The sequence below is a fragment of the Camellia sinensis genome, chromosome 14, assembly GCF_055761805.1.
Source record: "Camellia sinensis isolate YWXY chromosome 14, ASM5576180v1, whole genome shotgun sequence".
NCBI lineage: Eukaryota > Viridiplantae > Streptophyta > Magnoliopsida > Ericales > Theaceae > Camellia > Camellia sinensis.
In genome coordinates this window covers 102768766-102905664 of record NC_138974.1, presented here as the reverse complement: position 1 = coordinate 102905664, position 136899 = coordinate 102768766, and the positions used below count along the sequence as shown (strand labels likewise).

The following is a 136899-nucleotide window of genomic DNA, read 5'->3' as shown; positions in this document are numbered from 1 at the left end:
ATATATGAACCTAGGGAATCCAGTAGCAAAGGACCCTATAGTCCTACTGCCAGTGACATGAATTTTGAAGTTTAATGGATTTTAGTCCAGGCAGTGAAAATAGGTATATCCTAAATCAGGATTTCTACCAGGAAAAATATGCAAAATTCAGGAAATGGTATTTTGCAAATCACACTCCAGAACGATTGACAGAAATTGCCTGGAAGTTAGGGAGTTACAATTGATCCATTATTACATTTTTTATTGTCTCAAAATTATTTTTACTTTGAAAAGTCAAAACTTTAAATTTCAAAATTTTCAAAATTATTGTTTTGTAAGTGATTGCAAATATATTTTAAAATGAAAATAAAAAGGGTACTTTGGAATTAATTATTTAAAATTTGAATTCAAAGTGCAATGATTTTGTTCTCTTAAAAAGTTTGAATTTTCAAAAAGGGACTATCAATATTGAATGGAGGGAGTAAAATTTTGATTGCGTCTCTAATTTTGATAACTAAAAATAACATTAATCCATTAGTGCATTATAAGTGTCTCTTACATTTCAGGTAGTCTTAATCTATTAAGCACACTAATAAGCGTCTTTTACATTTCAGATAGCCTTTCTTACATAATTATCAAAATTAGGGACGAAATTAAAATTTTATCATTAGAAAAGTCGAAATTTGAATAAAAAAATTTCTACCATATATACAAGCACACATATACATATACAATAAGATAGGTAAATTATATATATACATATACACAAAAAATATAATAAATATTAGGGTTAATTACAACAACAACAAAAAAAAAAAAAACAAAAAGTTTCAGCTTTTCTTTAAATCCGAAAACAATTATACATTAGCTTACACAAATGGAGATGGACGGAGAGGGTACATTGAAATACGAATGAAACTCCAAGGTTTAATTTGTCAAAATTGAAACATTGGGTTTTAAAGTAAAAAATGTGTGAAATCTTGATTTTTTATTTTTTTAATTAATCCAAAAAAATCATATACAAATATTTTTATAAAAAAAAATCAAAAAGATATATATATATATATATATATATATATAATCAATGCTCTTTCATGAAATCACTTCTTTCAAATAAATCTTATTTTTAAGAGGATTAAATAAATCTCATAGGCTCGATTTTAAAAATTATGAGAAAGATTAAAGAGAATGGCATACAGGTTTTTAGTCTTTGAAACCTAGTCTGGCCCAAACTTTGTTGGGCTTTTACCCAAACAAGTCCCAAATTCTGCATGGGCCGGTCCAAGTGAGATTGGGTTGGATTTGGGCCTTGATTTTGAAACTCAGTCTAGCCCAAGCTCATTGGCCTTCTACCTAAACCAAGCCCAAATCTGGGACATGTCGACTGAAGTGAGACTGGGCCTTGACATTGAAACCCCACCCAACCCAAATCGTTGGGCTTTTACCTAAACAAAGCCCAAATCCTGAACTGGTCAGCCCAAGTGAGACTGGGCCTTGAATTTGAAGCCTGGCCCAAGTTGATTAGGATTTTACTCAAACAAAGGCCAAGTCCTAGACAAACCTACCCAAGTTAGACAGAGTCTAGAACTGGGTCTTGAACTTGAAACCCAACCTGGCTCAAGCTCATTGGGCTTTTACTCAAATAAAAGCCCAAATTAGGGACATACTAGCACAAGTGAGATTAGGTCTTGAATTTGAAACCCAATCCATAGATATTTTTTTTTAAGTGAAGAAAAATTATTTAAAAAAAGATTCAAATCTTGGGCTAAGCCCGGAGGCCATAATTCCGTTGATGATTCCAAGTTTGTTTCCCTTTTATTTATTTATTTATTTTTTGAGTTCAGGCTTTCTTAAGGAATGCAAAATATAATTTATTCAAAATTAGATAATAATAATGAAATATTATGTCACTCACATAACATTTTTTGTATAAAATTGAACGAAAGTTAACTATTGAATTGGAAAAAACAAAACCAAAAAAATAAAAAATAAATTAAGAGGGTAAAGTATAATTTGCCCACACAGAAATTGAGCAATGACATTAAAAATAATAACAATAATAATAAAAAAAATTAATTACACTTTTTACTCATGTAATGTGACTCTAATTTTATTTCAGTTCCTATAGTTTTAATTTGAACATTTTGTTTCCACACTTTAAGTTTAGTTTCAATTTAGTCACTCCATTTAAATTGGAAGTTAAAATTAATAATTTTGAGACACTTGTCAATTTTTTAAAATGTATACGTAGACAAAATTAACAAAAATTTAGATGAAATGACCAAATTGAAACTATATTTAAAAGTGTCAGGACCAAATTGTTCAAATTGAAAATTTATTGACTATATTGAAATTTGGATTAAAATATAGGAAACATTTGGAATCTTATGAGTTGGATATGACTTAATTTTTTAATTTTTTTACAAAAAAAAAGTTTAAAAAAATAAAGAGATAATGTGACATAAATGAGATAATAAGTAATTTATTTGGCTTATTGCCAAGCTAACTTTATGTCTGCAATGATTCATAACATTAATTTTGGTACTCTAATAGAGCACTAATGACATGATAAGGAGGGGAAAAATAAAAACCAAGATCAAAACATCACATCACAGTGGGTGGGACCCACTGCTAGCTCATTAAAGCTAATTTTAGAGCTCAAAAATTAAAATTCCAAAACATTTTTCAACTTTAAGTGTAGTCAATTGTAAAGTAGTTATCCTATTGGTCCACATCACCGTCTCTACCACGTAATTTCTGTTAAGTTTTTTAGAATCTGATCTTTTTATTATATCACCCAACGATACAGGTAAATGTTCCGAATTATTTGTGGTAATAAAAATTACAAATTATTTTGATAAAAAATTCATATATTTTAATATTTGTTATGAAACATTATAATTATTTGGGTGGTTAAAAAAAATAGAAAAAATTGACCAAATCGATTGAATCTGACCAAATTGGCTATATTTGGTATATATATATTTTTAATAAGAATCAGTCTATGTGATTTTTTAATTTGATTTTTTTTTTTATATTTTCGGTTCGGTATCGGTTCAAGTACATTGTACACCGAACTAAACCTGAAACCAACCGTTTCAACATATATTGTATTTAATATATATACATATATATATATATAATTTAATAATATAATAATGTTAATAAGTATAATAAATTATTATCCTTAATTAATCAATCTTATCATCTCTATAACCTAAGTTTGTAAACTTTTATTATATATAATCTTAACCCTAACTTATTATTCTTAACTATTTTTTAACTTTTTTTATGGTTGTATTTTTGTTAATAAAAGTCCGAAGTGTTAGTTGTAAGTAATTCTTTTATCTTTTAAATCTTCATTATGTATGAGCTCTGTTAATATTCTTGCAATATTAAATTGTTAGCCCAAGTGAGACTGGGCCTTGAATTTGAAGCCTGGCCCAAGTTGATTAGGATTTTACTCGAACAAAGGCCAAATCCTAGACAAACCTACCCAAGTTAAACAGAGTCTAGAATTGGGTCCTGAACTTGAAACCCAATGTCATGACCCCAAATCGCCCTTAGTAGTTTGGTGTCGTGAGGGCCAGTAATTCGAGATTACCAAGGCCAACTTCCAAAATCCTCACAGCATCAGGGTATAATTATATCGGGCTAACAAGTACGGAAGCGATTTATACAAACAGATTAGTCCATAAGAGCGGTGCATAAGTTAAATGAAATAGAAATCATCAGCATATGGGTTACAACTCAATTACAAACGAAGCAAAGTGCAAATTACATCCTTCATATTAACAAAAGGGCTTCACAAGCCGACATGAACAAAAATACATGAAATACTGCTAGAAACGAAATCTTCAGGATTGCCGACATCCTCACTGCCGACATAACATGTATACAAAACACACATCTTGATCAGAAGGCTTCTCAAGCCAACGTATGCAACATACAAGTATTACAAATCGAGAAGCATAATTTTCAAGACCGCCGACGTAATTACAGGTTAAGCCGACATAATCAAAAACCCAAAACAAGCTCCAGAATCACATCTAGGCGTCACCGCCTTCTTGTTCATCACCTACATATATATAGAGAGGGTGAGCTTGGATACTCAGTGAATGGTATAAATAATAAATGGGTTTGCATGAATAATAGCTGAAATCCTTTCAAAACAATACAAGACAAAACTCTATATATATAACAAGGAATGGACCTCGTCCATCTAACAAATCTTCAAAGTTTCAAGGGATACTTACTAGCATCACATATTACAAATAATAACATTCCGGCAAACATATCCACGCGGTAAGCCGTCCGTGGCAAAACAAGACAAAGCAAGAGAGGCATCTCAAATAAGGGTGCTACAAAAGTTTAGAGTCCTCCAGCACAAGGGACTTTCAAGACAAGATGTGCTGCGAAAGTTTAGAGTCCTCCAGCACAAGGGACTTCCAAGACAAGATGTGCTGCGAAAGTTTAGAGTCCTCCAGCACAAGGGACTTCCAAGACAAGATGTGCTGCGAAAGTTTAGAGTCCTCCAGCACAAGAGACTTCCAAAACGAGAGGTGCTGCGAAAGTTTAGAGTCCTCCAGCACAAGGGACTTTCCGAGAAGGTCATTCAAGCAAGTATAATACGAGATACAAAACTAAGGACAATCATTCATGCTTAACAAATATCTTTCAAAAACAAGCAAAGCAAAGCTCATCAAAACATTGATAACATAGCTTTATCAAAAATACCACTCACCTAGTTCTTCAAACGTCGGGGTCAAGGCAAGTCCAAGTCCTACAACACATGGCAAAGTCTATTGAATGCACTACTCAAAACAAGTCTAGCTTACATGCAAATGACCTCAGCATCCTTCGAAAACTAAGTCAATCAAATTGAAACACAGTTTCTTATCCTTGGAAAAACACGCTGGGCAACTACCAGGTCTACGCCGAGGTCCCACACGTCCTTGCCGAGGTGTAGAATCGATAGCCACATTCAAAAGCGAAGTTGGGAAAAATCTGGGTTTCCCTTTTGATAAACATGAAGAACATGAGCATAAAGAACTTGAAGAACATGAACATGAGGAAGATGAATGCAAAGATCAAAACTTGCTATTACAACAGCTGAGACTTCATGCTATGAATTCAAAAACATGGACCTGGGTACCCACACTCAAGGATCTTATCAAAATAAACACAAAAACATGAGCTTTAATGCAAACTTTCGGATCAAACGAGGCTTTTCTTCAAAAACACATGAAAACCGTTTTCTCTTTCTAAAACTAACTTTAAATCGATGAATGGCGTGCGGAACAGGTTTGATCGTGCAATGCAACTAGATGATCAATAAGAACAACAAGAATAGTTTATGATTCTAACCTCAAAACTTGAATTTAACGGTTCAAGCTCCAAAGATCAAGCTTGGAAGTTCACTCTCTCTAGCTTAAACTTCTCCTTCCTTTTCCTTGAGTTTCTCTCTCTAAAAGGCAAGACTTGATACAAATGATATGTTTCTCACGACAATCACTGACTTAATCCCTAAGTCGGGACACGTGGCATCGGCTGATTGGCACTATCCAAAAAGGTGACTGACATGACAAGACAAGACCAACACAAAGCGTACTCGACAAGCTAGGCGGCAAGAACACGCCGGCAAGTAACGACATCGGCTAACAACAAGACTCCGGTAAGTGATGATCTCGGCTAAGGCAAAGCTTCGGCAAGCAGGGTAACAATGACATCGGCTTGGAAGGACAACACTTGACTAAGCTGTGCCGCACCTTGGCCTAGATGTGCCACACCTCGGTCTAGGTCATACCATTCCAGGAACAAAATCACTCATGCAAGGATCAAGGATCTAGAACGCCTAGATACTAACATCTCGGCCCAGATGATGCACATCTCGGCCTAGACGACGCGCACCTCGGCCTAGATGGTGACATCCCAGCCAATAAGCTAGGGTGAAGATGGAGGTCAACCAACGGGGTTCCAAGATAGTTCTAAGTGACAAAGGTCTCGAAGGTGTCTAGGCTTCAGATGACCTCGGCAATGCACCAGACGAGAACAAGGCATGCAAGCAATCATTCAAGCAAAACAAGACAAGATTCGCAAATGTACATATTAAAACAAGATCATCCATAAATGTATGCAAGTATGACTAAGTCAAAATGAGGGTTGTTACATCCTACCCCCCTTAAAAAAGTTTGGTCCCCAAACTTGGTTTACCTTGTTCCAAAAACAATTCTGGATGTCGGACTTTCATTTCCTCTTCCATTTCCCATGTAGCATCCTCTTCGTAATGCTCCTTCCATTCAACTTTCACCATTGGTATTGACTTGCTTCTCAACTGCTTCACTTGCCTATCGACAATCCGTATCGGCTTCTCTTCGTAGCCTAAATCTTCATTGATTACAATTTCGAAATAGTCGATCACATGTAGCGGATCTTGAATATACTTCCTCAACATCGAAACATGAAATACATTATGGACTTGGCTCAATCCTGGCGGCAAAGCAAGTCTGTAGGCAGCGAGGTTAACCTTCTCAAGAATTTCAAAAGGCCCGATGTAACGGGGTGTTAACTTACCCTTCTTCCCAAATCTTGTAACTCCTTTCATCGGCGAAATCTTTAGGAACACGTGGTCCCCGACTTCAAATTGCAACTCTCTTCTTCTTTGGTCGGCATAACTCTTCTGTCGACTCTGTGCGGTTTTGATTCTTTGCTAAACGAGCTTAATCTTCTCGGTTGTTACTTGAATTAGCTCGGGACCAAGCAGAGCTTTGTCTCCTACCTCGGTCCAACATATCGGCGACCTGCACTTTCTTCCATACAGTGCCTCATACGGCGCCATGCCAATGCTAGCTTGATAGCTGTTGTTGTAGGTAAATTCCACCAAAGGCAAATGTACTCCCCAACTTCCTTGGAGGTCTAATACACATAGTCTAAGCATATCTTCAAGTGTCTGAATCGTCCTCTGTTTGCCCATCAGTTTGGAGATAAAAAGCTATGCTAAATCTCAACTCGGCTCCGAAAGCTCTTTGTAGGCTCTGCCAAAATCTGGAAACCAATTTTGGATCTCGGTCTGACACAATTGACATCGGCACTCCATGAAGTCTAACAATCTCATTCACATACAACAAAGCAAGTTTATCGGCGTTGAAGGTGGTCTTAACAGGCAAGAAGTGTGTTGACTTAGTTAGTCTATCCACAATAACCCAAATCGAATCCATACCCTTTTGTGTCTTCGGCAAACCAACCACAAAGTCCATGGAGATGTGCTCCCATTTCCACTCAGGAATTGGCAAAGGTTGAAGAAGTGCTGCTGGCCTTTGATGTTCTCCTTTCACTTGTTGACAATACAGGCACTACGCCACGAACTCGGCTATCTCTCCTTTCATGTTCGGCCACCAAAACGTCTGCTTCACATCCTGATACATCTTGGTGTTCCCGGGGTGAACAGCAAACTTGGAACCATGAGCTTCCTGCAAAATTTTTCTTTTCAAATCTGGGATGTCGGCCACACACAATCTTCCCTCAAACTTGAGCACTTGATTTTCTATGGTGTACCCTGATCTCGGCTTTGTGATGATCTCATCGGCTACTTTCTTCAAGAATTCATCCTCCATCTGTCTTGTCCTTACTTCCTCAACAATAGTCGGCTCCATTAAGATCGCGGTTAGACATGCCAAATTTCCAACCATCTTTCTGCTCAAAGCATCGGCCACGGTGTTAGCTTTGCCTGGATGATATTGGATCTGCATATCGTAATCTTTCAACAACTCAAGCCATCTTCTCTGCCTCATATTCAATTCCTTCTGAGTGAACAAGTACTTCAAGCTTTTATGATCTGTGAAAACCTGACAAGAAGCTCCATACAAATAGTGGCGCCAAATCTTCAAAGCAAATACCATGGCTGCCAATTCTAAATCATGGGTGGGATAGTTCTTTTCATGTGGCTTCAACTGACGAGAGGCATATGCTATAACCTTACCTTTTTGCATTAATACACAACCCAGACGCTTATGCGAAGCATCACTGTAGACATGAAACTCTTCATTACCTGATGGTAATACAAGAATTGGTGCTGCAACTAATCTCGTCTTCAACTCCTGGAAAGCTGCTTCTCTATCCTTAGTCCATTCATAAGCCACTCCCTTCTTAGTCAGTTGTGTCAGCGGAATTGCAATCCTTGAGAAATCCTTTACAAATTTTCTGTAATAACCAGCCAATCCCAGAAAACTACGAACCTCGAACACATTAGTCGGCCTCGGCCAATTCACAACGGCTTCAATTTTACTAGGATTGACCGAAATACCCTCTTCATCAATTACATGACCCAAAAATGAAACAGTGGAAAGCCAAAACTCACACTTGTTAAATTTAGCATACAATTTCCGATCTCTCAAAGTCTGTAAGGTAAGTCTCAAATGCTCCTCGTGTTCGGCCTTACTCTTAGAATAGATCAATATGTCTCGATGAAGACAACCACAAACTCATCTAGATATGGCTTAAAGACTCGGTTCATCAAATCCATAAAGGCCGCAGGGGCATTGGTCACTCCAAAAGGCATTACTAAAAACTCGTAGTGGCCATACCTCGTCCGAAAAGTGGTCTTCTCAACATCCCCGGCTTTGACTTTAAGTTGATGGTAGCCCAATCTGAGGTCAATTTTAGAAAAGACTCGTGCTCCTTGCAACTGGTCGAACAAATCGTCTGTCCTCGGCAACGGGTACTTATTTTTAATGGTTACCTTATTCAGTTCCCGGTAATCAATACAAAGACAAAGTGTGCCATCCTTCTTCTTGACAAACAAGACGGGTGCTCCCCAGGGTGAAGTGCTCGGCCTAATAAAACCCTTATCTAGCAACTCTTGTAGTTGAAGTTTCAATTCATTAAGCTCGGCGGGGACCATCCTATAGGGTGTTTTAGAGATGGGCTGAGTTCCTGGCATGATGTCAACCGTAAACTCTACCTCTCTATTAGCTAAGTGACCAGGCAAATCATTTGGAAAGACGTCGGGGAATTCACTCACCACTGGGACATCGGCTAACTCAACACTTCCATTCAAATTACTTAATATGCTACACAGATAACCTTGACACCCTTTTTGGATCAATTTATAGGCTTTCATGGATGAAATTAAGTAAGGTGGGGATACTACCCCTTTTCCCTGAAACGTGACCTCGGCTAGGTTTGGGGGTTTTAACGTAACACTCTTTGAAAAACAATTTATGGACGCGTGATTTGCCACTAACCAATTCATCCCCAAAATAACATCAAAATGAGTTATGTCCAACGGCATTAAGTCACCTAACAGTTCAACATTCCCAATCACAACAACACATGCTCGATAGATGGATGCAACATTCATAGATCTCCCGGATGGAGTAGATACAGATAATACATAATCAAGGGGTTCTAGTTTCCTATTAATCTTCTCGGCAAACTTAGCAAAAATGAATGAATGCGTAGAACCCGAATCAATCAATACATATGCACTTTGAGAGCAAATCGAAAGCATACCTGACACCACGGTCTCAGCATTTTGAGTGTCCCCTGGTACTAGTGCAAAAACTCTACCTTGTCTCATCGGTCCTTTCCCAGCGTTACCTTTCTACACAGAGCCCGAAGTATTCTCATCTTTCTTACTTTCCCCAGCCTTCATTTTTGGACAGTCCCTCACAAAATGACCTACTTCACCACATTCGTAACAAGCCCCAGACGCCCAACGACAGACCCTGAAATGTGGCTTCCCATAACTGGAACATATCGGCTTAATACCACTCTCTTGTCTTGGGTTGCTTGAACTGCAGACGTTCGCTTTCCTCTTGGTACCAAACTGTGCTCGGCGATTGTCATAACTCTGCCTCTTCCTCTGGCTCTCTCCCGAACCCTGGTATCTGTTCAAGTTGGCTTCGGCTAGAATAGCTTTGTCCAATACTCCGGCATAAGTCGGCATGTTGAGCATGTTAACCCGGTCTTGTATCGGTCCACGGAGTCCACTTTCGAACTTCCTAGCCTTCATATATTCATCATTGACCATGTGGGGTGCGTACCATGCCAACTCAGTAAAGGCACGGTCATATTCAGCTACTGTTCTACTGCCTTGCGTCAAAGTCTGAAACTCGGTAGCCTTGCGATTCCGAACACTTAAGGGAAAGTGTTTGGTGTAGAACAATTCTAAAAATTGGGTCCAGGTCAAGTCTGGATTGCTTTCTCGAACCATCATCCACCATCTGCAGTCGTCGTCATCTAGTGTAAAAGCTACTAACGTCACCTTCTGGGTGACAGTGCTGGGAAAGATCTCGAACAGCTTTTCCATCTCCAAAACCCAAGCTTCGGCCTTCATCGGTTCTATACCCCCTTGGAATCTTGGTGGCTTCATTTTCTTGAACTCCCTGATCAGAGCCATTGTGCCGTCCCCATATAAAGCTGGATGTGGGGGCACTTGTGGTACTGGAGGAGGAGGAGGTGGAACTGCATTTCGGCCGTTTGTCTACTCGGCCTAAGTCGACGTAGCACTAGCATACTGCTGTCTTGTCTGCCTTAACTCGCGGGCTAAACCTTCAACTAACCGCTCCAGTCTGTCCAATCTGTCCTCGGACTGATCTCGGCCAACTGGAGGTCTACCTCTCCTCATGATGCTATGAGCATGCAAAATGTGACTTTTAAACAAGACGAACAAATAATCACGTAGGCAGGTAACAATTAAGCATACCGAGATGATGCACACCTTGACCACATAGCAAGCAATATGATGCAATCCTAACATCTTTCTAAGGGGAAATCCTACGCTCTTTAGGACTCAAAGTGTGTGAATGACGTTTACCAAGGAACTTGTGCTCTGATACCATTCTGTCATGACCCCAAACCGCCCCTAGTAATTTGGTGTCGTGATGGCCAGTAATCCGAGATTACCAAGGCCAACTTCCAAAATCCATACGCCATCAGGGTATAATTATATGGGGCTAACAAGTACAGAAGCGATTTATACACACAGATTAGTCCATAAGAGTGGTGCATAAGTTAAATGAAATAGAAATCATCAGCATATGGGTTACAACTCAATTACAAACGAAGCAAAGTACAAATTACATCCTTCATATTAACAAAAGGGCTTCACAAGCCGACATGAACAAAAATACATGAAATACTGCTAGAAGCGAAATCTTCAGGATTGCCGACATCCTCACTGCCGACATAACATGTATACAAAACACACATCTTGATCAGAAGGCTTCTCAAGCCGACGTATGCAACATATAAGTATTATAAATCGAGAAGCATAATTTTCAAGACTGCCAACGTAATTACAGGTTAAGCCGACATAATCAAAAACCCAAAACAAGCTCCAGAATCACATCTAGGCGTCACTACCTTCTTGTTCATCACCTACATATATATAGAGAGGGTGAGCTTGGATACTCAGTGAATGGTATAAATAATGAAGGGGTTTGCATGAATAATAGACGAAATCCTTTCAAAACAATACAAGACAAAACTCTATATATATAACACGGAATGGACCTCGTCCATCTAACAAATCTTCAAAGTTTCAAGGGATACCTACTAGCATCACATATTACAAATAATAACATTCCGGCAAACATATCCACGCGGTAAGCCGTCCGTGGCAAAACAAGACAAAGCAAGAGAGGCATCTCGAACAAGGGTGCTACAAAAGTTTAGAGTCCTCCAGCACAAGGGACTTTCAAGACAAGATGTGCTGCGAAAGTTTAGAGTCCTCCAGCACAAGGGACTTCCAAGACAAGTTGTGCTGCGAAAGTTTAGAGTCCTTCAGCACAAGGGATTTCCAAGACAAGATGTGCTGCGAAAGTTTAGAGTCCTCTAGCACAAGGGACTTCCAAGACAAGATGTGCTGCGAAAGTTTAGAGTCCTCCAGCACAAGGGACTTCCAAGACAAGATGTGCTGCGAAAGTTTAGAGTCCTCCAGCACAAGGGACTTTCCGAGAAGGTCATTCAAGCAAGTATAATACGAGATACAAAACTAAGGACAATCATTCATGCTTAACAAATATCTTTCAAAAACAAGCAAAGCAAAGCTCATCAAAACATTGATAACATAGCTTTATCAAAAATACCACTCACCTAGTTCTTCAAACATCAGGGTCAAGGCAAGTCCAAGTCCTACAACACATGGTAAAGTCTATTGAATGCACTACTCAAAACAAGTCTAGCTTACATGCTAATGACCTCAGCTTCCTTCGAAAACTAAGTCAATCAAATTGAAACACAGTTTCTTATCCTTGGAAAAACACGCTGGGCAACTACCAGGTCTAGGCCGAGGTCCCACACGTCCTTGCTGAGGCGTAGCCTCGATGGCCACATTCAAAAGCGAAGTCGGGAAAAATCTGGGTTTCCCTCTTGATAAACATGAAGAACATGAGCATGAAGAACTTGAAGAACATGAACATGAGGAAGATGAATGCAAAGATCAAAACTTGCTATTACAACAGCTGAGACTTCATGCTATGAATTCAAAAACATGGACCTGGGTACCCACACTCAAGGATCTTATCAAAACAAACACAAAAACATGAGCTTTAAAGCAAACTTTCGGATCAAACGAGGCTTTTCTTCAAAAACACATGAAAACCGTTTTCTCTTTCTAAAACTAACTTTAAATCGATGAATGGCGTGCGGAACAGGTTTGATCGTCCAATGTAGCCAGATGATCAATAAGAACAACAAGAATAGGTTATGATTCTAACCTCAAAACTTGAATCTAACGGTTCAAGCTCCAAAGATCAAGCTTGGAAGTTCACTCTCTCTAGCTTAAACATCTCCTTCCTCTTCCTTGAGTTTCTCTCTCTAAAAGGCAAGACTTGATACAAATGATATGTTTCTCACGACAATCACTGACTTAATCCCTAAGTCGGGACACGTGGCATCAGCTGATTGGCACTATCCAAAAAGGTGACTGACATGACAAGACAAGACCAAGACAAAGCGTACTCGACAAGCTAGGCAGCAAGAACACGCCGGCAAGTAATGACATCGGCTAACAACAAGACTCTGGTAAGTGATGATCTCGGCTAAGGCAAAGCTTCGGCAAGCAGGGTAGCAATGACATCGGCTTGGAAGGACAACACTTGACTAAACTGTGCCGCACCTTGGCCTAGATGTGCCACACCTCGGTCTAGGTCATACCATTCTAGGAACAAAATCACTCATGCAAGGATCAAGGATCTAGAACGCCTAGATACTAACATCTCGGCCCAGATGATGCACATCTCGGCCTAGACGACGCGCACCTCGGCCTAGATGGTGACATCCCGGCCAATAAGCTAGGGTGAAGATGGAGGTCAACCAACGGGGTTCCAAGATAGTTCTAAGTGACAAAGGTCTCGAAGGTGTCTAGGCTTAAGATGACCTCGGCAACATACCAGACGAGAACAAGGCAGGCAAGCAATCATTCAAGCAAAACAAGACAAGATTCGCAAATGTACGTATTAAAACAAGATCATCCATAAATGTATGCAAGTATGACTAAGTCAAAATGAGGGTTGTTACACCCAACCTGGCCCAAGCTCATTGGGGTTTTACTCAAATAAAAGCCCAAATTAGGGACATACCAGCACACGTGAGATTAGGTCATGAATTTGAAACCCAATCCATAATTTTTTTTTTTTAAGTGAAGAAAAATTATTTAAAAAAAGATTCAAATCTTGGGCTAAGCCCGGAGGCCATAATTCCGTTGATGATTCCAAGTTTGTTTCCCTTTTATTTATTTATTTATTTTTTGAGTTCAGGCTTTCTCAAGGAATGCAAAATATAATTTATTCAAAATTAGATAATAATAATGAAATATTATGTCACTCACATAACATTTTTTGTATAAAATTGAACGAAAGTTAACTATTGAATTGAATTGGAAAAAACAAAACCAAAAAAAAAAAAAAAAATTAAGAGGGTAAAGTATAATTTGCCCACACAAAAATTGAGCAATGATATTAAAAATAATAACAATAATAAAAAAAAAATTAATTACACTTTTTACTCATGTAATGTGACTCTAATTTTATTTCAGTTCCTATAGTTTTAATTTGAACATTTTGTTTCCACACTTTAAGTTTATTTTTAATTTAGTCACTCCATTTAAATTGGAGGTTAAAATTAATAATTTTGAGACACTTGTCAATTTTTTAAAATGTATACGTAGACAAAATTAACAAAAATTTAGATGAAATGAGGAAATTGAAACTATATTTAAAAGTGTCATGACCAAATTGTTCAAATTGAAAATTTATTGACTATATTGAAATTTGGATTAAAATATAGGAAACATTTGGAATCTTATGAGTTGGATGTGACTTAATTTTTTAATTTTTTTACAAAAAAAAAGTTTAAAAAAATAAAGAGATAACGTGACATAAATGAGATAATAAGTAATTTATTTGGCATATTGCCAAGCTAACTTTATGTCTGCAATGATTCATAGCACTAATTTTGGTACTCTAATAGAGCACTAATGACATGATAAGGAGGGGAAAAAAAAAACCAAGATCAAAACATCACATCACAGTGGGTGGGACCCACGGCTAGCTCATTAAAGCTAATTTTAGAGCTCAAAAATTAAAATTCCAAAACATTTTTCAACTTTAAGTGTAGTCAATTGTAAAGTAGTTATCCTATTGGTCCACATCACCGTCTCTACCACCTAATTTCTATTAAGTTTTTTAGAATCTAATCTTTTTATTATATCACCCAACGATAGAGGTAAATGTTTCGAATTATTTGTGGTAATAAAAATTACAAATTATTTTGATAAAAAATTCATATATTTTAATATTTGTTATGAAACATTATAATTATTAGGGTGGTTAAAAAAAATAGAAAAAATTGACCAAATCGATTGAATCGAACCAAATTGGCTATATTTGGTATTTTTTTTTAATAAGAATCAATCTATGTGATTTTTTAATTTGATATTTTTTTTATATTTTCGGTTCGGTATCGGTTCAAGCACATTGTACACCGAACTAAACCTGAAACCAACCGTTTCAACATATATTGTATTTAATATATATACATATATATATATATATAATTTAATAATATAATAATATTAATAAGTATAATAAATTATTATCCTTAATTAATCAATCTTATCATCTTTATAACCTAAGTTTGTAAACTTTTATTATATATAATCTTAACTCTAACTTATTATTCTTGAATATTTTTTAACTTTCTTTCTGTTTGTATTTTTGTTAATAAAAGTCCGAAGTGTTGGTTGTAAGTATTTCTTTTATCTTTTAAATCTTCATTATGTATGAGCTCTGTTAATATTCTTGCAATTTTAAATGAAATATTAGATTATTATATTTCTAGGAGAAATAATTATATCCAGTTTCCTACTATATTTCCAAATGATAATTGGGCTAATCAACAAGTAGAATATTGTAATCAACAAATTGAAAAAACCCAAAATGAATTACAGGAACAAATCTGCCTCTTGGCTACGGCCTTTAGGCCTCCCCCTCCAGCACAGTAAATCATGAGATCATAGATGTCATAATTAGGATAAAATAAAATAAAACTATGATCAATACTATTCCTGGTTAAGTGCTTAATAATGGGTAGAACAGTGTTAGGGTTAGTGGGACGTCACCTAAGTCGCGTAGAGGTTAGACCAGTAGCAGTGATTGCGGTTAGGTCATTCTCATAAGTCGTTGACAGACGTGTTAGCTTTACCCTGTGTCAAGCACCATTATTGGTATCAGAGCCATGTTTAGCATTAGTTATAGTTAGTTTTATTTGATCTTAATTATGCATTTATGGTCATCATACAATCACATGAATACTGAACCTACAGAAGATACTAATACCGTAGCCAACACAGTGGCCAATACAGTAGCTTCTACATCAGAAGCCAGAGAATTAGTTGCTTATTAAGATGTCAAGGAGGCAATTGATAAATGGACAATACCTAAGGTAAAACCTAATACCATCTATAAGATAGGTAAGCATGACTTTTCCAGCCGCAGAATCATTAAGACTTTTGAGCATGCCGCTTCAGTCCAGAATAATGATGAATTAATGTATTTAATCCATCTCCAGGATCTTTATCCTTTCTTATAGCAAAATAAATATGTCCATATAGGACTTGTCCAGATTGCTTTCAAGCCCCTAACTCTTTTAGGTCAAAATACCAGTATCCAGTGTACGCTACGAGATGGTAGGTGTGCCAATTGGAGAGCTTCGCTTATGGGAGCCATAGAAACAAGCCTAGCTCATGGTCCAGTATATTTTGACATTTATCCCAACCTAAGTGTAGCCTTATCAGATCAAAACCTATCTAAGGTTTTAGAACTAAGGATATTATCTCATGGTTATGAGTATCTTCCAGGATCACCACCTTTTACAGTCATATACAAAATTTATTTAAAGGTTTTATCAACTTTAAATCCTTATATTAAAAAGCAAAGTGATCAAGGTCACACAGTGCTTATTGACACCAATCTTTACAGTAGCCAAGTTGCTGTTCCTCAAATGATTAAATGGGACAAAATTAGTTTTCTAGAAACATGGCAAGTAACTAATGCTGTTCCCCCTAGACCAATTGTTAGACACAATTTGGATGGGGTTATACAGACAGATGGAGGAAATGTTTACCTTCGTTTCCAACGGCCTCAGAGGCAATTATCCAGAAGTATGTCTACTACCAGTATCAGATCTACTCCCTCTTTTCAAGAAGCACATAGGGTAGATTTTCCGGAGTCATCTAGATACTCTAGTGCAGAATCTGTAGAATCTGTTATACAAGGTATGCCATCCAGACCCCCAAATAATCCAGAACATGTTGACCCTATGGATCCGGTAGTCCAAGGATTACGGTTTTCAACCAATAGAATCCCACATGGTATATATGAACCTAGGGAATCCAGTAGCAAAGGACCCTATAGTCCTACTGCCAGTGACATGAATTTTGAAGTTTAATGGATTTTAGTCCTGGCAGTGAAAATAAGGAAATCCTAAATCAGGATTTCTACTAGGAAAAATATGCAAAATTCTGGAAATGGTATTTTGCAAATCACACTCCAGAACGATTGACAAAAATTGCCTGGAAGTTGGGGAGTTACAATTGATCCATTATTACATTTTTTACTGTCCCAAAATTATGTTTACTTTGAAAAGTCAAAACTTTAAATTTCAAAATTTTCAAAATTATAGTTTTATAAATGATTGCAAATATATGTAAAAATGAAAATAAAAAGCGTACTTTGGAATTAATTATTTAAAATTTGAATTCAAAGTGCAATGATTTTGTTCTATTAAAAAGTTTGAATTTTCAAAAAGGGACTGTCAATATTGAATGGAGGGAGTAAAATTTTGATTGCGTCTCCAGTTTTGATAACTAAAAATAACATTAATCCATTAATGCATTATAAGTGTCTCTTACATTTCATGTAGTCTTAATCTATTAAGCACACTGATAAGCGTCTTTTACATTTCAGATAGCCTTTCTTACATAATTATCAAAATTAGGGACGAAATTAAAATTTTATCAGTAGAAAAGTCAAATTTTGAATAAAAAATTTCTACCATATATACAAGCACACATATACATATACAATAAGATAGGTAAATTATATATATATACACAAAAAAATATAATAAATATTAGGGTTAATTACAACAACAAAAAAAAAAAACAAAAAGTTTCAGCTTTTCTTTAAATCCGAAAACAATTATCCATTAGCTTACACAAATGGAGATGGACGGAGAGGGTACATTGAAATACAAATGAAACTCCAAGGTTTAATTTGTCGAAATTGAAACATTGGGTTTTAAAGTAAAAAATGTATGAAATCTTGATTTTTTATTTTTTTAATTAATCCAAAAAAAATCATATACAAATATTTTTAGAAAAAAAAATCAAAAAAAAATATATATATATATATAATCAATGCTCTTTCATGAAATCACTTCTTTCAAATAAATCTTATTTTTAAGAGGATTAAATAAATCTCAAAGGCTCGATTTTAAAAATTATGAGAAAGATTAAAGAGAATGGCATACAGTTTTTTTGTCTTTGAAACCTAGTCTGGCCCAAACTTGTTGGGCTTTTACCCAAACAAGTCCCAAATTCTGCATGGGCCGGTCCAAGTGAGATTGGGGTAGATTTGGGCCTTGATTTTGAAACTCAGTCGGGCCCAAGCTCATTGGCCTTTTACCTAAACCAAGCCCAAATCTTGGACATGTCGACTGAAGTGAGATTGGGCCTTGACATTGAAACCCAACCCAGCCCAAATCGTTGGGCTTTTACCTAAACAAAGCCCAAATCCTGAACTAGTCAGCCCAAGTTGATTGGGATTTTACTCAAACAAAGGCCAAATCCTAGACAAACCTACCCAAGTTAGACAGAGTCTAGAATTGGGTCTTGAACTTGAAAACCAACCTGGCCCAAGCTCATTGGGCTTTTACTCAAATAAAAGCCCAAATTAGGGACATACCAGCACAAGTGAGATTAGGTCTTGAATTTGAAACCCAATCCATAATTTTTTTTTTAAGTGAAGAAAAATTATTTAAAAAAAGATTCAAATCTTGGGCTAAGCCCGGAGGCCATAATTCCGTTGATGATTCCAGGTTTGTTTCCCTTTTATTTATTTATTTATTTTTTGAGTTCAGGCTTTCTTAAGGAATGCAAAATATAATTTATTCAAAATTAGATAATAATAATGAAATATTATGTCACTCACATAACATTTTTTGTATAAAATTGAACGAAAGTTAACTATTGAATTGAATTGGAAAAAACAAAACCAAAAAATAAATAAGTTAAGAGGGTAAAGTATAATTTGCCCACACAAAAATTGAGCAATGACATTAAAAATAATAACAATAATAATAAAAAAAATTAATTACGCTTTTTACTCTTGTAATGTGACTCTAATTTTATTTCAGTTCCTATAGTTTTAATTTGAACATTTTGTTTCCACACTTTAAGTTTAGTTTCAATTTAGTCACTCCATTTAAATTGGAGGTTAAAATTAATAATTTTGAGACACTTGTCAATTTTTTAAAATGCATACGTAGACATAATTAACAAAAATTTAGATGAAATGACTAAATTGAAACTATATTTAAAAGTGTTAGGACCAAATTGTTCAAATTGAAAATTTATAGACTATATTGAAATTTGGATTAAAATATAGGAAACATTTGGAATCTTATGAGTTGGATATGATTTAATTTTTTAATTTTTTTTCAAAAAAAAAAAGTTTAAAAAAAATAACGAGATAATGTGACATAAATGAGATAATAAGTAATTTATTTGGCTTATTGCCAAGCTAACTTTATGTCCGCAATGATTCATAGCACTAATTTTGGTACTCTAATAGAGCACTAATGACATGATAAGAAGGGGGAAAAGAAAACCAAGATCAAAACATCACATCACAGTGGATGGGACCCACTGCTAGCTCATTAAAGCTAATTTTAGAGCTCAAAAATTAAAATTCCAAAACATTTTTCAACTTTAAGTGTAGTCAATTGTAAAGTAGTTATCCTATTGGTCCACATCACCGTCTCTACCATCTAATTTCTGTTAAGTTTTTTAGAATCTGACCTTTTTATTATATCACCCAACGAAGAGGTAAATGTTTCGAATTATTTGTGGTAATAAAAATTACAAATTATTTTGATAAAAAATTCATATATTTTAATATTTGTTATGAAACATTATAATTATTAGGGTGGTTAAAAAAAAGAAAAAATTGACCAAATTGGCTATATCTGGTATATATTTTTTTTAATAAGAATCTGTCTATGTGATTTTTTAATTTGATTTTTTTTTATATTTTCGGTTCGGTATCGGTTCAAGCACATTGTACACCGAACTAAACCTGAAACCAACCGTTTCAACATATATCGTATTTAATATATATATATATATATATAATTTAATAATATAATAATATTAATAAGTATAATAAATTATTATCCTTAATTAATTAATCTTATCATCTCTATAACCTAAGTTTGTAAACTCTTATAATATATAATCTTAACTCTAACTTATTATTCTTGAATATTTTTTAACTTTTTTTATGTTTGTATTTTTGTTAATAAAAGTCCGAAGTGTTGGTTGTAAGTATTTCTTATATCTTTTAAATCTTCATTATGTATGAGCTCTGTTAATATTCTTGCAATATTAAATGAAATATTAGATTATTATATTTCTAGGCGAAATAATTATATCCAGTTTCTTACTATATTTCCAAATGATAATTGGGCTAATCAACAAGTAGAATATTGTAATCAACAAATTGAAAAAATCCAAAATCAATTACAGGAACAAATCTGCATCTTGGCTACGGCCTTTAGGCCTCCCCCTCCAGCACAGTAAATCATGAGAACATAGATGTCATAATTAGGATAAAATAAAATAAAACTATGATCAATACTATTCCTGGTTAAGTGCTTAATAATGGGTAGAACAGTGTTAGGGTTTGTGGGACGTCACCAAAGTCGCGTAGAGGTTAGACCAGTAGCAGTGATTGCGGTTAGGTCATTCTCATAAGTCGTTGACAGACGTGCTAGCTTTACCCTGTGTCAAGCACCATTATTGGTATCAAAGCCATGTTTAGCATTAATTATAGTTAGTTTTATTTGATCTTAATTATACATTTATGGTCATCATACAGTCACATGAATGCTGAACCTACTGAAGATACTAATAGAGTAGCCAACACAGTGGCCAATACAGTAGCTTCTACATCAGAAGCCAGAGAATTTGTTGCTTATCAAGATGTCAAGGAGGCACTTGATAAATGGACAATACCTAAGGTAAAACCTAATACCATCTATAAGATAGGTAAGCTTGACTTTTCCAGCTGCAGAATCATTAAGACTTTTGAGCATGCCGCTTCAGTCCAGAATAATGATGAATTAATGTATTTAATCCATCTCCAGGATCTTTATCCTTTCTTACAGCAATATAAATATGTCCATATAGGACTTGTCCAGATTGTTTTCAAGCCCCTAACTCTTTTAGGCCAAAATACCAGTATCCAGTGCACGCTACGAGATGGTAGATGTACCAATTGGAGAGCTTCGCTTATGGGAGCCATAGAAACAAGCCTAGCTCATGGTCCAGTATATTTTGACATTTATCCCAACCTAAGTGTAGCCTTATCAGATCAAAACCTATCTAAGGTTTTAGAACTAAGGATATTATCTCATGGTTATGAGTATTTTCCAGGATCACCACCTTTTACAGTCATATCCAGAATTTATTTAAAGGTTTTATCAACGTTAAATACTTATATTCAAAAGCAGAGTGATCAAGGTCACACAGTGCTTATTGACACCAATCTTTACAGTAGCCAAGTTGCTATTCCTCAAATGATTAAATGGGACAAAATTAGTTTTACAGAAACATGGCAAGTAACTAATGTTGTTCCCCCTAGACCAATTGTTAGACACAATTTGGATGAGGTTATACAGACAGATGAAGGTAATGTTTACCTTCGTTTCCAACGGCCTCAGAGGCAATTATCCAGAAGTATGTCAATTGCCAGTATCAGATCTACTCCCTCTTTCCGAGAGGCATATAGAGTAGATTTTCCTGAGTCATGTAGACACTCTAGTGCAGAATCTGTAGAATCTGTTATACAAGGTATGCCATCCAGACCCCCAAATAATCCAGAACATGTTGACCCTATGGATCCGGTAGTCCAAGGATTACGGTTTTCAACCAATAGAATCCCACATGGTATATATGAACCTAGGGAATCCAGTAGCAAAGGACCCTATAGTCCTACTGCCAGTGACATGAATTTTGAAGTTTAATGGATTTTAGTCCAGGCAGAGAAAATAGGGAAATCCTAAATCATGATTTCTACCAGGAAAAATATGCAAAATTCAGGAAATGGTATTTTGCAAATCACACTCCAGAACGATTGACAGAAATTGCCTGGAAGTTAGGGAGTTACAATTGATCCATTATTACGTTTTTTACTGTCTCAAAATTATGTTTACTTTGAAAAGTCAAAACTTTAAATTTCAAAATTATTGTTTTATAAGTGATTGCAAATATATTTAAAAATGAAAATAAAATGGGTACTTTGGAATTAATTATTTAAAATTTGAATTCAAAGTGCAATGATTTTGTTCTCTTAAAAAGTTTGAATTTTCAAAAAGGGACTATCAATATTGAATGGAGGGAGTAAAATTTTGATTGCGTCTCTAATTTTGATAACTAAAAATAACATTAATCCATTAATGCATTATAAGTGTCTCTTACATTTCAGGTAGTCTTAATCTATTAAGCACACTAATAAGCGTCTTTTACATTTCAGATAGCCTTTCTTACATAATTATCAAAATTAGGGACGAAATTAAAATTTTATCATTAGAAAAGTCGAAATTTGAATAAAAACATTTCTACCATATATACAAGCACACATATACATATACAATAAGATAGGTAAATTATATATATATACACAAAAAAATATAATAAATATTAGGGTTAATTACAACAACAAAAAAAAAAAACAAAAAGTTTCAGCTTTTCTTTAAATCCGAAAACAATTATACATTAGCTTACACAAATGGAGATGGACGGAGAGGGTACATTGAAATACGAATGAAACTCCAAGGTTTAATTTGTCGAAATTGAAACATTGGGTTTTAAAGTAAAAAATGTGTGAAATCTTGATTTTTTTATTTTTTTAATTAATCCAAAAAAAATCATATACAAATATTTTCATAAAAAAAAATCAAAAAGATATATATATATATATAATCAATGCTCTTTCATGAAATCACTTCTTTCAAATAAATCTTATTTTTAAGAGGATTAAATAAATCTCAAAGGCTCGATTTTAAAAATTATGAGAAAGATTAATGAGAATGGCATACAGTTTTTTTGTCTTTGAAACCTGGTCTGGCCCAAACTTTGTTGGGCTTTTACCCAAACAAGTCCCAAATTCTGTATGGGCCGGTCCAAGTGAGATTGGGTTGGATTTGGGGCTTGATTTTGAAACACAGTCTGGCCCAAGCTCATTGGCCTTTTACCTAAACCAAGCCCTAATTGAAGTGAGACTGGGCCTTGACATTGAAACCCAGCCCAACCCAAATCGTTGGGCTTTTACCTAAACAAAGCCCAAATCCTGAACTGGTCAGCCCAAGTGAGACTGGGCCTTGAATTTGAAGCCTGGCCCAAGTTGATAGGGATTTTACTTACAAACAAAGGCCAAATCCTAGACAAACCTACCCAAGTTAGACAGAGTCTAGAATTGGGTCTTGAACTTGAAACCCAACCTGGCCCAAGCTCATTGGGCTTTTACTCAAATAAAAGCCCAAATTAGGGACATACCAGCACAAGTGAGATTAGGTCTAGAATTTGAAACCCAATCCATAATTTTTTTTTTTTTAAGTGAAGAAAAATTATTTAAAAAAAGATTCATAATTCCGTTGATGATTCCAAGTTTGTTTCCCTTTTATTTATTTATTTATTTTTTGAGTTCAGGCTTTCTTAAGGAATGCAAAATATAATTTATTCAAAATTAGATAATAATAATGAAATATTATGTCACTCACATAACATTTTTTGTATAAAATTGAACGAAAGTTAACTATTGAATTGAATTGGAAAAAACAAAACCAAAAATAAAAATAAAAATTAAGAGGGTAAAGTATAATTTGCCCACACAAAAATTGAGCAATGACATTAAAAATAATAACAATAATAATAAAAAAAATTAATTACACTTTTTACTCATGTAATGTGACTCTACTTTTATTTCAGTTCCTATAGTTTTAATTTGAACATTTTGTTTCCACACTTTAAGTTTAGTTTCAATTTACTCACTCCATTTAAATTGGAGGTTAAAATTAATAATTTTGAGACACTTGTCAATTTTTTAAAATGTATACGTAGAAAAAATTAACAAAAATTTAGATGAAATGAGGAAATTGAAACTATATTTAAAAGTGTCAGGACCAAATTGTTCAAATTGAAAATTTATTGACTATATTGAAATTTGGATTAAAATATAGGAAACATTTGGAATCTTATGGGTTGGATATGACTTAATTTTTTTAATTTTTTTACAAAAAAAAAAGTTTAAAAAAATAAAGAGATAATGTGGCATAAATGAGATAATAAGTAATTTATTTGGCTTATTGCCAAGCTAACTTTATGTCTGCAATGATTCATAGCACTAATTTTGGTACTCTAATAGAGCACTAATGACATGATAAGGAGGGAAAAAAAAAACCAAGATCAAAATATCACATCACAGTGGGTGGGACCCATTGCTAGCTCATTAAAGCTAATTTTAGAGCTCAAAAACTTAAATTCCAAAACATTTTTCAACTTTAAGTGTAGTCAATTGTAAAGTAGTTATCCTATTGGTCCACATCACCGTCTCTACCACCTAATTTCTGTTAAGTTTTGTAGAATCTGATCTTTTTATTATATCACCCAACGATAGAGGTAAATGTTTCGAATTATTTGTGGTAATAAAAATTACAAATTATTTTGATAAAAAATTCATATATTTTAATATTTGTTATGAAACATTATAATTATTAGGGTGGTTAAAAAAAATAGAAAAAATTGACCAAATCGATTGAATCTGACCAAATTGGCTATATTTGGTATATATTTTTTTTAATAAGAATCAGTCTATGTGATTTTTTAATTTGATTTTTTTTTTTATATTTTCGGTTCGGTATCGGTTCAAGCACATTGTACACTGAACTAAACCTGAAACCAACCGTTTCAACATATATTGTATTTAATATATATATATATATATATAATTTAATAATATAATAATATTAATAAGTATAATAAATTATTATCCTTAATTAATTAATCTTATCATCTCTATAACCTAAGTTTGTAAACTTTTATTATATATAATCTTAACTCTAACTTATTATTCTTGAATATTGTTTAACTTTTTTTATGTTTGTATTTTTGTTAATAAAAGTTCGAAGTGTTGGTTGTAAGTATGTCTTTTATCTTTTAAATCTTCATTATGTATGAGCTCTGTTAATATTCTTGCAATATTAAATGAAATATAAGATTATTATATTTCTAGGCGAAATAATTATATCCAATTTCTTACTATATTTCCAAATGATAATTGGGCTAATCAACAAGTAGAATATTGTAATCAACAAATTGAAAAAACCCAAAATCAATTACAGGAACAAATCTGCATCTTGGCTACGGCCTTTAGGCCTCCCCCTCCAGCACAGTAAATCATGAGATCATAGATGTCATAATTAGGATATGATAAAATAAAACTATGATCAATACTATTCCTGGTTAAGTGCTTAATAATGGGTAGAACAGTGTTAGGGTTAGTGGGACGTCACCCAAGTCGCGTTGAGGTTAGACCAGTAGCAGTGATTGCGGTTAGGTCATTCTCATAAGTCGTTGACAGACGTGCTAGCTTTATCCTGTGTCAAGCACCATTATTGGTATCAGAGCCATGTTTAGCATTAATTATAGTTAGTTTTATTTGATCTTAATTATACATTTACGGTCATCATACAATCACATGAATTCTGAACCTACAGAAGATACTAACACAGTAGCCAACACAGTGGCCAATACAGTAGCTTCTACATCAGAAGCCAGAGAATTAGTTGTTTATCAAGATGTCAAGGGGGCACTTGATAAATGGACAATACCTAAGGTAAAACCTAATACCATCTATAAGATAGGTAAGCTTGACTTTTCCAGCCGCAGAATCATTAAGACTTTTGAGCATGCCGCTTCAGTCCAGAATAATGATGAATTAATGTATTTAATCCATCTCCAGGATCTTTATCCTTTCTTACAGCAATATAAATATGTCCATATAGGACTTGTCCAGATTGCTTTCAAGCCCCTAACTCTTTTAGGTCAAAATACCAGTATCCAGTGTACGCTACGAGATGGTAGGTGTACCAATTGGAGAGCTTCGCTTATGGGAGCCATAGAAACAAGCCTAGCTCATGGTCTAGTATATTTTGACATTTATCCCAACCTAAGTGTAGCCTTATCAGATCAAAACCTATCTAAGGTTTTAGAACTAAGGATATTATCTCATGGTTATGAGTATCTTCCAGGATCACCACCTTTTACAGTCATATACAGAATTTATTTAAAGGTTTTATCAACTTTAAATCCTTATATTAAAAAGCAGAGTGATCAAGGTCACGCAGTGCTTATTGACACCAATCTTTATAGTAGCCAAGTTGCTGTTCCTCAAATGATTAAATGGGACAAAATTAGTTTTCCAGAAACATGGCAAGTAACTAATGATGTTCCCCCTAGACCAATTGTTAGACACAATTTGGATGAGGTTATACAGACAGATGGAGGAAATGTTTACCTTCGTTTCCAACGGCCTCAGAGGCAATTATCCGGAAGTATGTCAATTGCCAGTATTAGATCTACTCCCTCTTTTCGAGAGGCATATAGAGTAGATTTTCCTGAGTCATCTAGACACTCTAGTGCAGAATCTGTAGAATTTGTTATACAAGGTATGCCATCCAAACCCCCAAATAATCGAGAGCATGTTGACCCTATGGATCCGGTAGTCCAAGGATTACAGTTTTCAACCAATAGGATCCCACATGGTATATATGAACCTAGGGAATCCAGTAGCAAAGGACCCTATAGTCCTACTGCCAGTGACATGAGTTTTGAAGTTTAATGGATTTTAGTCCAGGCAGTGAAAATAGGATTTATGATTTCTACCAGGAAAAATATGCAAAATTCAGGAAATAGTATTTTGCAAATCACACTCCAGAACGATTGACAGAAATTAAAAACCAGTATTATGATTATTTGAAAAATAACCAGAGACTTCAACCTTTTCCGTCATGGTTTATGGAAAGTGGTAATATATCAAATTCACAAATAAATGTTTTAGAAAATATCCAGAAAAATTGGGTAACTACTGATGGTAATATTGTTACCTCAGTACACCCTCCTGCAAAATCTTTAGAGTTACTTCCTAGTGATTCTACTACCAGTCAACCCTTAGTTGTTACTGCTTTTGTAGAACCTCCTCCCAAAAGCACTAATATGGTGACAGTTAAGGAAATTATTCCTATAATCAAACAGAATAAATATACTAATCTTTTCTGTCAAACTATGGGAAAACCGTTAACAAGAATTGAAGAAACAGTTGTTTATATTAAGGACACCTGTCATCTTCAACCTAAAACTCCAGATATACAACCAGTAGCTTTTAAGCCTACTCCTACAGTCACAAATTTTAATTTAAAACCGAAAAAAGATAATACAGAATTCATGGATACTCTATTAAACAAGATTAAAAATCTTCATATAGGAGAATCCTCACAAGTTAATATGCTATCTAGAAATCATTTCCAGGAGATAGAAGAAAATTATCAGAATTTGGAACCCCACCAAATATCTGAAATCCAAGCTAACTTCCAAAATGAACCCTCCTCAATTAATAGAGTTCATTATGGAACCACTATCGATAGAACTGCTAATACTGCACCCAGTAGATATTATTATTCCAGACCTAGTCCTATGGATCTTCTTTATGAAGAAGACTTTCTCCAGCATCAGAGATCTTACCACAGTAAAACCATTTATGAATGGAATATTGATGGTCTAAGCGAAAATCAAATTTTTGAAGTCCTCCAGCATATGCTCATGTTTGCTACAGTTTGCAAACAAAATGAGAATACTGACCATCAAGTAGCTCAATTTATAGTTAGCGGTTTTACCAGGTTACTTAAAGGATGGTGGGATAATATTCTCACTACAGTACAGAATAATGAAATCTTAAATTCTACTCGTATAAAGACTGATCCAGACACCAGAGCTGAAGCCACTGAACAAGATGCTGTTTACACTCTTGTAAACACTATAGTTCTCCATTTCATTGGTGCCGTAACTGGTATTGAAGACAGGAGTAGAGAACTATTACAAAAATTACGATGTCCATCTTTATCTCATTTTAGATGGTATAAGGATGTCTTCCTGATGAAAGTACATCGTAGGGCTGATACTAATACAGATCATTGGAAAGCCAAATTTATTGATGGTCTTCCTACTCTTTTTGCTGAAAGGGTCAGAAAGAAGTTAAGAGATCGTCATAATCAATTGGCTATTCCATACAGTAGGTATACCTATGGCCAACTCGTAGGTATTATCATTGATGAAGGTCTTGCTTTATGTAATGATCTTAAATTACAGCAACAGATGAAACAACAACATCTTACAGGAAGAAAAGAATTAGGTAAATTTTGTGAACAATTTGCCTATGATACAAAATTACAGTATCCTCACAAACAGAAACGGCATAAAATTGGAAAATCCTCATAGTATTATTCCAAAAAATCCAAGAAACATAAATATGCTAAAAATCCCATCCAGCCACAAATACCTTCAAAAGGTAAACAAAAATATTCCAGGAAGAAATCTAAATCCACAATTAAATGCTATAAATGTGGTCAGATAGGTCATTATGCTAATCGTTGTAAATCAAAACTACAACAGAAGCTTAATGAATTATCAATAGATAATGATATTCAGCAAAAAATTCTTAGAATACTTTCTGATGAATTAGACACTTCTTCTGATGAAGAAGATGAAATTGCAGCTTTATACTCCTCAGGAAGTGGGAATGAGTCTGGTGACTCTCCAGAAATTTGTGAATGTAAAACTCACATCAATCAGATATCTGATGAAGTCAACTATTGGAAAGCCATAGTTGAGATGAATGAACTTGATATTGGAGGACCCAATATCAATGTTCTTACAGAAGAAGAACAGAATATGGTTACTTTTGCTGATCAAATTTCTAATCCAGAAATGAAATTAAAATTCTTAGAATTATGTTTACAGCAGCAGAAGAAGGAAGAAATACTTCCTCCTCGACATTACAGTGTGAAAAGAAGTTTTCCAAAGACTCCAACCTATTACAGAAGAAAAACCTTTAACAATCCAGGATTTAAAGATGGAAGTAAATGCTTTAAAAATCGAAATTAAACATTTACAAAATTCTAATATAACTATTAACTCTGAAATTAAAAAGATTAATAGTAAAATCCAGAATAGAGAAAAAGGAATTCAAATCAATGAATCCACTTCTGTTTCAGAATCAAAAGAGCCTAATTATCTCATACTCATGAATTCGGTTACTTTTCAGAAATGGTATATCAGAATCACTTTTATGATCAAACCAGATTTTATCATAAAAGATGCCATTGCCCTTGTTGATAGTGGTGCTGATATGAATTGTATTTAGGAAGGATTAATTCCTACAAAATACTTCTATAAAACAACTCAATCACTTACAAGTGCAAGTGGTAATTCTTTATACATTCAGTATAAACTTCCAGAAGTATTAATTTGTAATCAAGGATTATGTCTTCCAACTTCTTTTGTTCTTATTAAGAACATGTCTCAAGCCATAATTCTTGGAACACCTTTTCTGTGTTTACTTATGCCAATCTCTAAAATTGATTCTATTGGCATACACACGACTCTAAATAATCAACCGATTATTTTTGAGTTCATTACAGAACCTTATACAAAAGAATTAGATCAGATTAAAGATCTAGTTAATTTCAAAGAAAAACAAATTAATTTCCTAGAAAAGGAAATTAGCTTTTTAACTACAGAACAACGACTTCAACAGTCTTCTTTCCAGCAAAAAATTAAATCACTTGAACAAGAATTTCAACAGGAAATCTGCAGTGATATTCCAAATGCCTTTTGGAATCGAAAGAAACACATAGTTTCTCTTCCTTATGAACCAGGTTATGATGAGCGGAAAATTCCTACTCGCACTCGCCCTAGTCAAATGAAAAAAGAGTATTTAGAACTCTGTAAAACAGAAATTAATACTCTCCTCCAGAAAAAACTCATTAGATCCAGTCGATCTCCTTGGAGTTGTACTGCCTTTTATGTTAATAAAAATGTAGAAATTGAAAGAGGTGTGCCAAGATTGGTAATTAACTATAAACCTCTTAATGAAGCCTTACAATGGATAGGGTATCCAGTTCCTAACAAAAAGGATCTTTTAGATCGTCTCCAGGATGCAGTTGTATTTTCTAAATTTGACATGAAATCAGGATATTGGCAAGTCCAAATCGCTGAACAAGATAGATATAAAACTGCTTTTACAGTACCTTTTGGGCATTTTGAATGGAATGTAATGCCTTTTGGTTTGAAAAATACACCATCTGAATTCCAGCATATTATGAATGATATTTTTAATCCTTATACAGAATTCTCCATTTGTTATATTGATGATGTTTTAATTTTCTCCTCATCAATTGATCAACATATGAAACATCTTAATATTTTTAAGCATGTTATCGTCAGAAATGGGTTAGTAGTTTCTGCAACAAAAATGCAACTTTTTCAGACAACAATTAGATTTTTGGGCCATAATATTCATAATGGTACCATTATTCCTATTAATAGAAGCATGGAATTTGCATCTAAATTTCCAGATGAAATTAAAGATAAAACTCAATTACAGAGATTTTTGGGTAGTTTAAATTATATTCATGATTACTATCCTAACCTCGCTACCGATGCAACAATTTTATATTCCAAACTTAGAAAAAACCTTCCACCATGGGGTCCAGAACATACAGAAGCTGTTCAGCAAATTAAGGCTAGAGTTAAAACTCTACCTTGCCTTTCTTTACCTAATCCAGAATGGAAGAAAATTGTTGAAACCGGTGCCTCCAACCTTGGCTATGGCGGCATACTTAAACAATTTAATCCTAACAGTAAAAAAGAAGAACTTTTACGATTTACTTCTGGTATTTGGCACCAAGCTGCAAAAAATTATCCGACATTAAACAAGAATGTTTAGCCATTATTAAACGTGTCTTAAAATTCCAGGATGATCTTCTAAATCAACATTTTTTAATTAGAGTTGAGTGTTCTGCAGCCAAAAATTTTTTCAAAAAAGATGTTCAGAATTTGGCTCAAAAACAAATTTTTGCCGCATGGCAAGGCCAACTTTTAGTATTTGATTTTGATATTGAATATATCAAAGGCGACACTAATTCTCTTCCAGACTTCCTAACCCGCGAATAGTTGCAGGGTCCAAATAATGCAGAATAGAGGCCGAGGCCCGGGCCGACGGGGCCGTGGCAGGGGTTCAAACCCTTACAATACAGAATTTCCAAGGCTTAATGCCTATTCCAGTAAAAAAGGGGAATCTAGCCAAACGGCTAAAGATGTCCTACTTGCTCCTCCAGTACCATATGTCCAGAATTTCATTACTGCGGAAACAGTCCTCTATATTGAAAATACAGATATCCAGTGGATGAAAGATCCATGGGAAATTAAAAGGAGGTATTTAACAACTCAACATTCTTTACCTCACTTTGATCAGTACAGATATATTTATGAGCAGATCCTTGTTGATACTGCTTCTGTGGATTTCAAGCATACTCTTGCTGAACCAAATCGCACAGCAAGTCCCATTAATTACAGCAAGGCTACAATGCAACATATCTTGCCTATGCTAGCTTGGGGTATGCATCCCCATGTTACCCGCACTCTTCAGATCCGTTCCAAGGAATCTCGCTACAGCTATTGGGATTATATTGATGCCTTTTCTCAAGCTTTCTTCTATATGAATCCCCCACAGAACCATTCTTGGTTCATTCGTGTCCTTCCCGAACTTTTACAAAACGATCTCCCCAACTGGTTTCTCGTTTGGTGGGATAAATTTGGCATTCAAATTGATGTTTTTCTAGAAGATGTTCGTAATGCATTTAACGAATGGCAAATTGCATACAGTCACCTTCCCGGATATAAGGACATATCTATATCCAAATATGCAGTCCATTTTGTAATCCGCTTCGGAATCCCTTGGATTTGGAAGTGGGATTTTCAATGTGATTTTCAGAATAAAATTCCCCGTTTAAAAAGAGTTTTCTTTTATAAATGGTGGAATGAGATGGATGATCCAAAACCTCATCAAGAATTGCTCCAGAAAATTAAAGGTCATACTCAGGCCTGCTAGGATGATACTCCAAAGTTAATCCCAGCTGCTCCCACAGTCTAGAATCCATTTGGCCAAATTCAAAATGAATTACGACAAAAATATCCAGCACTTTCTGAACAAGAATTAGTCATCAAAAGTATGGACTACATGAAAGAGCAATTTCTCCAGTCATTTAATTGTGATGATACTAGCATGAAGTCTGGTACCAGCCATGGAGATCCAGATGAAGGTCATATTGATCCCTATGAGGACGAAAATGAGTTTAAATTGTTTATTGTTAGGATTAAATCGTAAATTGTTTACCATGAATATTTAATCCTAACAGTAAAAGAAAAAAAAAGGGAAAATAGGAGCAAAAGGGGTGCAACACAAGGACTTCCCAGGGGGTCACCCATATTAGTACTACTCTCGCCCAAGCACGCTTAACTGCGGTGTTCTGATGGGATTCGGTGCATTAGTGCTGGTATGATCGCACCCGAAGATTAACCGCGACTTTATTGTTTTAAGCAGTAGACGGAAAAAAAAATTGAAATTGAATGGAATAGGATAACCTGGAAATGGTTTAAAAGGGAGAAATTTGTCGAAAAGGAGGCGAAGGCGATTGAATGGGCTAAAAACCGGACAGGTTGTCCGGGGAACGGGGGAAAAAAAAAGGAAAAAAAAAGGGGCAAAAGGGGTGCAACTCGAGGACTTCCCGGGGGGTCACCCATCCTAATACTACTTCGCCCAAGAACGCTTAACCGCGGAGTTCTAATGGGATCCGGTGCATTAGTGCTGGTATGATCGCACCCGAATATTAACCGCGGTTTTATTGTTTTAAGCAGTAGACGAGAAAAAAAATTGAAATTGAATGGAATCGGATAATCTGGAAATGGTTTAAAAGGGAGAAATTTGTCGAAAAGGAGGCGAAGGCGATCTAATGGGCTAAAAACCGGACAGGTTGTCCGGGGAAGGGTCAAAAAAAAAAAGGAAAAAAAAGGGGCAAAAGGGGTGCAACACGAGGACTTCCCAGGGGGTCACCCATATTAGTAATACTCTCGCCCAAGCACGATTAACTGCGGTGTTCTGATGGGATCCGGTGCATTAGTGCTGGTATGTTCGCACCCGAAGATTAACTGTGACTTTATTGTTTAAAGCAGTAGACGGAAAAAAAAATGAAATTGAATGGAATAGGATAATCTGGAAATGGTTTAAAAGGGAGAAATGTGTCGAAAAGCTGGCGAAGGCGATTGAATGGGCTAAAAACCGGACAAGTTGTCCGGGAAAGGGCGAAAAAAAAAAAGGAAAAAAAAAGGGGCAAAAGGGGTGCAACACGAGGACTTCCCAGGGGGTCACCCATCCTAATACTACTTCGCCCAAGAACGCTTAACCGCGGAGTTCTGATGGGATCCGGTGCATTAGTGCTGGTATGAACGCACCGGAATATTAACCGCGATTTTATTGTTTTAAGCAGTAGACGGGAAAAAAAATTGAAATTGAACGGAATCGGATAATCTGGAAATGGTTTAAAAGGGAGAAATTTGTCGAAAAGGAGGCGAAGGCGATCGAATGGGCTAAAAACCGGACAGGTTGTCCGGGGAAGGGTCAAAAAAGAAAAAGGAAAAAAAAGGGGCAAAAGGGGTGCAACACGAGGACTTCCCAGGGGGTCACCCATATTAGTACTACTCTCGCCCAAGCACGCTTAACTGCGGAGTTCTGATGGGATCCGGTGCATTAGTGCTAGTATGATCGCACCCGAAGATTAACCGCGACTTTATTGTTTTAAGCAGTAGACGGAAAAAAAAAATTAAATTGAATGGAATAGGATAATCTGGAAATGGTTTAAAAGGGAGAAATTTGTCGAAAAGGTGGCGAAGGCGATTGAATGGGCTAAAAACCAGACAGGTTGTCCGGGGAAGGGTGAAAAAAAAAAAAGGAAAAAAAGGGGGCAAAAGGCATGCAGCACGAAGACTTCCCAGGGACTCACCCAACGTAGTACTACTCTCGCCCAAGCACGCTTAACTGCGGAGTTTTGATGGGATCCAGTGCATTACTGCTAGTATGATCGCCCTCGAAGATTAACCACGACTTTATCATTTTAAGGAGTGGGCGGAAAAAAAAAATGAAATTGAATGGAATAGGATAATCTGGAAATGGTTTAAAAGGAAGAAATTTGTCGAAAAGGAGGCGAAGGCGATTGAATGGGCTAAAAACCGGACAGGTTGTTCGGGGAAGGGTGAAAAAAAAAAAAGGAATAAAAGGGCCAAAAGGGGTGCAGCACGAGGACTTCCCAGGGGGTCACCCATCCTAATGCTACTTCGGCCAAGCATGCTTAACCGCGGAGTTCTGATGGGATCCGGTGCATTAGTGCTGGTATGATCGCACCCGAAGATTAACCGCGACTTCCTTGTTTTAAGCAGTAGATGGAAAAAAAATGAAATTGAATAGAATAGGATAATCTGGAAATGGTTTAAATGGGAGAAATTTGTCGAAAATGAGGCGAAGGTGATTGAATGGGCTAAAAACCGGATAGGTCGTTCGGGGAAGTGTAAAAAAAAAAAGGAAAAAAAAGGGGGCGAAAGGGGTGCGAGACGAGGACTTCCCAGGGGGTCACCCATCCTAGTACTACTCTCGCCCGAGCACCCTTAACTACGGAGTTCTGATGGGATCCGGTGCATTAGTTGTAGTATGATCGAACCCGAAGATTAACCGCGACTTTATTGTTTTAAGCAGTAGATGGGAAAAAAAATGAATTTGAATGGAATCGGACATTCTGGAAATGGTTTAAAAGGAAGAAATTTGTTGAAAAGGAGGCGAAGGCGATGAAATGGGCTAAAAACCGGACAGGTTGTCCGGGGAAGGGTGAAAAAAGAAAAAGGAAAAAAAAAGGGCAATAGGGGTGCAACACGAGGACTTCCTAGGGGGTCACCCATATTAGTACTACTCTCACCCAAGCATGCTTAACTGCGGTGTTCTGATGGGATCCGGTGCATTAGTGTTGGTATGATCGCACCCGAAGATTAACCGCGACTTTATTGTTTTAAGCAGTAGACGGAAAAAAAAATTGAATGGAATAGGATAATCTGGAAATTGTTTAAAAGGGAGAAATTTGTCGAAAAGGAGCCGAAGGCGATTGAATGGGCTAAAAACCGGACAGGTTGTCCGGGGAAGGGTGAAAAAAAAAAAGGAAAAAAAAGGGGCAAAAGGGGTGCAACACGAGGACTTCCTAGGGGGTCACCCATCCTAATACTACTTCGCCCATGCACGTTTAACCGCGGAGTTCTGATGGGATCCGGTGCATTAGTGCTGGTATGATTGCACCCGAATATTAACCGCGACTTTATTGTTTTAAGCAGTAGACGGGAAAAAAAAATTGAAATTGAAAGGAATCGGATAATCTAGAAATGGTTTAAAATGGAGAAATTTGTCGAAAAGGAGGGAACGGTGATTGAACGGGCTAAAAACCGGACAGGTTATCCGGGGAAGGGTCAAAAACAAAAAAGGAAAGAAAAGGGGCAAAAGGGGTGCAACACGAGGACTTCCCAGGGGGTCACCCATATTAGTACTACTCTCGCCCAAGCACGCTTAACTGCGGTGTTCTGATCGGATCCAGTGCATTAGTGCTAGTATGATCGCACCCGAAGATTATCCGCGACTTTATTGTTTTAAGCAGTAGACGGAAAAAAAAATTTAAATTGAATGTAATAGGATAATCTGGAAATGGTTTAAAAGGGAGAAATTTGTCGAAAAGGCGGCGAAGGCGATTGAATGGGCTAAAAACCAGACAGGTTGTCCGGGGAAGGGAGAAAAAAAAAAGGAAAAAAAAGGGGCAAAAGGCATGCAACACGAAGAATTCCCAGGGACTCACCCAACCTAGTACTACTCTCACCCAAGCACGCTTAACTGCGGAGTTCTGATGGGATCCGGTGCATTACTACTGGTATGATCGCACCCGAAGATTAACCACGACTTTTTCGTTTTAAGCAGTGGACGGAAAAAAAAATGAATTTGAATGGAATAGGATAATCTGGAAATGGTTTAAAAGGGAGAAATTTGTCGAAAAGGAGGCGAATGCGATTGAATGGGCTAAAAACCGGACAGGTTGTCCGGGGAAGGGTGAAAAAAAAATGGAAAAAAAATGAGCAAAAGGGGTGCAGCACGAGGACTTCCCAGGGGGTCACCCATCCTAATACTACTTCGCCCAAGCACGCTTAACCGCGGAGTTCTGATGGGATCCGGAGCATTAGTGCTGGTATGATCGCACCCGAATATTAACCGCGAGTTTATTGTTTTAAGCAATAGACGGGAAAAAAATTAAAATTGAATGGAATCGGATAATTTGGAAATGATTTAGAAGGGAGAAATTTGTCGAAAAGGAGGCGAAGGCGATTGAATGGGCTAAAAATCGGACAGGTTGTCCGGGGAAGGGTCAAAGGAAAAAAAAGGGGCAAAAGGGGTGCAACACGAGGACTTCCCAGGGGGTCACCCATATTAGTATTACCCTCGCCCAAGCACGCTTAACTGCGGTGTTCTGATGGGATCCGGTGCATTAGTGCTAGTATGATCGCACCCGAAGATTAACCGCGACTTTATTGCTTTAAGCAGTAGGCGGGAAAAAAATATTAAATTAAATGGAATAGGATAATCTGGAAATGGTTTAAAAGGGAGAAATTTGTCGAAAAGGAGGCGAAGGCGATTGAATGGGCCAAAAACCAGACAGGTTGTCCGGGGAAGTGTGAAAAAAAAAAGGAAAAAAAAGGGGCAAAAGGCGTGCAGCACGACGACTTCCCTGGGACTCACCCAATCTAGTACTACTCTCGCCCAAGCACGCTTAACTGCGGAGTTCTGATGGGATCCGGTGCATTACTGCTGGTATGATCTCACCTGAAGATTAACCACGACTTTATCGTTTTAAGCAGTGGACAGAAAAAAAAAATGAAATTGAATGGAATAGGATAATCTGGAAATGGTTTAAAAGGGAGAAATTTGTCGAAAAAGAGGTGAAGGCGATTCAATGGGCTAAAAACCGGATAGGTTGTCCGGGGAAGGGTGAAAAAAATAAAAAGAAAAAAAAAGGGCAAAGGGGGTGCAAGACAAGGACTTCCCAGGGGGTCACCCATCCTAGTACTACTCTCGCTCAAGCACGCTTAACGGCGTAGTGCTGACGGGATCCGGTGCATTAGTGCTGGTATGATCGCACCCGAAGATTAACCGCGACTTTATTCTTTTAACCAGTAGACGGAAAAAAAATGAAATTGAATGGAGTAGGATAATCTGGAAATGATTTAAAAGGGAGAAATTTGTCGAAAACGAGGCGAAGGCGATTGAATGGGCTAAAAACCGGACAGGTTGTCCGGGGAAGGGTGACAAAAAAAAAAGGAAAAAAAAGGGGAAAAAGGGGTGCATCACCAGGACTTCCTAGGGGGTCACCCATTCTAATACTACTTCGCCCAAGCACGCTTAACCGCGTAGTTCTGAGAGGATCCGGTGCATTACTGCTAGTATGATCGCACCCGAAGAATAACCACGACTTTATCGTTTTAAGCAGTGGACGGAAAAAAAAAATGAAATTGAATGGAATAGGATAATCTGGAAATGGTTTAAAATAGAGAAATTTGTCGAAAAAGAGGCAAAGGCGATTGAATGGGCTAAAAACCGGACAGGTTGTCCGGGGAAGGGTGAAAAAAATAAAAGGAAAAAAAAGGGGCAAAAGGGGTGCAAGACGAAGACTTCCCAGGGGGTCACCCATCCTAGTACTACTCTCGCTCAAGCACGCTTAACTGCGGAGTTCTGACTGGATCCGGTGCATTAGTGCTGGTATGATCGCACCCGAAGATTAACCGTGACTTTATTTTTTTAACCAGTAGACGGGAAAAAAAAACGAAATTGAATGGAAGAGGATAATCTGGAATTTGTTTAAAAGGGATAAAGTTATCGAAAATGAGGTGAAGGCGATTGAATGGGCAGAAAAACGGACAGGTTGTTCGGGGAAGGGTGAAAAAAAAAAAAAAGGAAAAAAAATGGGCAAAAGATGTGCAACACGAGGACTTCCCAGGGGGTCACCCATCCTAGTACTACTCTCGCCCAAGCACGCTTAACCGCAGAGATCCGATGAGATCCGGTGCATTAGTCCTGGTATGATCGCACCCGAAGATTAACCACGACTTTATTCTTTTAAGCAGCAGATGGAAAAAAAAAAAGGGAAATTGAATGGAATAGGATAATCCGGAAATGGTTTAAAATGGAGAAATTAGCCGAAAATGAGACAAAGGCGATTGAATGGGCTAAAAACTAGACAGGTTATCCGGGGAAGTGTGAAAAAAAAAAAGGAAAAAAAAAACGGTGAAAGGGGTGCAACACGAGGACTTCCCACGGGGTCACCCATCCTAGTACTACTCTCGCCCAAGCACGCTTAACTGCGGAGTTCTGATGGGCTCCAGTGCATTAATGCTGGTATGATCGCACCCGAAGATTAACAGCGACTTTATTGTTATAAGCAGTAGACGGAAAAAAAATGAAATTGAATGGAATAAGATAATCTGCAAATGGTTAAAAATGGAGAAATTTATTGAAAAGGAGGCGAAGGCGATTGAATTGGCTAAAAACCGGGTAGATTGTCCGGGGAAGGGTGAAAAAAAAAAAAAGGAAAAAAAAGGGCAAAAGGGGTGCAACACGAGGACTTCCCAGCGGGTCACCCATCCTAGTACTTCTCTTGCCCAAGCACGCTTAACTGCGGTCTTCTGATGGGATCCGGTGCAATAGTGCTGGTATGGTCACACCCGAAGATTAACCGCGTCTTTATTGTTTCATGCAGTAGAAGGAAAAAAAAATGAAATTGAATGAAATAGGATAATCTGGAAATGGTTTAAAATGGAGAAATTTGTCGAAAAGGAGGCGAAGGCATTTGAAATCAAAGTTGCATACTTGGTTCTTTGGGCCATCATGCATGGAAATGCGTAATTGGTGGTCCGAGAATCGAGGCACATGCCCCTTTGAGTCATTATCATGATAAGGGACATGGTTGGTGCATACATGCCTTGAATTGTGCTGCCATGCTTTGTTTTGCTCTCTGTTGCTGTGAGTTGCAGGTTCTGCAGGCTTTCTTTGCCGACCGGCAGTGTAAGGTGCCGGCCGGCAATCTTTCCTCTGCCGACAACTCCATTTTGTGCCGATGGCCACACACCAGTGCCGGTGGTAATTCCACTCAGCCGGTGGCACTCCCCAGTGTCCAGGGATGCAGTCCTGAGGTTTTGACAGCCTCCAGAGGAGCAGAGGAAAGAAAACAGAGGCAGCTTGCACATGGCGGCGCGTTTCCCGAGGCGATTTATCTGCTTTTCTTAGTTTATTTAATTCGTTAATTAAATTAATTTGTAATATTAATTAGCTTGCGTAGTTAATTAATCTGTAATATTTATTCGATCCCTCCGAGTGAGGGTAAAGATGTAATAAGTGTGCGTGAGTGTGTGTATGTCTTCCAACCTCACGTCTTTCTTCCCTTTTATTTACCTTCTTATGATGGTAGATTAGGTCACGTTTAAATTAGCATACCTTATGCTACTCATGCGTGCATTCATGCATTTATGCTACATGTATTAGGCTCGGTGCATCACGCTAACTGCATTTGTACTTCAAATTCTAAACTGAATATGTGATAGTTATGCATTTCTCACATGCCATGTTTAGGATAGCCGAGCCTATTCTAGCAACACTTTGTATGCGATGCATTAGGCACTTAACATGGACTTGGATCATGCATGTTTGCTAACGAGTTCTTTGTTTTGGCACGGAGTACGATGTAAGTATTTCCGCTTTAGCATATCGCATGAGTGTGAATGTTGCCATGTCAGCATGCTTAACATGTGGCTAGATGCTTATGTGTTATAAACTGCTTGGATGCCTGTGGGTGAAGGTTGGATTGTTTGAGTTGGAAGAACTCATTGAAATCTGTGTTTTTGCCTACTTGCGAGTAGTAAATCCAAAGCATTTTCCAAAACAAACGGATATGCAATGCTTGTTTCCAAATTAGGCAATCTAGTCTATACTTGTTTGCTGCGCGTATAACATAGTAATTCTAGGCTAATAATTGGAATAAGAACACATAAAGTTTTCAAATACGGATATCACGGTTAGTAGAGGCCGGTCTTCGGACCGGGCGAAAGGGGGTGCTCATAGCTGACCTTCCCCGATCGTACCCAAGCTCCCGAGCCGAGACAACTCCGGTGATGACGGACATGTGGCCTTCGGCACCGAGTCAGGGTTTCCTAAATTATCCCATAAAAAATATTTAGGTGGCGACTCTGTATCTGGCAAAGCAGTCCATGTTTGGCACTACTTTTTCAAAAATCTGTTTCTCAAAACGATTTGCCAGATTTGGACTCTTTGGTTCAGATTTAGAACCGTAACACAAATCGAGTCCGAACTGTAGTAACCCCAAATGAACAGAACGGGACTCACCCTCCCGGGGCGTTCGGGGACGTCTACACCGGTGCATTAGTGCTGATATGATCGCACCTGAAGATTAACCGCGACTTTATTGTTTTAACCTGTAGACAGAAAAAAAAATGAAATTGAATGGAATGGAATAGGATAATCTGGAAATGGTTTAAAATGGAGAAATTTGTTGAAAAGGAGGCGAAGGCGATTGAATGGGCTAAAAACTGAACAGGTTGTCTGGGGAAGGGTAAAAAAAAAAAAAAGGAAAAAAAGGGGAAATGGGGGGCAACACGAGGACTTCCTAGGTGGTCACCCACCCTAGTACTACTCTCGCCCAAGCACGCTTAACCACGGCGTTCTGATGGGATCCGGTGCATTGGTGCCAGTATGATCGCACTCGAAGATTAACTGTGACTTTATTGTTTTAAGCAGTAGACGGGATTAAAAAAAATGAAATTGAATGGAATAGGATAATCCGGAAATGGTTTAAAAGGGAGAAATTTGTCGAAAAGGAGGCGAACGCGATTGAATGGGCTAAAAACCGGACAGGTTGTCCGGCGAAGGGCGAAAAAAAAAAAGGAAAAAAAAGGGGCAAACGGGGTGCAACACGAGGAATTCCTTCGGGGTCACCCATTCGAGTACTACTCCACCCAAGCACGCTTATCCGTGGAGTCCTGATGGGATCCGGTGCATTCGGGCTGATATGATCGCACCCGAAGATTAACCGCGACTTTATTGTTTTAAGCATTGGATAGAAAAAAAAGAAGAAGTTGAATGGAATAGGACAATCTGGAAATGGTTTAAATGGGAGAAATTTGTCGAAAATGAGGCGAAGGCGATTGAATGGGATAAAAACGGGACAGGTTGTCCGGGGAAGTGTGAAAAAAAAAAACGAAAAAAAAGTGGCGAAAGGGGTGCAACACGAGGACTTCCCAGGGGGTCACAAATCCTAGTACTACTCTTGCCCAAGCACGTTGGTGCATTAGTGCCGGTATGATTGCACCCGAAGATTAACCGTGACTTTATTGTTTTAAGCAGTAGACGGAAAAAAAAATGAAATTGAATGGAATCGGATAATCTGCAAATGGTTTGAAAGGGAGAAATTCGTCGAAAAGGAGGCGAAGGCGATTGAATGGGCTAAAAACCGGACAGTTTGTCCGGGGATGGGTGAAAAAAAAAAAGGAAAAAAAAGGGCAAAAGGGGTGCAACACGAGGACTTCCAGGGGGTCATCCATATTAGTACTACTCTCGCACAAGCACGCTTAACAGCGGTGTTCTGATGGGATCCGGTGCATTAGTGCAGGTATGATCGCACCCGAAGATTAACCGCGACTTTATTGTTTTAAGCAGTAGACGGCAAAAAAAAATGAAATTGAATGGAATCGGATATTCTAGAAATGGTTTAAAAGCGAGAAATTTATCGAAAAGGAGGCGAAGGCGATTGAATGGGCTAAAAACCGGACAGGTTGTCCGGGGAAGGGTGAAAAGAAAAAAATGAAAAAAAAGAGGCAAAAGGGGTGCAACACGAGGACTTACCAGGGGGTCACCCATATTAGTACTACTCACGCCCAAGCACGCTTAACTACTGTCTTCTGATGGGATCCGGTGCATTAGTGCTGGTATGATCGCTCCCGAAGATTAACGACGACTTTATTGTTTTAAGCAGTAGACAGAAAAAAAAAATGAAATTGAATGGAATAGGATAATCTGGAAATGGTTTAAAAGGGAGAAATTTGTCGAGAGGGAGGCGAAGGCGATTGAATGTGCTAAAAACCGGACAGGTTGTCCCGGGAAAGGTGGAAAAAAAAAAGGGGCAAAACGGGTGCAACACGAGGACTTCCTAGGGTGTCACCCATCCTAGTACTACTCTTGCCCAAGCATGCTTAACTGCGGAGTTCTGATGGGATCCGGTGCATTAGTGTTGGTATGATCGCACCTGAAGATTAACCGCGACTTTATTGTTTTAAGCAGTAGACGGAAAAAAAATGAAGTTGAATGGAATAGGATAATCTGGAAATGGTTTAAAAGAGGGAAATTTGACGAAAAGAAGGCGAAGGCGATTGAATGGCTAAAAACCGGACAGGTTGTCTGGGGAAGGATGAAAAAAAAAAAAAAAAAAAAAAGGGGCAAAAGGGGTGCAACACGAGGACTTCCCAGGAGGTCACCCATCTAGTACTCTCGCCACCATCCTAGTACTACTCTAGCCCAAGCACGCTTAACTGCGGAGTTCAGATGGGATCCGATGCATTAGTGCTGGTATGATCGCACCTGAAGATTAACCGCAACTTTATTGTTTTAAGCTGTAGACGGAAAAAAAAAAATGAAATTGAATGGAATGAAATAGGATATTCTGGAAATGGTTTAAAATGGAGAAATTTGTCGAATAGGAGGCAAAGGAAATTAAATGGGCTAAAACTGGACAGGTTGTCTGGGGAAGGGTGAAAAAAAAAAAGGAAAAAAAAAGGGGCAAAAGGGGTGCAACACGAGGACTTCCCAGGTGGTCACCCATGCTAGTACTACTCTCGCCCAAGCACGCTTAACCGCAGAGTTCTGATGGGATTTGGTGCATTAGTGCTAGTATGATCGCACTCGAAGATTAACTGCGACTTTATTGTTTTAAGCTGTAAATGGGATTAAAAAAAATGAAATTGAATGGAATAGGATAATCTGGAAATGGTTTAAAAGGGAGAAATTTGCCGAAAAGGAGGCGAATGTGATTGAATGGGCTAAAAACCGGACAGGTTGCCCGGGGAATGGTGAAAAAAAAAAAAAAGAAAAAAAAGAGGCAAAAGGGGTGCAACATGAGGGCTTCCTTGGGGGTCACCCATCCTAGCACTACTCCGTCCAAGCACGCTTATCCGCGGAGTTCTGATGGGATCCAGTGCATTAGGGCTGGTATGATCGCACCCGATGATTAACCGCGACTTTATTGTTTTAAGCAGTGGATAGAAGAAAATAAATAAAATTGAATGGAATAGCATAATCTGAAAATGGTTTAAATGGGAGAAATTTGTCGAAAATGGGGCGAAGGTGATTGAATGGGCTAAAAACGGGACAGGTTTTCCGGGGAAATGTGAAAAAAAAAGAGAAAAAAGGGGCGAATAGGGTGCAACACGATGACCTCCCAGGGGGTCTCCAATCCTAGTACTACTCTCGCCCAGGCACGCCCAAGCACGCTTAACCGTGGAGTTCTGATGGGACCCGGTGCATTAGTGCCGGTATGATCGCACCCGAAGATTAACCGCGACTTTATTGTTTTAAGCAGTAGACAGAAAAAAAAATTAAATTGAATGGAATTGGATAATCTGTAAATGGTTTAGAAGGGAGAAATTCGTCGAAAAGGAGGCGAAGGCGATTGAATAAGCTAAAAATCGGACAGTTTGTCCGGGGAAGGGTGAAAAAAAAATGGAAAAAAAAGGGGCAAAAGAGGTGCAACACGAGGACTTCTAGGGGGTCATCTATATTAGTACTACTCTTGCCCAAGCACACTTAACAGCGGTGTTCTGATGGGATCCGGTGCATTTGTGCTGGTATGATCGCACCCGAAGAGTAACCGTGACTTTGTTGTTTTAAGTAGTAGTCGGCAAAAAAAAAATGAAATTGAATGGAATCGGATAATATGGAAATGGTTTAAAAGTGAGAAATTTGTCGAAAAGGAGGCAAAGGCGATTGAATGGGCTAAAAACCGGACAGGTTGTCCGGGGAAGGGTGAAAAAAAAAAAGGAAAAAAAACGGGGCAAAAGGGGTGCAACACGAGGACTTACCAGGGGGTCACCCATAATAGTACTACTCACGCCCTAGCACGTTTCACTGCGGTGTTCTGATGGGATCCGGTGCATTAGTGCTGGTATGATCGCAACCGAAGATTAACGACGACTATATTGTTTTAAGCAGTGGACAGAAAAAAAAAATAGAAATTTAATGGAATAGGATAATCTGGAAATGGTTTAAAAGGGAGAAATTTGTCGAAAAGGAGGCGAAGGCGATTGAATGGGCTAAAAACCGGACAGGTTGTCCCGGGAAGGGTGAAAAAAAAACAAGGAAAAAAACGGGGCAAAACGGGTCCAACACGAGGACTTCCCAGGACGTCACCCATCCTAGTAATACTCTTGCGCAAGCATGCTTAACTGCGGAGTTCTGATGGGATCCGGTGCATTAGTGCTGGTATGGTCGCACCCGAAGATTAACCGCGACTTTATTGTTTTAAGCAGTAGACGAAAAAAAAAAAATGAAGTTGAATGGAAAAGGATAATCTGGAAATGGTTTAAAAAAGAGAAATTTGTCGAAAAGAAGGCGAAGGCGATTGCATGGCTAAAAACCGAATAGGTTGTCCGGGGAAGGGTGAAAAAAAAAAACGAAAAAAAGTGGCGAAAGGGGTGCAGCACGAGGACTTCCTAGGGGCTCACCCATCCTAGCACTACTCTCGCCCAAGCACACTTAACTGCGGAGTCCTGATAGGATCCGGTGCATTAGTGCAGGTATGATCGCACTCGAAGATTAACCACGACTTTATTGTTTTAAGCAGTGGACCGGGAAAAAAAATGAAATTGAATGGAATAGGATAATCAGGAAATCGTTTAAAAGGGAGAAATTTGTCGAAAAAGAGGCGAAGGCGATTGAATGAACTAAAAACTGGACAGGTTGTCCCGGGAAGGGTGAAAAAAAAAAAAGGAAAAAGAAAGGGGCAATAGGGGTGGCACACGAGGACTTCCCAAGGCGTCACCCATCCTAGTACTCTCGCCACCATCCTTGTACTACTCTACAACAAGCACGCTTAGCGACGGTGTTCTGAAGGGATTCGGTGCATTAGTGCTGGTAAGATCCAACCCGAAGATTAACCGCGACTTTATTGTTTTAAGGAGTACACGAAAAAAAAAATGAAATTGAGTGGAATAGGATAATCAAGAAATGGTTTAAAAGGGAGAAAATTGTCGAAAAGGAGGCGAAGCCGATTTAATGTGCTAAAAACTGGACAGGTTGTCCCGGGAAGGGTGACAGGAAAAAAATGAAAAAAAAGGGCCAGAAGGAGTGGAACACGAGGACTTCCTAGGGGGTCACCCATCCTAGTACTCTTGCCACCATCCTAGTACTACTCTAGCCCAAGCACGCTTAACTGCGGAGTTCTGATGGGATTCGGAACATTAGTGCTGGTATGATAGCACCTGAAGATTAACCGCGACTTTATTGTTTTAAGCAGTAGACAGAAAAAAAAAAAAACGAAATTGAATGGACTAGGATAATCTGGAAATGGTTTAAAAGGGAGAAATTTGTCGAAAAGGAGGCGAAGGCGTTTGAATGGGCTAAAAACCGGACAGGTTGTCCCGGGAAGTGTGAAAAAAAAAAGAAAAAAAAGGAGCAAAAGGGGAGCAACACGAGGACTTCCCAAGGCGTCACCCATCCTAGTACTACTCTTGCCCAAGCTTGCTTAACTGCGAAGTTCTGAAGGGATCCGGCGCATTAGTGCTGGTATGATCGCACCCGAAGATTAACCGAGACTTTATTGTTTTGAGCAGTAGACGAAAAAAAAAATGAAATTGAATGGAATAGGATAATCGGGAAATGGTTTAAACGCGAGAAATTTGTCGATAAGGAGGCGAAGGCGATTGAATGGGCTAAAAACTGGACAGGTTGTCCCGGGATGGGTGAAAAAAAAAAGGAAAAAAAAAGGGGCAAAAAGGGTTCCACACGAGGACCTCCTAGGGGGTCACCCATCCTAGGACTCTCGCTACCATCCTAGTACTACTCTAGCCCAAGCACGCTTAACTGCGGAGTTCTGATGGGATCCGATGCATTAGTGCTGGTATGATCGCACCCGAAGATTAGCCGCAACTTTAATGTTTTCAGCAGTAGAAGGAAAAAAAAAGAAATTGAATGGAATAGGATAATCTGGAAATGGTTTAAATGTGAGAAATTTGTCGAAAAGGAGGCGAAGGCGATTGAATGGGCTAAACACCGGACAGGTTGTCCGGGGAAGGATTTAAAAAAAAAAAGGAAAAAAAAAGGGGCAAAAGGGGTGCAACACGAGGACTTCCCTGGGGTCACCCATCCTAGTACTACTCTCGGCCAAGCACGCTTAACCGCGGAGTTCTGATGGGATCCGGTGCATTAGTGCTAGTATGATCACACCTGAAGATTAGCCGCGACTTTATTGTTTTAAGCAGTAGAGGGGAATAAAAAAATGAAATTTAATGAAATAGGATAATCTGGAAATGGTTTAAAAGGGAGAAATTTGTCGAAAATGAGGCGAAGGCGATTGGAAGGGCTAAAAACCGGACAGGTTGTCCCGGGAAGGGAGAAAAAAAAAAGGAAAAAAAAGGGGCCAAAGGGGTGCAACACGAGGACTTCCCAGGGTGTCACCCATCGTAGTACTACTCTTGCCCAAGCATGCTTAACTGCGGAGTTCTGATGGGATCCGGTGCATTAGTGCTGGTATGATCGCATCCGAAGATTAACCGTGACTTTATTGTTTTAAGCAGTAGACGGAAAAAAAAATGAAATTGAATGGAATAGGATAATCTGGAAATGGTTTAAAAGGAAGGAATTTGTCGAAAAGAAGACGAAGGCGATTGAATGGGCTAAAAACCGGACAGGTTGTCCCGGAAAGTATGAAAAAAAAAAAGGAAAAAAAGTCGCAAAAGGGGTGCAGCACGAGGACTTCCCCGGGGGTCACCCATCCTAGTACTACTCTCGCCCAAGCACGCTTAACTGCGGAATTCTGATCGGATCCGGTGCATTGGTGCTGGTATAATTGCACCCGAAGATTAATCGCGACTTTATTGTTGTAAGTTGTAGACGGAAAAAAAAATTGAAATTGAACGGAATAGGATAATCAGGAAATGGTTTAAAAGGGAGAAATTTGTCGAAAAGGAGGCGAAGGCGATTGAATGGGCTAAAAACTAGACAGGTTTTTCCGGGAAGGGTGAAAAAAAAAAATGAAAAAAAAGGGGCAAAAGGGGTGCCACACGAGGACTTCCCAATGGGTCACCCATCCTAGTACTCTCGCCACCATCCTAGTACTACTCTAGTCCAAGCACGCTTAACTGCGGAGTTCTGATGGGATCCGCTGCATTAGTGCTGGTATGATCGCACCCAAAGATTAACCGCGACTATATTTTTTTCAGCAGTAGACGGAAAATAAAATGAAATTGAATGGAATAGGATAATCTGGAAATGGTTTAAAAGGGAGAAATTTGTCGAAAATGAGGCGAAGGCAATTGAATGGGCTAAAAACCGGACAGGTTGTCCGGGGAAGGTTTAAAAAAAAAAAAAAAGAAAAAAAAGGGGCAAAAGGGGTGGAACACGAGGACTTCCCCGGGGGTTACCCATGCTAGTACTACTCTCGCCTAAGCACGCTTAACCGCGGAGTTCTGATGGGATCCGGGGTAACAATGTTAGTATGATCACACCCGAAGATTAACCGCGACTTTATTGTTTTAAGCAGTAGACGGGAATAAAAAAAAATGAAATTGAATGGAATAGGATAATCTGGAAATTGTTTAAAAAGGAGGAATTTGTCGAAAAAGAGGTGAAGGCGATTGACTGGGCTAAAAACCGGACAGGTTGTCCCGGGAAGGGTGAAAAAAAGAAAAAAAACGGCAAAAGGGGTGCAACATGAGGACTTCCCAGGGGGTCACCCATCCTAGTACTACTGTCGCCCTAGCACGCTTAATTGCCGAGTTCTGACGGGATCCGGTGCATTAGTGCTGATATGATCGTACCCGAAGATTAACCGCGATTTTATTGTTTTAAGCAGTAGACGGAAAAAAAAATGAAATTAAATGGAATAGGATAATTTGCAAATGTTTAAAAAGGGAGAAATTTGTCGAAAAAGTGGCGAGGGCGATTGAATGGGCAAAACACCGGACACGTTGTCCCGAGAAGGGTGAAAAAAAAAAAAGAAAAAAAAGGGGCAAAAGGGGTGCATCACGAGGACTTCCCAGGGGGTCACCCATCCTAGTACTACTCTCGCCCAAGCACGCTTAACTGCGGAGTTTTGATGGGATCCGGTGCGTTTGTGCTGGTATGACCGCACACAAAGATTAATCGCGACTTTATTGTATTAAGCAGTAGACGGGAAAAAAAAATAAAATTGAATGGAATAGGATAATCTGAAAATGGTTTAAAAAGGAGAAATTTGCCGAAAATCAGGCAAAGGCTACTGAATGGGCTAGAAACTGGACAGGTTGTTCGGGGAAGGGTGAAAAAAAAAAAAAGGAAAAAAAAGCGACAAAAGGGGTGCAACACGAGGACTTCCCAGGGGGTCACCCATCCAAGTACTACTCTCGCCCAAGCACGCTTAACTGCGGAGTTTTGATGGGATCCGGTGCATTAGTGCTGGTATGATCCCATTCGAAGATTAACCGCGACTTTATTGTTTTAAGCAGTAGACGGAAAAAAAAATGAAATTGAATGGAATAGGATAATTAGGAAATGGTTTAAAAGGGAGATATTTGTCGAAAAGGAGGCGAAGGCGATTGAATGGGCTAAAAACTGGACAGGTTGTCCCGGGAAGGGTGAAAAAAAAAGGAAAAAAAATCGGTAAAAGGGGTGCAACACGAGCACTTCCCAGGGCGTCACCCATCCAGTACTACTCTTGCCCAAGCATGCTTAACTGCGGAGTTTTGATGGGATCCGGTGCATTAATGCTGGTATGATCGCCCCTGAAGATTAACCGAGACTTTATTGTTTTAAGTAGTAGACGGAAAAAAAAAAAGAAATTGAATGGAATAGGATAATCAGTAAATGGTTTAAAAGGGAGAAATTTTTCGAAATGGAGGCGAAGGTGATTGAAAGGGCTAAAAATCGGACAGGTTCTCCCGGGAAGGGAGAAAAAAAAAAGGGAAAAAAAAGGGGCCAAAGGGGTGCAACACGAGGACTTCCCAGGGCGTCACCCATTCTAGTACTACTCTTGCCCAAGCATGCTTAACTGCGGAGTTCTGATGGGATCTGGTGCATTACTGCTGGTATGATCGCACCCGCGGATTAACTGCGACTTTATTGTTTTCAGCAGTAGACGGAAAAAAAAAGAAATTGAATGGAATAGGATAATCTGGAAATGGTTTAAAAGGGAGAAATTTGTCGAAAAGGAGGCGAAGGCGATTGAATGGGCTAAAAACAGGACAGGTTGTCTGGGGAAGGTTTGAAAAAAAAAAGAAGAAAAAAAAGGGGCAAAAGGGGTGAAACACGATGACTTCCCAGGGCGTCACCCATCCTAGTACTACTCTTGCCCAGGCATGCTTAACTGCGGAGTTCTGATGGGATCCGGTGCATTAGTGCTGGTATGATCGCACCCGAAGAATAACCGCGACTTTATTGTTTTAAGCAGTAGACGGAAAAAAAAAAGAAATTGAATGGAATAGGGTAATCAAGAAATGGTTCAAAAGGGAGAAATTTGCAAAAAAATGGGCGATGGCAATTGAATGGGCAAAACACCGGACAGATTGTCCTGGGAAGGGTGAAAAAAAAAACAAAAGGAAAAAAAAGGTGCAAAAGGGGTGCATCACGAGGACTTCCCAGGGGGTCACCCATCCTAGTACTACTCTCACCCAAGCACGCTTAACAACGGAGTTCTGATGGGATCCGGTGCGTTAGTGCTGGTATGATCCGACCCGAAGATTAACCACCACTTTATTGTTTTAAGCAGTACACGAAAAAAAAATGAAATTGAATGGAATAGGATATTCAAGAAATGGTTTAATAGGGAGAAATTTGTCGAAAAGGAGGCGAAGACGATTTAACGTGCTAAAAACTGGACAGGTTGTCCCGGGAAGGGTGAAAAAAAAAAAACGAAAAAAAAGGGTAAAAGGGGTGGAACACGAGGACTTACCAGGGGGTCACCCATCCTAGTACTACTCTCGCCCAAGCACGCTTAACTGCGGAGTTCTGATAGGATCCGGTCCGTTAGTGCTGGTATGACCGCACACAAAGATTAACCGCGACTTTATTGTATTAAGCTGTAGACGGGGAAAAAAAATGAAATTGAATGGAATAGGATAATTTGAAAATGGTTTAAAAGGGAGAAATTTGTCGAAAATGAGGCAAAGGCAATTCAGTGGGCTAAAAACCGGACAAGTTGTCCGGGGAAGGGTGAAAAAAAAAACATAAAGGAAAAAAAAGGGGCAAAAGGGGTGCAACACGAGGACTTCCCTGGGGGTCACCAATATTAGTACTACTCTCGCCCAAGTACGCTTAACTGCGGTGTTCTGATGGGATCCGGTGCATTAGTACTCGTATGATCGCACCCGGAGGTTAACCGCGACTTTATTTTTTTAAGCCGCAGACGGGAAAAAAAAATGAAATTGAATGGAATAGGATAATCTAGAAATGGATTAAAAGGGAGAAATTCGTCGAAAAGGAGGCGAAGGCGATTGAATGGGCTAAAAACCGGACAGGTTGTCCCGGGAAGGGTGAAAAAAAAAAGGAAAAAAAAGGGGCAAAAGGGGTGCAATACGAGGACTTCCCAGGCAGTCACCCATCCCCGTACTACTCTCGCCCAAGCACGCTTAATGGCTGAGTTCTGATGGGATCCGTTGCATTATTGCTGGTATGATCGCACCCGAAGATTAACCGCCACTTTACAGTTTTAAGCAGTAGACGAAAAAAAAAAAATGAAATTGAATGAAATAGGATAATTTGGAAATGGTTTAAAAGGGAGAAATTTGTCGAAAAGGAGGCGAAGGCGATTGAATCGGCTAAAAACCGGACAAGTTGGTCGGGGAAGGGCGAAAAAAAAAAAGGAAAAAAAAGGCGCAAAGGGGCTGCAATAAGAGGACTTCCCAGGGGGTAACCTATCCTAGTACTACTCTCGCCCAAGCACGCTTAACCGCGGAGCTCTGATGGGATCCGGTGCATTAGTGCTAGTATGATCGCACCCGAAGATTAACCGTGACTTTATTGTTTTATGCAGTAGACGGGAATAAAAAAAATGAAATTGAATGGAATAGGATAATCTAGAAATGGTTTAAAAGGAAGAAATTTGTCGAAAATGAGGCGAAGGCCATTGAATGGGCTAAAAACCGGACAGGTTGTCTGGGGAAAGGGGGAAAAAAATGAAAAAAAAAAGGGGCAAAAAGGGTGCAACACGAGGACTTCCCAGGGGGTCACCCATCCTCGTGCTACTCTCGCCCAAGCACGCTTAACTGCGGAGTTCTGATGGGATCCGGTGCATTAGTGCTGGTATGATCACACCCGAAGATTAACCGCGACCTTATTATTTTAAGCAGCAGACGGAAAAAAAAATTGAAATTGAATGGAATAGGATAATCTGGAAATGGTTTAAAAAGGAGAAATTTGTCGGAAAGGAGGCGAAGGCGATTGAATGGGCTAAAAACCGGATAGGTTGTCCGGGGAAGGTTGAAAAAAAAAGGAAGAAAAAGGGGCAAAAGGGGTGCAACACGAGGACTTCCTAGGGGTCACCCATCCTAGTACTACTCTCGCCCAAGCGCGCTTAACTGCGGAGTTCTGATGGGATCCGCTGCATTAGGGCTGGTTTGATCGCACCCGAAGATTAACCGCGACTTTATTGTTTTAAGCAGTAGAGGGAAAAAAAATGAAATTGAATGGAATAGGATAATCTGGAAACGGTTTAAAAGGGAGAAATTTGTAGAAAATGATGCGAAGGCGATTGAATTGGTCAAAAACCGGACAGGTTGTCCCGGGAAGGGTGAAAAAAAAAAGGTAAAAAAAAAGGGCAAAAGGGGTGCAAGATGAGGACTTCCCAGGGGGTCACCCATCCTAGTACAACTGTCGTCCAAGCACGCTTAACTGTGGAGTTCTGATGGGATCCGGTGCATTAGTGCTGGTATGATCGCACCCGAAGATTAACCGTGATTTTATAGTTTTGACCAGTAGACGGAAAAAAAAAATGAAATTGAGTGGAATAGGATAATCTAGAAACGGTTTAAAAGGGAGAAATTTGTCGAAAAGGAGGCGAAGGCGATTGAATGGGCTAAAAACCGGACAGATTGTTCGGGGAAGGGTGAAAAAAAAAAAAAAGGAAAAAAACGGTGCAAAAGAGGTGCAACACGAGGGCTTCCCAGGGGTCACCCATCCTAGTACTACTCTCACCTAAGCGCGCTTAACTGCGGAGTTCTGATGGGATCCGGTGCATTAGGGCTGGTATGATCGCACCCAAAGATTAACCGCGACTTTATTGTTTTAAGCAGTAGAGGGAAAAAGAAATGAAATTGAATGGAATAGGATAATCTGGAAATGGTTTATAATGGAGAAATTTGTCGAAAAGGAAGCGAAGGCGATTGAATGGGAAAAAAACCGGACATGTTGTCCCGGGAAGGGTGAGAAAAAAAAAAGGAAAAAAAAGGGCAAAAGGGGTGCAACACGAGGACTTCCCAGGGGCTGACCCATCCTAGTACTACTCTCGCCCAAGCACGCTTAACTGTGGAGTTTTGATGGGATCCGGTGCACTAGTGCTGGTATGATCGCACCCGATGATTAACCGCAACTTTATTGTTTTAACCGGTACACGGAAAAAAAAAATGAAATTGAGTGGAATATGATAATCTGGAAACGGTTTAAAAGGGAGAAATTTGTTGAAAAGGAGGCGAAGGCTATTGAATGGGCTAAAAACCGGACAGGTTGTTCGGGGATGGGTGAAAAAAAAAAAAACAGGAAAAAAAAGGGGCAAAAGGAGTGCAATATGAGGACTTCCCAGGGGGCCACCCATCATAGTACTACTCTAGCCCGAGCACGCTTAACTGCGGTGTTCTGATGGGATCCGGTGCATTAGTACTGGAATGATCGCACCCGAAGACTAACCGCGACTTTATTGTTTTAAGCAGTAGACGGAAAAAAAAATGAAATTGAATGGAATTGGATAATCTGGAAATGGTTTAAAATGGAGAAATTCGTCGAAAATGAGGCAAAGGCGATTGAATGGGGTAAAAACTGGACAGGTTGTCCGGGGAAGGGTGAAAAAAAAAAAAAAGGAAAAAAAAGGGGCAATAGGGGTGCAACACGAGGACTTCTCAGGGGGTCACCCATCCTAGTACTACTCTTACCCAGGCACGCTTAACTGCGGAGTTCTGAGGGAATCCGGTGCATTAGTGTTGGTATGATCGCACCCGAAGATTAACCGCGACTTTATTGTTCTAAGCAGTAGACGGAAAAAAAAAATGAAATTGAATGGAATAGGATAATCTGGAAATGGTTTAAAAGGGAGAAATTTGTCGAAAAGGAGGCGGAGGCGATTGAATGGGCTAAAAACTGGATAGGATGTCCGGGGAAGGGTCGAAAAAAAAAGAAAAGAAAAGAAAATGGGCAAAAGGGGTGCAACACGAGGACTTCCCAGGGGGTCACCCATCCTAGTACTACTCTCGCCCAAGCACACTTAACTGCGGATTTCTGATGGGATCCAGTGCATTAGTGCTGGAATGATCGCACCCGAAGATTAACCGCGACTTTATTGTTTTAAGCAGTAGACGGGAAAAAAAAATGAAGTTGAATGGAATTGGATAATCTGGAAATGGTTTAAAATGGAGAAATTCGTCGAAAATGAGGCGAAGGCGATTGAATGGGCTAAAAACCGGACAGGTTGTCCGGGGAAGGGTGAAAAAAAAAAAGGAAAAAAAAGGCGCAATAGGGGTGCAACACGAGAACTTACCAGGGGGTCACCCATCCTAGTACTGCTCTCGCCCAAGCATGCATAACTGCGGAGTTCTGAGGGGATCCGGTGCATTAGTGCTGGTATGATCGCACCCAAAGATTAACCGTGACTTTATTGTTTTGAGCAATAGATGAAAAAAAAAATGAAATTCAATGGAATAGGATAATCTGAAAATGGTTTAAAAGGGAGAAATTTGTCGAAAAGGAGGCGGAGGCGATTGAATGGGCTAAAAACCGGACAGGTTGTTCGGGGAAGGGTGAAAAAAAGAAAAAAGGAAAAAAAAGGGGCAAAAGGGGTGTAACACGAGGACTTCCAAGGGGGTTTGTCACGCCCCAAACCCGCCCCTAAAAGTTTGGGCATGACCTCTTTAGAGACGGACATGTAACCTGGTAATATAACATACGGGGCCTTATCGGAAGCACAAAAATAAATAGATAAATAATAATGAACAATTAAACTCCATTGAGCTACTCCTGCATGCCAGGATCTCATTCATCACATGCCTTATACTGGGTAAACAAAGTTCCAAACTATATCCCAGAGTATGTACGTACACATTTACAGTTCCAGCCCTAAAGTCGGGCGTATACAAAAACAAACATGAAAGGTATATACAACAACCTTAGATGGACACTCATAAGCAAACCAACATCTTGACAACTTAGGAAATTAAATGACTTAAACAGTGCCTGAACATATGAAGGTTGACAAAAGGAAGCGGCGTCTTGGCTAGGGCTAACCGCTTGATTAGTGACCTACAGAAACAGACATAATAGAGGGTGAGCCAGGCTCAGTGAATAGTAATACATAAATAAACCAATGCTTAACTTGAAACATAATTCATATCAATGAATAAAAAGGTGCAGAGTTCACATAGTTAGTTTGAATCTGTGCAAAGTACATAACGGCTTTAGGCCCAATCCTGCAACATAAACATAATGGCTATAAAGCCTTTGAAACATGGTGGCACGAGGCCCTTGAAATGTGTGGCACGAGGCCCTTGTAACTTGTGGCATAAAGCCCTTATAACATGTGGCACTAAGGCCCTTGAAAATGGCATGAAGCCCTTGTAACATATGGCACTAAGGCCCTTGAAAATGGCATGAAGCCTTTGTAAACATATTGGCATCAAAGCCCTTGAAAATGACATGAAGCCCTTGAAAGTGGCATGAAGCCCTTGTAAATGGCATAAAGCCCTTGAAAATGGCATGAAGCCCTTGTAAATGGCATAAAGCCCTTGAAAGTGGCATGAAGCTCTTGTAAATGGCATAAAGCCCTTGAAAATGGCATGAAGCCCTTGTAAACATATTGGCATTAAAGCCCTTGTAACATATACTCGAAACATACTTGAACTTGTACATACGTAAACTTGTAACATAGTTTGTAACATACTTAAGCTTGTATCGTACTCAAACTTGTAACATACTTAAATTTATAACATACGTGAACTTGTAACATGCTTATACTTGTAATATACTTGAACTTGTAACGTACATACACTTGTAACTTAATTATTTAAACCACAGTATTATTACCCCCGGGTAAGGGCCATGTGCTAAGGATATCATGAATTTATTAATTCAAACGTAACATATCATAACTAGAGCATTTCTTGATTATTTAGACTTGTTGGCCTTTAGCTCTTACATGTATTGGCATTAAACTTGTTGGCATTTAGCCCAAACATTATCATAGCAAACTTATTTCAGAGTCTTACAGAATTCCAGAATCATAGGAGGGTTGTTTCATTCTTTCTCTTACTTATGTACCTTCCTTGAATCATTTACATAAACATATAACATTTATCTTCCTTGAATCATTTATATACATATAACATTTATCTTCCTTGAATCATTTATATACATATAACATTTATCTTCCTTGAATCATTTACATACATATAACATTTATCTTCCTTGAATCATTTACATACATAAGTAACGGAATTAACAGAATACTAATGGCAAGCATTAGCGGTGGTAAAGCGTACTACTACTCATAGTGTTCAGGTGCGTGGTCCGTTCTTGTAGCTAATCCTACACAAGTCACATAATTCAAACATAATTCATCATAGTACAACATCATTTAGTTCATTAACACCATTTGCAACTTCACATAATTCACAATAAATCCTTGAATCCTATTTCGACCTTCTAAAACCAAGTTCATATCATCTATATCTTTAATAGATTATTTCCCTAATTTTTCCTTTACATGATAGCATGAATTCCACCATTTATAACAAATTCATTCGCAATTCTAAACACAATTTTCAAGCATTTCCAAATTCTAATTCAACTTCAACACACATAATTCAATACTTCAATTTCATTACTCTACTTTCAACTTGAGCCAATTCATTGGTTATCTTCATTAATCAACCTAGGGTTTCCAAGAAAATTGGGGGTTTTCCTCTTTTCTTAGTGAAATCGCCAAATCAATAATTACTATATGCCAATATGCTAAAAAACATTCAACATCCTTTGAGAAGTAGAGTGGGAGCCCCAATTGTGCATAAACATTAAGCCATAAGTGTCCCTAACCCATAATCAACTCAAGATTCTAAAATGTCAACAAAATCCCAAAGTACCAACAAAATCACTTTGAATCATAAACATTCAAGGCTAAGAGAACCCCCCACCTCGAAATTAGAAGCAAAGAAGCTAGGTTGAACGCATCCTCTCGAAATCCCAAAATCTAATTGGTTGGAAAAGTTGATCTTCACTTCTTCTTCACCCTTGATGCACGACCCATGATGGATTGTTGGTAAAAAATGGATGAAATCAAAGGTTTGAGGGTTAGGGTTTTGGACTTAGGCAAGAAGGAAGGGAGAGGGAAGAAGAAAAATATCAGAAATTATCCAAAATCCCGTTTTTAAAGCTGCTGTCCCGAAAATCCCGCTCGAGCGTCCCTATTCCCGCTCGAGCGGACCTGCTCTCAGCACAGATTTCAAAACTTCAAACAGATGTAACTCTCCCATCGGAACTCCGTTTTAGGTCGTTCTTGTGTCCAAATTGAAGCCCCGGAAATAAGCTTTCCAATGGTTCTAACTTCACATCCAAATTTAAAGTGTGGAAAAAGAAAAAGACAAAAGAGTGACGGCTGGTCGTAGACAAATCATTCTAATTCAAGCTTTTGGTCCAATCTTACTTTACCATCATATTACCACCTCAACCAATACTCCAAAATAAAATAGAAAGTTTCAAAACACTAATAAAAATGTCCAAAAACGAACCCCTGTGCCTCAGAAATACAACTCAACTTGGAGACCCGCTCGAGCGCCCAACCATGCGCTCGAGCGCGAAGACCAACAAAGACGTCCGCTCGAGTGTAAACTCCCCCACTCGAGCGGAAAATCACAACTCCCAGAATCTCAGGCCGTCTGCACAATTTGCTGGAAACCCCAAAAGTACGCTCGAGCGCCTACTGCTCTGCTCGAGCGGAGGGAAAAAGTTCCAGATTGTTTGGTAAAGATCACAAATTCCAGTTTCAAAGGCATAACCCAACGGATCGTTCTTCAATTCCGATAGCAAACACATTAACCCCTAATTAAATAAGGATTACTTCCTATACACACTTTGGGGTCATTACAGGGTCACCCATCCTAGTATTACTCTTACCCAAGCACACTTAACTGTGGAGTTCTGATGGGATCCGGTGCATTAGTGCTGGTATGGTCGCACTCGAAGATTAACCGTGACTATTTTGTTTTAAGCAGTAGACGAAAAAAAAATGAAATTGAATGGAATCGGATAATCTGGAAATGGTTTAAAAGGAAGAAATTTTTCGAAAATGAGGCAAAGGCGATTGAATGGGCTAAAAACCGGACAGGTTGTCCCGGGAAGGGTGAAAAAAAAAACTGAAAGGAAAAAAAAGGGGCAAAAGGGGTGCATCACGATGACTTCCTAGGGGGTCACCCATCCTAGTACTACTCTCGCCCAAGCACGCTTAACTGCGGAGTTCTGATGTTATCCGGTGCATTAGTGCTGGTATAATCGCACCCGAAGATTAACCGCGACTTTATTGTTTTAAGTAGTGGATAGAAAAAAAGAATGAAATTGAATGGAATAGGATATTCTGGAAATTGTTTAAAAGGGAGAAATTTAGCGAAAAGGAGGCGAAGGCGATTGAATGGACTAAAAACCAGATAGGTTGTCCGTAGAAGGGTGAAAAAAAAAAAAGGAAAAAAAAAGGGGCAAAAGGGGTGCAACACGAGGACTTCCCAGGCGGTCACCCATCCAAGTACTACACTCGCCCATGCACGCTTAACTGCGGAGTTCTGATGGGATCCGGTGCATTAGTGCTGGTATGATCGCACCCGAAGATTAACCGCGACTTTATTGTTTTAAGTAGTAGATGGAAAAAAAATGAAATTGAATGGAATTGGATAATCTGGAAATGGTTTAAAAGAGAGAAATACGTCGAAAATGAGGCGAAGGCGATTGAATGTGCTAAAAACCGGGCAGGTTGTCCGGGGAAGGGTGAAAAAAAAAAGGAAAAAAAAGGGGCAAAAGGGTGCAACACGAGGACTTCCCAAAGGGTCACCCATCCTAGTACTACTCTTGCCCAAGCACGCTTAACTGCGGAGTTCTGAGGAGATCTGGTGCATTAGTGCTAGTATGATCGCACCCGAAGATTAACAGCGACTTTATTGTTTTAAGCCGTAGACGGAAAAAAAAAATGAAATTGAATGGAATAGGATAATCTGGAAATGGTTTAAATGGGAGAAGTTTGTCGAAAAGGAGGCGAAGACGATTGAATGGGCTAAAAACTGAACAGGTTGTCCGAGGAAGGGTGAAAAAAAAGAAAAAGGAAAAAAAGGGGGCAAAAGGGGTGCAACACGAGGACTTCCCAGGGGGTCACCCATTCTAGTACTACTCTCACCCAAGCACACTTAACTGCAGAGTTCTAATGGGATCCGGTGCATTAGTGCTGGTATGATCGCAACCGAAGATTAACCGCGACTTTATTGTTTTAAGCAGTGGACGGGAAAAAAAAAAGAAATTGAATTGAATAGGATGATCAGGAGATGGTTTAAAAGGGAGAAATTTGTCGAAAAAGAGGCGAAGGCGATTGAATAGGCTAAAAACCGAACAGGTTGTCTGGGCAAGGGCGAAAAAAAAAAGAAGGAAAAACAAGGGGCAAAAGACGTGCAACACGAGGACTTCCCATGGGGTCACCCATCCTAGTACTACTATCGCCCAAGCACGCTTAACTACGGAGTTTTGATAGGATCCGGTGCATTAGTGCTGGTATGATCGCACCCGAAGATTAACCACGACTTTACTGTTTTAAGTAGTAGAGGGAAAAAAAATGAAATTGAATGGAATAGGATAATCTGGAAATGGTTTAAAAGGGTGAAATTTTTCGAAAAAGAGGCGAAGGCGATTGAATGGGCTAAAAACCGGACAGGTTGTCCCGGGAAGGGTGAAAAAAAAAAGGAAATAAAAAGGGCAAAAGGGGTGCAACACGAGGACTTCTCAGGGGGTCACCCATCCTAGTACTACTCTCGCCCAAGCACGCTTAACTGCGGAGTTTTGAGGGGATCCGGTCCATTAGTGCTGGTATGATTGCACCCGAAGAATAATTGCGACTTTATTGTTTTAAGCAGTAGACGGAAAAAAAAATGAAATTGAATGGAATAGGATAATCTGGAAATGGTTTAAAAGGGAGAAATTTGTCGAAAAGGAGGCGAAGGCGATTGAATGGGCTGAAAACCAGACACGTTGTCTGGGGAACGGTGAAAAAAAAAATGAAAAAAATGTGGCAAAATGGGTGCAACACGAGGACTTCCCAAGCTTTTCTAAGAAGCTAAGCAAGAGGTTCAAAACCAACTTAAAGGGATCAACAAAAGGCTCAAAATCTCGGACAGTGGGTCAAATGCTACACAGCCGGCACAGCCGTATGCAACTTAGGAAGGCCAAAAAGCAGAAGGTAGGCCGACCAGTTCAAGTGGTCGGCCGACCACTTGCCCTGGTCAGCCGACCAGGGTTCAAAAAGGTCAATGAGAAAAGCTGGTCGGCCATACTAGAAAGGTGGCCTCCCAGATGAGTAGAATACAACTGTATGGTGGGAGACCAGAAAATGTGACCCAGGAGAGAGAAAAATCAGCTTTTTAGCAACGTTGAAAAGGGTCAGGAAGAAAAGCTGGTCGGCCTACCCATATTGGTGGCCTCCCAGGTGAGTATAACACAATGGTGGTATGGGAGACCAGAAATTGTGATTCAAAAGTGGGAAAAACCAGCTTTCTGTCAAGAAAACCGGCTGGAGGAGAGAGAAAATGGTTTTCAAAATAATTTCTAGTCTCCCACTATAGTACCACCTTTCTAACAATGAAAATAGGGTCCATGCCAAAAATGAACCCTAACCGATGCAAAACGAGGGTTCGGGGGCCAAAACGCGCAGCCTGGGGCCCCGAAAACAGGCTGTTAGGCACCGGAGGTGGCGTATGACCACAAAGGTGGTCTCTCGGGCCACGGTGTCCATCTAGGGAGAGGAAACAAGGTGTGTGCCAAAAACCGGAGCTAACGGAGGTAGTTAAGTGGTCCCGAACCGAGGCACACGGCCGACGGCTCCGAAAACCAGTAACTGGTCTCCAAATGGGAAAAATGGCCTATGACCACGAAACGTAGCCTACGGCCATTGAGAGATGGTCTACGAGACCTCTCCCTTCCTTCAGGAAAAGAAAACGAAGAAAATAGGACCTGGTTCGCAAATTGGGGCAAAGCACAAAAGAGCCCCGAAGTCTAGAGACAACGCTCACAGCCGAGAGTCTGAAACCTCAGAATGAGCACAATATTCATCATCATCGAGCGCTCAATCGGTGACATCTGATTTTTAAGGTCGGTCAAAAATGGGGTGTCTATAGTTGCCCCTCTTTGACAGAACTCGAAAGTCATAAGTGATGGGAGTGAATGTCAAAGCCCAGAGACGACCCATTTTTGACAAGGCCGAAGACTTAGACAAACATGCGAGATAAACAAAGATGTGCCTGTAGGCATACCCGCAGGCGGGGGCAAAATACAAAATGATATGCACCAAGCCGGACGCGACTCATGATCATGCAAAGTAGCAAGCTGTAATGAAGCAAGTATTCACAATAGATGCAACAGTTTTAAGCAAGAATGCAAAGCAACAACTACATTTCATGGAGTTGAAGAATGCAGAGAATTATTCAATTCTCGCCACGTCTCACACGGAGAAGATACAATACCTGCGCGGTTCGTCTGGTCGCACCAACCTCAAATGAACCGTACATACAATATCATGCCTGTAAAAAGAGAGAAACTTAACAAGCACAACATAGTTAGCAACATATGTTCAACATTATGTCGAATGCAAACGGTCATGGTGCCGATGAGAAAGTGCATCGCAATGCAAGAAGAAACGTGCGTGACAACGGAAGTTAAGCATGGAGGCATGACAATACCAATGAGATGTGCACAACAATGCAAGTGGTGTGCATGAGAATGCAAGTGACGTGCATAACAATACAGGATAAGTGCAAACTCGAATGCATATTTGACACAAAACAACGAGCAAGGAAATGCAAGTTTCGACGAGGGCGACTCGATCGCGGCCTCCGGTTTACCTCTCGAAAGGGTCACAACATATTCACAAAGGATACACCACGCTTTTGGCAAGTGACGATGAAACACGCATCGAAAGTTGGAGTTGAAATTCCCGCAGAGGGATTTCGCGACGAAAAGTGCACTTACCTTGTACTTTCTCGGGTGTCGGGGACTTCGATCACTACCAAAATTTGCAGGGAGTTCAAAGAGACCTTGGAGACCACCTTGGGAACACCACCAACCAGGTTTGGGGGCTATTGGAGGCCACCGACCAGGTTTGGTAAAGGGGGGGGGCCGACCTACCAGAAAAGGTGGTCGGCCGACCACCTTAGCCCAAATCCGGGGAAGTTTGGTACTTTCACACTTGTTTCTTTAAATACACTTGGCCAAAGCTCTTTTTCTCAAAAGTCTAAGTCCGAAATCAGTCCCTCTCCCTTCCTAGAGCATTTTCCCTCTCAGATCTGCACTCTATACGCGTTTTCCAATGTCCCACGCAAAGTTGTTTCGTGAAATCTTTCAGTTTTCTTCACTTTGAACTGATTAGATTTTGATTTCAGAGCTCTTTTCCTCATTTTCACCACTTGAGGTAAGTTTGTCTCAACATTTGGAAGATTTTCCCGGGAGTTGACTTTTGTTGACTTTTTCATTTCCTGAGAGTTGACTTTTATTGACTTTTTCCAATTTTGGCTCATTTTGCTCATTTTTGCTCCTTTTTGCAGATTTTTCGAAATGGCAGGTCATTTCCCCCATGGCGGAGGTCCTTCAGGTGCCGGAGGTGATCCAGACATCATGTCTTTGCCTCCGAGGATTCGTCCCTTTATTCCCGAGAGGTATGACCCTCCGATGCATATCCTCCCTCGGGCAGTTTTCTACCATTTTACCGATTTTGATGATCGAGCACCTGTGGATCTACTATTACGGGAGCCGGAGTCCCACCTCTCTCATCAGGCACGGGAGGTATGTACTTCACTTTTACGTTTTCTGCAATGTATTATGCATTTTCTGTGCATTTCAAGCTTTCGCTATGTTTATCTACTCATTCTAGCACACAGCTTGTTCTAAACACTTAGTCTATAACACAGTATTCCGTTCGCATTTTGAACACGCAGCCCAAACTGTCCAATTTCTGAACACGCAGCCCACATATTGATTGCGAACACACAGCACACACTTGTTAAGAGTTGAACACGCAGCCCAAACTGTCGAATTTCTGAACACGCAGCCCCCTGTTGATTGTGAACACGCAGCACACACTTGTTGAGAGTTGAACACACAGCCTAAACTTTGAATTTCTGAACACGTAGCCCACTGTTGATTGTGAACACGTAGCACACACTTGTTGAGAGTTAAACACGCAGCCCACTATCTCTGAAATCTGAACACACAGCTCAAATACTTGACGTTGAACACACAACTCGAACTTCGAGATGAACACATAGCCCGCTAATATTGAAATCTGAACACACAGCTCAAACATTTGACGTTGAACACACAGCCCATTGATTTTCAAATCTGAACACACAGCTCAAATATTTGACGTTGAACACATAGCTCGAACTTCGAGATGAACACATGGCCCACTGATTTTGAAATCTGAACACACAGCTCAAATACTTGACGTTGAACACACAGCTCGAACGTTGAGATGAATACACAGCCCACTGATTTTGAAATCTGAACACACAGCTCAAATACTTGACGTTGAACACATAGCTCTAACTTTGAAATCTGAACACACAGCCTATTCTTTTAGATGAACAGACAGCCCACACTTATTGAAAGTTGAATAGGCAGCCCAAACTCTGAGATTCTGAACACGCAGCCCAAATTTGAGGTGAACGCACAACACACACTTGTATTTGTACACAGCTCACGGAATTGTATCTGATTTGGTTTGCACACAACTCATACATTTCATTTGCACGCAGCTTATTCACTTCATTCTGAAACTGAATACATGTGTTCATTATGAATGCAGGTGTCTTCCCGTGTTACACGAGGATATGGCTCCATCGTTGCGAGGGAGTGGTACATAGAGCTCCCGGAGGCTGTTCGTGATTGAGTTGACCAGGCAGGGTTCGGACTCTTTTGCATAGGGATATCTCGCTATCCTGCTAGCAGGACGTTGATGGGCGCGCTTGTAGAGAGATAGTGGGACACCACCAACTCCTTCCATTTTTCAGCCACCGGGGATATGACTATGACCCCGTTTGATTTTGCTATACTGACAAGCCTCGACATGGGAGGTTGGCCGATCCCTTATGATAAGGATATGGGTGAGTGGGAGGCCGCCTGGATGTATCTATTGGGAACTCGCCCACCGGTGGACAGATCCTCAGGCAGAGTCCGGTACACCTGGTTTTCTACACATTTCAGAGAGATGGTGCCTGAGACTCCCGAGGAGGTAGAGCAGTATACTCGAGGGTTTTTGATGTTCCTCTTCGGGACCACTCTGTTCTTCGATAGGGGGAACACTGTTGGGCTTTATCTGCTGAGTGCTCTGGTAGACCTCGCACGAGTCAGTCAGTATGATTGGGTGGCGCCGGCTTAGCTACCCTTTATTGCTACATGAGCGCGATCTCCCGTGGACGGGGGAACATAGCCGGTGGCTACTGGAGAGCCTGGGAGTTATTTTCTGCCCTATTGATTTACATTTCTGCTTTTCATTATCTGTACATTGCACACACGGCACATTTCACATTCTGTACTTTGCATTCTGCTCTCAGCATTCTGCATTCTCTGTACATTCTGCACTCAACATTCTGTATTCTGATGGCTATTGCCCTGTTTTCCACAGCTATGGGTTTTCGCATACTTTCCTGCACTAGCCCTGGAGCTTGAGGTGGAGGTGCCTCTTATGATCCCTTACTCGCTCGTGTTTGAGGGCCAGTATCGACCGAGAGCTCGGGAGACTCTGCCCTACCTGCGATAGTTTTTCGACACAGTGCGGCCGACAGAGGTAATTCAGAACTCTCAGTCCTCCGTGTTTTCACCTTTGATTCATCTTGCACATTTACGATTTCTAATCAGTTTATGCATTGGTTATCCGCAGATCACATGGCAGCCCTGGGTGGCCTTGGGTGGAAACACCTGATTTCAGTATGCTGGGGGATGGGCCTCTTCTCGGTACAGGATCCTGTTTGAGGGGCCAGCTGGCAGGGCCTGGTTCCTGGGGGAACGCTTCATGCGCCAGACGATGGGCTACCCTCGTTAGGATATCCCCTCAGTACCTCCGGACGATATGCAGCTCACTGGGAGGCTCACTCCCCAAGAGGTCGCTAGTGCCATGTTGGGTACAGACGTATTGCTACATTTAGAGGAGGGGGACTATGCGACCTACCGTCATACATACTTGATGCCCCCGTTGACAGGTGTTTGTACTCCCATGAGGAGGTCTGTTGGCATGCCATCATCGAGCCGACCCCGGGCTGCAGATGTCGGATGGCTGGATATCCCGACCAAGTTGACAGGATGGCGATACGGGACTTCCTATCCGATTCTGATAGAGCCTCCTATGCCTGATCACCGATACGTCAGTGACCCTGACTCACCACCGGTATGCTCCACTGCTTTTCATTTATCACTCAAATACTTAGGCACTCATTTATTCATTGATGATTTGAGCTTGTATCTGCAGCCACCCAGAGAATACATGGAGGGGATAGTCGGATTGGTGGCCTCACTTGAGGGCATGGTCTTGCGGAGGGAGGCACAGTTGTCCATCCTCGGTGTCCCGGTACTCTTTAGTTTTCTTGCATTTATCATACTTCTGATGACATGCTGAACTTGAACACTTCACTGCATTGATTGACTGTATGGGTAGAGCACATCTGACACACACCACATTCATGTACTATATCTGCATACATCCACTCTATCTAGCTTTTTTGTCTGTGCATCTGATATACATATTTTGGCTGATGTATTCGAATTGTACTCTTTCGTTTCAGATGCCTCCGCTATATACTGAGCCACAGGCCGGGCCATCTAGGCCTTCTCGAGGAGTTGGGAGAGGGGGTTCGACTCGCGGTCTAGGCAGACGCAGAGCACCTATTGTGGAGGAGGAGTCCAACGAGGAGGAGGAGCCTGCACATCCCCAGTCAGAGACATCCGCTGACAGAGGGGGTGGCTCTGTTCCGGTTCCGGTTCCGGTAGTGGAGATGAGGCCGAGGAGGGTTCCGAGGATGACAGCCCCGATTCAGATGACAATGATGGTGCAGAGGCTGTTCCGCAGAAGAGGATGAAGCGGCCCTCTTATTCCTACAGTTGATAGCATTGATGCAGTTGTTCCCTGCTTTATTTGCCTTTTTTACTAGTAGTTGTAGCACATTGTACATTATTAGGCAGTTTTATTTTTTGTAAAAGTTGTACCCTTGTTATAAAATGTTGTAACAAAGGAAGCATGATGGAATGAAACAGCTTTTTGAAAAAGTGTTGTATTTTATGTTCTTAGCATTGCATCGCATCATTTTGCACGAAAGTGAGATAGAATGGAATTGTGCACTAAAAATTGCCGAGTCAAGTAGCGAACCGACACAACAAACTAAACAACTTAACAACTTAACTTACTAAGAAACACCGAAACCTTAGCAAGTCTACAACTCGATAAGCAAGACACAACAATGTTGATTAAACTTACAACTCGATAAGCAAGACACAACAATGTTGATTAAACTTACAACTTGATAAGTAAGACACAACAATGTTGATCAAACAATGAGTAACAACTCGATACACAAAACTTGCCAACTCGACAAAACTTAACAACTCGATAAACAAAACAACGACTCGATAAACAAAACATCGACTCGATAAGCAAGACTTAACAACAACTCGATAAACAAAATGTATTTCGGACGATCGGAGTGACGGAATGCATCCCAAACAGAGGAAAACTCGCACCTTCAACAGTCCTGATGCATGGAAATGCTAGGAACTTTCTTCTAGAGGCTAGGACAAGACCAAAGCCCCTCTTTCCTCCATGGCTGACCACCTAAGGGAGCTGGCCGACCAGTTTTTTTCAATGAAGACCAAAGGGGCGGTCGGCCTACCAGAAAAGGTGGTCGGCCGACCACCTAGCTTGGCAACCACCAGTTTGTTGACACGTGTCACCCGAACAGTGCCTTATACTCTATAAAAGTCCCAGCTTCGTGGTTCATTCAATTTATCTCAGTTTTGCATCAAAATGGAGGCGTTCCTTATCCAAAATCTCACAGCTTGGATTGCTTCTCTGGATGGCTCGGAAAAGTTGAACTTCCGGGGCTTCGGCTTGAATCCACTATTCACGCTGGGCCGTACTCCGCTACATCTTCCTTTCCTCCATGCCGCGGCAAGGTTCTGGAATCCGGTAACACACGTTTTTAGCTTTAGCGGGCAAGAGATGTGTCCTACTTTCGAAGATTTCCAAGCTTTGATGGAATCCGAGCGCAATGAGGAAATCTTGCCTCAACTCTGATTTGGCCACGTCCAAGCCCTAGGACGAATGCGAGGCCTCACTTTGCATGATGCTCGATCATTGGTTCATGACGGGGAGCTGGACATCCCAAGCTTGGTTCACTGGTTTTCTGATGTTGGTGACCGCGACGACCATCATTGGAAGGGCTATCGGCGACACACGCTTTGCCTATGCTTGCTAGCTCATTTCTTGCTTGCCCCGGGCTCTGGTGGATTCAGTGTCCGGTTGATCGAGGTTGCCCAAGGTTTGAAGGAGGGCAAGAGGTGCATCGCCATTACATTGGCTGAGACATTGACGGACTTAGACGCTTTTCATCGCCGGGAGATGGCTAGGCTTGTGGGGAGCCCACTACTATTGCAGGTAATGTTTCCCACCCAACCACACGTATGTATTGCTCACATCACTCGGCCCTCAGGCTCGGTTTTTCTCACAAAACCCTTTTCTTTCTTTTCTCTCATCGCACATCTATCTATTCTTTATTCTCTAATTTTTCATCCCTCCCCAAGTGTGGTTGATGGACAAGTTACAGATTGTGGAGTCTTGCCCAGCATACTCAGCTCGCGGCTACTTTTTTTGACAACGCCTGGTCGACGCCCTGGATGAGGGGTGGTGGTACAACTGGATGTGCAGTTTGTTTGCAAACCGCATCGCTTGGCGCTGCCCTTGGCTCAATCTGCCGGCAATGAGCTACAACATAACCCGTAAACCTGGGATTCAATTGATTGGCATGACACATTGTGCCTTCTATCTTCTGTTCCGGTTCCGGCGCCAGTTTGGACATGATCAGACTTGCCCACCAGAGGGGATAGAGTACCCTGCTGCATTCCTAGTCCGAGGAGCACAGCTTGCCCGATATGCTACAGCATGGAGGACTAGAGAGCTTCTGGCCCCCGCTCTCACTTTCAGTTGCACTTTGTCTGATGAGTGCTTGGATTGGCTCAATGAAGAGGCATAGAAAGGGCCCACTTTGGCATCAGAGGCTTCGACCAATTCTGGGAGGGGGCGCAGGAACACCTGACTTGTCTATGCCTCGGATTTATTACTTTATCAGTACTTTCAATTTTTCTTTATGAATGTAATAAAAAGTAACTTGAATTTGTATGCAAGAGCAGGAGAACTCTGTATTGAAATCAATGAAATTGAAGGTTGTGGGTACTGAAATTTTTTCGCTTTGGTCTAAAAATGGTCTAAGTTGTAAAAAGATTAATTTGAGCAAAATCAACTTTTATTAAAACTTTTCAAAACCATTTTCGGGGTGGATCAGAACTGGACACGCCTGAGATCTGTCACTGAGATGCACAACCTCGGATCCTAGCAACTGGAAAGTTACCCCTAGTCTGAATAGTACCGCGACACTGCACAGCAACGGAAAGTTGCTCCTAGTCTGAAAAGCACTGCACCGGAGATCATATCCGAACTCTTGAATGCTGAATAGACAAAGGTGACCGGGATGATAAAATGGACAAAGTTGATCGGGGAAAAGTTTATGGCTGAACTTCAGGATGAAGTTGCCTACGTATCCCAAAAATGGGAATCAAGCCTTATGTAGTTCCGGCTCGGGTTCACTCGAGTATTTTCACTCTCCTTTTACGCTCTAACTTTTGCCAAGGCCGCTCTTTGCGGGTTTTCAACCTTGCGAGCTTAGTTTTATAATTTCAGATTTTCTATGCTCTAACTTTTGCCTAGGTCACCCTTTCGGGTTTTCAGCCTAGCGAGAGTCTCAGGGGTAATATTTCTTCAACTTGTCCATGTTGATCGGCTGTGAGAACTCTAGGCCATCTAGGTCTATCAGAACGACAACTCCACCCGGCCAGATTGACTTGATGATGTAAGGACCAGTCCAATTGGGTCTGAACTTGCCCCTAGGGTCGTGGATGGGAGCTCGGTTGTCCTTGAGCACCAAATCTCCTTCTTTCAAATTCCTGGACTTAACTTTCTTGTTGAAAGCCCGAGCAATTCTGCGCTGGTAACCTTGAACATGGTACAGTGCTTTCAGTCTTCTTTCATCAAAGAGCATGAGTTCCTCAAATCTGCTCTGCTACCAATCTGCTTCGGCTATTTGACACTCAGCCAGCCCTCTCAGTGACGGAACCTCAATTTCAATAGGTAGAACGGCCTCCATCCCATAAACCAATGAGTACGGGGTCGCCCCAGTAGAAGTTCTAATTGAAGTCCGGTAGCCTCACAAGCAAACGACAGCTTATCTGGCCAATCCCGGTAGGTTTCCACCATTTTCTGCAAAATGTGTTTGATGTTCTTGTTGGCGGCCTCAATGGCTCCATTGGTTTGCGGCCGGTATGTGGATGACTTATGAAAAGCCACGTTGTATTTCTCCAACAAGTCAATCACTTCCTTCTTGAAGTGGGAACCGTTATCTGAAATGACCTCATTTGGGACCCCATAACGACAGATGATGTTGTTTCTGATAAACTTTGCAATGTGCGACGCCTTCAACACCGCATAAGATTGGGCCTCAACCTACTTCGTGAAATAATCTATCGCGACTAGGATGAACTCATGCCCATTCGACCCCTTTGGAGTGACAGCCCTGATCACATCGATTCCCCAAACTGAAAATGGCCATGGCGAAGTCATATTGTACAGCTTCGACGGCGGAATGTTCATGTGATTCGCATGGATCTGACACTTGTGGCATCGCCGAACAAAACCGATACAATCCTCCTTCATGGTGGGCCAATAATAACCTTGTCTGAGGATCTTCCGCGCTAGCATTACCCCGTTCATATTGCCACTGCATTCCCCTCCGTGGATGGCCTCCATCAGGCATTTTGATTCTTCAGCTTCGACGCACAACTTATGCATTCCTAGATGACCTCTCTTATACAATTTACCTCCACAGATGATGAACTGAACGACCATTCTTCTGATTGCCCTTTTATCCTTGGTATTTACCCCTGGTGGATATGCTTCCTTCTCCAAGAAATTCCAAATATCGTAATACCAGGGGTTCTCATCTTGAACCTCGTCTATAGCAGCAATCGACTCGTAAGCCGGCATGAATTTCTGGTCGATAATGACTGGACGCATCCGGACTCCAAACGGGATGTCTATCATAGAAGATAGAGTTGCTAGTGAATCTGCGAACCTATTATTTTCTCTTAGTAGATGAGTGAAGTTTAGCTTCTCAAACCGAGGAATCAGCAAGTCCAAGGTCTAGTGGTACATTATCATATTTTCTTCTTTGACCTTCCAATCTCCCTTAGCTTGGGACACAACCAGGTTCGAGTCCCTAATGACGTCCAGCCATCTTGCCCCTAGTTCCAGGGCTGCTTCTAAACCAGCGATGCATGCTTCGTACTCTGCTTCGTTGTTCGAGACTTTGAATTGGAGTTTAAATCCTAAAGGGATACGGGAATTGTCGGGTGCTATCAGTAACACCCCTATCCCATACCCATACTGGTTCGACGCTTCGTCAAAGTACATTGTCCAAAACTCATCTTCAATATGCAAAATGGCCTCATCTGGGAATAAGTACTCAACTGCTTCACCTCCTTCAACTGGATGATCGGCTAAGAACTCCGCTACCGCTCTTCCCTTGACTGACTTGTGCGTCACATATTTCAGATCAAATTCGGAAAGCAACAGCAACCAACGAGCTAGCCTACCCGTAAGTGCCGGTTTCTCGAAAAGATATTTGATGGGATCTAGTCGTGAAACTAACATTACGGAGTGAGCTAACAGGTAGTGCCACAGCTTCCTGGTAGCCCATACCAAAGCTAGGCAAGCTTTATCCAACGGTGTGTAGCGAGTCTCATACTCTAGCATCTTCTTGCTCAGATAGTAGATGGCTCTCTCCACCTTGTCCTCTGATTCTTGCGCGAGCATACAACCCATTGTTGTCTCGTTTACTGAAAGATACAATATCAACGGCTTCCCCGGCTCAGGTGGTGACAACACGGGCGGGTTTTGTAAGTATTCCTTGATCTCTTCAAAACCAGCTTGGCATCGGCCGTCCCATTGGAACTTCTTTCCTTTCTTCAGGAGGCCAAAAAGTGGTTCACAAGTCAAGGTTAATTTTGAGATAAACCATCTTATGAATTGCACTTTACCCAGAAAGCCTCGCACCTCCTTTTCAGTCCTTGGTGGTGGCATTTCTAAGATGGCCTTGATTTTGGAAGGGTCAACTTCGATACCTCTCTGTGTAATCAGAAACCCCAGCATTTTCCCTGCTGTAACACCAAACGTACACTTCTGAGGATTCAGCCGCAACCGAAACTCTCTGATCCTTTGGAAAAACTTTTGCAAGGCGGTGTAGTGGCCCTCTCTTTCTTTGGACTTGACAATCATGTCGTCCACATACTTCTCAACCTCTTTGTGGATCATGTCGTGCAATATTGTGGTTGCGGCCCGTTGATATGTAGCTCCAGCATTCTTCAGCCCAAATGGCATCACCCTGTAGCAATAAGTCCCCCACGGGGTGGTGAATACAGTCTTTTCCCGGTCTTCAGGTGCCATCACTATCTGATTATAGCCTGAGAAGTCATTCATAAACGAAAGCAAAGTGTGTCCCGCTGTGAAGTCCACTAACTCATCGATATGCGGCAAGGGGAAGTCGTCCTTCGGACTAGCTCTATTCAAGTCTCTGAAATCCACACATACCCGGATCTTACCGTCCTTCTTCGGCACCGGAACGATGTTGGCCAACCAGGTTGGGTATTCGGATACCAGCAGGAAACCTACGCCAATTTGCTTGGTGACCTCTTCCTTAATCTTGAGAGCCTAGTTCGGGCGGATCCTTCTAAGTTTTTGTTTAATAGGTCGGGCCTCGGGGTCAAGAGGGATCCGGTGCTGTACAATCTCAGGATCGATTCCACTCATGTCTTCGTAGGACCACGCGAAACCATCTTTGAAATCTTTTAATAACGCGACTAAGCGCTCGCGTTCCTCCGAAGACAACGTGGACCCGATCTGGACCAGCCGCGAGTCCTCCTCAGTACCAATATTCACAGTAGTGATTTCATCCATTAAGGGTTTAACAAATCTTTCCTGCTCTTGTTCAATTAAGTGTTGCAAAATAGGAGGAATCTCTTCCTCGTCGTTTTCATCAAAATTTTGAAAGTCTGAGTTAATGCAATAAATCAAGGGCACAGAAAAGTACTCAGAAACCACAACCACATTATTCTCATTAAGCACATCCAAATTGTCCGATTCTTCGGTTACAACAAACTCAAAAGTGAAAGAAAAAGATGACCTGGACAAGACTGTGGTATCCGGGTTATCACCCCCTGGAATACTGGACTCAGACTCAGTCGAGCTGGAACCTGTTTCCGACTTAACAAATTTGGTGGAATTAGATTCCGGTTCACTACCTGACCCGGTGCTGCTTGACAAAAATCCCTTTTCATACTGCCAAATGAGAGAGGGTGCGATAGATGCATCGAAAATGTTTGCTGGTAGGCCCACAAATGTTTGCTGGTAGGCCCGCAACCATTTCATTCCCGATCACGCATACCGAGAAGTCATCCCCTAAGCACTTCTGTTCGATCGGAGGATCTGAAAGTAGACACGCCAGTGCTACCCCCATTTCACTTTCGGCGTCCTCAGACTCCACTTTCTTGCTCTGGTCAGCCTTGGCTAATGGGTCTGTCTGCTCTTCGGGAACGTCATCCCCGAATAACTGTAGGTCAAAGAAAATCTCAAAACCTGGTACGCGCTTCCTCTCCGCGGTCAACCATGGTTCCGGGAAGCCACAAAATGGAAAGTCCTCCCCCTCCCGGACAAAGAATCCTTTTAGGGTACCCTGGATAGGTCGGTGCATTAGCTCATAAGGCTTCCCTGCCCTCTTTGCTTTGGCTCTCCCGGCCATCTCCTTGCCTTTTCTCACCCAATCCTCTTTGGTGGGCAGATAACCCAAGCCAAAGGTGTATGGGTTGTGTGGCACTTCGGCCAACGCTGCAACGCCCTTCTGGCCGCTCTTTACCAATCCCATACCGGGGATGTGTTGAAGCTTGTTCATCAGGTATACTGATTGAGCACTGACATACACCCCCTCATTAACCGCCAAAATGTTCTGCATGACCCGGGCCTCAGCCAGAGTGAAACCGGATAAGAACACATCCTCCATACCGTGCTCAATTTCCAGGACTGGTGTAGACACCTCCGGCAGTGGATGGATCGATGAATTCCCGAAAACAATGGCTACTCCCTTCCCATGGGGGTATTTCACCATCTGATGTAAGGTGGATGAAACTGCCTTCACCTGGTGCAACCACGGCAGCCCCAAAAGTAGATTGAAGGTTGCAGGAACTTCTAAGACGTCAAAGTCTACCTCATGTTGTCCCGGCCCAACCTTGGCCTGAATTTTCACTATCCCCATTACTTCTCTGCTTGTGTTATCATATGCCCGAATCACTTGGGCTGTCGGCACAAAGTCCGTGGTCTTTAAACTGAGTACATATGCGGTCCTTGCCGGGCACACATTGATGGCGGACCCTGTGTCGACAAGCACCACGGGTATCCATTTGTTTCTGCACTCCACAGAGATGTAGAGTGGCTTGCTGTGGTTCGTACCCTCAGGTGGCAATTCTTTGTCGGAGAAAGTCAACATCGGGGTTTCCCCTCCCGGAAAAACTAAGCCCACCAGCTGTTCGGGCGAGGTGTCTATTCAGAGCTTGGCCTTGTCCATGGCCGATAAGACAGCTTGTCGATGCATTCGCGATGCCATAAGTAGTCCCCAGATGGAGATGTCTGCTTATGTCTTTTTCAACTGCTTCAATATAGCCTCTTCTTCTAGTTGCTTCTCTTTCTGTTTCTCATCCTCCTTATCCTTCCCAAACGCCTCTGGCTGATCTAGGTGCGGGGGCTTGAAGTACCGCCCGCTTCTAGTCATATAATCGACTTCGCCCATGTACCAGGTATCGTCTGGCTGGTTGCTCCCCCAATCCTCATCCGTGTGGGCAAGACATAGATCGTCGTCGTCCCACCACATTCCATCGACAGCCAACAGACACCTGTCCGGCTCCGGTGCAATTATACTCACAGTACTTTCCGTCCACATGCTCGCAACATTCTCTATCCTCGTGCACACGACATTTTCAGTCCCCTCAGGGGCCTTGGCTTTTCGGATTCTCTCAAACTCTTCAACTCCTTTTTGTTCCAACTGCGTTAGTACAGCTGGCTGCTCTATAATTCCTGTATTCAAAATGCCCAGATCCTGAGCAAAATTCTTAGCACTAGCACTCTCCGGTGATGCATTTTGGTCTCCGGCCCTTTCGGCCATAACTGATGCCCTTGCCCCTTCCGGGCCCTGTTCCAACTGAGATTCGTCAACAACATCTGGTAGGTCATCAAGCCACCCGGTGACCTCTGTTGACTCCTCAAAATCTGACCAGTTGACTACCATGCCCTCTGGATCTTGTTCGTCGAAAAATTGGAGGTTAGCAAAGTCCCCTTCCACAGCTGCCAAGTCATCTATCCTCTGACCAAATCCTTCCCCTGTATCACACAAAGCTCTGCCCCTGCTGGCAATTCCACATTTGGCCCAACCTGGCCTACTGATAGAATGTAGTCACTCGGGCTATATACCTCCTCAGTAAAACTCCTAGATTCCTCGGATTCTGACTCAACAATCGCATTCTGCCCTGAAATCTTCCCTGTTCTGTCTTCGACTGTCGCCACCATTGGTTCGGGTTGGGTTCTGGAGATGTCCAACATGTACAAGTCAGTGCAGTCAGGAAGGAGCACCTCCGACTTGGGTAGGTGGGACGGGGTGATATATATGCTAGGATAGTAAAATACGACCCCAATCTGGATAAAGTTGATACGTTTGGGGGGTGGAGCTTGGTTGTGCGGTGGGAGAGGGTTTGTTGTGACATTGGGTTTTTCTTGAGGCACAATCACTTGCTTGTTAACGAGATCCTGAATCTCGTGACGCAATCTAAAACATTGGTCAGTGTCGTGACCATGTTGTTGGTGATATGTGCAGTATTTTGCTGGGTTATGAGAGGGAGGAAGTGGATTTGGCAATGGCCTCGGCTTCAGGGGCTTTAAATGCCCTTTCCTAATTAACACCCCCAGAGCCTTGGACAGGGGTATATATAATGGGGTGAAGGTTCTCTGGCCTCGAGGTTGGTATTTGATGGTTTGTGTGTTGCTTCTGGACGCGCCAGAGAAAGGTGTAGCTGCCATGGGTCTGGGAGGGAGAATGGTGGTGACCCTGTTTACTTCTGAAGCTCTTGCAGTTGTAGCGCCGCTCGGGCCTGCATTGTTGTTGCGATTGAAGGTTCTTCTGGTTTGCTCCATGTCTTGGTCAATCAGACCCTGTTTCATTGCATCTTCGATCTGTACTCCCATCTCATGCAAATCAAAAAGGTAGGGAAGGGGAGCACGATCATTTTTTGCATCAGTTTCGGCTGGAGATTGCGCACAATCATCCGGATTTGATCTTTGTCAGCAGGCCTTAGGGTCATCATTGAAGCCTTCGCCCTCCACCGAGTTACTAAATCCGAGAAGCTCTTCTTAGGCTCCTGCCTTGTTGTTTCAAGATCACAGGTTGTAATCTCGATTTGGGTATTGTAAGAGTATTGCGCAACAAAGGCCTCGGCCATTTCATCCCAACTCCGCTTGACATCATCTGCTAATTTTGCATACTAGATAGCGACCACACCCGACAGGGTCCGACCGAATAATGAAAGCTTCTGCGGTCTGGTGAGGTCCAACAGCCATAGTATATTTGAGAATAACCAGAGGTGCACCATGGGATCCCCAGATCCGTCGAAGCGATCGATTTGCGGTATTTTAAACCTATCTGGCAGCGTTACAGCCACGTCAGTATATTCGTCCTCGATATCCGGGATAGCCTTTACCCCTTGGGATTTCTTGAACAAATTCTCGAGCTTGCTCAATTTCAGTGCTGTAGGGTCGACCTCGAATTTGAAGGGAGAGTCTGGTTAATTGATAGGCATAGGTGCCTTGGACAATTGAGGTAGAATCGGGGGCGGAGCCAGCCCAGTCGGAATGTCCGTCTCTCCCTGGACATTTGGTACCTCCTCGGGTGGCGGAACTCTTGGTGGGGGAGGAGCTTGGTGCGAAGTAGATGCTCCGGTTTGCTGTTGTAGCCTGGCAATTAATTCTGCCTGCTGGGCCATGATCTCGGCCTGTTGTTTGGCAAATTCATCCCGACGAACAGCGTCCTGCTGCATGGCTCTCATGGTCTCCTGCATCTGACGCATCATTTCCTCAACTCCTGTCGTTCTTGCCATACTGCCCTGATCTATCTGAACTACCGGCAGGTCTATCTCTGGAGTGGCCTCGGGAAGCTCAACCTGACTGTTCAAAGTCCACTGATCTGACAATCTTTGCTCAGATACACTGCGTTTTCTCGACCTTTGTCTGATAACCGGGGGTAAGGAATAAAACACTGGTTGTCCGTTAACCAGATCCTCAGATCGATTGAGTCGGCGACCTCTAGTCCAGAGTACTTGGGGAATATCTGCTTGGTCTGAAGCAATTGTGCTAATCTACCTAGCAAAAAGATAAATAAAGCAATAATAAGGAAATAAATGACCAGACAAACGGACAGCATAACGGCTTTAAATAAATACACAACACATAGTTGGGCATCACAACACACAACTGATAAGCTGCAAATACTGTTCTCAAACACTGATCATTATCCCCAAATCACTGCCCCAAAAACTGAATTTGATACCCGCAGATAACTGATTCCCAAAATACTGAACCGGTGCCTGCAGGCCTGATGGCCAAACTTGCTAACTGATACATGCATTCCCTGTAGAGACGCACTCTAAAAGCACATAACAAGTAAGTGAGAGCCAAAACAGTCCTATGTTGGGGTAGGGTTTCTCTGTCCTATTTTTTCAGGAGCTAGGGCTTCACTACGCACGCAGCGGTTTCAAACAACCTATATCGGGTAAGCAACCTGTCCTAGCTTGGAATTGTCACTATGGATCTGAATATGCACTAGGTTGAATGGTCAAAAAGGGTGCCCTGGTAAAACCGGGTTTGTGTTCCTGTCGTGGCAGAGCCCGCAACCGGTCAGCCTTATGGCACGCTTCGCAAAGCGAGCCTCTGGCAAACCGTTCAGGAATAACATACGGCAAACACGGTGTCCTAGGCGCACCAATGCAAATGCAATGCAAAGAAACACATAAGTGTAGTCAAAACAAGATATCATGAGTTCGAGTCAAGTTCTCTAAATCCCTAGCAGAGTCGCCAGAAACTGTAGACGTCCCCGAACGTCCCGGGAGGGAATCCCGTTTTGTTCATATGGGCTCACTACAGTTCAGGACTCAAATGTCACGGTCCTGTATCTAATCTCACAGAGTGTAATGCAAGACCGATGAATCACCAAAGAGTCCAAATCTGACAAATTGATTTTTTTTTGAAAACAGATCTTTTTGAAAGAAGTGCCAAACATGGACTGCTTTGCCAGATACAGAGTCACCACCTAAATATTTTATTTTGGGAAATTTAGGAAACCCTGACTCGTTTGCCTAAGGCCACGTGTCCGTCATCACTAAAGTTGCCTCGGCTCGGGAACTTGGGTACGATTGGAGAAGGTCACTTCGTGAGCACCCCCGCTCGCCCCATCAAAGATCGGCCTCTACTAACCATGATACCGAGTTTTGAAAACATTATATGCTCTTATTCCGGTTATTAGCCTAGATTTACTATGTGATGCGCACAACATACAAGTATAGACCGGATCGCTTGAATTGGAATAAAACATTTCATGTTCATTTTTGAAAGCGGTTTGCTACTCGCAAGTAGGCTTAAAATGGAGATTTTGCCACCCTCGGGTAGGCTTAGGAAACATGGTTTTGCCACTATCTAGTGGGCTTAAAACTCACAGTCAATGCATTATTCCAATTCAGATAATCCAACCTTCACCCACAGGCATTCAGGAAGGTATATCACATAAGCACATAGCCTCATGGTAAGTATGCTATCATGGCAGTCACTCACACACATGCAAGGATGCTAAAGCATAAACACTTACCGAGTACTCCAAGTCAAAACAGAAACTAGTTAGAAATCAATGCATGATCCTAACTATAATGAAATGCCTAATGCAACACGTGCAGGAATGCAACTACAATAGGCTCGGCTATTCTAAGATGGCATATGATGATGCTACAGCTAACACGTATTCAATTTGGAATTGAAATACCAATGCAGTTAGTATGATGCGCTGAGCCCGATGCATGCAAGACAGATGAATGATGCAAACATGCAAGTATAAGTATGCTAATTGAAACATGCCCTAATTTAACCATCATAAGCTGGTAAATAAAATGGAGAAAGACGTGGGGTTGGAAGACATACATCACACACACGCACACTTATTACAATTGTGCCCTCGCTCGGAGGGTCTGAATAAATAATACAGTCCGAATAAATAATTACAGTCTGAATAAATAATTAAATATTACAAAACCCTAATTAATTAACAAATTAACTAGGAAAGCAAATAAACTAGTATGCAAATTCATGGACCGCCTCAGCTCTGTTCCGAATGATGAAAGATGCATGCTCGAGTTTCCTTGCGCGGAAATCCATTGCGATGCCCCGATTTGCCTCTGTTTGCAGTTAATCCCGGAATGTTGCGCAAAGCTCTTGAAGGCTGTTGATTTCTGATTTGTTGCAACAGAGAGCAAGAAAGGGGCATGGCAAAGTATTTTCACATATGTATGCACACCTCGATCCTCGTGCCACCAATCACGCATCTCGATGCACAGTGGCCGAGGAGTCGGATTGCATGACTCAATGTGAAATGAATGCACATATAAACACAACAAGACGTAAACTCCATCATGGATAATCCGGAGTGTCGGCGACCGGGAATTAAGACACGTTTCGTCACTCGGAGTACGAAACGTCCCTCGTTTCCCGTGCTTGGGCTAGCTCCTATCCCAAACACAATGCAAACGAGATGGCATGCACAATGCGACTAACATGCAACCTAGCATACAAAATGCTGTGGACTAAAATGACATACACAGTGCGCGTGATGTAACATGGCATACACAATGCTCTAATATGGAACTTAGCATACGCAATGCTATGAAATGGCATACACAATGCTCGATGGACTTACACCAACATGAGTGGACCTCAGCCACACTCACATCAGTGGCCACATGATGAAAATGAGACAACCTAAACACATGCAAACATGCACGATGCAAGGGACCGATCCTAAGGCATCAAATGCCACTCTACCAAAGCATGGCAAGGGATGAAAGATGGCATAGAAACATGCAATTTCCAGCTCTGAAATAATATGCTCAATGGTCCCGAATCATGGAAACATGTCACCCAATGCATGAAATAGGCCCCGAAACTCAAAACTAGGCAAATGCATTGAACCACAAGTATGTAAAGAAAGAATTATTTGACCATGAGGCATGAAAACAAAGCCATGGCAGTCCTAAACATGCACCAAATCAGTTTCAAGCATGGCTAAAAAGTGCTAACATGAAGGGCTAAAACAACATGCAACATAGGCTAGTAAGCATGGTTTTCATGGCATGTATATGAAGCACAAGAGAGATCACCAAACTAGTCAAAAACAGAGACATGGTATGCTAAAATATGCCCAAATAACCACTAAAATGTATCCAATGCATGCAAAAATGATGGCCTCCTTTGGAGGGCCATGAGGTGGATTACTCAACACATACAAGATAGACATGTAAAATGGCAAAACCAACTCTAGAACTCAGTTATGACAGCCCTAAAACTCACCAAAAAGGCCCTGGAATTGGTCAATGAAGCATGCAATGAAAGGTCCCCTTGAATGGCCTTAAGGAGGATTGCTCTACACATGCATGAGGGACACAAAATATGGCCAAAAGGGATCTGGACAGAGCTAAGGCAGACCTCAAAACTCACATAATAGGGCCTGAAACAAGACTTTAAAGCATGCAAGATGGTGCCCCTTTGGAAGGCCAAAAGGGCCAACAAACAAGACAAGGAGAGAGGGGGTCACCCCCCTCTGATTTTGGCTCTCAAAACAGTGTGTTAGCCACTAAAAATCCATTGGATTTCAGTGGCTAGAAGGCCAAAGAAAGCATGCAACAAAGGCCTAGATGCAAGGCTCAAAACAAGAGGCAAACAAGCATACAGGGAAGTAAATGACCTCAAACAGAAAAATACCCTTAATCAAACATCAAGAGGGGCTCAAAATAAGACTCTTTTCAGTTTATGAAAAATCTCAAAAATGCTCATAAGTAGGGCTAAGATATGAAGCAAAATAAGCCTACAAAGAGGGATAGAGCATACAAGGAGGTATATGACCTCAAACAGAAAAGTTTCCTTAATCAAACTTCAAGAGGAGCTTAAAATAAGACACTTTTTAGTTTATAACAAACCCATAAATGCTTGAAAATAGGGCTAAGTTATGAAGCAAAATAATGCAAAAAAAGAGGGAAATGAGGACTTACCCTTGTAGCACAGCAATGCAGCAAGTTCTGGACCAAGAAGGTGAGTCTTCAACCTCTGAAAAACAGCTCCAAGATGATTGAATGGATGGTGGAGGTGGTAGGCTATGAGGTGTGGTGTAATGGCCAAGAACAATGGGGTATTTGAGCTTGGATGAGAGAGATATGGAGGGTGGAGTGTATATGCCTTGGCTGGTTTTTCTAACCCCTGCAAATGGAGGGGGAGTGCTGGTTTTATAGAGGGAGAGAGATAAGGCTTCTTGGAGAAGCCTCAAGAGGGGGTCAAAGCTTCTCAAAGAAGCTAGACCAAAAGGGTCAAGCTTCTTGAGAAAGCTAGACCAAAAGGGTCAAGCTTCCTCAAGAAGCTTGACAAAAGAGTCAAGCTTCTCTAAGAAGCTAAGCAAGAGGGTCAAAACTAACTTAAAGAGACCAACAAAAGGCTCAAAATCTCGGACAATGGGTCAAATGCTACACAGCTGGCACAGCTATATGCAACTCAGGAAGGCCAAAAAGCAGAAGGTAGGCCAACCAGTTCTAGTGGTCGGCTGACCACTTGCCCTGGTCAGCCGATCAGGGTTCAAAAAGGTCAACGAGAAAAGCTGGTCGGCTATACCAGAAAGGTGGCCTCCCAGATGAGTAGAATACAACTGTATGGTGGGAGACCAGAAAATGTGACCAAGGAGAGAGAAAAACCAGCTTTCTAGCAAGGTTCAAAAGGGTCAGGAAGAAAAGCTGGTCAGCCTACCCATATTTGTGGCCTCCCAGGTGAGCATAACACAATGGTGGTATAGGAGACCAGAAATTGTGATCCAAAAGTGGGAAAAACCAGCTTTCTATCAAGAAAACCGCATGGAGGAGAGAGAAAATGGTTTTCAAAATAATTTCTGGTCTCCCACTATACTACCACATTCCTAACAATGAAAATAGGGTCCATGCCAAAAATGAACCCTAACTAATGCAAAACGAAGGTTCGGGGGCCAAAACGCGCGGCCTGGGGCCCCGAAAACAGACTGTTAGGCACCGGAGGTGGCGTATGACCACAAAGGTGGTCTCTCGGGCCACAGTGTCCCTCTAGGGAGAGGAAACAAGGTGTGTGCCAAAAACCGGAGCAAACGGAGGTAGTTAAGCGGTCCCAAACAGAGGCACACGACCGACGGCTTCGAAAATCGGTAATTGGTCTCCAAACAGGAAAAATGGCCTACGACCACGAAACGTAGCCTACGGCCATTGAGAGATGGTCTACGAGACCTTTCCCTTCCTTCGGGAAAAGAAAACAGAGAAAACAGGACCTGGTTCGCAAACCGAGGCAAAGCACAATAGAGCCCCGAAGTCCGGAGGCAAGGCTCGCAGCCGAGACTCTGAAACCTCAGAACGAGCACAATATTCATCATCACCGAGCGCTCAATCTGTGACGTCTGAGTCTTAAGGTCGGTCAAAAATGGGGTGTCTACACGACTTTATTGTTCTAAGCAGTCGACGGACAAAAAATGAAATTTGGAAGGAATAGGATAATCTGGAAATGATTTAAAAGCGAGAAATTTGTCGAAAAGCAGGCGAAGGCGATTGAATGGGCTAAAAATCAAATAGGTTGTCCAGGGAAGGTTGAAATGAAAAAAAAAGGGCAAAAGGGGTGCAACACGAGGACTTCCAAGGGGTCACCCATCCTAGTACTACTCTCGCCCAAGCACGCTTAACTGCGGAGTTCTGATGGGATCCGAGGCATTAGTGTTGGTATGATCGCACCCAAAGATTGACCACGACTTTATTGTTATAAGCAGTAGATGGACAAAAAATGAGATTGAATGGAATAGGATAATCTGGAAATTATTTAAAACTGAGAAATTTGTTGAAAAGGCGAAGGCGATTAAATGGGCTAAAAGTCGGACAGGTTGTCCTAGGAAGGACAAAAGAAAAAAAAAAGTGAAAAAGGGGTGTAACACGAGGACTTCCCGTGGGGATCACCCATCCTAGTACTACTCTCGCCCAGGCACGCTTAACTGCGGTGTTTTGATGGGATCCGATGCATTTAGTGTGGGGATGATCGCACTCGAAGATTAACTACGACTTTATTGTTATAAGCAGTAGACGGACAAAAAATGAAATTGAATGGAATAGGATAATCTGGAAATGATTTGAAAGTGAGAAATTTGTAGAAAAGGAGGCAAAGACGATTGAATGGGCTAAAAATCAGACAGGTTGTCTGGGAAAGAGTGAAAATAAATAAACAGGGAAGAAAAAAAAGGGCAGAAGGGGTGGAACATGAGGACTTCCCAGGGGGTCACCCATTCTAGTACTACTATCGCCCAAGTATGCCTAACAGCGGAGTTCTGAGGGGATCCGGTGCACTAGTACTGGTATGATCGCACCCGAAGATTAACCGTGACTTTATTGTTTTAAGCAGTAGACAGACAAAAAATGAAACTGAATGGAATAGGATAATCTGGAAAAGGTTGAAAAGCGAGAAATTTGTCGAAAAGGAGGCGAAGGCGATTGAATGGGCTTAAAATCGGACAGGTTGTCCGGCGAAGGGTGAAAAATAAAAAATTAAAAAAAAAGGGGGTAAAAGGGGTGCAACACGAGGACTTCCCAGGGGGTCACCCATCCTAGTTATACTCCCGTCCAAGCACGCTTAACTGCGGTGTTCTGATGGGATCCGGTGCATTTAGTGCTGGGATGATCGCACCGAAGATTAACCGCAACATTATTGTTTTGAGCAGTAGACAGACAAAAAATGAAATTGAATGGAATAGGATAATCTGGAAATGGTTTAAAAGCGAGAAATTTGTCCAAAAGGAGGCGAAAACGATTGAATGGGCTAAATATCGGACAGGTTGTTCGGGGAAGGGTGAAAAGAAAAATGAGCGAAATGGGTGTAACACGAGGACTTCTCAGGGAGCCACCTATCCTAGTACTACGCTCGCCAGAGCACGCTTAACTGCGGAGTTCTGATGGGATCCGGTGCATTAGTGCTGGTATGATCGCACCCGAAGATTAACCGCGACTTTATTGTTTCAAGTAGTAGACGAACGAAAAATGAAATGGAAAGGAATAGGATAATCTGGAAATGGTTTAAAAGCGAGAAATTTGTCGAAAAGGAGGCGAAGGCTATTGAATGGGCAAAAAATTGGACAGGTTGTCCGGGGAAGGCTGAAAAAAAAAAAATTTGTGGCAAAAGGGTTGCAACACGAGGACTTCCTAGGGGGTCACCAATCCTAGTACTACTCGCACCCTAGCATGCTTAACTGCGGAGTTCTGATGGGATCCGGTGCATTAGTGTTGGTATGATCGCACCCGAAGATTAACCACGACTTTATTATTATAAGTAGTAGACGGACTAAAAATGAAATTGAATGGAATCTGAAAATGTTTTCAAAGAGAGAAATTTGTCGAAAAGGAGGCGAAGGTGATTGATGGGGCTAAAAATCAGACAGGTTTTCTGGGGAATGGTGAAAAATAAAAATAGAGAAGAAAAAAAAGGGCAAAAGGTGTGCAACCCGGGGACTTCCCAGGGGTTCAACCATCCTAGCACTACTCTCGCCCAAGCACGCTTAACTGCAGAGTTCTGATGGGATCCAGTGGATTAGTGCTGGTATGATCGCACCCGAAGATTAACCACGACTTTATTGTTATAAACAGTAGATAGACTAAAAATGAAATTGAATGGAATAGTATAATCTGAAAATAGTTTCAAGGAGAGAAATTTGTCAAAAAGGAGGCGAAGATGATTGAAGGGGCTAAAATCGAATAGGTTGTCTGGGGAATGGTGAAAAAAAAAAAAACACAGAGACGAAAAAAAAGGGCAAAAGGTGTGCAACACGAGGACTTCCCACGGGGTCAACCATCCTAGCAGTACTCTCGCCCAAGCATGCTTAACTGCGGTGTTCTGATGGGATCCAGTGCATTAGTGCTGGTATGATCACACCCGAAGATTAACCGCGACTTTATTGTTCTAAGTTGTAGATTGACAAAAAATGAAATTAAATGTAATAGGATAATCTAGAAATGGTTTAAAACCGAGATATTTGTCGAAAAGGAGGCGAAGGCGATTGAATGGGTTAAAAATCGGACAGGTTGTCCAGGGAAGGGTGAAAAAAAAAAAAAGCAGCAAAAGGGGTGCAACACGAGGACTTCTTGGGGGGTCAACCATCCTAGCACTACTCTCGCCTATGCACGCCTAACTGCGATGTTCTGTTGGGATCCGGTGCATAGGTGCTAGTATGATCGCACTCGAAGATTAACCGCGACTTTATTGTTTTAAGCAGTAGACGGAGAAAAAATGAAATTGAATGTAATAAGATAATCTGGAAATGGTTTAAAACCAAGAAATTTGTCAAAAATGAGGCGTAGGCGATTGAATGGGCTAAAAATCGGACAAGTTGAGCGGGAAAGGATAAAAAAAAATAAATAAATGGGGCAAAAGGGTTGCAACACGAGGACTTCCCAGGGGGTCACCTATCCTAGTACTACTCTCGTCCAAGCACGCTTTACTGCGGTGTTCTGATGGGATTCGGTGGATTAGTGCTGGTATGTTCGCACCCGAAGCTTAACCGTAACTCTATTGTTTTAAGCAGTCGACGGACAAAAAATGAAATTGAATGGAATAGGATAATCTGGAAATGATTTAAATGCGAGAAATTTGTCGAAAAGGAGGTGAAGGCGATTGAATGGGCTAAAAATGGGACAGGTTGTCTGGGGAAGGGTGAAAAAAAAAAAGGGCAAAAGGGGTGCAACACGAGGACTTCCCGAGGGGTCACCCATCTAAGTACTACTCTTGTCCAAGCACGCTTAACTGCGGAGTTCTGATGGGATCTGGTGCATTAGTGCTGGTATGATCGCACCTGAAGATTATCCGCGACTTTATTGTTTAAGTAGTAGGCAGAAAAAAAGCGAAATTGAATGGAATAGGATAATCTGGAAATGGTTTAAAAACGAGAAATTTGTCGAAAATGAGGCGAAGACGATTGAACGGGCTAAAAATCTGACAGGTTGTCCGGGAAGGGGTGAAAAAAAAAAAACAAAGGCGCAAACGGGGTGGAATACGAGGACTTCTTAGGGGTTCACCCATACTAGTACTACTCTCGCCCAAGCCTGCTTAACTCCGGAGTTCCGATGGGATCCGTTGCATTAGTGCTGGTATGATCGCACCCGAAGATTAACTGCAAGTTTATTGTTTTAAGCAGTAGACAGACAAAAAATGAAATTGAATGTAATAGGATAATCTGGAAATGGTTTAAAACCAAGATATTTGTTGAAAAGGAGGCAGATTGAATTGGCTAAAATCGGACAGGTTGTCTGGGGAAGGGTGAAAAATAAAAAATAAAAAAAATGGGGCAAAAGGGTTGTAACATGAGAACTTCCCAGGGGGTCACTCATCCTAGTATTACTCTCGCCCTAGCACGCTTAACTACGGAGTTCTGATGGGATCCGGTGCATTAGTGCTGGTATGATCGCACTCGAAGATTAACCACAACTTTATTGTTATAAGCAGTTGACGGACTAAAAATTAGATTGAATGGAATAGTATAATCTGAAAATGGTTTCAAAGCGAGAAATTTGTCGAAAAGCAGGCGAAGGCGATTGAAGGGGCTAAAAATCGGACAGGTTGTCTGGAAATGGTGAAAAAAAAAATAGAGAAGGAAAAAAAGGGCAAAAGGTGTGCAACACGAGGACTTCTCAGTGGGTCAACCATCCTAGCACTACTCTCGCCCAAGCACGCTTAACTGCGGTGTTCTGATGGGATTCGGTGAATTAGTGCTGGTTCGATCACATCCGAAGATTAACCGTGACTTTATTGTTTTAAGCAGAAGACGGAGAAAAAATGAAATTAAATGTAATAGGATAATCTGTAAATGGTTTAAAACTGAGATATTTGTCGCAAAGGAGGGGAAGGTGATTGATTGGGCTAAAAATCGGACATGTTGTCCGGAGAAGGGTAAAAAATAAAAAAAATAAAAAAATGAGGCAAAATGGTTGCAACCCGAGGACTTCCCAGGGGGTCACCCATCCTAGTACTACTCTCGCCCTAGCAAACTTAACTGCGGAGTTCTCATGGGATCCGGTGCGTTGGTGCTGGTATGATCTCACCTAAAGATTAACAACTTTATTGTTATAAGCAGTAAACGGACTAAAAATGAAACAGAATGGTATAGTATAATATGAAAATTGTTTCAAAGCGAGAAATTTGATGAAAAAGGAGGTGAATGCGATTGAAGGGGTTCAAAATCGGACAGGTTGTCTAGGGAATGGTGAAAAAAAAAACAGAGAAGAAAAAAAAGGGCAAAAGGTGTGTAACACGAGGACTTCCCGGCGGGTCAACCATCCTAGCACTACTCTCACCTAAGCACGCTTAACTGCGATGTTCTGATGGGATCCGGTGCATTAGTGCTGGTTTGATCGCACCCGAAGATTAACCGTGACTTTATTGTTTTAAGCAGAAGACGGACAAAAAAAGAAATTGAATGTAATAGGATAATCTGGAAATGGTTTAAAACCAAGATATTTGTCGAAAAGGAGGCGAAGGCAATTGAATGGGCTAAAAATCGGACAAGTTGTCCGGGGAAGGGTGAACAATAAAAAATAAAAAATAACAAAATAAAAAAAAATGGGGCAAAAGGGCTGCAACACGGGGACTTCCCAGGGGGTCACCCATCCTAGTGGTACTACTCTCGCCCTAGCACGCTAAACTGCGGAGTTCTGATGGGATCCGGTGCATTAGTGCTGGTATGATCGCACCCAAAGATTAACCACGACTTTATTGTTATAAGCAGTAGATGGACTAAAAATGAAATTGAACGAAATTGTATAATCTGAAAATGGTTTCAAAGCGAGAAATTTGTCGAAAAGGAGGCGAAGACGATTGAATGGGCTAAAAATCAGACAGGTTGTCCGGGGAAGGATGAAAAATAAAATATAAAAAATAATGGGGCAAAAGGGTTGCTACACGAGGAGTTCCCAGGGAGTCACCCATCCTAGTACTTCTCTCGCCCTAGCACGCTTAACTGCAGAGTTCTGATAGGATCCGGTACATTAGTGCTGTTATGATCGCACCCGGAGATTAACCGCGACTTTATTGTTTTAAGCAGTTGGCGGACAAAAAATGAAATTGAATGGAATAGTATAATCTGCAAATGGTTTAAAAGCGAGAAATTTGTCGAAAAGGAGGCGAAGGTGATTTAATGGGCTAAAAATCGGAAAGGTTGTCCGGGGAAGGGTGAAAAAAAAAATGGCAAAAGGATCGCAACACGAGGACTTCCCGGGTTGTAACCCATCCTAGCACTACTCTCGCCCAAGCATGCCTAACTGCGGTGTTCTGATGGGATCTGGTGCATTATAGCTGGTATGATCGCACCCGAAGATTAACCGCGACTTTCTTGTTTTAAGCAGTAGACGGACAAAAAATGAAATTGAATGTAATAGGATAATCTGGAAATGGTTTAAAACCAAGAAATTTGTCAAAAAAGAGGCGAAAACGATTGAATTGGCTAAAAATCAGACAGGTTGAATGGGAAAGGATGAAAAAAAAAATAGGGCAAAAGGGTTGCAACACGAGGACTTCCCAGGGGGTCACCCATCTTAGTACTACTCTCGTCCAAGCACGCTTTATTGCGGTGTTCGGATAGGATCCGGGGCACTAGGGATGGTATGATCGCACCCGAAGATTAACTGCGACTTTATTGTTTGAAGCAGTAGACGGACAAAAAATGAAATTGAATGGAACAGTGTAATCTGCAAATGGTTTGAAAGCGAGCAATTTTTTGAAAATGAGGCGAAGACGATTTAATGGGCTAAAAATCGGAAAGCTTGTCCGGGGAAGGGTGGAAAAAAAAAAGCGGTAAAAGGATCGTAACACGAGGACTTCCCGAGGGGTAACCCATCCTAGCACAACTCTCGCCCAAGCATGCTAACTGCGGTGTTCTGATGGGATCTGGTGCATTATAGCTGGCATGATCGCACCCGAAGATTAACTGCGACTTTATTGTTTTAGGCAGTAGACGGACAAAAAATGAAATTGAATGTAATAGGATAATCTGGAAATGGTTTAAAACCAAGAAATTTTTCAAAAATGAGGCGAAGGCGATTGAATGGGCTAAAAATCGGACAGGTTGAACAGGAAAGGATGAAAAAAAAAAAAAATGGGGCAAAACGGTTGCAACACGAGGACTTCCCAGGTGGTCACCCATCCTAGTACTACTCTTGTCCAAGCACGCTTTACTGCAGTGTTCTGATAGGATCCGGTGCATTAGTGCTGGTATGATCAGACCCGATGATTAACCGCAACATTATTGTTTTAAGTAGTTGACAGGCAAAAAATGAAATTGAATGGAATAGTATAATCTGTAAATGGTTTAAAAGCGAGAAATTTGTCGAAAAGGAGGCGAAGGCGATTTAATGGGCTAAAAATCGGAAAGGTTGTCCGGGGAAGGGTGGAAAAAAAAAGCGGCAAAAGGATCGCAACACGAGGACTTCCCGGGGGGTAACCCATCCTAGCACTACTCTCGCCCAAGCATGCCTAACTACGGTGTTCTGATGGGATCTGGTGCATTATAGCTGGTATGATCGCACCCGAAGATTAACCGTGATTTTATTGTTTTAAGCAGTAGACGGACAAAAAATGAAATTGAATGTAATAGGATAATCTGGAAATGGTTTAAAACCAAGAAATTTGTCAAAAAGGAGGCGAAGGCGATTGAATGGGCTAAAAATCGGACAGGTTGAACAGGAAAGGATGAAAAAAGAAATGGGACAAAAGGATTGCAACACGAGGACTTCCCAGGGGGTTACCCATCCTAGTACTACTCTCGTCCAAGCACGCTTTATTGCAGTGTTCTAATAGGATCCGGTGCATTAGTGCTGGTATGATCGCACCCGATGATAAACCGCGACTTTATTGTTTTAACTAGTCGACGGACAAAAAATGAAATTGAATGGAATTTGATAATCTGGAAATGATTTAAAAGCGAGAAATTTGTCGAAAAGGAGGTGAAGACGATTGAATGGGCTAAAAATGGGACATGTTGTCTGGGGAAGGGTGAAAAAAAAAAGGAGCATGTAGACGTGGCCAAACGTCCCGGGCTCCATGCGCGAAGCGGCGCGAAAATCCCATTTTGTTCATTGGGTTGCTATAGTTCAGACTCAAATGTCACGGTTCTGAATCTAATCCCGCAAAGTGCAATGTGAGACCGATAAATCACCAAAGAGTGCAAATTCGGCAAATCATTTTGGAAAACTGATTTTTAAGAAAGAAGTGCCAAACATGGACTGCTTTGCCAGATACAAAGTCGCCACCTAAATATTTTATTTTGGGGGAATTTAGGAAACCCTGACTCGTTGCCTAAGGCCACGTGTCCATCATCACCAAAGTTGCCTCGGCTCGGGAACTTGGGTACGATTGGGGAAGGTCATCTATGAGCACCCCCGCTTGCCCGATCAAAGATCGGCCTGTACTAAGCATGATATTTTGTTTTTGAAAACATGTACGTTCTTATTCCGGTTTATTAGCTAGAATTTACTATGTGATGCACACAACACACAAGTATAGACTAGATCGCCTAAATTGGAACAAAACATTTCATGTTGGTTTATTTGAAAATAGTTTGAAAATGCTACTCGCAAGTAGGCTAAGACGTGGATTTGTCACCCTCAAGTGGGCTTAGAAAACATGATTTAGCCACTCTTAAGTGGGCTTAAAACTCGTATTTCAATGAATTGTTCCAATTCAAGTAATCCAACGTTCACCCACAGGCATTCAGGCAGTTTCATCAAATAAGCTGTAGACGCGCCCTGAGGGCTTTGCTACTACAGTTCGGATTCAATGTCACAGTTCTTAATCTGATCTCGCAAAGTAAATTCGGCAAATTGTTTTGGAAAACTGATTTTTAAGAAAGAAGTGCCAAACATGGACTGCTTTGCCAGATACAGAGTTGCCACGTAAATATTTTATTTTAGGGGAATTTAGGAAACCCTGACTCGTTGCCTAAGGCCACGTGTCTGTCATCACCAAAGTTCCCTCGGCTCGGAAACTTGGGTATGATTGGGGAAGGTCATCTATGAACACCCCCGCTTGCTCGATCAAAGATCGGCCGCTACTGAACATGATATTTTATTTTGGAAAACATATGTGTTCTTATTCCGATTAATTAGCTAGAATTACTATGTGATGCGCACAACACACAAGTATGAACTAGATCGCCTAATTTGGAACAAAGCATTACATATCCGTTTGTTTGGAAGGCGGTTTGAAGTTTGCTACCCGCAAGTAGGCTAAATCACGGATTTCAATGAATTATCCCAATTCAAGCAACCCAACCTTCACCCACAGGCATTCAGGAAGTTATATCACATAAGCAATTAGCCTCACGGAAAGCATGCTGTCATGTTAACACTTACACACATGTAAGATGCTAAAGCATGAACACTCACAGTTTACTCCGAGCCAAAACAAGAAACTAGTTAGAAATCATGCATGATCCTAGTTCATGTTTAAGATGGCTAATGCAACACATGCAAAATGCAACTAGAATAGGCTCGGCTAGTCTAAGAATGGTATGTGAAATGCGACAGCTCGATACACGTATTCAAGTTGGAATTGAAACACATGCAATTAGTATGATGTGCCGAGCCCGATGCGTGCAATACGAATGAATGTATGCAAACATGCTAACACAAGTATGCTAATTGAAACATGACCTAAAACTAACCATTGAAAGCGGATAAGTAAAAGGGAGAAAGACGTGGGGTTGGAAGACATTCAAACACGCACGACACTTATTACAAAATTCGCCCTCTCGACGGAGGGTCCGAATAAATAATACAAACCAAATGATTAATCAACTATCCTAGCTAATTAATTATTACAAACCCTTAATTAATTAAAAAATTAATAACAAAAGGAGGCCGCCGCAGTTCCACCTCGAAATGATTGAATGATGCATGCTCGATCGCCTCGCTCGGAAACCCGTTGCCATGCAATATGTTGCCTCTGTTTGCACTGTTTTGCTCCTCTAAAAACTGCACAAGTCCCAAGGATGTTTCTGAACCACTCCCTAAGAACTGTGTGATGTCACCGGCCAAGAGATAGGACCACCGGCCATTGAAAAATGGTTATCGACCATTTGTAAGGCTCTCGGCCAGATTTTGGTAGCCGGCCGGCACTGAAGATGGCCGACCGGCCATATCTTCCTGCAGAATTTTGTTTTTGCTGCAGCACAGAACAGACACTGCATGGCAAGGCATTTACAAGATAATGTGTGCACAACCACCCTCCCTATCATGCTATAAACTCAAGGGAGTATGACTCTCGACCCTCGGACCACCAATCACGCATTTCAATGCATGATGGCCAAAGGTGCCAAGTGTGCAAATCGATGTGGAATGAATGCAACAAAACATATGAATTCCTAGAACTCTATCATGCTTGATCAAGAGCGTCGGCAACCGAGGGTGGAGGCACGTTTCGTCGCTTCAAGTACGAAACGTCCCTTGGCCCTCATGTTTGGTTTGACACCCCAAACCAAACACAATGCAATGCATGCAACCCAAGCACAATGCAACATGGGAATGTAAGGCAATGTAACATGATCCATAACATGCAAGCACAATGTAACATGCATGCCAAGTGCAATGTGATGCAACCTAACATGCAAACAGCATGGCAATGCAACAAGTATGCAATACTACAATGCAACCTAGATATGGAAATACACAAGGTGATAGGTTTGCAACAATGACACCAACCATAAGGATGCAACAACATGCAATACGATAAGCATACAACAATACACAAATGCATGATCCATGGACTTACACTAAAGATGGATAAACCTCAGCCGCACCAAAAAATAGTAGCCAAAACACCCAAATCAAGGTACCAAAAAAGGAGACATGCATGCACATACATGGATCCTCAAGCTAGGCAACGATGCGCAATCCTCAACCAAGAGTAAAATGGGATAAACATGAGAACATGACAATGCAATGAGCTCTGAAATCATGTGAAGAATGATGCCAAATCATATACACAAGTGAAGCATAGCATGCTAATGGGCTCAATGCCCAAAGCTAGTCAAGGGGCTCTCACCATGGCCATATCAACCAAGCCCCAAAGGGCCAAAGTGATCTAAGACGGTCCTAGGAAAGGCCAAAACAAGGCTAGAACATGCATGGAATGAGGCCAAAACATGCTTGAAAGATGGGCATAAACAAGGGGCATGCAAGGCCACAAAGGGAGCATTACACTACGCCTATCATAACCAAACATGGCATGAATTATGCAATGAAAAATAGAGTTATAATATGTCAAAATAAGCCCCAAAACCCAATGAGATGGCATCCCAAAGACCTAATCATGGAGACATACACGATGACCCAATCTTAAGGCACAAAACAACAACTCTTCAAAGCATTGAAAAGATGGCAAACATAAGTGTGTGGCCACACTACATGGACTGAAATGTGATTTCAAATGATGCCAAATCATGAAAATAGTCAAAACAATGCATGCTAGCAACTCGGTGCACAAAGCTCAACAAGCTAGGATGAACTAAGGCTATACGAAGCAATGCATATATGATCAAATCAACACCGAACAGAGCTTAAACATGGTGAAACATGACTAAACGTTCCTTGAAGTTGAGCCGAAATATGCAAGCATGATGGTCCAAATGCAAGATACATGTTACGGCAATAGAAGGGATTACAAGGCAAGTACATGGTGCATGCAAGAGACCAACAAACCAGCTTAAAATAGAGGTATATCATGCCACGATAACACCAAATACTTGTTGAAATGGGGCCAAAGCATGCTAAGCAGACAGGCTACTATGGTGAGCCAACAATGCAAGCAAATGAGACACAAAGGGAGGGGGGGTGTCCCTCCCTTATTCAAGACCTCAAAACCACTTCTCCACCATTGAAAATCCTCTGGATTTCAGTCGTGAGAAGGTCAAAACAAAAAGGTTTCAAAGCTCAAAAAGAAGGTCACAAAATAAGGCCAAACAAGGCCTAAGAGGGGGTAGACAACCCCCAACCCAAAAGTAACCTTAAACAAACATATTTAGCATATAAAAAGAAAACTTTTTTCAGTTGGATACTAAGCTTAAAACAGTATGAAAGTATTGCTAAAAGCTTAAGCAAAAATGGGGAATAAAAGAGTAGCTTCTCACCCTTGAAGAACACTTCAAGAACACTAACTCCAGCACCTCCTTCTAATCCAAACCAACTGAAAAACTCTGAAATCAACTCCTTAGCACCTCAGTAACTGAGGGATAGTGTACCACTAGGTGCTTTAGTGCAAAAATATGAACAAGAACACCCTTTAAAACATTATTACACACATAACTATAGAGAGAGAGAGAGGAGATATAGAGAGAGAGTGATATATATCTTCTATATCAGCTGGCTGAACCTCTGGAAAGGGAGGGGAGGCTCTCCTTTTATAGGAAGTCCAATTCAAAGCTTCCAAGAGAAGCTATGTGTTGTTTCAAATCCCTCTGGAGGGCAGAGTCTGTGCTCACCAGCTGGCACAACTGGCATGCACAATGCCTGAAAATGGCAAAGGAAAGGCCTCGGCCAGAAAATGTGGCCGATCGACCAAAACAATGGCCGGCCAACCAAATATAGTGCCGATCAACCAACACTTTTAGCCGATAGCAAGAAAACAAGGCCGGTGGCCTCAGGCCATGGCCGGTGGGTTAAGGAGATGGCCAAAAAGCCACTTCCTACCCTTAGGTGCAAAAACCACAAGTCCTTGGTCCACAACCAAGCACAAAACAATCAAGTTGAGAGATCCTAAGGCAAGGCGTGCAGCCGAGACCTTCGGGAACTCAAAACGAACACGAGCATAGATGATCATCGAGTGTTCAAATGATGACGTCCAAGTCTTAAGGACGGTCAAAAATGGGGTGTCTACAGTTGGCCCTCTTTGACAGAACTCGATAGTCATAACAATGACGGGAGTGAATGTCAAAGCCCAGAGATGGCCCATTTTTGACAAGGCCGAAGATTTAGACAGGCACACAAGACATGAAAGATAAAGATATGTGCCCGAAGGTAGGGGCGAAATGCAAATGACATGCACGGTGCCGAACGTAACTTATCATCATGCAAATAAAGCTGTAACGAAGCATATCATGCAACAGTTTTAAGCAAGCTTATACAAATCTAACTACATTTCATGCAGAAAGGATGTAAGAGAATTATATAATTCTCGCTACGTCTCACGCGGAGTACATACAATACCGTCTGGTTCGTCTGGTCGTGCCAGCTTCAAATGAACCGTACATACAATATCGTGCCTGCAAAAGAAAGAAACTTAACAGGTACAATAGTGTTAGAAACATGCATAGCAATGCAAGTGAAAAGTGCGTGACAACACAAGTGAGGGGGTGCAAGACAATGCAACCTAAGTGCGACGCATAACAATACGGAATGGATGCGAGACAATGCAACCTAAGTGTGACGCATAACAATGCGGAGGGACGTACGTGGCAACGCATGTGAAGAGTGCATGACAATGCGGGCGGAAGGGGTGTATAACAATGCAACCTAAGTGTGCGCATAACAATGCGATTTGAAACAAGCATAACAATGCAAGGAGGGCATGTGCAGCAATGCAAGCCAATGGTGGTGCATAACAATGCAAGGAGGTTGCATGCGCGACAACGCAAGCCGGGTAGGATGCATAATAATGCAATTTGAAACATAAACACATGTAAGTACAGCATACGTGACAACGTATAGCAATGTGTAAAGCAAGAAAAGCATGGACACATGTAAGTAAAGCATGTGCGACAACGGATACAATGTGTAAAGCAAGAAAGGCATAAACACATGTAAGTAAACCATGCGCGACAACGCATACAATGTGTGTAGCAATGCGAGAAGGTGCATAAACACATGTAAGTAAAGCATACGCGACAACGTATACAATGTGTGTAACAATGCGAGAAGGGTGCATAAACACATGTAAGTAAAGCATACGCGACAACACATACAATGTGTGTAACAATGCGAGAAGGGTGCATAAACACATGTAAGTAAAGCATACGCGATAACGCATACAATGTGTGTAACAATGCGAGAAGGGTGCATAAACACATGTAAGTAAAGCATACCTGACAATGTATACAATGTGTGTAACAATGCGAGAAAGGTGCATAAACACATGTAAGTAAAGCATACGCGACAACACATACAATGTGTGTAACAATGCAACCTAGAGAGAGGGACACATATTCAACGGAAACATGGTAAAGGCATGTTATTCATGATGTTGAGATGCAATTTGAAAGTAAGACGAAGCATGCTAAATGCAAGAACGAAAAGATGCGTAACAAGCGCGCTTATTATAAACACGACGAAACATCGTAATGCGACACGTTCAAAAACAGTTCTCGAGTTATTCTTGAATTTTGGCAAGTACAAAAGGATACAAAAAAGGATACACCTCGCGCGTATCGGGTGTCGCGCACAGAGGACATGGTTCGAGGTCAACCGAAGGCCGGTTAAGCTTCAAAAGCACACATTCTTGCACTGTCTTGAGAAACAAGGGTACCAACCAACACAACTGACCCAGAAAAGGGTGTGAGGGGTGCATCAACCACGAGGGGAGGCCACCGGCCATTTATTGGCCACAAAATGAGACCATCGGCCATGTATTTAGCCGACTGGCTAAAGATTTGGCCGAACGGCCAAAAATGGCAGTGTCAGGGCAGTTTTGACATTTAGCCACGGGTCTTTAAATATAGGGCCTCAAACCCTATATTTTCACTTCCTCCTAGCTCGAAAATCCCTCCTCTCTCTCTCTAGGTGATTTTCCAACCTTCGATCCTCATTTTTCTCTTGTTTTCAACGCTTTTCCGTTGTTTGATTCGCGAAACCCTTCCCGTTTCGCACACTTTGAATCGAGCAAAATTCGGTTTTGGTGACCTTTTCTCGGTTTCCACCACTTGGGGTTTGTTTCCCTGAGTCATACTTGGTTTTCGTGCCTTTTCCACACTTCGACCTTTTCTCTCATTTTTCACTCTCTTGGGGTTGACTTTTGGGTTGACTTTTCACATTCTCGCCCATTTTTGACAATTTCGGCCATTTTCGCACTTTTCTTGAGATGGCAGACGATGTTCCAGGCGGTGGGGCTCCCCTGGAGATGGATATGGACCCCGAGGTCAAGCTTCTACCTCTTTGCATCCGACCATTCGACCCGGCGACCTACAGGCCGGCGATTCATGTGCTTCCTCCCGATGGCATCCGCCACTTTAGGAGCTATGCGCAGGGTGTGCCATTGGAGCTTCTACTGCGCGAGACTGAGTCGCATTTGTCCTACGGTGCCGCTGAGATATACTCCTCCTCTGTTTCATTTTCCGCAATGTAGAATGTATAACTGCAATCGTCAACACTGTTCTTTAACTGTTTGACCCAGACATACTGATACATCACACGTTGTAGTTCACTGTGAACACATCCAGACTCGAAGTCTGTGTAGTCTTGAACACATGCACCCGCACTGCATTTTTATCCATTCTGAACACATTCAAACACATGCACACACACTGTATTTTCATCAACTCTGAATGCATTCAAACATATACACACACTGCATTTTCAACTAAATAGCCCGAACATACTGATACATTATATGCTGTGGTTTGTCATGAGCACACCTGTACCCGGCATTTGGGTAGATTCAACACATGCACATACACTGCATTTTTATCAATTCTGAGTGTATTCAACACTATATCCCTAACATTGCTTCACAACTGTTTGTCTTTGAACACAGGGAGATTCTCATGCCTTCCGGGGCTATGGGAACACTGTCGCCCGATGTTGGTATATGGAGCTGCCCGACGCGGTCCGTCATATTGTCGACCAGGCTGGTTTTGGGACTTTTTACATGGGACTCTCGCGTCTCACAGCGAGCAGGCCCCTTCTTGCTGCTTTTGTGGAGAGGTGGTGGGATACCACCGACTCCCTCCACCTTTCTGCCACTGGGGAGATGACGATGACTCCCTTTGACTTCTCCATGCTCACAAGCATCGGAGTTGGGGGTGATCCGATCCCCTTTGACATAGATATGGATGAGTGGGACGCCGCTCAGCTATACTTGCTCAGCACTCAGCCACCTCTTGCCCGGGCAGGGTTTGCGAGGTACTCACGGTTCAAGGATCACTTTCGGATCCAAGCGCCTACTACTCGGGAGGAGGAGGAGTAGTATGCTCGTGGCTTCATCATGTTCCTGCTGGGGACCACGCTCTTCATCGACCGGGCAAACACTGTTTCCCTCTACCTACTGAGCGCACTTGTGGATGTGACGCGGATCCGCGGCTATGACTGGGGTGGCACGGGCTTGGCCACCCTTTACGGATATATGAGCTCATCCTCCCGCCTCAGCGGGCAGTTGCTTGGAGGCTACTGGCGAGCCTGGGAGGTACGCTTTCCCTCTTCTATTTTACAATTCTGCTTTACATCATCTGTATACCACACACACTGCACACATGCAATCTGCTTTACACTGGTTATACGCTGCACACACTACATAATACACTGCACATACTACACTCTGCTTCACCTGTATACTGCTTTATCTGATAAGCATACTCATATCTTCTCTGTTGCATTCTGTAGTTGTGGGTGTATGCCTACTTTCCTAGTCTTGCCTCAGTGCCGGATGAGGAGATGCCCCCTATGGTTCCGTTTTTCCACCGCTTCGATGTGAGATGTGAGTGGAGGCCACGGGAGTCCTTCATGTTCTTCCGTCCCTATTTTGACACCATCACCGCAGCCGAGGTATGTCAAACATTACAGTTTATTTAAGCTTCGCTTTATATCGTACTCTCAATAACAGTAGATAACAAACTGTGTATTATTTGTAGATCACCTGGCAGCCTTGGGCCCCGTTGCCTGATGCAGTTTGGGAGCGGTATGCCGGTGCTCGAGAGACTGCCCGGTTTAGGGTCTTGCTAGAGGGTCCAGTCTGTCGGGCGTGGTACTTGGGTGAGTACTTTTTGCGGCAGACCCTCGGCTTACCGGAGGAGGTAGTCATGAGGTCGCCTCCCACCCATATGAGGCATACTGAGAGGTATACCTTTGAGGAGATAATGGATTATACGATCGGCTGGGACTCAAAGCACTTTAGAGACGAAGGCGATTAGGCCGAGTTCATTGAAGCTTATCTCATGTGACCTCTGACCGGTGCTCGCCGAGTCGAGAGGGGGAGGCCTATGGCGCCGACAGGAGTAGGAGCACCGAGGGCGACTCAGGCCCGTGGTAGGAGTGGATCTCGGAGGGAACGGGGTGCTGAGTGGCTAGCACTGCCCATGACGATCACATGCCGAGGGCCGGGTGGAGAGACTTATCAGATCCCTTTCGCTCCTCCTCCTACTGATTATGAGCTTGTCGGAGTCTACGGCTTGACCCCAGTATGTACTACTAGACTTTGCATTCTGTACAGTCATTTCAATTCATTTGATATCCCGCAGAATACTAATGACTTCAACACTTTTGCAGGCTTCCGTCTAGTACAGTCGCTAATCCTTGGAGTTGACAGCCTCAGCGGTAGGGATGCTACAGTGATGCATCGACTTGTTGACCATCTACAATATCCCGGTAAGTTCTTTCAACCGCAGTCTCAAACTCTACCTAATCTGTTTCATACATAATCTGACACATCTCACTATCAACACGGCACTTGATACATAGCACTCACGACATTGATACCCTGTAACCCACATACTGCTCACAGCGTTACTCATGACATTCATACACTGTACTCATACACTGCATTCTGTACTGATATACTGCTCATAACATTCACACAGTATTTTACGTAGCATGACTAATGCATTTGCTGTTTGTCTTTTCCAGGCTCCATTCCATATTCCGGCTGCGGGAGGTGCTCCAGCTGGACCATCTGTTGCTGCTCGAGGAGGAGGGGGAGCCAGGCGAGGGATGACTATCCACAATTGAGGTAGACACATGTACACCCGTGTTGAGAGTAGTTCATGAGAGCCCTCCCCAATGATTCTGATGAGGAGGCGGCGTCGTCACAGGGCAAGGCTGGAGACGGCTCAGACTCGGACTACGGAGATGGCGGCGGTGATCCTGGACCCTCGTCCAGGAAGAGGACCAGGACCGACTCCCGCACTTGAGACCATTGATGTTGATCTAGTCTTTCTGTTGCTTTTCTTCTCTCTCTGTTTTTTTTTCTCTGTTCAGACACTTTGTTGCTTTCTTCTCTTTTGTTTTGCTTTATTTTTCTTTTTACTGGTAGTTTGAGCACATTGTACTGCGTCAGGCAGGTTTTACTTTCTTCAAAACTATGTACTTTTTGCAAAAGACATGATGAAATGAAACAGCTATTTTGTTCAAAAAGTGTTACATTTTATGCATTTTATGCATCGCATCGCATCGCATTACATAACAATGTAAATGAGATTTGAACTTTTGTTTGAAAATCAAGCACTTGCATCGTAATAATCAGGTAGTGAACCGAGTAACAACAAAAACAACTCGATAATCAAAACAAAGAACTAGATAAGCTAACCAAGTGTAAATACAACTGGATAAGCAAATCAGAGACTTAAAGAATGTAAAATACAACTCGATAAGCAAATGTACAACAACTCGATAAACAAATCGAAGTAACAGGCGCGACTTCGCAAAATCATCACCGAAAGACATTGGAAGTGGAACCAGTTACAAGTTATCAGCATGTTCCATACATAATTAGCTCAGGGAACAAGAAGGAAGGCCATCGGCCAAAGGGAAAAGCCACTGGCCACTAGAAATGGCCATCGGCCAACAATTTTGGTCGATTGGCCAAAAAAGATGGTCGGTCAGCACTATTTTTGGCCGATCGGCCAAAAATGGCAAGCACCTCCAGAATGTTGACACCTGTCTTCCACTCACCACCTTATCTTCTACAAAAGCCTCAGCTTCGTAGTTTTCCTCATTCCATCTCAGTTTTACATCAAAATGGAGGCATTTCTCATCCAAAATCTCACAACTTGGATTGCTACCTTAGACGGCTCGGAAAAGTTGAACTTCCGAGGCTTCGGCATAAATGCACTATTCACGCTGAGTCGCACTCCGCTGCACCTTCCATTTCTCCATGCCACAGCAAGGTTTTGGAACCCGGTAACACACGTCTTTAGTTTTGGCGAGCAAGAGATGTGTCCTACCTTCGAAGACTTCCAAGCTTTGATGGAATCCTAGCGCAACGAAGAAATCTTGCCCCAGCTTTGCTTTGGCCACGCCCAAGCCTTAGGACGAATGTGTGGGCTCACTATGCATGATGCTCGGTCATTGATTTGTGACGGAATGCTGGACATTCCGAGTTTGGTTCATCGGTTTTTCGATGTCGGTGATCGCGGCGACCATCATTGGCAGGGCTTTCGGCGACATGCGCTTTATTTGTGCATGTTGTCCCATTTCTTGCTTGCCCCAGGCTCCGGAGGGTTTACCACTCGTTTGATCGAAGTTACCCAAGGCTTGAAAGAGGGCAAGAGCTGCATTGCCATGACACTGGCCGAGGCATTGATGGGCTTGGACGCTTTCCATCGCCGGGAGACAACCAGATTCGCAGGGAGTCCACTACTGCTGCAGGTAATGTTTCCCACCTTGTCTCACATATATATTGCCCACATCACTCGGCCCTCTGGCTTGATTTTTCTCTCAACACCCATTTCTCACTTTTCTCTCATCGTACATCTCTCTATTCTTTAATCTCTCATTTTTCATCCCTCCCTAGGTATGGTTGATGGATAAGTTGGAGGTTGTGGACTCATACCCAGCGTATTCAGCTCACGGCTATTTCTTCTGATGACGTCTGGTTGATGCCCTTGATGAGGGATGGTGGTTCGACTAGATGTGCAGTTTGTCTGCAGATCGTATTGCTTGGCGTTGTCCTTGGCTCAATCTACCGACAATGAGCTATAGCATGTCCCGGCAGACCGGGATTCAGTTGATTGGCCTGACACACTGCGTGTTCTACTTTCCTTTTCGGTTCCAGGGCCAGTTCAGCCATGATCAGATTTGCCCGGCAGAGGGGATAGAATACCCAGCTATATTTCTGGTCCGAGGCGCACAGCTAGCTCGATATGCCACGACATGGAGGATGAGAGAGCTTCTGGCCCCCGCTCCCATTTTCAGTTACACCCTTTTTGATGAGTGCATAGATTGGCTCAATGAAGAGGCACAGATTGGGCCCAGCTTGGCATCAGAGGCTTCGACTGGCTCTGGGAGGGGATGCAGGAACACCTGACTATGCCCCTGATTTATTTTCTTTAATAAGAACTTTCAAGTTTTCTTTATGAATGTAATGAAAAGCAACTTCAATTTTGTATTCAAGAGTAGGAGAACTCCGTATTGAAATCAATAAAATTGAAAGTTGTGGGTACTGAAAATTCTCCATTTGGTCCAAAGATGGTCTAAGTTGTAAAAATATTAATTTGAGCAAAATCAACTTTTATTAAAACTTTTCAAAACCATTTTCGATATGGATCAGAACTGGACACGCCTGAGATCTATCACTGAGATGCACAATCCTGGATCCCAACAACTGGAAAGTTGCCCCTAGTCTGAGTAGCATTACACCAGAGATTACAACCGAGCTCTTGAATGCTGAATAGACAAAGATGACCAAGATGATCAAATGGACAGAGTTGATCGGGGAAGTGTTTATGGCGGAACTTCAGGATGAAATTGCCTACGTATCCCAAAAATGGGAGTCAAACCTTACGTAGTTCGGCTCAGGGTCACTCGTGCATTAACCCTCACCTTTTACGCTCTAACTTTTGCCAAGGCCGCCTTTTGCGGGTTTTCAACCTTGCGAGCTCAGTTTTTATCATTTCAAATTTTCTGTGCTCTAACTTTTGCCTAGGTCGCCCTTTCGGGTTTTGGGCCTAGCGAGCCTCTCAGGAAAAATATTTCTTCAACTTGTCTATGTTGATCGGTTGGGAGAACTCTAGGCCATCTAGGTCCACCAGAACGATAGCTCCGCCCAACCAGATAGACTTGATGATGTAAGGACCAGTCCAATTAGGTCTGAACTTGCCCCTTGGGTCATGGATGGGAGTTCGGTTGTCTTTGAGCACCAAATCTCCTTCCTTCAAATTCCAGGACTTAACTTTCTTCTTGAAAGCCCTGGCAATTCATCATTGATAACCTTGAACATGGTACAGTGCTTTCAGCCTTCTCTCATCAAAGAGCATGAGTTTCTCGAATCTGCTCTGCTGCCATTCTGCCTCAGCTATCTGACACTCAGCTAGTACTCGTAATGACGGAACTTCAATTTCGATAGGTAGAACGGCCTCCATCCCATAAACCAATGAATACGGAGTCGCCCCAGTAGAAGTTCTAATTGATGTCCGGTAGCCCCACAGAGCAAATGGCAGCTTATCTGGCCAGTCTCGGTAGGTTTCCATCATCTTCTGCAGAATATGCTTGATGTTCTTGTTGGCGGCCTCAACTGCTTCGTTGGTTTGCGGCCGATATGTAAATGACTTGTGGAAAGCCACATTATATTTTTCCAACAAGTCGATCACTTCCTTCTTGAAGTGGGAACGATTATCTAAAATAATCTCGTTCGGGACCCCGTAGCGACAGATGATGTTGTTCCTCATGAACTTCGCAACATGTGAAGCCTTCAACACCGCATAAGATTGGGCCTCAACCCACTTTGTGAAATAGTCTATCGCGACCAGAATGAACTCATGCCCATTGGACCCCTTCGGAGTGACAGCCCCGATCACATCAATCCCCCAGACGGAAAATGGCCATGGCGAAGTCATATTATACAGCTTCGACGGCGGGATGTTCATGCGGTTTGCATGGATCTGACATTTGTGGCATCGCCGAACAAAGCCAATACAATCCTCCTCCATGGTGGACCAGTAGTAACCTTGTCTAAGGATCTTCCGTGCTAGCATCACCCCGTTCATGTGCGCTCTGCACTCTCCTCCATGGATGGCCTCCATTAGGCGCTTCGCCTCTTCAGCCTCAACACACAGCTTATGCATTCCCAGATGACCTCTCTTATACAGTTTACCTCCGCAAATGATGAACTGAGCAGCCATTCTTCTGATTGCCTTTTATCCTTGACATTTGCCCCTGGGGGATATGCTTCTTTCTCCAGGAAGTTCCATGTATCGTGATACCAGGGATTCTCATCTTGAACCTCATCTATGGTTGCAATCAGCTCGTAAGCCGCCACAAATTTCTGGTCAATGATGATCGGACGCATTCGGACTCCAAAAGGGATGTCTATCATAGAGGATAGAGTTGCAAGTGAATCTGCGAACCTGTTCTTCTCTCTTAGTAGATGAGCGAAGTTCAGCTTCTCAAACCGAGGAATCAGCAAGTCCAAGGTCTGGTGGTAAATTCTCATCTTTTCTTCTTTGACTTTCCAATCTCCCTTAGCCTGAGATACGACAAGGTTTGAGTCCCCGATGACGTCTAACCGTTTTGCCCCTAGTTCTAAGGCAACTTCTAGTCCAGCAATACACGCTTCATACTTTGCCTCATTGTTTGAGACTGAACTGGAGTTTGAATGTTAGAGGAATACGAGAATTATCGGGTGCTATCAACAACACCCCTATCCCATACCCGTATTGGTTTGACGCTCCGTCAAAGTACATCGTCCAAAACTCGTCTTTGACATTAAAAATGGCCTCGTCTGGGAATAAATACTCAACTGCTTCATCCTCTTCGACTGGGTGATCAGCTTGGAACTCTGCTACCGCTCTCCCTTTCACTGACTTGCGAGTCACATACTTCAGATCGAATTCGGAAAGCAGAAGCAACCAACGAGCTAGCCTACCCGTAAGTGCAGGTTTCTTGAAGAGATATTTGATGGGATCTAATCTTGAAACCAACATTACAAAGTGAGCTAACAGGTAGTGCCGCAGCTTCCTGGTAGCCCATACCAAGGCCAGACACGCCTTCTCCAACGGAGTGTAGCGGGTCTCATAATCCAGCATCTTCTTGCTCAGGTAGTAGATAGCTCTCTCCACCTTGTCCTTGGACTCCTGTGCAAGCATGTAGCCCATTGTAGTTTCAGTTACTGAAAGGTACAAAATCAACGGTTTCCCCGGCTCAGGTGGTGACAACACGGGTGGGTTCTGTAAATATTGCTTGATCTGTTCAAAAGCAGCTTGGCATCGGCCGTCCCATTGGAATTTCTTTCCTTTCTTCAGGAGGCCAAAGAGTGGTTCACAAGTCAAGGTCAATTTAGAAATAAACCGTCTTATGAATTGCACTTTACCTAGAAAGCCTCGCACCTTCTTTTCAGTCCTCGATGGTGGCATTTCTAAGATGGCCTTGATTTTGGAAGGGTTGACTTCGATACCTCTCTGTGTAATCAAGAACCCCAGCATTTTCCCTGCTGTAACACCAAACGTACATTTCTGAGGATTCAGCCGCAACCGAAATTCTCTGATCCTTTGGAAGAACCTTTGGAAGGCGGTGTAGTGGCCCTCTCTTTCTTTGGACTTGACAATCATGTCGTCCACGTACACCTCAACCTCTTTGTGGATCATGTCATGCAATATCGTGGTCGCGGCCCATTGATATGTAGCTCTAGCATTCTTCAGCCCAAACGACATCACTCTATAATAGTAGGTCACCCACGAGGTGGTAAAAGTAGTCTTCTCTCGGTCTTCAGGTGCCATTACAATTTGGTTGTAGCCTGAAAAGCCATCCATAAATGAGAGCAATGCATGCCCCGTTATGAGGTCCACTAACTCATCGATATGCGGCAGAGGAAAGTTGTCCTTCGGACTGGCTTTGTTCAAATCCCTGAAATCCACGCATACCCGAATCTTGCCATCCTTCTTTGGTACTGGAACTATGTTGGCCAACCATGTTGGGTACTCAGACACCAGCAGCAACCCTGCATCAATTTGCTTGGTGACCTCTTCTTTGATCTTGATGGCCTAGTCGGGGCGGATCCTTCTGAGCTTCTGTTTGATAGGTCGAGCCTCTAGGCCAAGAGGGATCCGGTGCTGTACAATCTCAGGATCGATTCTAGGCATGTCTTTGTAGGACCACGCGAAAACATCTTTGAAATCTTTTAATAAAGTGACTAAGCACTCGCGCTCCTCCGAAGACAACTGTAACAGCGCCCGCGAGGCCTCATTCTACAGTTTGGACTCGATTTGTGTCACGGTTCTTAATCTGAACCAAAGAGTCCAAATCTGGCAACTCGTTTTGAGAAACAGATTTTTGAAAAAGTAGTGCCAAACATGGACTGCTTTGCCAGATACAGAGTCGCCACCTAAATATTTTAAAATGGGGGAATTTAGGAAACCCTGACTCGGTGCCGAAGGCCACATGTCCGTCATCACCGGAGTTGTCTCGGCTCGGGAGCTTGGGTACGATCGGGGAAGGTCAGCTATGAGCACCCCCTTTCGCCCGGTCCGAAGACCGGCCTCTACTAACCGTGATATCCATTTTTGAAAACTTTACGTGTTCTTATTCCATTTATTAGCCTAGAATTACTATGTTATGCGCACAGCAAACAAGTATAGACTAGATTGCCTAATTTGGAAATAAACATTGCATATCCGTTCGGTTTAAAAATGCTTTGGAATTTGCTACTCGCAAGTAGGCTAAAATACGGATTTCAACGAGTTTTTCCAACTCAAACAATCCAACCTTCACCCACAGGCATTCGAAACAGTTTAACACATAAGCATCTAGCCAAATGTTAAGCATGCTCTTATGGCAACATTCACACTCGTGCGATATGCTAAAGCGGAAATACTTACGTAGTACTCCGTGCCAAAACAAAGAACTTGTTAGCAATCATGCATGATCCAAGTCCATGTGAAGTGCCTAATGCATCGCATACAAAATGTCGCTAGAATAGGCTCGGCTATCCTAAACATGTCATGTGAAAATGCACAATTATCACGTATTCAGTTTGAAAATTGAAGTATTGATGCAATTAGCGTGATGTACCGAGCCTAATGCATGCAATACAAATGCATGGATGCACACATGCATAGCATAAGGTATGCTAATTTAAACATGCCCTAATACTAACCATCAAAGCAGGTAAGTAAAAGGGAAGAAAGAAGCGGGGATTGGAAGACATTCACACACCCACACTTATTACAAGTTTGCCCTCGCTCGGAGGGACCGAATAAATATTACAAATTAATTAACTACGCAAGCTAATTAAATATTACAAATTAATTAATTAATTAATTAATTAATTAAAGCAGGAAAGCGTCTCGGGAAACGCGCCACCATGCACAAGCTGCCTCTGTTTTCCTTCCTTTCCTCCTCTGGAGGCTGTCAAAGCCTCAGGACTGCATCCTTGGACAGAGGGGATCATCACCGGCTGAATGAAACTTCCACCGGCAGTGTAGTATGGCCATCGGCACAAAATAGGGTCTGTCGGCAGAGAAAAATGTGCCGGTCGGCACATTACACTGCCGGTCGGCAGAGTATTCCTGCAGAACCTGCAACTCACAGCAACAAAGGGCAAAACAAGGCATGGCAGCATATTTCAAGACATGTATGCACTAACCGCGTCTCTTATCATTGTGATGACTCAAAGGGACATGTGCCTCGGTTCTCGGACCACCAATCACGCATTTCCATGCATGATGGCCCAAGGAACCAAGTATGCAACTTTGGTTTCAAATGCATGCAAACCAATCAAACAAATTAGGCCCAATTCCTATCACCAATTCAAGGAACAAGGCATGCATGCAAAATGCAATGCAACCTAGGCATACAAGCTAGGAATGCAACATGACATGGCAATGCACTTATGCAATCATGCAAGCATACATAGGGCAATGCAAATGGATGGCAAGATGGACTTATACATGAATTAGGCAGCTCTAATAAGGCCTAAAACAGTGGCCATAATGACCAAAACAAGAAGCCAAAACACATGCACACATACACATGATGGAAGGCCTACACTTGGGCACAATTTAAATAACCCTCAAGCACACTTAAAAGGGATAAACGAGAGCAACTAGCATGCAACCTAAGCATTGAAATCATGTCATAAAATGATGCCAAATCATATTAAGCAAGACAAGCAAATGCATGTAAGCATGGTCTAAGCACTTGAAGCAAGTCATGAAGCTTTGAAGCATGTTTATCACAACAAACATGGCATGCATTGAACAACCTAAAACAGGTTTTTAGCTCATAACATGAGGCCCAAAAGACCACTTAGATGGCGTCTAGATGGCTCAAAGACAAAGGCATGCAAAGGCACCAAAACATGGAGCATTGCAACATATGCTTTCAAAGCATTAAAGAGGCATGCAAGGCAATCAAACAAGCATGGAAATGGGACTGAAATGACATATAGAATGATCCCAAATCACCAAAACAATGCAAGGATGGCATGCTACACATGCACATACTCAAGGCCAACAAGCCCAAATGCAAATGAGCCATATAATGCATGCTAAAATCGACCCAAACGACTATGGACAGATCTAAAACATGGCAAAATAAGCATATAATCTTCACAAATACAAGCCTAAAACATGCTCCAACAAAGGCTAACAACCTAGACATGTTAAGGCACAAATATGGCATTACAAGGCAACTATGCTAAGCATGCATGAGGTTCCAAAACCAACTTGAAATCATGTTATATCATGGATATATAAGCATGAAAAACAAACCAAACATGCTCAACACACACTCAAGCATAGGCTTCCTTAGGAAGGCCAAAATGTGCCCTTTTCAAGGACAACAAGGAGAGGGGGTGGCCCTCTCCTTCTTGGGACTTCAAAGCATCATCTTCACCACTGAAATCCCTCAAGATTTCAGTGGTGAAGAGACCTCAACACCGAAATCCCGGAGTTAACACAAAATGGCTTAAAATGAGGCCTTTTGAGGCCTAAGGGTGGTCAACACCCCTCAAACAACAAAACACTCTTAATAAACAATAAAGATGGCTTAAAAATAGAACTTTTTTATGTTATACAATAATCACAAAAACAGCTCTAAGATAGGTATAAAATTGATGCAAGAATGGGGAATAAAGGTGTAAGTTTCTTACCCTTGTAGTCCTCTTCAACAAGGATGCTCCAATGGCCTCCTTTGGCTCCAAATCAGTCAAGAAACTCAAGAACAACCCCTTAGAACTCTAATCTCAAGAGGAAGGTGAAACACTAGGTGTTTGTGTGCAATAGTAAGGCACAAAACACCTAGTGTGCAAAATGGGAGGGAAAGAGAGATAGATTGTGTATGTCTAACCCTAACCCTAGAAAACCAGAGCTCTCCTCTGTCTTTTCTCTCTCAAAAATGTCTAAGCCTCTTCCCCTTGCCTTAGAGAGAGCTCTCTCTATAAGCCTCTTGTAAAGCTTACCAAACAAGCTTTGCAAGAGGGAGATCCCTCCATACACGTGTATGGAGGGGAGCAAAAGTTATACAGCTGTCCAAAAATATCTGCAAAAGCAGATGAACAGAAATCGGCCGGCAAAAAATGCCATCTTGGCCAAACAAAGTGCCGACCGGCACAAAAAAGTGCTGACCGGCAACAAATAGTGCCGACCGGCAAACTAAATTGCCGGTGGCAGCAAAAACCAGCCGGTGGCATCTAGCCACTGCCGGTGAAGGGTGGGGATGGTCTACAAGCCCCGCTCTGCCTCTCAAAGGCAAGATGCAAGTGTTTGGTGCAAAACCAGACACTAAACGGTCGAGTTCGGGGATCCTGAGGCGGGGCGCGCGAGCCGAGACCTCCGGGAACTCCAAACGAACACAAACATGGATAATCACCGAGTGTTTAAACGGTGACGTCCAAGTCTTGAGGACGGTCAAAAATGGGGTGTCTACAACAACATGGACCCGATCTAGACCAGCCGCGGGTCCTTCTCAGTACCAACATTAATTTGGATGATTTAGTCAACTAGCAGTTTTACAAACCTATCCTACTCTTGTTCTAGCAGATATTTCAAAACCAGAGGAATTTCTTCCTCGTCGTTTTCATTGAAATTTTGAAAGTCTGAATTGATGCAATAAATCAAGGGCAAAAAAATACTCAAGGGCCACAGTCGTTCCATTCTCATTAATCACTTCCAAGTCGCCTGATTCCTCTGTTACAACAGACTCAAAGGAAAAAGAAAAAGACGACCTAGACAGGACTGCGGCATCTGGGTTGTTACCCCCAGGAATACCTGACTTAGACTCAGACGAGATGGAACCTGATTCCGACCCTACAGACTCGGTATAATCAAATTCCGACTGACTACCTGACCCGGTGCTGCTCGATAAAAAGCCTTCCTCATACTGCCAGACGAGGGAAGGTACAGTGGATGCATCCAAAATATTTGCAGATGGGCTCGCAACCGCTTCATTTCCAATCATGGACATTGAGAGATCATTCCCTAAGCACTCATGTACGATCGGAGGATCTGAAAGTAGACTAGCCAGTGCTACCCCCATTTCAATCCCGGTGCTCTCGGAATCCACTTCCTTACACTGCTCAACCTCAGCTGATGGGTCTACCTGCTCCTTGGCAACATCATCCCCAGACAACTGTAAGTCGAAGAAGATCTCAAATCCCAGCAAGAATCTCTTCTGGGCATTCAACCATGGCTCTGGGATGCCGCAGAATGGAAAGTCTTCCCCCTCCCGGACAAAGTGTCCGTTCAGGGTACCTTGAATAGGTCGGTGCATCAACTCAAAATGCTTCCCTGCCTGCTTAGGTTTGGCTCTCCCAGCCATCTCCTTGCCTTTCGTCACCCAATCCTCTTTGGTGGGCAGATAACCCAAACCAAAGGTATGTGGGTTGTGTGGCACTTCGGCCGATACTGCAATGCCCTTCCGGCCACTTCTTCCTAGTCTCATCCCAGGGATGTGCTGGAGTTTGTTCATGAGGTATACTAACTGAGCGCTGACATACACCCCTTCATCAACAGCTAAGATGTTCTGTATGACCCGGACCTCGGCTAGGGTAAAACCCGATAGGAACACATCCTCCGTGCCATGCTCGATTTCCAAAACCGGTGTAGACACTTCTGGCGGCGGATGGATTGACGAATTCCCAAAAACTATAGCCACCCCCTTCCCATGGGGGTATTTCAACATTTGATGCAGGGTAGAAGAAACCGCCTTTACCTGAAGCAGCCATGGCCGCCCTAAGAGTAGATTAAAGGTCGCGGGAACGTCCAAGACATGAAAGTCAATCTTGTGATGTCCTGGACCAACCTTTGTCTGAATCTGCACAGTGCCCATCACTTCTCTACTAGTATTGTCATAAGCCCTTATCACCTGGGCTGTGGGTATGAAGTCCATGGGCTTCAACCTGATTGCATATGCCGTCCTTGATGGGCAGACGTTAATAGCGGATCCCGTGTCGACAAGAACCACCGGTATCCATTTGTTTCTACACTCCATAGAGATGTAGAGCGGTTTGTTACGATTCGCGCCCTCAAGCGGCAGTTCTTTGTCGGAAAAGGTCAACATTGGGGAAGCCTCTCCCGGAAAAACCAATCCTACAGCTGTTCAAGCGTAGTGTCTATTGAGAGTTTGGCCTTGTCCATTGCCGATAGGACAGCTTGTCTATGAACAGGTGAAGCCATAAGTAGTCCCTAGATGGAGATGTCTGCTTGTATCTTTTTCAACTGCTTCAGTACGGCCTCTTCTTCAAGTAGCTTCTCTTTTTGCTTCTCCGACTCCTTGTCCTTCCCGGACGCCTCTGGTTAATCTAGGTGTGGGGGTTTGAAATGCCGCCCGCTCCTAGTCATGTGATCAACTTTGCCAATGTACCAGTTATCATCCGACTAGTTACTCCCCCAGTCCTCATCTGTGTGGGCAAGACATAGATCGTTATCTTCCCACCACATGCCGTCGGCAGCTGACATACACCTGTCCGACTCCGTCACAACTATTCTTATGCTCACACCACCTTTTGTTCCTATGCCCGCAGCATGCACTGCTCCTGTGCACACAACACGTTCTGTCCCCGCAGGGGTTTTGGCCTTTCTAACCCACTCAGAATCTTCGATCCTTTACCGCTCAAACTGCTTCAGCTCAGCTTGCTGTTCAACATCTCATATATTTAAATTGCCCGGATCCCGAGCGAAATTCTTAACACCGCGCTCTCCGGCGATGCATCTAGATTCCCTGCCCTTCCGGCCACAGTTGATGTCCCCGTCCCTGATGGACCCTGTTCTAACTGAGGTTGTTCAAAAACATCCAGCTGGTCGTCAGGCCACCTAGTAGACTCCGTTGCCCTATCCGAATCAAACCAGTTGACTGTTACGTCTCCCGAGTCTTGTTCATTGAAGAATTAAAGGTTCGCGATGTCCTCCTCCAGATGCCCGCTACACCTGACAAGATCTAGCCAAACAAAGAAAGCTTCTGCAATCTGGAGAGGCCCATCGGCCTCAGTGTATCCGCAAACAACCATAAATGCACCATAGGATCCCCAGACCCGTCAAAACGGTCGATGTGTGGCATTTTAAACTGATCCGGCAGCGTCACGGCCGAGTCGGTGTACCCATCCTCAATATCCGGAATTGATTTCACACGCTGAGACTTCTTGAACAGCTTTTCAAGCTTGCTCACTTTTAACGCCATGGGGTCCACCTCGAACTCAAAGGGGGAATCCGGCCGGTTGATAGGTGTTTTGGATAGTTGGGGTAGAATTGGGGGGCGGAGCCGGCCCGATTGAAACGTCCGTATCATCCTGGACGGGTGCTGTTTCCCTGAGTATGGAAACTCTTGGTGGGGGAGGAACTTGGTGTGAAGCAGATGCTCTAGTTTACTGCTGTAACCTGGCGATTAATTCAGCCTGTTAGGGCATGACCTCAGCCTGTTGTTTGGCAAATTCTGCTTGATGGGCAGTGTCCTGCTGCATAGTTCTCATACTTTCCTGGAGCTGATGCATCATTTCCTCTATGCCTGCCATATCGCGCTGATCTATTTGTACAATCGGTATATATGTCCCTACAGTAGAAACTAAGACCTCAGCCTGACTGTCCACTGATGGGGTAGACCACTGAACAGACGACCGCTGTACCAATACATTGTGCGTTTTTGACCTCTGTCTGGTAACCGAGGGTAAAGAAAGGAACACTACTTGTCCGTTTATCAGATCCCTAGATCGGTTAAGTCTACGACCTCTAACCCAGAGTGCTCTGGGGATATCTGCCTGGTCGGATGCAATGGTGCTAAACTACCTTGCAAAAAGATAAATAAAGCATAATAAGGAAATAATCAACAGAAAAAAGGGCAGCATAACAGCTTAAATAAAGACAACACACAGTTGGCAAATATAAACTGAATGGACTATTCTCAACCACTGATCACTGTTCCCAAATCACTACCCCCAAATCTGAATCTGATACCCGTAGATATAACTGATTCTCAAAGTACTGATGCTGATGCCCACAGGCCTGATACCCAAACTTGCAGACTGATACGTGCATGCCTGTCAAGGTCAACTTAAAAAACACATAACAAGCAAGTAAGGGCCAAAACACCCCTATGTTGGGGTAGGATTTCCCTGTCCTATTGTCAGGAGCTAGGGTTTCACTACCACACAACAGTTTTCAAACAACCTACAATCGAGTAAGCAACCTGTCCTAGATTTGGAATAGTCGCTATGGATTCCGAATATGTACTACGTCGAATGGTCAAAGAGGGTGCCCCGGTTAAAATCGGGGTTTCTGTTCCCGCTGTGGCAGAGCTCGCAACCGGTCAGCCTTATGGCACGCTTCTCAAAGCAAGCCTCCGGTAAACCGTTCAGGAATAGCATACGGAAAACACGGTGTCCTAGGCGCATAAATGCAAATGCAATGCAAAGAGACACATAAGTGTAATCAAAAGAAGATATCATGAGTTCGAGTCAAGTTCTCCAAACTCCCCAGCAGAGTCGCCAGAAACTGTAGACGCGCCCCGAGGGCTTTGCTACTATAGTTCGGACTCAATGTCATGGTTATTAATCTGATCTCACAAAGTGTAATGTAAGACTGATAAATCACCAAAGAGTCCAAATCTGAAAAATCATTTTGGAAAACTGATTTTTAAGAAAGAAGTGCCAAACATGGATTGCTTTGCCAGATATAGAGCCGCCACCTAAATATTTTATTCTGGGGAAATTTAGAAAACCCTGACTCGTTACCTAAGGCCATATGTCCGTCATCACCAAAGTTGCCTCGGCTCAGGAACTTGGGTACGATTGGGGAAGGCCATTTATGAGCACCCCCGCCCGTCCAATCAAAGATCGGCCACTACTAAGTATGATATTTTGTTTTTGAAAACACATGTTGTAGACGTCCCTGAACATGCCGGGGGGAAATCCCCGTTCTGTTCATATTGGGCTCACTACAGTTCGGACTCTCAAATTGTCACGGTTCTAAATCTAGACCAAAGAGTCCAAATCTGGCAAATCATTTTGAAAACAAATTGTTTGAAAGAAGTGCCAAACATGGACTGCTTTGCCAGATACAAAGTCGCCACCTAAATGTTTTATTTTTGGGGAATTTAGGAAACCCTGACTCGTTTGCCTAAGGCCACGTGTCTGTCATCACCAAAGTTGCCTCAGCTCGGGAACTTGGGTACGATTGGGGAAGGTCAGCTATGAGCACCCCCTCTCGCTCGATCTGAAGATCGGCCTCTACTAACCATGATATCTAGTTTTGAAAACGTTATGTGTTCTTATTCCGATTAATTAGCTAATCTTACTATGTGATGCGCACAACACAAAAGTATAGACTAGATCGCCTAATTTGGAACAAAGCATTGCATATCCGTTTGTTTGGAAAATGGTTTGAAATTTACTACTCGCAAGTAGGCTAAAACATGGATTTCAACGAGTTGTTCCAACTCAAACAATTCAACCTTCACCCACAGGCATTCAGGCAGTAATATCACATAAGCACATAGCCACATGGTAAGCATGCTGTCATGTTAACATTCACACTCATGCGAGATGCTAAAGCATAAATGCTCACCTAGTACTCCGTGCCAAAACAGAAACTAGTTAGTAATCATGCATGATCCTAGTTCGTGTTAAAAATGGTTAATGCATCACATACAGAATGTCACTAGAATAGACTCGGCTAATCCATGAATGGCATGTGAGATGCGACGGATAACATGTATTCAAGTTTGATTTGAAATACTATGCAGTTAGTATGATGCGCCGAGCCCGGTGTATGCAATATTGATGAATGATGCACGCATGCAAAGCATAAGGATGCTAAATTAAATATGCCCTAGTACTAACCATCAAAGCAGGTAAGTAAAAGGGAGAAGGAAATGGGGGTTGGAAGCCATGCACATACGCACCCACACTTATTACAAATTTGCCCTCGCTCGGAGGGACCGAAAGAATAATACAATTTAACTAACTATCAAGCTAATTAAATATTACAGACAATTAACTAGTTAAGCAAATTAACTAAGCTAATTAAGCAGTAAAACCAGCCTCGGGAAGAGGGCCCAATGCATACGCGCTCGGTTCCGCTCAGAAACCCACCACCATACACAAGTTGCCTCTGTTTACCCTTCTTTGCTCCTCTTAAAATGGCACAATTCCCAAGAAACACTCTCTAAACACTGTGGAACACCACCGAGCAAGGGAAAACCCCACCGACCATGTCCGGATGGTCATCGACCATTTGTTGAGCTCTCAGCCATCAACAATTGGTCAGTCGCCACTCCATGTAATCGACCGGCCAAGTCTTCCTGCAGAACTTGTTTTGACAGCAGCAGAGGGAAAAACAAGGCATGGCAATGTATTTCAAGCAAATGTGTGCACCAACACATCCCTTATCATGTTTGTGACTCAAAGGGGTATGTTCCTTGATTCTCGGACCACCAATCGCGCATTTCAATTCATGATGGCCCAAGGAACCAAGTCGCGCATTTTGATTTCAAACGAAATGCGAGCCAAATAAGCACATAAAGGCCCAACCTCTATCACCTGATTTCAAGAGGCAGGGCATGCATGTTCAATGTAATGCAACCTAGGCATGGCGGCTAAGTATGCAGCATGAACATGTGGCAAGCATGCAAAGTATATAACAAGTATGCAAGTTAATTGAGCATGCAAGATGCAATGCCAACGTGCAAACGTGCAAAACATATGGCATGTTAAGCAATCAAAACAAAGATGAGAATGCATGCCAAATGCACTATGATTCAAGCATGCAACACATGCGATAGGCCAAGTATTCAACAACACACAAGGGAAGCATGCAACAACATGCAAAGGACGGACTTAAACTAATTTAGGCAGCCCTCAAACAAGCCCAAAATAGTGGCAAAAGCTATGAAAATGGGGCCAAATGCACATACAAGCATGCGTGCATACATGGTCCGATTCCTAAGCATCAAAAGGAAACTTTTAAGCACACTCAAAAGAGATGATCATGGACATATGGCTGGCATACCAAACTCTGAAATTGCATAAAATAGAGGTGCCAAACCAACTAATTAAAGCAAGCAAAGCATGCTCATGACATCACACATTCAAGACCTACAAGCTAGAATGCAAAGGGACTATACAAAGCATGTTGAGCATGACCAAAGCAACTAAAAACAGAGCTAAAGCACACTAAAACATACACAAAAGCTTCACAAATCTTGGCCGAAATCATGCTAGAACAAGGGTCAAAGTCTAGAGCATATTAAGGCAAATTTATGGCATTACACGACAAGTATGCCGAGCATGCATGGTGTGCCTAAACCAAGTAAAAACAGAGGTAAAACATGGAAAAATACTACCAAATACCTACTGAAACATGGCCAACATGAATTCGAAAATGGTGCTCACACATGAGGCTTAAATGACAACTTTTGAAGGTAATAAGGAGAGGGGGTGTCCCTCTCCTCCTTGGGACCTTAAACCACCATCCTCACCACTGAAATCCCTCAAGATTTCAGTGGTGAGGAGGCCCAAACAAGGTGGTCCCGGAGCTCACCAAAGATGCACAAAATGGGGGCCAAACAAGGCCTAAGAGGGGTCAAACAACCCCAAACAACAAAACACCCTTAAACAACTGTTTTAAGCAATGCAAAAATGGGGAATAAAGGGCAAGAACACTCACCCATGAAGAACACTTCCAGGATCACAAGACCAGACCTCTTCTTGGATCAAAACCAGCTCAAAAAGTCCAAGATCAACCCTCTAATGCCTCAACAACTAAGAAAAGGTGTAATAGTAGGTGTTTGTGTGCAATAGTAAGAACAAACACACACTTAACTCACAAGGGAGGGAGGTATAAAGATAGAATAGACACACACTTCTAACCCTAAAAACCAGACCTCTGGAGCTTTTTTCTAACCTTAGAGGAGGGAGGAGAGGCCTCCTCTTTATAGAAGATCACTCTTGAAAAGCTTACAAAACAAGCTTGGCAAGAGTGAAATCCCTCCATACGCGTGTATGGAGGGGGAAAAAGGTGTATGCCAGCTAGCATAGCTGGCATAAAAATATCTGCAAAAGCAGATGCACAGTGATCGGCTAGCCAAAAATGCTATTTTGACAAAATAAGTGGCCGACTGACCAACTAGAGTGCCGACCGGCCAAACATATGGTCGATGGAAACAAAACACTGGCCGGTGGCCTCAAGACATGGCTGGTGATGTGTGGGGGTGGCCCACAAGCCATTCCCTACCCCTCCAAGGCAAAACACCAGTGTTTGGTGCAAAACCAAACACAAAACAGTCGAGTTGAAAGATCCTGAGGCAAGGCGTGTGGCCGAGACCTTTGGGAATTCAAGACGAACACAAAATGGATGATCATCGAGTGTTCAAACGGTGACGTCCATGTCTTCAGGACGGTCAAAAATGGGGTGTCTACAGTTGCCCCTCTCTGACAGAACTCGAAAGTCATAAGAGTGACGAGAGTAAATGTCGAAGCCCAGAGACGACCCATTTTTTACAAGGCCGAAGACTTAGACAAAGAGGCAAGACAATAAAGATATGCGCTCGAAGGCAAGGGCGAAATGCAAGACAATGCACAAAGCCAAGCATAACTTATGATCATGCAAGAAACATCGGGACGTATCCCGGTGTTTCGAAAAGGTATAAGCATTAGAACGTATTCCAAATTCTCTTAACCAAAGGGAGAGAAACATAGGGACGTATCCCAGTGTTTCAAAGTGGTTCAAGCACTGGAACGTATTCCAAATGCTCTTAACCAAAGAGAGAGAAACATAGGGACGTATCTCGGTGTTTCGAAATGAAGGAGAAACATAGGGACGTATCCCAGTGTTTCAGAGTGGTTCAAGCACCGAAACGTATTCCAAATGCTCTTAACCAAAGATGGAGAAACATAGGGACGTATCCCGATGTTTCAGAATGAGAGAGAAACATAGGGACGTATCTCGGTGTCTCTGAATGAAGGAGAAACATAGGGACGTATCTCGGTATTTCGAAAAGAAGGAGAAACATAGGGACGTATCCCGGTGTTTCGGAAAGAAGGGAGAAGAAACATAGGGTTGTATCCTGGTATTTCGGAAAGGATTGAGAAACATGGGGACGTATCCCGGTGTTTCGGAAAGGAATGAGAAACATAGGGATGTATCCCGGTGTTTCGGAAGAAATGAGAAACATAAGGACGTATCCCGGTGTTTCGGAAAGATAGAAAGATAGGGACGTATCCCGGTATTTCGGAAAGGACTGAGAAACATAGGGACGTATCCCGGTGTTTCGGAAAAGAAGAAGAAACATAGGGACGTGTCCCGGTGTTTCGGAAAGGAATGAGAAACATAGGGACGTATCCCATTATTTCGAAAAGGAATGAGAAACATAGGGACGTATCCCGGTGTTTCAGAAAAGAAGAATAAACAAATGGACGTGTCCCAGTGTTTCGGAAAGGAATGAGAAGCATAAGGACGTTTCCTGGTGTTCCGGAAGGAATGAGAAACATAGGGACATATCCCGGTGTTTCGGAAAGATAGAAAGATAGGGACGTATCCCGGTATTTCAGAAAGGAATGAGAAACATAGGAATGTATCCCGGCATTTTGGAAAAGAAGAAGAAACATAGGGACGTGTCCCGGTGTTTCGGAAAGGAATGAGAAACATAGGGACGTATCCTGGTGTTTCGGAAAAGAAGAAGAAACATAGGGACGTGTCCCGGTGTTTCGGAAAGGAATGAGAAACATAGGGACGTATCCCGGTGTTTCGGGAGGAATGAGAAACATAGGGACGTATCCCGGTGTTTCGGAAAGATAGAAAGATAGGGACGTATCCCGGTGTTTCAAAAAGGTATAAGCATTGGAACGTATTCCAAATGCTCATAACCAAAGGGGAGAAGCATAGGGACGTATCCCGGTGTTTCAGAGAGGTAGAGAAACATAGGGACGTATCCCGGTGTTTCAGAAAGGCGGAAAAGGGCGTGCATAACAATGCAAGTGGAATGTGCTTGACTATGCAAGTGAAAAGTTGCATGACAATGCAAATATAATGTACGTAACAATGCAAGTGTAACGGTGCATAACAATGCTAGATAGATGTGCATAACAATGCAATGAATGGTGTGTGTAACAATGCAAGAAATTGTGTGCATAACGATGCGACGAATGTGCAACTTCAAAAGCGCGTTTGAAACAAAATGCCGAATAAGGAAATACAAGCCTTAACGAGACCAAATCCAAACGCGACCTCCGATTTACCTCTCGGAGGGGTTTGTAACACACTCTGCTTGAAAAGGGTACACCCTGTTTATATTGGCGAGAGATAACATCTGCTGCTACTTTAATTGCCATTCTGACTTGAAGCAGGCTTAAGGTTGGAGTAGAGGCACACTCATTCTTCGGAGCACTGACAAGGCCTGAAGAGGTACATCCGGAGTACAATCATGGAATTTGTTGAAGGTGCAACACACTCAGATGCTTCGGTTTTCCCTCTTTTCTTTTACTTTGTAGTCTGGAACGCATATAGCATCAAATAGGTCCTTGTTTTACTATTTTTTCATGGCCTGGGTTGAACCCTGCGATTTTAAGAAAGAACAAATTCTTGTTTTGCCAAATTTGGAGAATGGCACAGCACTCTGAGCACAAAACGATTTGATTGAAATTGAGAAATGAGTTCTCGATCGGGTATTGAGCCTACGACTGAACACAGCGCACTACGACTCAACAACGAAAAACAAAAGGTAAACAACCAAAACACATCGAGTCATGCTCGGGATGACTCAAAGCAAGAATCGAGACAAACAAAACAAAAGACACGGCACACAGACGTGTTACAAAGACGAGAGACCTCTCAGTACGCGAGGAGCCAGTTTTTTCTGGGTAATATTTCCCACCCTTTTTCTCATTTGTGATTCTCACATCACTCGGCCCTCAGGCTCTGTTTTTCTGAAAAAGCCCTTTTTCTCACTTTTTCTCTCAGCACATATCTCTCTATTCTTCAATCTCTCATTTTTTATCCCTGCCCTGGGTGGTTGATGGATAAGTTGGAAATTGTGGGCTCTTGCCTCTGGTTTTCTACCAGATTTTCATTCCTGTTTCACAACAGTGAGTTTCTCCCACAGAGGGGCTGCGCTACAACTGGGTGTGTAGCAAATCTACAGCTAACATCGATTAATGATGCTCTGCTGGGGAGTTTGGACGTGATCAGATCTATCCAAATAAGGGAGTGGAATATCTTGTCCCATTCCGGTTCGTGCTTCGCACTTGGCTTGATACCTCGTTGCTTGGAGGACGTGAGAGCTTTCCGCCCTTTTACAGTTAGCTTCAGTGGTACCCTTTTCTGGCAGGTATGGTGCCTTTTCTGGCAAGTGCGTTGATAAAGGGGAAAGTACAGAAAACCTGACTCAACTGCGCCCCTATTTCATCATTTTGACCATTTTTTGTTTTTTGCTTTCTACTAAAACAATTTTGACCAATATAAGAGTTAGATTAACATACTTGTTCAATTTTTGATTTGAAAATCATGTAAGTTAGATTGTGAGCACTGAAAATTTTCCTTTTTGGGTCCAAGAAATGGTCCAGTTTTGGAAAAGATGGAATAATTTTTGAGAAATCAGTCAACCTCAGTAAAAATTCTCAAAAATTGTTTTTGCAAACAGCCACTGCTCAACGAGCACGAAACTTACTCTTGAGATGCACAACCTCAGATCCATAATAATGGAAAATTGCCCCTTGTTTTGAAGGACACTGCATGGCAACGGAAAGTTGCCCCTTGTTTGAACGACACCGCAGCGTATTGAATGGCAACGGAAAGTTGCCCATTGTCTGAATAGCACCGCAGCGCATTGTAATCAGTCTTCATGGTAATGTTCACAACCGAATTCTCGGATACAGAGAAAGCGAGGATGACCAGAACCATCACATGAACATAGCCGAATTTGAAGTGTTTTACGGTTGGACTTCAGAATTAAGTTGCCTACGTATCCCAAAGATGGGAATCAAACCTTTCGTAGTTCGGGGTTAAGGTACACTCGGGTATTAACCCTCACTTTTTAGGCTCTAACTTTTGCCAAGGCCGTCCTTCCGGGTTTTCAACGTTGCGAGCTATGTTTTTTTTTTTCTTCTTTTTTCTTTTTTCGTCTTTTCTTTTCATTTTCTTTATTTTCATTTATTGTATTTTTTATTTTATTTATTTATTTTTTTGCTCTAACTTTTGCCTGGGTCGCCCTTCCGGGTTTTCGGCCCAACGAACCTCTCAAAGGGTAAAAGTGTAACAAGTCCATGCCAAATGGTTTTAAGATTTTGAAGCCATCCGTATCCAGGAGCTGTTGTATTGATTTGCAGAAGGATCCATTTTCGGCTCTTCGAGCACATCGGGCATTTTTGCCCCTAGTTTGAGGGGCACTTCTGATTTAGCTTTGCAAGCTTCTTTTGATGACATCTAGTCTTCTTGATCTGACTTTCTTGCCTGCTGTTCGAGGACTGCTTTGAATCTGGCCACACAGGCCTCACGTTGTAGTTGACCATTGAACATTCTGAATTTAAGTGCAAGGTTTGACAATGAGGGGTCGAGTCATGAGGCTGAGAGCGATGCTAGGCTGCACAATCTCAAGAGCGATTCCACACAGATCTTCGCAGGATCGCGCAAAATAATTTTTTTTTGAAATCTTTTAAGAAAGCGACAAATTGCTCACGCTAAAGACAGTGCGGAACCAATCTGGATCAAGTCAGGATCCTTCTCAGTACTCACATTAACAAGCATGATCTCGATCATTAAGAGTTTAGCATGCCTCTTTTTCTCTCAATTGAGCAAATTTTGCAAAACCCGAGGAATTCCTTCCTCTTCGTTTTATCACAATGTTTCGAAAAAAGTTTTGGAAAATATAGGTCGATGCAATGAATTCAAGGCACAGAAAAGACACAGCTTCTAGTCAAATACTGCCATCTCATTTAGAATTTCTGGCACAACTGGCACACGGCAGAACCAAACACAAGAGTGTGAAAATCACTGCTGTTTCATTTAGATCTGTTGGCGTAACTGGTTCCAAGGCAGAAACAAACTCAAAAGAAAGCAAAAAGACAAACACAAAACAAGCAAGTGATGTCCGAGGTAACACCCCCGAAATCACCCGACTCTAACAAAACAGGACTGACTCGATACAACAAGACAGACCCGACTGACTCAGTATGAAAAGACTGACTCAATACAAAACGACAAGACTGACCCAATACCCAAGTCAGAAAGTACAAAACTAGCATTCGTAAATGCTCAAAACAGTGCGTGCCAAATGCCACATCTGGAGTAAACTGAGTGTCGCCCGCAGGTGGTTCATTCCCCGATCACATATTCATACTATCCCTCAAGTTCACTGATCCAGTGGTGATAGACTTTGCTGAGCTGGTGCGACAATGACCTCGTTGTCAATCAGATTTTGTATCTCATGGCGGAGACAGACGCAACTGTCGGTGTCATGATCGGTTTGTTGATGGAAAGCACGGTATTTAGTCGGGTCATGCTTTGGAGGGAGAGCATCAGGTAGAGGCCGTTGTTCTAACAGTTTCAGATGTCCTTTCCTGAGTTGGACCCCCAGGGCCTTAGACAAAGGCATATAGAGTGGGGTAAAAACCCTCTTGCCTCGGGGTAGATAGTTCGAAGTTCGGGGGTTTGGATTGGATGCACCAACAAAGGGGGTGGCTGTTCTTAGTGTGGTGGTGGCGACCATGCCCACTTTGGAAGATCTTGCAGCTGCATCACTGCCGGGGGTCGCATTCGAACTGCGGGTAAACGCCCTCTTGGGCTGCTCCTTCTCCTTATCAATGAGGCCCTGCTTCATAGCGTTCTCAATCTGTACTCCCATCTCATGTAAGTCTGGAAAGGTGGGGAATGGGAGAACGATCATTTTCTGCATGAGTTTAGGCTGGAGGTTGCGCACAACCATCCGTATTTGATCCTTGTTGGTCGGCCTAATGGTCATCATTGAGGCCTTGGCCCTCCAGCGGGTTACGAAGTCAGAAAAGCTCTCCTTGGGCTCCTGCCTTGTTGTCTCAAGATCACGGGTTGTAATCTCGATTTGCGTATTACAGGAGTACTGTGCAACGAAGGCCTCGGCCATCTCCTCCCAGTTCCTTTTGACGGAGTCTTCTAGTTTTGCGTACCAGATAGCCGCTATACCCGACAGGGTCCGGCTGAACAAAGAAAGCTTCTGTAAGCTGGTGAGGCCCATCGGCCTTAGTATGTCTGAAAACAGCCGCAGGTGCACCATGGGATCCCCGGATCCATCAAATCGGTCAATATACGGCATCTCAAATCTGTCCAGCAATGTCACGGCTGCGTCGGTATACCCGTCCATAATGTCCGGAATGGACTTCACACCTTGAGATTTCTTGAACAGCTTTTCAAGCTTGTTCAGTTTTAATGTCGTGGAGTCCACCTCGAATTCGAAGGGAGAGTTCAGTAAATTGGTAGGTGTTTTGGATAGCTGGGGTAGGATTGGGGGTGGAGCCGGCCTTGTCTGAATGTCCGTACCATCCTGGACATTTCGTGTTTCCCCGGGTGTCGGAACCCCTGGTGGTGGAGGAGCTTGATGCGAAGCAGATGCTCCGTTTTGCTGTTGCAACCTGGTGATTAGCTCTTCCTGCTGGGCCATGATCGCAGCCTGCTGTTTGGAAAATTCCGCTTGGCGGACAACATCCTGCTGCATGAGCTTCATACTTTTTTGGACTTGACGCATCATTTCCTCCATCCCTACCATGTTCTGCTGTTCCAGCTGACTGACCGGTATTTCTATCTCTGTGGTAAAAATTGAGACCTCAGCCTGACTGTTCACTGGTGGGGGTGGATAAGGACCACTAATCTGGTAACTGCTGAACTGGTGATCTGTGCCCGACTGGCCCTTTTACCCTGCCTGTGGCGAAGGAACACTGATTTGCCCTTGAACTGAATCTCTGACCTGACAAAGTCTATTAGCACAAATCTGATGAACCTCGGGGGATATTGGATCCTTCTGAAGCTATGGTTCCAGGACTACCTAGCAAAAGAGAAAACAAAGAGCATCTGAGCCTGATTTCACTAGAACGACCATGAGCATAGCTGTATGACTGTACTCTTTACTGAATTCTGCCCCATATTCTGTTTGTAAACCGATACCCTCAGGTAAAATTGATTCGCCAAATACTGATGCTGATGCCCGCAGACCTAATACCCATACTTGCAAACTGATACATGCATTCTCTGTAGAGGCCAACTCTAAGGCACATAACAAATAAGTGAGAGCCAAAACACCCCTATGGAGGGGTAGGGTTTCCCTGTCCTATTTTGTTAGGAGTTAGGGTTTCACTACGCACGCAGCGGTTTCAAACAACCTATAATTGGGTGAGCAACCTGTCCTAGCTTGGAATGGTTACTGTGGTTTCCAATATGCACTAGGTCGAATGGTCAAAAGGGTGCCCCGGTAACAACCGGGGTTGTGTTCCCATCGTGGTACAGCCCGTAATCGGTCAGGCTTATGGCACGCTGCCTCCGGCAAACCATTTAGGAATAGCAGATGGCAAACACAGTGTCCTAGGTGCACCAATGCACATGCAATGCGAAGAAACACATAAGTGTAGTCAAAACAAGATATCATGAGTTCGAGTCAAGTTCACCAAAATCCCCAGCGGAGTCGCAGAAACTGTAGACGTCCCCGAACGTGTCGGGGGGAAATCCCCGTTCTATTCATATTGGGCTCACTACAGTTCGGACTCTCAAATTGTCACGGTTCTAAATCTAGACCAAAGAGTCCAAATCCGACAAATCGTTTTGAAAACAAATTTTTTGAAAGAAGTGCCAAACATGGACTGCTTTGCCAGATACAGAGTCGCCACCTAAATGTTTTATTTTTGGGGAATTTAGGAAACCCTGACTCGTTTGCCTAAGGCCACGTGTCTGTCATCACCAAAGTTGCCTCGGCTCGGGAACTTGGGTACGATTGGGGAAGGTCAGCTATGTGCACCCCCACTCGCTCGATCCGAAGATCGGCCTCTACTAACCATGATATCTAGTTTTGAAAACGTTATGTGTTCTTATTCCGATTAATTAGATAATCTTACTATGTGATGCGCACAACACAAAAGTATAGACTAGATCGCCTAATTTGGAACAAAGCATTGCATATCCGTTTGTTTGGAAAATGGTTTGAAATTTGCTACTCGCAAGTAGGCCAAAACACAGATTTCAACGAGTTGTTCCAACTCAAACAATTCAACCTTCACCCACAGGCATTCAGGCAGTAATATCACATAAGCACATAGCCACATGGTAAGCATGCCGTCATGTTAACATTCACACTCATGCGAGATGCTAAAGCATAAATGCTCACCTAGTACTCCATGCCAAAACAGAAATTAGTTAGTAATCATGCATGATCCTAGTTCGTGTTAAAAATTGTTAATGCATCACATACAGAATGTCACTAGAATAGACTCGGCTAATCCATGAATGGCATGTGAGATGCGACGGATAACATGTATTCAAGTTTGATTTGAAATACTATGCAGTTAGTATGATGCGCCGAGCCCGGTGCATGCAATACTGATGAATGATGCACGCATGCAAAGCATAAAGATGCTAAATTAAATATGCCCTAGTACTAACCATCAAAGCAGGTAAGTAAAAGGGAGAAGGAAATGGGGGTTGGAAGACATGCACATACGCACCCACACTTATTACAAATTTGCCCTCGCTCGGAGGGACCGAAAGAATAATACAATTTAACTAACTATCAAGCTAATTAAATATTACAGACAATTAACTAGATAAGAAAATTAACTAAGCTAATTAGGCAGTAAAACCAGCCTCGGGAAGAGGGCCCAGTGCATACGCGCTCGGTTCCGCTCGAAAACCCACCACCATGCACAGGTTGCCTCTATTTACCCTTCTCTGCTCCTCTTAAAATGGCACAATTCCCAAGGAACACTCTCTGAACACTATGGAACACCACCGACCAAGGGAAAACCCCACCGACCAAGTCCGGATGGTCATCGACCATTTGTTGAGCTCTCAGCCATCAACAATAGGTCGGTCGGTACTCCATGTAGTTGACCGGCCAAGTCTTCCTGCAGAACCTGTTTTGACAGCAGCAGAGGGCAAAACAAGGCATGGCAATGTATTTCAAGCAAATGTGTGCACCAACACATCCCTTATCATGTTTGTGACTCAAAGGGGTATGTTCCTTGATTCTCGGACCACCAATCGCGCATTTCAATGCGTGATGGCCCAAGGAACCAAGTCGTGCATTTTGATTTCAAACGAAATGCGAGCCAAATAAGCACATAAAGGCCCAACCTCTATCACTTGATTTCAAGAGGCAAGGCATGCATGTTCAATGTAATGCAACCTAGGCATGGCGGCTAAGTATGCAGCATGAACATGTGGCAAGCATGCAAAGTATATAACAAGTATGCAAGTTAATTGAGCATGCAAGATGCAATGCCAACGTGCAAACGTGCAAAACATATGGCATGTTAAGCAATCAAAACAAAGATGAGAATGCATGCCAAATGCACTATGATTCAAGCATGCAACACATGCGATAGGCCAAGTATTCAACAACACACAAGGGAAGCATGCAACAACACGCAAAGGAGGGACTTAAACTAATTTAGGAAGCCCTCAAACAAGCCCAAAACAGTGGCCAAAAGCTATGGAAATGGGGCCAAATGCACATACAAGCATGCATGCATACATGGTCCAATTCTTAAGCATCAAAAGGCAACTTTTAAGCACACTCAAAAGAGATGATCATGGACATATGGCTGGCATACCAAACTCTGAAATTGCATAAAATAGAGGTGCCAAACCAACTAATTAAAGCAAGCAAAGCATGCTCATGACATCACACATTCAAGACCTACAAGCTAGAATGCAAAGGGACTATACAAAGCATGTTGAGCATGACCAAAGCAACTGAAAACAGAGCTAAAGCACACTAAAACATACACAAAAGCTTCACAAATCTTGGCCAAAATCATGCTAGAACAAGGGTCAAAGCCTAGAGCATATTAAGGTAAATTTATGGCATTACAAGACAAGTATGCCAAGCATGCATGGTGTGTCTAAACCAAGTAAAAATAGAGGTAAAACGTGGCAAAATACTACCAAATACCTACTGAAACATGGCCAACATGAATTCGAAAATGGTGCTCACACGTGAGGTTTAAATGACAACTTTTGAAGGTAATAAGGAGAGGGGGTGGCCCTCTCCTTCTTGGGACCTTAAACCACCATCCTCACCACTAAAATCCCTCAAGATTTCAGTGGTGAGGAGGCCCAAAGAAGGTGGTCCCGGAGCTCACCAGAGATGCACAAAATGGGGGCCAAACATGGCCTAAGAGGGGTCAAACAACCCCAAACAACTAAACAACCTTAAACAACTATTTTAAGCAATGAAAAACAAGACTTTTATTAGTTATATGCAAAGTCTAAAAACAGTTGCAAGATAGTCAAAAAAGCTATGTAAAAATGGGGAATAAAGGGCAAGAACACTCACCCATGAAGAACACTTCCAAGATCACAAGACCAGACCTCTTCTTGGATCAAAACCAGCTCAAAAAGTCCAAGATCAACCCTCTAATGCCTCAGCAACTAAGGAAAGGTGTAATAGTAGGTGTTTGTGTGCAATAGTAAGAACAAACACACACTTAACTCACAAGGGAGGGAGGTATAGAGATAGAATAGACACACACTTCTAACCCTAAAAACCAGACCTGTGGGACTTTTTTCTAACCTTAGAGGAGGGAGGAGAGGCCTCCTCTTTATAGAAGATCACTCTTGCAAAGCTTACAAAACAAGCTTGGCAAGAGTGAAATCCCTCCATACACGTGTATGGAGGGGGGAAAAGGTGTATGCCAGTTAGCATTGCTGGCATAAAAATATCTGCAAAAGCAGATGCACAATGATCGGCCAGCCAAAAATGCTATTTTGACAAAATAAGTGGCCGACCGACTGTAGACACCCCATTTTTGGCTGACCTTAAGACTCAGACATCACCGATTGAGCGCTCGGTGACGTTGCATAATGTGCTCGTTCAGAAGTTTCAGAGTCGCGGCCGCGAGCCTTGCCTCCGGACTTCCGAACCCTCTTCTGTGCCTTGCCTCGGTTTGTGAACCAGACTCGGTTTTCTCTGTTTCTTTTCCTGAGGGGAGGGAGAGGTCCAGTAGACCCTCTCTCAGTGGCCGTGGGGACATTTTGTGGCCGCAGGCCATTTTGCCCATTTCGGAGTCCGGTTTTCGGTTTTTCGGGACCGTTGGCCGTGTGCCTCGGTTTGGGACCGCCTAATCATCTCCATTTGCTCTGATTTTTGGCATACATCTTATTTACTCCCTTTCAAGGGACACTGGGGTCGGAGAAACCCACTTCGTGGCCGAATGCCACTTTCGGTGCTTAACAGCCCATTTTCGGGACCCCGAACTGCGTGTTTTGGTCCCCGAGCATTCGTTTCGCATCGGTTTTTGTTCATTTTTGGCAGGTACCTCTGTTTTATCACCGAGAAGGCCGTAGAAGGGTGGGAGGCCAGCAATTGTTTCAACAACCAGTTTTTGCTCCTCCGGCGCCCTCCGACGCCCATTTTTTCTCACTTCCGAGCTGATGTTGAACAACCTGGGCCCTTTTTCTTGAACTTTGAACCACATATTTGTGATGTACACACATGGGAGGACCCTAAAAGTTGGTGGCCGGCCACTAATTCCATTTGACCCTTTTGAACCCCTCCTTCCGAGCCAATGTTGAACACCCTTGGGCCATTTTCTTGAACTTTGAACCACATATTTGTGATGTACACACATGGGAGGACCCTAAAAGTTTATGGCCGGCCATTAATTCCATTTGAACCTTTTGAACTCCTCCTCAAAATGGCTTGTTCTCTCTCCTGTTTTAGAGTTTCCAAATTCGAACCACAGGGTTGTGAAGAGGAGACCTGGGAGGCCACCTTTTTGTGGTGGCCGGCCACTAAATCAAGTTGACCCTTTTGACCCCTAGCCGGCTGGCTAGGCGGGGTGGCCGGCCGGCCACCTGAAGCTCCAAAAGGTGGCCGGCCATGTTCCTTGCAACACAAACTTTACAGCTGTATAGCTGTATCCCCCAGAAAATATCTCAATCCGGGGGATATTTTTTGGGGGAAAACTTGCCTACTTTTCCTCCACATTTTCCCCACCTTTACACCCTCTTTTTGTTCCTTATAACCAGCTGCAAGCCTTTGTAGAAGGGGTTAGAAAAATTGTCTTCAAGTCTTGCATCCAAATCTCCCTCTATCTCTCTCATTTTCTCAAAAACATCCAAGTTCTACACCTCATTTCTTCATCAACACCAAACACCATCACCACCATTCCATTTCCAGCATCAAGGAGGGTTTCTCAGAGGCAAAAGGTGCTGCAACTTGGTCCAAGCAGCAACCAAAGAGTGGTCTACAAGGGTGAGTTGCCATTTCCCCTTTTTGAGCTTATTTTTGGTATCATTTCTTAGCCATATATGCTTTTTGCTTGGAGCTACGACCATAACTGAAAGTGGCCTTCTTTTGAGCTCTTTTTCACTTTTTCTTAAGGGCTCAACCCTGTTTGAGCCCCCCATCTTGCACTTGCTTCAATGTCTTCCTTAAATGCTATTTTCTTGCATGCTTTGGCAGCCTATTGTGCTTCGGTTTTTAGTCTTTTTACAGTACTAAAAATAGTCTTATTTTGGTCCATTGTTTATGTTTTATTAAGGGCCTTTCATGGTTTGGGACCTCCATATGCTACTTCATGTTATATCCCTCCTTGGTCCCCTTTTCTTGCATGCTTTGGCAGCCCATTATGCTTTCATTTTTGGGCGTTTTACAGAACTAAAAACAGGCTTATTTTGAGCCCCTATTCAACATTGAAGAAGGTCTCAACACTGTTTGGGACCTCCATGCTACACTTGCCTTTGTATTCCCTCTTTGGTCCCCATTTTTGCATGTTTTGGTAGCCTATCATGCTTCGGTTTTTGGCCTTTTTACAGTAATAAAAATAGTCTTATTTTGGCCCATTGTTCATATTTTATTAAGGGTCTTTGGCCGTTTGTGGAATATTTTGTATACTTTGTGTTATAGCCTCTTTTGAGCCTCATTTTGCATTGCATTTCTAGCATGTTTGTATACTGTTTTGGGTTTTTTACAGTTCTGTAAATATGCATATTTTTGGTCCCTCTTCAATGTTGTAGAAGGGAATTTTTCAGTTTGGGCTGTGCATATACCACTTGCCTCTTTGGCCACCTTTTGGCCCATTTTCTTGCATAAGAGCTTAGCCATATCTATATTTTTTTTGGGGATTTTTACAGTTCTGTAAATGTGCATATTTTTGGTCCCTCTTAAATGTTGTAGAAGGGAATTTTTCAGTTTGGGCTTTGCATATACCACTTGTTTCATTGCCCTCTCTTGGCCCCTATTTTTGCATGCCATTGTTGCCCTATCCTTGCTTGCTGTTTGGCCATGATTTGTACTGGTAAATGCTTATTTTCAGGCTGCCTTGCTTCTGTCTTTTCATTCCATGTACCAATTATGCATGCTTCGTATAGCTGTAGTTCATTCTATGCGCCTAATTTGCATTTCGGGAGAGATTCCATGCATCGGGTGTGTTTTCGCCTCATTTCGGGGCTGTTTTCCCCCACTTTTCATTGCTGAAAATCCATTAACATGTTTGCATGTCATTTTCCGTGCATTTACATTGCATATGCCATTGCCTCGGTTTGCGTGCCCGTGTGCACGCATTTCGAGGCACTTCATTTTCATCCACCGGCCTCTTATGTGAGTGTGGCTGAGGCTCTCTCATGTTAGTATAAGTCCATGTTGCATTCTATATGCCATTTTTTCCATATTGCATTGCGTATGTCATTGCCTCGGTTTGCGTGCCCGTGTGCACGCATTTCGAGGCACTTCATTTTCATCCACCGGCCTCTTATGTGAGTGTGGCTGAGGCTCTCTCATGTTAGTATAAGTCCATGTTGCATTCTATATGCCATTTTTGCCATTTGCATTGCATATGCCATTGCCTCGGTTTGCGTGCCCGTGTGCACGCATTTCGAGACACTTCATTTTCATCTACCGGCTTCTTATGTGAGTGTGGCTGAGGCTCTCTCATGTTAGTATAAGTCCATGTTGCATTCTATATGCCATTTTTGCCATATTGCATTGCGTATGCCATTGCCTCGGTTTGCGTGCCCGTGTGCACGCATTTCGAGGCACTTCATTTTCATCCATCGGCCTCTTATGTGAGTGTGGCTGAGGCTCTCTCATATTAGTGTAAGCCCATATCATATTTCTCTATCATTTGCATTGCATATGTCACTTTCTCGGTTTGTGTGCCCGTGTGCACGCATCTCGAGGCATCTCATTTTCACAACATAGTGCATACTAGGTTGTATCTTAGATCGCATTCATGCATTTCGAGGCATGTCATTCCAAAGCATTGTGTATGCTAGGATTGTATCTTAGTTGCATTTCATGCATGTCATGCATATTGCATCGTGCTCGGGATAGGAGTTAGCCCGGACACGGGAAATGAGGTGCATTTCGTACTCCGAGTGACGGAATGTGTCTCAATTCCCTAGTCACTGACACTCCGGATCATTGATGATGGAGTTAGGTTCTTGTTGTGTTTATACGTGCATCCATTCTATATTGAGTTGTGCAATTCGACTCCTCGGCCATCATGCCTCGGTATGCGTGATCGGTGGCACGAGGATCGAGGCATGCATATATTTGTGAAAATACATTGCTATGCCCCTTTCCTGCTCTCTGTTGCAGCAAAATGAAGAATCAGCAACTTTTCGGGACTCGACACGCGTTTCAAGAATAACTGCTAAACAGAGGCTAATTGGGACATCCCGATGGATTTCCGCGCAAGACAACCCGGACATGCATCATTCATCAGAAGCAAGGCAGTCCCTGGCTTGCATGCTAGTTTTATTTATTTTCTTAGTTAATTTGATTAATTAATTAGGAATTTGTATATTATTCGGACTGTAATATTTGGACTGTAATATTCTTTTTTTTGGGACTGTATATTTATTCGGACCCTCTGCGCGAGGGCACAAATGTAATAAGTGTGCGTGTGTGTGTTGTATGTCTTCCGACCCCACGTCTTTCTCCCTTTTATTTATCCGCTTATGATGGTTAGATTAGGGCATATTTTAATTAGCATACAGTATAACAGCATGTTTGCATCATTCATCCGTTTTGCATGCACCGGGCTTGGCGCATCATACTAACTGCATTGTATTTTCAATTCCAAATTGAATACATGTTAGCTGTAGCATTCCATATGCCATGTTTAGAATAGCCGAGCCTACTATAGGTTGCATTTTTGCATGTGTTGCATTAGGCATTTCTGTATACTTAGGGTCATGGATGATTTCTAATGTGATTTCCATTTTGGCTTAGAATACTCGGTAAGTTTTATGCTTTAGCATCCTTGCATGCGTGTGAGTGACTGCCATGAATAGCATGCTTACCATGAGGCTATATGCTTATGTGATATAACTGCCTGAATGCCTGTGGGTGAAGGTTGGGTTATTTGAATTAGAATAATTCATCAAATGTGTGTTTTAAGCCCACTAGATAGTGGCAAAACCATCTTTTCTAAGCCCACCCGAGGGTGGCAAAATCTGCATTTTAAGCCTACTTGCGAGTAGCAAACCATCTTTCAAATAAACAAGCATGAAATGTTTTGTTCCAGTTCGGGCGACCCAGTCTATACTTATATGCTGTGTGTATCACATAGTAACCTAGGCTAATAACCGGAATAAGGACACAAAGTTTTCAAAAATTAATATCATGGTTAGTAGAGGCCGATCTTTGATCGGGCGAGCAGGGGTGTTCACGAAGTGACCTTCCCCAATCGTACCCAAGTTCCCGAGCCGAGGCAACTTTGGTGATGACGGACACGTGGCCTTTGGCACCGAGTCAGGGTTTCCTAAATTTCCCATTTTAAAAATATTTAGGTGGCGACTCTGTATCTGGCAAAGCAGTCCATGTTTGGCACTTTTTTCAAAAATCAGTTTTCTCAAAACGATTTGCCGGATTTGGACTCTTTGGTTCAGACTTAGAACTGTGACAAATTTGAGAGTCCTGAGCTGTAGTGACCCCAAAATGAACGGAACGGGAGCTCGTTCCTCCCGGGGCGTTCGGGGATGTCTACAGTTTCTGGCGACTCTGCTGGGGACTTAGAGAACTTGACTCGAACTCATGATATCTGTTTTTGACTACACTTGCGTGTTTCTTTGCATTGCATTTGCACTGGTGCGCCTAGGACACCGTGTTTGCCGTCTGCTATTCCTGAACGGTTTGCCGGAGGCTTGTCTTGTCAAGGCATGACCATAAGGCTGACCGGTTGTGGGCTCTGCCAGTATGGGAACACAAACCCCGGTTTTTACCGGGGCACCCTCTTTGACCATTCGGCCTAGTGCATATTCGGATCCATAGTGACCATTCCAAACTAGGACAGGTTGCTTACCCGTTTATAGGTTGTTTGAAACCACTGTGTGCGTAGTGAAACCCTAGCTCCTGACAAAATAGGACAGGGAAACCCTACCCCAACATAGGGGTGTTTTGGCTCTCACTTATCTGTTATGTGCTTTAGAGCGCGTCTCTACAAGAATGCATGTATCAGTGTTTTAGTTTGGGCATCAGGCCTGCGGGCGCCAGTTCAGTATTTTGGGTATTAGGCTTTCGGGCACCAGTTCAGTATTTTCGGAAATCAGTTATTTCTGCGGGTATCAAGTTCAGTTTTGGGGACAGTAATTTTGGGAACAGTGATCAGTGGTCGAATACAGTTATTCAGTTATATTCATGCCTGTATTGGTGGGATTGGACTGAGATGCTGCATATTTTATCTTTCGGTTCAAAGACTCGGTTCAGAGCAACCAGTGTTCCCCTTTGCTGAGGCAAGATAGGAAAAGGCTCACCGGTTCTTCAGATTCATTAGTCACCAACCCGGTCCATCTGATCCGTCAGTCACCAGTCACATCACCTCTGTTCAGTTCAGGAAACCTTGTGATGGCACAAAATTCAGAAGAAATTGTGGTTATGGCAGCCACATTGGACCATGGAATCACATTGCAAGGTTATACCGATGGTGAAGTGCCACACCCACCCAGGTCACCTGCCGCACATCCGATCTGGGAACCCCAGTTATTTCCAACCCGTGAACCCACCACGTTCGAGTTGATGCGAATGATTGGTGACCTTCAAAGATCCGTGGCGGATCTAGCCTGTGGAATGTCGGTTCCACTGCCGAATGATTGAGAGTCCTGAGCTGTAGTGACCCCAAAATGAATGGAACGGGAGCTCGTTCCTCCCGGGGCGTTCGGGGACGTCTACACCGACCAACTAGAGTGCCGACCGTCCAAACATATGGTTGATGGAAACAAAACACTGGCCGGTGGCCTCAAGACATGGCTGGTGATGTGTGGGGGTGGCCCACAAGCCATTCCCTGCCCTCCAAGGCAAAACACAAGTGTTTGGTGCAAAACCAAGCACAAAACAGTCGAGTCGAGAGATCCTGAGGCAAGGCGCGTGGCTGAGACCTTTGGGAATTCAAGACGAAGACAAACATGGATGATCACCGAGTGTTCAAACGGTGATGTGCAAGTCTTGAGGACGGTCAAAAATGGGGTGTCTACACATGTGTTCTTATTCTGATTAATTAGCTAGAATTACTATGTGATGCGCACAACACACAAGTATAGACTAGATCGCCTAATTTGGAACAAAGAATTACATATCCGTTTGTTTGGAAGGTGATTTGAAGTTTGCTACTCGCAAGTAGGCCAAATCACGGATTTCAATGAATTATCCCAATTCAAGCAACCCAACCTTCACCCACAGACATTCAGGCAGTTATATCACATAAGCAATTAGTCTCATGGCAAGCATGCTGTCATGTTAACACTTACACACATGCAAGATGCTAAAGCATAATCACTCACAGTGTACTTCGAGCCGAAACAAGAAACTAGTTGGAAATCCCGAATGATCCTCGTTCATGTTTAAGATGGCTAATGCAACACATGCAAAATGCAACTAGAATAGGCTCAGCTAGTCTAAGAATGGTATGTGAAATGCGACAGCTCGATGCACGTATTCAAGTTGGAATTGAAACACTATGCAATTAGTATGATGTGCCGAGCCCGGTGCGTGCAATACGAATGAATGTATGCAAACATGCTAACACAAGTATGCTAATTGAAACATGACCTAAAACTAACCATTGAAAGCGGGTAAGTAAAAGGGAGAAAGACGTGGGGTTGGAAGACATTCACACACGCACGCACACTTATTACAAAATTCGCCCTCTCGACGGAGGGTCTGAATAAATAATACAAACCAAATGATTAATCAACTATCCTAGCTAATTAATTACTACAAACCCTTAATTAATTAACAAATTAATTATAAAAGGAGGCCGCTGCAGTTCCACCTCGGAATGATTGAATGATGCATGCTCGATCGCTTCGCTCGAAAACCCGTTGCCATGCAACATGTTGCCTCTGTTTGCACTGTTTTGCTCCTCTGAAAACTGCACAAGTCCCAAGGATGTTTCTAAACCACTCCCTAAGAACTGTGTGATGTCACTGGCCAAGAGATAGGACCACCGGCCATTGTAAAATGGTTATCGACCATTTGTAAGGCTCTCGGCCATATTTTGGTAGCCGACCGGAAGTGAGGATGGCCGACCAGCCATATCTTCCTGCAGAATTTTGTTTTTGCTGCAGCAGAGGATAGACAGTGCATGGCAAGGCATTTACAAGATAATGTGTGCATAACCACCCTCCCTATCATGCTATAAATTCAAGGGAGTGTGGCTCTTGACCTTTGGACCACCAATCACGCATTTCAATGCATGATGGCCAAAGGTGCCAAGTGTGCAAATCGATGTGGAATGAATGCAACAAAACATATGAATGCTTAGAACTCTATCATGCTTGATCAAGAGCGTCGACAACCGAGGGTTGAGCCACGTTTCGTCACTTCAAGTACGAAACGTCCCTCGGCCCTCATGTCTGGTTTGACACCCCAAAACAAACACAATGCAATGCATGCAACCCAAGCACAATGCAACATGGGAATGTAAGGCAATGTAACATGAGCATGCCAAGTGCAATGTGATGCAACCTAATATGCAAACAGCATGGCAATGCAACAAGTATGCAATACTACAATGCAACCTAGATATGGAAATACACAAGGTGATAGGTATGCAACAATGACACCAACCATAAGGATGCAACAACATGCAATGCGATAAGTATACAACAATACACAAATGCATGATCCATGGACTCACACTAAAGATGGATAAACCTCAGCCGCACCAAAAACAGTAGCCAAAACACCCAAATCAAGGTACCGAAAAGGGAGACATGCATGCACATACATGGATCCGCAAGCTTGGCAACAATGCACAATCCTCAACCAAGAGTAAAATGGGATAAACATGAGAACATGACAATTCAATGAGCTCTGAAATCATGTGAAGAATGATGCCAAATCATATACACAAGTGAAGCATAGCATGCTAATGGGCTCAATGCCCAAAGCTAGTCAAGGGGCTCTCACCATGGCCATATCAACCAAGCCCCAAAGGGCCCAAGTGACCTAAGAAAGTCCTAGGGCAGGCCAAAACAAGGCTAGAACATGCATGGAATGAGGCCAAAACATGCTAAAAAGATGGACACAAACAAGGGGCATGCAAGGCTACAAAGGGAGCATTACACTACGCCTATCATAACCAAACATGGCATGAATTATGCAATGAAAAACAAAGTTATAATATGTCAAAATAAGCCCCAAAACCCAATGAGATGACATCCCGAAGACCTAATCATGGAGACATACACGATGACCCAATCTTAAGGCACAAAACAACAACTCTTCAAAGCATTGAAAAGATGGAAAACATAAGTGTGTGGCTACACTACATGGACTGAAATGTGATTTCAAATGATGCCAAATCATGAGAATAGTCAAAACAATGCATGCTAGCAACTCGGTGCACAAAGCTTAACAAGCTGAGATGAACTAAGGCTATACGAAGCAATGCATATATGATCAAATC

The 136899-nt window shown here is 42.2% G+C and overlaps 57 non-coding genes and 35 pseudogenes across 57 annotated transcripts; all 92 read right to left on the bottom strand.

The window, feature by feature from the left end:
* Positions 1–32325: 32325 nt before the first annotated feature.
* LOC114291476 (5S ribosomal RNA) lies at positions 32326–32444 on the bottom strand. Its single transcript, XR_003639404.1, has one exon. It is a non-coding gene; the product is annotated as a 5S ribosomal RNA (ribosomal RNA).
* Positions 32445–32640: 196 nt separating this feature from the next.
* Positions 32641–32758, bottom strand: LOC114291396 (5S ribosomal RNA). Its single transcript, XR_014355791.1, has one exon. It is a non-coding gene; the product is annotated as a 5S ribosomal RNA (ribosomal RNA).
* Positions 32759–32954: 196 nt separating this feature from the next.
* Positions 32955–33073, bottom strand: LOC114291540 (5S ribosomal RNA). The gene has a single exon (XR_003639434.1). It is a non-coding gene; the product is annotated as a 5S ribosomal RNA (ribosomal RNA).
* A 196-nt stretch (positions 33074–33269) lies between these two features.
* Positions 33270–33387, bottom strand: LOC114291397 (5S ribosomal RNA). Its single transcript, XR_014355822.1, has one exon. It is a non-coding gene; the product is annotated as a 5S ribosomal RNA (ribosomal RNA).
* Positions 33388–33584: 197 nt separating this feature from the next.
* Positions 33585–33703, bottom strand: LOC114291532 (5S ribosomal RNA). The gene has a single exon (XR_003639424.2). It is a non-coding gene; the product is annotated as a 5S ribosomal RNA (ribosomal RNA).
* A 197-nt stretch (positions 33704–33900) lies between these two features.
* LOC114291480 (5S ribosomal RNA) lies at positions 33901–34019 on the bottom strand (annotated as a pseudogene).
* Positions 34020–34215: 196 nt separating this feature from the next.
* LOC114291418 (5S ribosomal RNA) lies at positions 34216–34333 on the bottom strand (annotated as a pseudogene).
* A 194-nt stretch (positions 34334–34527) lies between these two features.
* On the bottom strand, positions 34528–34646 carry LOC114291321 (5S ribosomal RNA). The gene has a single exon (XR_003639352.1). It is a non-coding gene; the product is annotated as a 5S ribosomal RNA (ribosomal RNA).
* A 196-nt stretch (positions 34647–34842) lies between these two features.
* LOC114291410 (5S ribosomal RNA) lies at positions 34843–34961 on the bottom strand. The gene has a single exon (XR_014355756.1). It is a non-coding gene; the product is annotated as a 5S ribosomal RNA (ribosomal RNA).
* Positions 34962–35151: 190 nt separating this feature from the next.
* LOC114291329 (5S ribosomal RNA) lies at positions 35152–35269 on the bottom strand. The gene has a single exon (XR_003639360.2). It is a non-coding gene; the product is annotated as a 5S ribosomal RNA (ribosomal RNA).
* Positions 35270–35467: 198 nt separating this feature from the next.
* On the bottom strand, positions 35468–35586 carry LOC114291515 (5S ribosomal RNA). The gene has a single exon (XR_014355531.1). It is a non-coding gene; the product is annotated as a 5S ribosomal RNA (ribosomal RNA).
* Positions 35587–35781: 195 nt separating this feature from the next.
* LOC114291528 (5S ribosomal RNA) lies at positions 35782–35900 on the bottom strand. Its single transcript, XR_003639420.2, has one exon. It is a non-coding gene; the product is annotated as a 5S ribosomal RNA (ribosomal RNA).
* A 194-nt stretch (positions 35901–36094) lies between these two features.
* LOC114291363 (5S ribosomal RNA) lies at positions 36095–36212 on the bottom strand. Its single transcript, XR_003639391.2, has one exon. It is a non-coding gene; the product is annotated as a 5S ribosomal RNA (ribosomal RNA).
* A 187-nt stretch (positions 36213–36399) lies between these two features.
* LOC114291546 (5S ribosomal RNA) lies at positions 36400–36518 on the bottom strand. The gene has a single exon (XR_003639439.2). It is a non-coding gene; the product is annotated as a 5S ribosomal RNA (ribosomal RNA).
* Positions 36519–36713: 195 nt separating this feature from the next.
* LOC114291465 (5S ribosomal RNA) lies at positions 36714–36832 on the bottom strand (annotated as a pseudogene).
* A 197-nt stretch (positions 36833–37029) lies between these two features.
* LOC114291336 (5S ribosomal RNA) lies at positions 37030–37148 on the bottom strand. The gene has a single exon (XR_003639366.1). It is a non-coding gene; the product is annotated as a 5S ribosomal RNA (ribosomal RNA).
* A 195-nt stretch (positions 37149–37343) lies between these two features.
* On the bottom strand, positions 37344–37461 carry LOC114291472 (5S ribosomal RNA; annotated as a pseudogene).
* A 197-nt stretch (positions 37462–37658) lies between these two features.
* On the bottom strand, positions 37659–37777 carry LOC114291517 (5S ribosomal RNA). The gene has a single exon (XR_003639409.1). It is a non-coding gene; the product is annotated as a 5S ribosomal RNA (ribosomal RNA).
* Positions 37778–37976: 199 nt separating this feature from the next.
* On the bottom strand, positions 37977–38095 carry LOC114291533 (5S ribosomal RNA). Its single transcript, XR_003639426.1, has one exon. It is a non-coding gene; the product is annotated as a 5S ribosomal RNA (ribosomal RNA).
* A 199-nt stretch (positions 38096–38294) lies between these two features.
* Positions 38295–38413, bottom strand: LOC114291520 (5S ribosomal RNA). Its single transcript, XR_003639412.1, has one exon. It is a non-coding gene; the product is annotated as a 5S ribosomal RNA (ribosomal RNA).
* A 195-nt stretch (positions 38414–38608) lies between these two features.
* On the bottom strand, positions 38609–38727 carry LOC114291539 (5S ribosomal RNA). Its single transcript, XR_003639433.1, has one exon. It is a non-coding gene; the product is annotated as a 5S ribosomal RNA (ribosomal RNA).
* Positions 38728–40659: 1932 nt separating this feature from the next.
* LOC114291320 (5S ribosomal RNA) lies at positions 40660–40778 on the bottom strand. The gene has a single exon (XR_003639351.1). It is a non-coding gene; the product is annotated as a 5S ribosomal RNA (ribosomal RNA).
* Positions 40779–40976: 198 nt separating this feature from the next.
* LOC114291462 (5S ribosomal RNA) lies at positions 40977–41094 on the bottom strand (annotated as a pseudogene).
* Positions 41095–41578: 484 nt separating this feature from the next.
* Positions 41579–41696, bottom strand: LOC114291446 (5S ribosomal RNA; annotated as a pseudogene).
* Positions 41697–41893: 197 nt separating this feature from the next.
* On the bottom strand, positions 41894–42012 carry LOC145812325 (5S ribosomal RNA; annotated as a pseudogene).
* Positions 42013–42198: 186 nt separating this feature from the next.
* On the bottom strand, positions 42199–42317 carry LOC114291376 (5S ribosomal RNA). The gene has a single exon (XR_014355823.1). It is a non-coding gene; the product is annotated as a 5S ribosomal RNA (ribosomal RNA).
* Positions 42318–42511: 194 nt separating this feature from the next.
* Positions 42512–42649, bottom strand: LOC114291375 (5S ribosomal RNA; annotated as a pseudogene).
* Positions 42650–42851: 202 nt separating this feature from the next.
* Positions 42852–42970, bottom strand: LOC114291365 (5S ribosomal RNA). Its single transcript, XR_003639393.2, has one exon. It is a non-coding gene; the product is annotated as a 5S ribosomal RNA (ribosomal RNA).
* Positions 42971–43170: 200 nt separating this feature from the next.
* Positions 43171–43288, bottom strand: LOC114291349 (5S ribosomal RNA; annotated as a pseudogene).
* A 194-nt stretch (positions 43289–43482) lies between these two features.
* LOC114291522 (5S ribosomal RNA) lies at positions 43483–43611 on the bottom strand (annotated as a pseudogene).
* A 194-nt stretch (positions 43612–43805) lies between these two features.
* Positions 43806–43923, bottom strand: LOC114291468 (5S ribosomal RNA; annotated as a pseudogene).
* A 198-nt stretch (positions 43924–44121) lies between these two features.
* LOC114291373 (5S ribosomal RNA) lies at positions 44122–44240 on the bottom strand. The gene has a single exon (XR_014355691.1). It is a non-coding gene; the product is annotated as a 5S ribosomal RNA (ribosomal RNA).
* A 198-nt stretch (positions 44241–44438) lies between these two features.
* On the bottom strand, positions 44439–44557 carry LOC114291405 (5S ribosomal RNA; annotated as a pseudogene).
* Positions 44558–44752: 195 nt separating this feature from the next.
* On the bottom strand, positions 44753–44871 carry LOC114291378 (5S ribosomal RNA; annotated as a pseudogene).
* A 533-nt stretch (positions 44872–45404) lies between these two features.
* Positions 45405–45543, bottom strand: LOC114291508 (5S ribosomal RNA; annotated as a pseudogene).
* A 197-nt stretch (positions 45544–45740) lies between these two features.
* On the bottom strand, positions 45741–45859 carry LOC114291350 (5S ribosomal RNA; annotated as a pseudogene).
* Positions 45860–46054: 195 nt separating this feature from the next.
* On the bottom strand, positions 46055–46193 carry LOC114291395 (5S ribosomal RNA; annotated as a pseudogene).
* A 196-nt stretch (positions 46194–46389) lies between these two features.
* Positions 46390–46507, bottom strand: LOC114291524 (5S ribosomal RNA). Its single transcript, XR_003639417.2, has one exon. It is a non-coding gene; the product is annotated as a 5S ribosomal RNA (ribosomal RNA).
* Positions 46508–46703: 196 nt separating this feature from the next.
* On the bottom strand, positions 46704–46822 carry LOC114291521 (5S ribosomal RNA). Its single transcript, XR_003639413.1, has one exon. It is a non-coding gene; the product is annotated as a 5S ribosomal RNA (ribosomal RNA).
* A 194-nt stretch (positions 46823–47016) lies between these two features.
* LOC114291334 (5S ribosomal RNA) lies at positions 47017–47135 on the bottom strand. Its single transcript, XR_003639365.2, has one exon. It is a non-coding gene; the product is annotated as a 5S ribosomal RNA (ribosomal RNA).
* Positions 47136–47331: 196 nt separating this feature from the next.
* On the bottom strand, positions 47332–47470 carry LOC114291424 (5S ribosomal RNA; annotated as a pseudogene).
* A 198-nt stretch (positions 47471–47668) lies between these two features.
* On the bottom strand, positions 47669–47787 carry LOC114291318 (5S ribosomal RNA; annotated as a pseudogene).
* A 193-nt stretch (positions 47788–47980) lies between these two features.
* On the bottom strand, positions 47981–48099 carry LOC114291541 (5S ribosomal RNA; annotated as a pseudogene).
* Positions 48100–48294: 195 nt separating this feature from the next.
* Positions 48295–48413, bottom strand: LOC114291370 (5S ribosomal RNA). Its single transcript, XR_003639394.2, has one exon. It is a non-coding gene; the product is annotated as a 5S ribosomal RNA (ribosomal RNA).
* Positions 48414–48611: 198 nt separating this feature from the next.
* LOC114291523 (5S ribosomal RNA) lies at positions 48612–48730 on the bottom strand. The gene has a single exon (XR_003639416.2). It is a non-coding gene; the product is annotated as a 5S ribosomal RNA (ribosomal RNA).
* Positions 48731–48923: 193 nt separating this feature from the next.
* On the bottom strand, positions 48924–49041 carry LOC114291382 (5S ribosomal RNA; annotated as a pseudogene).
* Positions 49042–49237: 196 nt separating this feature from the next.
* Positions 49238–49356, bottom strand: LOC114291525 (5S ribosomal RNA). The gene has a single exon (XR_003639418.1). It is a non-coding gene; the product is annotated as a 5S ribosomal RNA (ribosomal RNA).
* Positions 49357–49552: 196 nt separating this feature from the next.
* LOC114291530 (5S ribosomal RNA) lies at positions 49553–49671 on the bottom strand. The gene has a single exon (XR_003639422.2). It is a non-coding gene; the product is annotated as a 5S ribosomal RNA (ribosomal RNA).
* A 199-nt stretch (positions 49672–49870) lies between these two features.
* Positions 49871–49989, bottom strand: LOC114291538 (5S ribosomal RNA). Its single transcript, XR_003639432.2, has one exon. It is a non-coding gene; the product is annotated as a 5S ribosomal RNA (ribosomal RNA).
* A 194-nt stretch (positions 49990–50183) lies between these two features.
* LOC114291342 (5S ribosomal RNA) lies at positions 50184–50302 on the bottom strand. The gene has a single exon (XR_003639372.1). It is a non-coding gene; the product is annotated as a 5S ribosomal RNA (ribosomal RNA).
* Positions 50303–50503: 201 nt separating this feature from the next.
* Positions 50504–50622, bottom strand: LOC114291327 (5S ribosomal RNA). Its single transcript, XR_003639358.1, has one exon. It is a non-coding gene; the product is annotated as a 5S ribosomal RNA (ribosomal RNA).
* A 195-nt stretch (positions 50623–50817) lies between these two features.
* LOC114291354 (5S ribosomal RNA) lies at positions 50818–50936 on the bottom strand. The gene has a single exon (XR_003639382.2). It is a non-coding gene; the product is annotated as a 5S ribosomal RNA (ribosomal RNA).
* Positions 50937–51133: 197 nt separating this feature from the next.
* LOC114291372 (5S ribosomal RNA) lies at positions 51134–51252 on the bottom strand. Its single transcript, XR_014355771.1, has one exon. It is a non-coding gene; the product is annotated as a 5S ribosomal RNA (ribosomal RNA).
* A 197-nt stretch (positions 51253–51449) lies between these two features.
* On the bottom strand, positions 51450–51568 carry LOC114291346 (5S ribosomal RNA). Its single transcript, XR_003639376.1, has one exon. It is a non-coding gene; the product is annotated as a 5S ribosomal RNA (ribosomal RNA).
* A 194-nt stretch (positions 51569–51762) lies between these two features.
* LOC114291526 (5S ribosomal RNA) lies at positions 51763–51880 on the bottom strand. Its single transcript, XR_003639419.1, has one exon. It is a non-coding gene; the product is annotated as a 5S ribosomal RNA (ribosomal RNA).
* A 194-nt stretch (positions 51881–52074) lies between these two features.
* LOC114291359 (5S ribosomal RNA) lies at positions 52075–52193 on the bottom strand. The gene has a single exon (XR_003639387.2). It is a non-coding gene; the product is annotated as a 5S ribosomal RNA (ribosomal RNA).
* Positions 52194–52392: 199 nt separating this feature from the next.
* On the bottom strand, positions 52393–52510 carry LOC114291531 (5S ribosomal RNA). Its single transcript, XR_003639423.1, has one exon. It is a non-coding gene; the product is annotated as a 5S ribosomal RNA (ribosomal RNA).
* Positions 52511–52705: 195 nt separating this feature from the next.
* LOC114291545 (5S ribosomal RNA) lies at positions 52706–52824 on the bottom strand. The gene has a single exon (XR_003639438.2). It is a non-coding gene; the product is annotated as a 5S ribosomal RNA (ribosomal RNA).
* A 200-nt stretch (positions 52825–53024) lies between these two features.
* Positions 53025–53143, bottom strand: LOC114291338 (5S ribosomal RNA). The gene has a single exon (XR_003639368.1). It is a non-coding gene; the product is annotated as a 5S ribosomal RNA (ribosomal RNA).
* A 198-nt stretch (positions 53144–53341) lies between these two features.
* On the bottom strand, positions 53342–53460 carry LOC114291316 (5S ribosomal RNA). Its single transcript, XR_003639348.2, has one exon. It is a non-coding gene; the product is annotated as a 5S ribosomal RNA (ribosomal RNA).
* A 200-nt stretch (positions 53461–53660) lies between these two features.
* On the bottom strand, positions 53661–53779 carry LOC114291323 (5S ribosomal RNA). The gene has a single exon (XR_003639354.1). It is a non-coding gene; the product is annotated as a 5S ribosomal RNA (ribosomal RNA).
* A 196-nt stretch (positions 53780–53975) lies between these two features.
* LOC114291366 (5S ribosomal RNA) lies at positions 53976–54094 on the bottom strand. The gene has a single exon (XR_014355532.1). It is a non-coding gene; the product is annotated as a 5S ribosomal RNA (ribosomal RNA).
* A 3790-nt stretch (positions 54095–57884) lies between these two features.
* LOC114291347 (5S ribosomal RNA) lies at positions 57885–58003 on the bottom strand. The gene has a single exon (XR_003639377.2). It is a non-coding gene; the product is annotated as a 5S ribosomal RNA (ribosomal RNA).
* Positions 58004–58201: 198 nt separating this feature from the next.
* On the bottom strand, positions 58202–58320 carry LOC114291434 (5S ribosomal RNA). Its single transcript, XR_003639400.1, has one exon. It is a non-coding gene; the product is annotated as a 5S ribosomal RNA (ribosomal RNA).
* A 192-nt stretch (positions 58321–58512) lies between these two features.
* On the bottom strand, positions 58513–58631 carry LOC114291499 (5S ribosomal RNA). Its single transcript, XR_003639406.1, has one exon. It is a non-coding gene; the product is annotated as a 5S ribosomal RNA (ribosomal RNA).
* Positions 58632–58830: 199 nt separating this feature from the next.
* On the bottom strand, positions 58831–58949 carry LOC114291544 (5S ribosomal RNA). The gene has a single exon (XR_003639437.2). It is a non-coding gene; the product is annotated as a 5S ribosomal RNA (ribosomal RNA).
* Positions 58950–59147: 198 nt separating this feature from the next.
* On the bottom strand, positions 59148–59266 carry LOC114291547 (5S ribosomal RNA). Its single transcript, XR_003639440.2, has one exon. It is a non-coding gene; the product is annotated as a 5S ribosomal RNA (ribosomal RNA).
* Positions 59267–59459: 193 nt separating this feature from the next.
* Positions 59460–59578, bottom strand: LOC145811667 (5S ribosomal RNA). The gene has a single exon (XR_014355202.1). It is a non-coding gene; the product is annotated as a 5S ribosomal RNA (ribosomal RNA).
* A 22499-nt stretch (positions 59579–82077) lies between these two features.
* Positions 82078–82195, bottom strand: LOC114291519 (5S ribosomal RNA). The gene has a single exon (XR_003639411.1). It is a non-coding gene; the product is annotated as a 5S ribosomal RNA (ribosomal RNA).
* Positions 82196–82378: 183 nt separating this feature from the next.
* LOC114291490 (5S ribosomal RNA) lies at positions 82379–82499 on the bottom strand (annotated as a pseudogene).
* A 200-nt stretch (positions 82500–82699) lies between these two features.
* On the bottom strand, positions 82700–82818 carry LOC114291439 (5S ribosomal RNA; annotated as a pseudogene).
* Positions 82819–83015: 197 nt separating this feature from the next.
* On the bottom strand, positions 83016–83135 carry LOC114291407 (5S ribosomal RNA; annotated as a pseudogene).
* A 182-nt stretch (positions 83136–83317) lies between these two features.
* LOC114291535 (5S ribosomal RNA) lies at positions 83318–83436 on the bottom strand. Its single transcript, XR_003639428.1, has one exon. It is a non-coding gene; the product is annotated as a 5S ribosomal RNA (ribosomal RNA).
* Positions 83437–83624: 188 nt separating this feature from the next.
* On the bottom strand, positions 83625–83743 carry LOC114291542 (5S ribosomal RNA). Its single transcript, XR_003639436.2, has one exon. It is a non-coding gene; the product is annotated as a 5S ribosomal RNA (ribosomal RNA).
* A 191-nt stretch (positions 83744–83934) lies between these two features.
* On the bottom strand, positions 83935–84053 carry LOC114291389 (5S ribosomal RNA). The gene has a single exon (XR_014355847.1). It is a non-coding gene; the product is annotated as a 5S ribosomal RNA (ribosomal RNA).
* A 202-nt stretch (positions 84054–84255) lies between these two features.
* On the bottom strand, positions 84256–84374 carry LOC114291374 (5S ribosomal RNA; annotated as a pseudogene).
* A 186-nt stretch (positions 84375–84560) lies between these two features.
* On the bottom strand, positions 84561–84679 carry LOC114291479 (5S ribosomal RNA; annotated as a pseudogene).
* Positions 84680–84869: 190 nt separating this feature from the next.
* LOC114291369 (5S ribosomal RNA) lies at positions 84870–84988 on the bottom strand (annotated as a pseudogene).
* Positions 84989–85171: 183 nt separating this feature from the next.
* Positions 85172–85290, bottom strand: LOC114291440 (5S ribosomal RNA). Its single transcript, XR_003639401.1, has one exon. It is a non-coding gene; the product is annotated as a 5S ribosomal RNA (ribosomal RNA).
* A 188-nt stretch (positions 85291–85478) lies between these two features.
* Positions 85479–85597, bottom strand: LOC114291463 (5S ribosomal RNA; annotated as a pseudogene).
* A 189-nt stretch (positions 85598–85786) lies between these two features.
* LOC114291324 (5S ribosomal RNA) lies at positions 85787–85905 on the bottom strand. The gene has a single exon (XR_003639355.1). It is a non-coding gene; the product is annotated as a 5S ribosomal RNA (ribosomal RNA).
* A 197-nt stretch (positions 85906–86102) lies between these two features.
* Positions 86103–86221, bottom strand: LOC114291486 (5S ribosomal RNA; annotated as a pseudogene).
* A 196-nt stretch (positions 86222–86417) lies between these two features.
* On the bottom strand, positions 86418–86536 carry LOC114291352 (5S ribosomal RNA). The gene has a single exon (XR_003639380.1). It is a non-coding gene; the product is annotated as a 5S ribosomal RNA (ribosomal RNA).
* Positions 86537–86732: 196 nt separating this feature from the next.
* LOC114291471 (5S ribosomal RNA) lies at positions 86733–86851 on the bottom strand (annotated as a pseudogene).
* Positions 86852–87062: 211 nt separating this feature from the next.
* On the bottom strand, positions 87063–87184 carry LOC114291353 (5S ribosomal RNA). Its single transcript, XR_003639381.2, has one exon. It is a non-coding gene; the product is annotated as a 5S ribosomal RNA (ribosomal RNA).
* A 196-nt stretch (positions 87185–87380) lies between these two features.
* Positions 87381–87499, bottom strand: LOC114291356 (5S ribosomal RNA). The gene has a single exon (XR_003639384.2). It is a non-coding gene; the product is annotated as a 5S ribosomal RNA (ribosomal RNA).
* A 182-nt stretch (positions 87500–87681) lies between these two features.
* LOC114291435 (5S ribosomal RNA) lies at positions 87682–87800 on the bottom strand (annotated as a pseudogene).
* A 184-nt stretch (positions 87801–87984) lies between these two features.
* On the bottom strand, positions 87985–88103 carry LOC114291489 (5S ribosomal RNA; annotated as a pseudogene).
* A 184-nt stretch (positions 88104–88287) lies between these two features.
* Positions 88288–88405, bottom strand: LOC114291513 (5S ribosomal RNA; annotated as a pseudogene).
* Positions 88406–88593: 188 nt separating this feature from the next.
* LOC114291414 (5S ribosomal RNA) lies at positions 88594–88712 on the bottom strand (annotated as a pseudogene).
* Positions 88713–88895: 183 nt separating this feature from the next.
* LOC114291443 (5S ribosomal RNA) lies at positions 88896–89014 on the bottom strand (annotated as a pseudogene).
* A 184-nt stretch (positions 89015–89198) lies between these two features.
* Positions 89199–89317, bottom strand: LOC114291345 (5S ribosomal RNA; annotated as a pseudogene).
* Between the last annotated feature and the right edge of the window lie 47582 nt (positions 89318–136899).